The following is a 144,179-nucleotide window of genomic DNA, read 5'->3' as shown; positions in this document are numbered from 1 at the left end:
CAAGAAATATTAACTCTATTCTTTGCCAAAATAGATTTCGTAAAACATCAATTGTAAATTACAAGCATAATATATCAAAAGCACCTAAGACTAAGCATACGCTATCAAACAAGATAACAATTGATTAATAGAAATCATAAATCATTTATAATCGGTGCAAAAAGTAAATAAGGAATTAATTAAATTTACCACATGATGAAATTCAGCTTCGTCCGTCGTCCCAGCGATGGGGTCTAGCTCATCATGTTGAAAACCCTCTCAAAGAATTTATTTATGCTCAAAAATGGTTTACAAATGATGAAAAAGGGAGAAATGATGAAAAACCGGGTTTGTAACAATTATGCCTGTTACAAACTAACTGTTACAAAGAACGATACAACTAATGTGTCACTGTCACTGTAGCATGAACGATTGTCTACAGGCGTCTTATGTTCTTCGTGTTCATCAATGGCAGCAGTAGCAGCAGGTTTCTCAAACTTGATTTCTCTCCATTTTGTTCTTCCCCCTAACGCTCCATTTCTCCCCCTGCTTCTCTACGTACACCTTAAATAGCCTCTCATAACCGAAAATAATCCTCCATAACTCCAGCAAATATTCCATTACTCGGTATTGAAGAAAAATTTTCTCGGGAATATTTTCTTCCCCTGTTTCACGAGATTCTGTGTATCTTCCTCTTTGATCTAATTGAAAGAACTTACCAACCCTGTTGTAGTATAACAGGCTGGTATATATCCAAAACAAGAGAAAATCCGACCAAATATCCATGAGTTTAATGAAGAATATCTTCCCATGCACGTACGCATCTGTCTTCTTCAACACGAGAATCTAGCCAATTTTATCCTACAAAATAAGCCATACCATGTCTGTTAAGACCAGTCACATCATCCCAACAATTCTCAGCCATTGAGTCTCTCTAAAATGTCCTCAAATCTCGAAAAAAAATTTATGCAAGTGAGAAACAAGTTTCCCGCCAAAATTCAGTTTCAAATGAGGAAGATGATGGTTGCCCCCTATCCAGAGTATGGGCGTCTTTAACAGCTAGGGTGCCTTATCCAAAATGAGGGTGCCTTTAGTACTTTTCCGGGGGTGCCCCGAGCAACTTTTTGTGCCGAATTTTCCAAAAATGTTTATTTCCCAAAAATACCTACAAACACATAAAATACCATAATAAGTACGAAATCGAGTACCAACAATACAGAACATTGAGGACAAATTAGACACAAAAATGTGTCTATTATGGAGTACTTTAGATTCGAGAGATCAATCTGTACAAATCCGTCCTAAACCAAGAAATGGTAATTCCAGACTTGCTTCGGTCACAAAGTGAAGGAGAAAGGTTGGTTTTGGGGATGGAAGCGAAGAGAGTGTTGAGACCAGAATAGTTGATTCTGGAAGAGTAGTTGTTCAACGACTTGTATCAGAAGGTGGAAATCTAACATATGGGAAAGCTAACAAATGTTTTCTGAGTGTTGTATGTTCCTGACCAAAACTTGTTGTTCGGTGGAAATAGGTAAGACCTATTCATACAAGTCTAAGTGAAACGTACTCTGGTCTCGTAAGAAATGGAAACAGATGAGTAAATGGGAGGAGGTGGTAACACTGCAAAATTACTGAGTTTTTGCCACGACCCTATTGCCACGAATTTAAGGATCCGTGGCTATTGATCACATATTGCCACACCTAATTGATACTCGTGGAAAATAGATATCTCATTTGCCACGACCAAGTGATAATTTCCCACGAGTCCAGTTTTATAAGGGATGAATCTACCAAATGGCCCTAGCCACGGCCAAGTGGGTCCGTGGGTATTATAGACATTTTGTTATGGCATGAAAGGTATCGCCGTAGCTAATCCAAGTTCACACGAGCAACCCACGTTTTCCATAAATTACGAACAACCCATTCGTAAGTTGTAACTCCCCACTCTCCAGTACCCCTGAACTCTTTTCTTCCTCTTGTTCTTCGACCATGTCTCATATAAAAAGAAAACACCCATACTTCAAATCTCTCTACAGGTAAAAGGAAATCCTACAATTAAGTTAGGATTTGTGTATATTTTAGGTCTTTCTTTTGATTTTCTAAACTTAGGGTTTTGTAGCAGTATTTTAGTTTATCTTCTTCAATTTAAACTGTGCCTTTGATATTAGTACAGGTTCGAGGTAAAGAATCAAATAATGTCTTCACCGAAATATACTTTATTGAGAAGAGATCTGGGAAATGCAAGGTTAGAAGATTTACTGGTGTCGAAACTAGGGATTGTTTGCGAAAATCTTATTGATGAAGATAACCTCGTTTTTGGTTGATTCTAATGGGAGATTGAATGAAGAAGTTGATTTTGAAATCTTTCTAAAGGTGAGAAAATTGAAATTCTTCGTGGTTTAATTGAATTCAATCATCAATTTATTAGTTTTCAGAGGAATTCATTTATTGGGATTTCTATTTTATACTGATTTTTTGTTGAGATTTCAATTCAATCGATTTTCTTAGGTTGTAGCCATCTAAGTTTTACCTTTAATTTACAGGTAGAAATTAATTTGGGACAAGGAGAACATCAGGTAGAAATTGAGATTCAAGGATTCTGATATGATACTGGTATGTATATCGGCGGAGATGAATTATTCTTTTCTTTTTGTCAAAGTTTTCTCTTTTAATAAATGAAATTAAAATTGGTTAATCATCATTGCTTAGGTGTATTTGAAAATGTAAGCTAGCCCATACAAGTACTAGGGCAGGTGTTGGTGGTGCAAAGAACTTATCTACCTTTCTCTAGGCTGGCTATGAGGTTATTGTATACACTTGGTGAATTTGAAAAGTCATCTATGTTTCTCATATCAACAGATATATTTATAGAGAATTGCCTTCCTGTAGATCTTTGACTTATGATCTTTTCGAAGTTCCGAAAGATGGAGTTTTTTTATGATATTTTTTTCTATGTAGCCATTATCATATGCTAAACTTTAGAGATATATATATCTGTTTTCGTGCCAATGAAATTAGTAGTGTTCAATGGTCTACTACTTTTTAGTGTGGTTATATTATCAATGTGGAGATCCCTGGGACTATCGACGAATCGATGCTAAAAGGGTACCACACCATTGGGAAGGAATAAAAATCATATATGCTGTCTAAAATTTGCCAAAGCTATTGGATGTGAAGTGGTAAACAATGGCACCCAAGATTTTATTCAAGGAAAGGGTTTAATTATGTATCCATTTCAGTCTCTCGTAATTCGATTGTACATTTGGTTTTCTTAAATTTCCTGTCACTCTATTCATTACATTGGAGTTGTCATTTTTCCAGTGACATCACTTATCTCCCTCTGGATTTTCATTTTCAGCATGTGGTGCAGGCTGTGCTTTCACAAATTATTAAGGTATGCTGTGGTGGACTTCATGGATTCAAAGTGCATATTACTCTCGTATTTATTTTATGGATCCATATTTGTTACACACTTGGCTAATGTTTATTACATCTGAATCACATATATAACTATTGGCAGGCCTTAACTTATATAAAACACCTCCGTTGTTGGTTATTAATTAATGCATAATATGAACCGATCACATATATATATTTGGTGTAGGATTGAAGTTATGGAATCTGTATTACAACACAGGAAGAGGTCTTCCTAAGAGTTGCATGATGTGAATTCAATGAAACTGAATAAGTTTCACATAAGAAAGATTTTGTTTTAGCTGAACCCATATGGCTACCAAAAGGGTCAATACCCAAATTGGAGCTTCATTTTCGATGCCTCTTCTACTTGGTTTTTATTTAATAATATATTATTGTTTTAGAATGTCATTGCAATAGTTAAACATAACTCCATAGCTGTTATTTACCTCGTCAACCATTATTATATAGTTTTAGACTTGACAGTCTACGTGGTGAACTTCGTACATATACCAATCTGAGCATGGTTTCTTGGCAGTGTTTAAGAGATAAGGTTTATGTGTATCTTGTGTTTGTGTTGAGTTTACAGTGATGTGTAACTGTATTTTATGCTGTAGGTTTTGCTAAATGGCATTGGAAGTGAATACTGTGTCGGAAGATACTTGTTGATGGGCATAGGAAGCGAACGAATGCTACATCATTGGCATTGGAAGTGAATTCTGTGTCGGAAGATACTTGTTGATGGACATTAGAAGAGAAGGAATGCTGCGTCATTCATTGGTTCACTCATTTTAAGTTTATGTTTTAATGTTAAATTAGATTGTTGGATGGAAACTCAACAAGTCAACATTAGACTTGCATTTCTATTTTTATTTAGCTTTTCTTGTTGTTTGGATGTATGAATTATGACCTTATAAATATTTGTTTGAACGAATGATGTTTTGGAATTTCTTATATTTCTAAACTGTCTTTTAGCTCCATTTGAAACTAGTTAAAATAAAGAGAACAAATAGACTTCTGTTAACACAGTACAGTAGAAACTAGCTGAACCAATAGCCACGTATATTTCCGTGGTTAATAGATAAAAACGTGTGAATCTTGAATCTCCTAACTAGCCACAGCTAATGCGTGGCAAATAATCTGGAACCGATAGCCAAGCAACATAAACCGTGGCTAGAGTCGTGGCAAAAACTATTATCCACTGGACAATTAGTAACGTCAGAGTTGTCGTGGCAATTTATCTCTTGCCACGGTTTTTTGGGTTATAGCCACGGATATATATCGTGGCTAAAGCTGATTAATTTTGTAGTGTAACCGGTAACGCCTGGAATTGATGTTCCATAATGAAGGAAAGCGTTTCACCATTACTCCCTGTATTTACTAACCACCTCATCCTAATGACGCTGTCTTGTAACGGGCGTAGTGTACGCCGCACGCTGTAAACCACCAAACTAATACCCCAATGAGCATCTCCCAGTTTGTGACATGTGTTGATGTGTCGAGTGTTTTCGTGGAAAACATGTAGCATGCTGCTGTTGTTTGGCAAGTTGAGCTTGAGAGACTTGCCGGCTCGGTGGTGACCTTCGACGGTCGAGATTTTGCATCTTGAGAGGAAGGGTAGCCGTTGATTATTGCAACCCTTCGTTTGGTAGCCAGTGGCATGAAAGCATGGCCGGCATGGCTTTAACATGATTAGGCATGGACAAACTAGGATTTTGGCATAGTTTAGGCGTGGCCAAAAACTAGGGTTTTGGCATTGTTTGGGCGCGACCAAAATTAGGGCTTGGCGTCGGGCCAAAGGTTTCCATGCTTTAGCTGGTAGCCTTGGACGGCTAAGATCTGCATCTTAGATGGAAGGGAGACCGTCGATTGTTGCAACCCTTCGTTTTGGCAGCCAATGTCGTGAAGGAAAGTCTGGCATGGTTTTGGCACAGTGGTGGGGTTGGCATGCCTTGGCATGTAGATTTGGCTGACACGGCATGCCATTGGCACATGTGGCATGGTTGGCATGCCTTGGTGTGGAGATGTGGATGGCATGACATGCCATTGGAACATGTGGCATGGTTGGCATGCCTTGGTGCAGAGAGGTTGCACGGCATGCTATTGGCATATGTGGTGCGGCATGGTTAGCGTACCTTGGGTGGCGAACTTGGACGGTTGAGATCTGTATCTCAGATGGAAGGGTGGCCGTCGATTGTTGTAACCCTTCATTTTGGCAGCCAGCGGCATGTAGCGGGCCTGCATGGAGACGTGACCAAGCTAGGATTTTGGCATAGTTAGGCGCGGCCAAAATTAGGGCTTGGCGTTGGGCCAAAGGTTACCACGCGTTAGATGGCAGCCTTGGAAGGCTAAAATATGCATCTCAAATGGAAGGATGGCCGTTTATCGTTGCAACCCTTTGTTTTGGCAGCCAGCGGCATGAAGGCGTGGCCGGCATGGCTTTGGCACGTTTAGGCGCGACCAAGCTAGGATTTTGGTATAGTTTGGCGCAGCCAAAAACTAGGGTTTGGCATTAGTTTGGGAGCTGCCAAAATTAGGGCGTGGCGTTGGTCCAAAGGTTACTACGCGTACGCTGGCGACCTTGGACGTCTAAGATCTGCATCTCAGATGGAAGGGTGTCAATTGATCGTTGCAACCCTTTGTTTTTGCAGCCAGCGGCATGAAGGCGTGGCCGACATGGCTTTGGCACGGTTTAGGAGTGACAAAGCTAGGATTTTGGCATAATTAGGCGCGTCCAAAAACTAGGGTTTGGCATTAGTTTGGGCGCGGCCAAAAATGGGGCTTGGCGTTGGGCCAAAGGTTACCACGCGTAGGCTGGCGACCTTGGACGGCTAAGATCTGCATCTCAGATAGAAGGGTGGTCGTTGATCGTTGCAACCCTTCGTTTTGGCAGCCAGCGGCATGAAGGCGTGGCCGGCATAGCTTTGGCACGGTTTAGGCGTGACCAAGCTAGGATTTTGGCATAGTTAGGCGTGGCCAAAAACTAGGGTTTGGCATTAGTTTGGGCGAGGCCAAAATTGGGGCTTGGCGTTGGGCCAAAGGTTACCACGGATAGGCTGGCGACCTTGGACGGCTAAGATCTGCATCTCAGATGGAAGGGTGGTCGTTGATCATTGCAACCCATCGTTTTGGCAGCCAGCGGCATGAAGGCGTGGCCGGCATGGCTTTGGCACGGTTTAGGCGTGACCAAGCTAGGATTTTGGCATAGTTAGGCGCGGCCAAAAACTAGGGTTTGGCATTAGTTTGGGCGCGGCCAAAATTGGGGTTTGGCGTTGGGCCAAAGGTTACCACGCGTTAGCTGGCGACCTTGGACGGCTAAGATATGCATCTCAGATGGAAGGGTGGTCGTTGATTGTTGCAACCCTTCGTTTTTGTAGCAAGCGGCATGTAGCGGGGCCGACATGGCTTTGGCATGGAAACGTGGCTGACATGGTTTTCCATTGGCACGGTGGCGTGGCTGGCATGGTTGGGATGCCTTGGAGCGGAGATGTGGCTGGCACGACATGCCATTGGCACATGTGGTGCGGCTGGCATGGTTGGCATGCCTTGGCGCGGAGACGTGGCTGGCATGGTTTGCCATTGGAACGGTGGTGCGACTGGCATGGTTGACATGCTTTGTCACGGAGACGTGGCTGGCATGGTTTTCCATTGGCACGGTGGTGCGATTGGCATGGTTGGCATGCCTTGGCGCGGAGACGTGGCTGGCATGGTTTTCCATTGGCACTGTGGTGCGGATGGCATGGTTGGCATGCCTTGGCGCGAAGACGTGGCTGGCATGGTTTGCCATTGGAACGGTGGTGTGGCTGGCATGGTTGGCATTCCTCGGCATGGAGACGTGCTGGCATGGTTTTCCATTGGCACGGTGGTGCGGCTGGCATGGTTGGCATGTCTTGGCGCGGAGAAGTGACTGGCATGGTTTGCCATTGGCACGGTGGTGCGGCTGGCATAGTTGGCATGCCTTGGCGCGGAGACGTGGCTGGTATGGTTTGCCATTGGCACGGTGGTGCGGCTAGCATGGTTGGCATGCCTTGGCGCGAAGACGTGGATGGAATGGTTTGCCATTGGCACGGTGGTGAGGCTAGCATGGTTGGCATGCCTTGGCGCGGAGACGTGGCTGGCATGGTCTTCCATTGGCACGGTGGTGCTGCTGGCATGGTTGGCATGCCTTGGCGCGGAGACGTGGCTGGCATGGTTTGCCATTGGCACGGTGGTGTGGCTGGCATGGTTGGCATACCTTGGCGCGGAGACGTGGCTGGTATGGTTTTCCATTGGCACAGTGGTGCGGCTGGCATGGTTGGCATGCCTTGGCGCGAAGACGTGGCTGGCATGGTTTTCCATTGGCACGGTGGTGCGGCTGGTATGGTTGGCATACCTTGGCGCGGAGACATGGATGGCATGGTTTGTCATTGACACGGTGGTGAGGCTAGCATGGTTGGCATTCCTTGGCGCGGAGACGTGGCTGAAATGGTTTTCCATTGGCACGGTGGTGCTGCTGGCATGGTTGGCATGCCTTGGGGCGGAGACGTGGTTGGCATGGTTTTCCAATGGCACGGTGGCATGAGAATTAGGGTTTGGTATAGACGATGTCGTTCAATGCTAAGGGTTCTGCCGTGGAACATGACACATGTATATAAAAAAAAAGGTACCCTGGTAATTCTTACGTAGGCATGTTGATTGATTCAATAAATGCGCTGGTGGTCGTAGTGACGTCATATCATATGTACGGTTTTACGATTTTAACCCTAAGCTAAAAACTACCATCAACATTAGGTCCCCTACTTAGCTCGGAACGGGAGCTTTGTTGCGAGGTAAGCATAAGATGGTGATGGCAAGGACAAAACCAAAGTGATAAGGCGTGGGAAGATGGTCAGGAAGACCCGGCTAACCTTTTTTCGAGAGGTACGGAGAGTTTGTGATTCTCGTGTTGGCGGCCTTGCATTGATTCTACTTGTGGTATTGCTGGCTAGACCATGAAATGGTAGAAACGGTTACTAGTTGAGATGTAGACTGTCGGCTTGGCTTGGTCGCGCATCATCTCTGTCGGGCTGGAAAACGCGGAGGTTCTGGCTCAACGAATAGTTGGTGTTAGTCGGCTTGGAAGAAAGCTGTTAGCGCAAACTTGGCGCGGGTGTTGGAACGACATGACTTGGGCGTTAGCGTGGCGTGTTGATACCGTGAATCTTTCCATTGCGGGCCTGGTTTCCTCTTTCCATGCGTAGTTCAAATAAGAAATCCTTTCCTCATTCAAATGCCAAAGTATCACGCCCTCATGTTTCCTTTGTTTGTCTTTCATTTGGGTTTTGGTGAGGGGTTTCTTTTGAGGCTGATTTCTCAGCCGTGATGCAATCACGTTCTGTTTACTCAGCATCTGTTTCTCTTTCTTCCTTTAGAGTTTCCATAGTATTTATGCCGGTGAATCTGCATCGTCTTCCCCGTTTTACAACAAAGATTTCCTCTTATTGAGTTTGTATCTCTTCATCATGTCAATCAGAAGTGAATCATCCTCGAGCCAGCTAGATTCTCTAGTCAAACGCGTGAGGCCTGAATTTTGCAACGATTCCCCTATCCGAATCATCCGAGTCAAGAAGATTATACCGGTATGTTTTCATTGACCGACAGATGTTTCATTGTTTACTGATGAATGACAAAAGTTTTTTTTTCTGTGTAGAGATATCCTGTCGGAGCATGCGTCACCATCGTTGATGAGGATGATTTGGTTACCTCTTTTGCTTCGAGCCCGATCCCGTCAACTGCTGCAGATCTGGAGAACGCCGACTTAGGAATTTCTTGTCATGAGTATCCCAATGCAGGTTTGTCGTTCGGAACCCCCATGAAGTGTCTTTCCTCTAACTACCGGAACGTCGGTGGGTTTCTGGTGCGGAAAGAATTCGTGACTCTTTACACAAAGATATGGAGGATATATGGCCACATCGCCACCAGGAGCGTGGTGCAATATTTTCGTCTTCCTTGGTTTCTACAGTGAATTGTCTCTTTCCTATGGTCGCCGAAATGGAAAGTATATCTATCAGTGCTGTCGCGGAATCAACTATTCAAAAGTGGGAGAACATGGTGTCTACCTGTGAATCCTTGAAGTTCAACGTTAGTTGGTTGCGGTATCATCTTGATATTGTGAAGGTCGGCTGAGCCGGTATTCTTGCTGGCGTGGTTCCTGCTGCGAAAGCTATTATGGAAGAGGAGAAATCTCTGGCCATGGAGTCACAGAAGGTGGAAGAGTCAATCTGGAACTTGAAGAGTAGGACTGAAGGGTATCAAAGCCGGTTAAAGATGATGCTTTCGAGGGATTAAAATCTGTTGGATGGGCTTTTCTGAGTTATGTAGTTGTGAGATGTTTGGTTTCTTTCTGGGTATTAATCATTTTTTTTTTTCGTGTCGGTTTTTTTTTTTGAAAGAATAAGAGAATTTCATTGATTTGCTTCAATCAAACAAAGAAAAAGAAACTTGATAATTGAGATGTGGAAGAAAAGGGGAAAGATGCTTGGCTATCCGTGCTTGTGATATGGCGGGGCGCGAGGTGGCGGTCAGGCGTAGTATGCCTTAAGCCACTTTCCGTTGATGACCGCTTCCAGTTTTCCTCCGTCTTCTTTAATGACCTTGTAGTACCCACTGTTGTACGCTTTCGTGACTATATAAGGCCCTTCGCACTTTGCGGAGAATTTTGGTGCAGACGCGTCTTGCTGGATGTGTTTGGCAGTCTTCAGTACCAAATCTCCCACTTGAAAAATCCGAGGCTTCACGGTTTTGGTATATGCTCTGGAAACCGTATTTCTGTACGCTCGTGCGTGCTCTTCCGCCTTGGATCTTCTGGAACCTACAATGTCCAATTCTGCTACCCTGGCACTCAATGCTTCAGCTTCATTCCATCGAACTCCGCCTGCTTCGGAAATCCTAGCCGATGGGATTTTAACTTCTGCTGGGAAGATGGCGTATGCACCGTAAACAAGGGAGTAGGGAGAGGCGTGATAGACGCATTTTTGTGTCTAATTTGTCCTCAATGTTCCGTATTGTTAGTACTCGATTTCGTACTTATTATGGTGTTTTGGGTGTTTGTAGGTATTTTTTGGAAATAAATATTGTTGGAAAATTCGGCTCGAAAAGTTGCTCGGAGTACCCCTGGAGGACATTTGCTATACGGACCCCCAATTTTGCTAAGGAGCACCCACGACTATGTTTAGCCTATTTGTCTATAGCCCCACTGGTTATTTGGCATCCAAGACGTTGGATAAGGGCTACCCATCTTCATCGTTTCAAAACTCTGGTTTTGGCGGGAAACAATGGCAGACTCAATAGCTGGAATTGCATGGGAATACTTGACTGAGCCTAACAGGATTGGTATGGGTCATCCGTTCGATTAAATTTGGCTAGAACCCGTGTTGAAGTGAAGCAGCGAAGATACATGCGAACACGACCTGGATGGAGATATTCACGGGATTTTGAGATTTTGGTCAGATTACACCATGTTCTGAGTCAAGCAGAGACGTGTTGGAACGTGTTTGCAGAGATTTAACGCGTGCAGGAGCAGAAAAAGGGAAGAAAATATTCCCGAGAATATTTTCTTTTACTGCCGAGTATTGGAAGGATTTTCCGGAGTAATGGGCGAATATTCTTGTCCATGTTGAGTATAAATAGCCTATTAGGGTATCACTGAAGGGAGACGGAGAGTTTGGGAGAGGCGGAGAGCAATAACAGAAGAGAAAAAATCGCACCAGAGAACCACCATTTCTGCTGCTGAAGAAGAACACGAAGAACAAAATACCACCAGAGGCAGTCGTTCATGCTACAGTAAAAACGACAGTCACATGAGGGTCGCAGAGATACAACAACAACAGTTCAATTTTATCGTTCTTTGTAACAGTGTTTTGAAACAATTATAAAAGTTGCAAACACCCGATTTTCATTATTTTCTGTCCATTTCATCTTTGTAAACAAATTTTGAGCATGAATCAATATTTTGAGCAAGTTTACACAATGATGAGCTAAAACCATCCTCTGGGGTGACGGAGGAAGCTATTTCGCCAATGAAATGTGGTAATCTCTATTTTATTTAATTTATGCAATTATTATATGATTATTTGCCTTGATAAATAAATAGATAAAATGGTTTTTGTTAAACAGTTGTTATTTCAATTGATGGAGCATGCTATCCTAGGGTTTTGATGTCCCATACTTTCGATTTACCATTGTTATTTCTAAAAAATCAACTTTTGCAATATTAAGAATCAATTTGAATGAAGGATTTGGATAATTATAATTAGAGAATATAATTCACTTTGATATTGGTAATTAGTGGAATCCATAGCCCCGGTCTTCTCCATATTTTTCATATCACTTTTATTTAAGTTTCCTATATTTTTTATTTAAAACTAAGTCTAAAATCTGCTTTCACAAGTCTTGAACGATACTACAACATCATTAAAAATTACATCAATTTTTGGCGCCGCCGATGCGTACTTGTCTTTAGGCTAGAGTTTTTAGATTATTTTTTTTTAGGTTTTTATTTTATTTGTTCTTCTTTACGTTTTTGGGTTTTTGTCTTTTTCTTACAGAATTCGGAATTTGGAGCGAAAGAAAATTTTGCCAAAGCTTTTGGTGAATACTTAAAGACTTCGAGTGAAAGGCAAAGCGAAAGGAGCGAAAGAAGAAGATTTTCTTTATTTTATAAAAAAAAAGAGAAAAAAAAGACATTTTTATTTTTGTAGATTTTCTTTTAGACTTTCTTTTTCTTTTGCACTTTATATTTTTGGACTTTAAATTTTGGGACATTATTTTTAAACCCTACGGAAGGGTAGTTTAAGTATAAACTGTTTACAGAGAAGGACGGTGATTACGATATCACCTCGGCCCCTCGGGTTCGTACATAACATAGGAGTCGTGGCCCGAGTCAACTACAAAGGTTAATCCCCCATCTGGTACGGGAGGTAAGTTTGTCGAAACACTCGCGAATCCTCTGTCAGCGAGTTACTGTCTTCCTTCGTATGCATATATGTTGAGGACTTGAAAACGGCTGCTTTAATTTCCTAGTAAAGGGCAAGGACTGGCCATACAAGATAAGGGTTTGGATTTCATCACCGTTCTCTTCTTGCCCGCCTTAGGAAAACGACACCAAACGCGAACCTAAGCCTAAAATTTTGACTAGAACGAGACCGATAGGGTAACGAGATTAATAGGAAAGTCATTCGAAAAATATTGGTTACTCTTTTAAGCATACTTCGAAATTCTTGACGGTTTTTGTAATTTGAATGCGTGACTGCGCCGCCTTGTAATATCGGTGAGGCCTTGGGTATCAAAGCTCCATCGAGCTTCCCTCGCCTCTATTCAACTTACGTTAACTTGGATTGATTCCAGAGGGGTTTTCTTAAATTGTAATGAATTCCCGTTCGAAAGATTAGAAGATGGTCTAGAAACAATCTAAGTGGAGGCATCATGCTTTTTGTTTGCTAGAAATCAGTAGGTTTGCTGTGGTGGAGTCAGCCTTGTTTGTGTTTGCATAGAACATCCCTTTCTTTTTAGGACTTTTCTTTTTATTTTTGTTTTTCTAGTGTATGCCCGAAGTTTTTAAACGGGCTTGGAAAAGAAACACTCTAGGTCGTTTGATTAGTGACAAACCTAGTAGTTCTTCTTGTGAAGGCGGGGAGTTCGAAGACTCTTCTTTTGAGAGCCCCGTTTTTGGAAACTTCAGTTTTGAGAATCTGTGTCTTCGTGAGGAAAGTACCCCTAGTACTCCTAGTCCTTTGGTAGTGCCAGAAATGGCAACTTTGAAAGCTTTGCTAAACCCAACTAGGACCTCTCGTCCGTCTTGTATCAAGTTAGCTAAAACCGAGGCAAATTATGAACTGAAAACTGGGACTTTACAGATGCTCCCAATGTTTTTATGGAAGGAGAATGAGAACCCCTATTTTCATGTTAGGGAATTTGAGGAAGTTTGTAGTACTCTGAAAATTAAAAACCTAAGTGAGGATGCGTTGAAACTTAGGTTATTCCCCTTTTCCTTAAAAGATAAAGCCAAATCTTGGTTGTATAGTTTGGACTCTGAGTCAATTGAAATGTATGACCAACTTACTTCTGCCTTTATACATAAGTTTTTTCCCAAAGCATAAAACATCGTCTATTAGGACGCAAATATGTACTTTTGCCCAACAAGAGGGAGAATCTTTATATAGGTACTTAGAAAGGTTCAATGACTTGATATCTCAATGTCCTCATCATGGTTTGGAGAAGGTTAGGTTAGTTCAGATCCTTTACGAGGGTTTAGATTATTCAACAGCAACCATGGTTGAGTCCTTATGCACAGGTGGGTTCGAGAATAAAATTGTTGATGAAGTGATGACATTTTTGAATGAAATCGCCGATAAGACCCAACAATGGGAAAATAGTAGGGAAACCCAGAAAACAATTCTTCTAAGTAGAGGAAATGTTAATAGGGTAGAAGGATCTTATGAGTCAGATGCCAAAATAGTATCTATAGCCAAAAGGTTAGAAGCCTTAGAATTAGGTCATTCTAGTGGTAGTAGTGGAAGAAATGAGCCTTTTTGGGAAGGCAATGCTGTTGAAGAGAAAGCCAATGCTCTTTATAACAACACTAGGTTTGATAACCGACATAAGTTTGACCCATATTCAGAAACCTATAACCCTGGATGGACAAACCATCCAAACCTTTCTTGGTCCAAGGGCCAGAATCAAGGTCAGTCTAGTAATGCTCAGGTTCCCCCAGGTTTTGGTTATACTAAGAATCCTTCAGCTCCGGCACAGTTTCAGAACCCTTCAGATAAGAAGATTATGAGTTTAGAAGAGTCTCTTGCTGTGTTAACTCGTAACACTGTGTAGTTTCAGTAATCTTTTGCTCAAGGTTTAGAAGAAAATAAGAGAATAGGTCAGGCTAACTCTCAGGATATTTCCGAGTTGAAAACCCAGGTTAGTCAGATAAATGAGTCTTTAAGAGAAAGAGGTAAGTTTCCTAGTCAGACTCAACCCAACCCTAGAGGAATTAATGAAATAGGTGAAAGACCATCTGATCATGTGAATGCTATTAAAACCCTTAGGAGTGGTAGAGTGATAGACAACAAGGTTTCCACGCCTGATAGTGAACATGCTGTAGTTTACCCTTCTGAACCAGAAACTGAGAAGAATGATAGAGTCTCTGAAGAGACACCAATGAGGGTCATATTGAGCCTGGCTTTTTCCCTAGAGACCCATTCCCACAGATGCTAATTCCAACTAAGAGGGAGTCCAATTTTAATGATATATTGGAGGTTTTTAAGCAGGTAACTATCAACCTTCCACTACTAGATGCAATTAAGCAGATTCCCTCTTATGCCAAGTTTCTCAAGGATATGTGTACGCGAATGCGAAATCTTAATGTCCAGAAGAAAGCCTTTCTAGCTAGTTAGGTGAGTTCTATTATTCAGAATACTACTACTCCTAAGTATAAAGACCCAGGGTCCCCTACCATTTCTTGCACAATAGGTAAATACCGTGTTGAGAAAGCGTTACTTGACTTAGGAGCTAGTGTGAACTTACTACCATATCATGTGTACCTTAAGCTAGGACTTGGTGAGATTAAACTTACCCAGATGACACTTCAGTTAGCTGATAGGTACGTTAAAATTCCTCGTGGTGTGATCGAGGATGTTCTCATAGAGGTTGAAAAGTTTATTTGTCCAGTGGATTTTGTTATCCTAGATACCCAACCTTTCCCTGACCCAGAGAACCAGATACCGGTAATTTTAGGTCGCCCGTTTTTAGCTACATCCAATGCGATCATTAACTGTCGAAATGGTATTATGAAATTGTATTTTGGTAATATGACTATTGAGCTGAACATTTTTAATATTAGTAAGCTACCCTCTGAACTAGATGACTCGAACATAGAAGAGGTGAACATGATAGGAACATTAGTCGAGGAATCATTACCAAACAATTTTTTAGAAGATCCATTAGAGAAATGCCTAGATCATTTTGGGATTGATTTTGATGATGATAATGTGATTAATAAGGTGAATGCTTTGTTAGATTCAACCCCTTTGTTAGATAATAGTAATGGATGGAAACCTAAGTTCGAATCACTACCAGTTACTAAGTCTATCCTAGTTCCTTCATTAGAAGAGCCTCCTAAGTTGGACCTAAAACCATTGCCAGATTCCCTGAAATATATGTTTTTAGGCCCGTTTTAGACTTTGCCTGTGATTATTTCTTCCATCTTGGATAGTGACCAGGAAAGTAGGCTAGTAACCGTCCTTCAAAACAACAAGGAATCTTTAGGGTGGACCATAGCTGACATTAAGGGTATAAGTCCCACTGTTTGTATGCATCAGATCTATTTAGAGAGTGATACCAAACCTTCTAGGGAGATGCAACGTCAACTAAACCCTAATATGAAAGAGGTAGTTCGAAACGAGGTTCTTAAGTTGTTAGATGTAGACATTATCTACCCCATTTCAGACAGTAAGTGGGTCAGCCCCGTTCAGGTTGTTCCCAAGAAATCCAGTATTACTGTAGTCCAGAATGATAACGATGAGTTAATCCCGACCCGAGTGACCACGGGTTGGCGTGTTTGTATTGACTATAGTAAAATGAACAAGATCACTAGGAAGGACCACTTTCCCCTTCCCTTCATCGACTAGATGCTAGAGAGATTAGCTGGACATAGCCACTAATGCTTTTTAGATGGCTACTATGGATATAATCAGATCGTTATTGCCCTAGAAGACCAGGAGAAAACCACTTTTACCTGTCCCTTTGGTACCTTTGCGTATAGACGCATGCCTTTCGGGCTTTGTAATGCCCCTGCGACTTTTCAGCGTTGCATGATGAGCATATTTTCTGACATGGTAGAACGTTCTTAGAGGTCTTTATGGATGATTTTTCAGTGTTTGGTTCGTATTTCGATGAGTGCTTGCATCATTTGTCACTAGTATTGACTAGGTGTAAGGAAAAGAATTTAGTGCTTAATTGGGAGAAATGTCACTTCATGGTTCGTTCAGGAATTGTTTTAGGGCATATCGTATCTTTTAAGGGTATAAAGGTAGATAAAGCCAAAGTTGACCTTATTAAGACTTTATAGGTCCCAAAAAACGTAAGAGATATTAGGTCATTCTTAGGGCATGCAGGTTTTTATCGTCGATTCATTAAGGATTTTAGCCTAATTTCTAGAACTCTTTGCAATTTGCTTGCAAAAGATGTTAAGTTTGTCTTTGATGATGCTTGTTTAGAGGCTTTTGAGAAGCTTAAGAATTTACTCACTACCGCCCCCATAGTCCAGGCACCCAACTGGAATCTACCCTTTGAGATCATGTGTGATGCTTCAGATTATGCTATTGGTGTTGTGCTAGGTCAGCGAGAAAACAAATTACTTCATGTGATTTACTATGCTAGAAAAACTCTGAATGATGCCCAGTTGAACTATACCACTACCGAGAATGAACTGTTAGCCATTGTGTTTTCCTTAGACAAGTTTAGACCCTATCTCTTAGGTTCTAAGATCATCATATATACTGATCATGCTGCTTTGAAATATCTTTTGTCTAAGAAGGATACAAAACCTAGATTGATTAGGTAGATCCTTTTGTTTCAAGAGTTTTCTCCAGACATTAGAGACAAAAAGGGTGCCGAAAATGTTGTAGCAGACCACTTGTCTAGGCTAGTTGTTAGTTCCCCTGATGATTCCCTTCCTATAAGGTATAGCTTTCCTGATGAACAATTGTTCTTTGTTACCCAATTACCTTGGCATGCGACTATAGTGAACTATCTTGTTACTGGTCGAATGCCCAACATTGGGGTAAACAAGATCGTTCTAGGTTTTTAGCTGAGGTTAAGCACTTCTTTTGAGATGATACTTATTTGTTTAAGTATTGTCCAGACCAGATTATTAGGAGATGTATACCTGAGAGTGACCAGTCCAGTATTATTTCCTTTTGTCATGATCATGCTTGTGGGGGTCACTTTTGTGCTAAGAAAACTGATGCTAAGATATTGCAGTGTGGATTCTATTGGCCTTCGTCGTTTAAAGACTCCCACAGTTACTGTGTGACTTGTGAACGTTGCCAGAAATTAGGAACCATTTCTAGTAGGAACATGATGCCCTTGAACCCTGTTTTAGTTGTGGAGGTCTTTGACGTGTGGGGTATTGACTTTATGGGTCCGTTTTCTAATTCTTTTGGTAACTTATATATCCTTGTCACTGTAGACTATGTCTCTAAGTGGATTGAGGCGGTTGCGTGTAAAACCAATGACCATAGGGTTGTGATTGAGTTCTTGAAAGATAATATACTGATGTAGTTTTGAAAGTGGTAAGTAGAGTATCGTTCAAACTCGGACTTGTAAGGTTCGATTTCAGACTTAATAAAATATATACAATAAAGTTGTCACAGTATCGAGGGGTACTGAGACTCAGGATTCCACCAAATTCCATTCATGTGATTCAAATAATAATTCCAATCAATTATAGATCAAATATTAAAAATATGGACTCTTCTTTGCCAAAAAGTAGATTTTTGAAAAGCAATGATTGTAAATCAAAAGCATGATGTATCAAAAATACATAGACCAAGCATACACCATCAAACGAAATCACACCCATTCAATAAAAATCATAAATCGATTAAAAATCAATGCGAATAGTCATAAAAGAATTATTAGAATTACCACATGCGTGAAATAGGGCTTCCTCCTTCATCCCAGTGTTGGGGTTTAGCTTCTCATATCAAAAACAGGCTCAAAAGAATAAATCATGGCTCAAAAGTTGTTTTTATTGAAGAGATGATATGATTCAGTGAATATGCAACGACGTACTGGCATTACAGAGTTCACTGTTACAGGAGGTGTGGCTAACTGAAGATAAATGTGGTTGTTCAGCTGTTACAGAGAGAATACTGTAGCACTGTTGCGAATTTGAGACGATGTTCTTCGTTCTGCAGCGCTTGTTCTTCAGCAGCAGCAGCAGAGACAGGCTTCCTGTAATCTCTGATTCTCGCCTCCTGAGCTCTCCTCTCGACCCCAAATTCTCGACAGACCTCGATTCTGATTTATGGGACTCGACCCATCCTTTTATATCACTCAGAAACCTCCCGAATTGAATTAAATTCCTTTTTTTGTTTCTTGGCAGTCACGGAAATAATCTCTTCTAAAAATTGTTTCACGCGTTTCTGGGATTCCAAACTTATCTCAAACTCTTCCTTAGATAGATACCAATCTTTGGGAAGTTTTATAGCACTTTAATCTCCATAGAATTCCAGAAATATCTCCAAACAGGGACCCGTGTGTAACTTAACCTTGATTTCCTTTTTCCGGCTATTCTAGCCAAATTCAGCCCATAAAATCACCCATATTAGCATTGTATATCCATATCACGTCCATCCCATGAAAATAGGCCATTGAATCTCATTAAAACACGTCCAATAATCCAACCCTAAATCTGCCAGAACTGTTGTCACTTTTTCCCGCCATTTTTTGCATTTGAATTTTGAAGAAGATGACCTCCCCCTATCAAGTTCTGGTGTCCCTTTAGCACATCCACGAGCACAAAAACCGCTTTTCGATCCAATTTCGCCGCAAATGCTTATTTCTCCAAAATACCTATAAAGACATAAAATAACCAAAATAAGTACAAAGTCGAGCACTAAAAATATATACAATTGAGATCATATTAGACACAAAAATGTGTTTATCATATACTTACACGTTTTGGTACACCACGAGCTATAATTAGTGATGGAGGGTCGCACTTTTGTAATGGACCTTTTAGGCTTTTGATGAAGAAATATGGTATTACACATAAGGTAACTACCACGTATCATCCACATACTAGTGGTCAGGTAGAAGTTTCCAACAGGGAGATAAAACGTATATTAGAGAAAACAGTTAATCCTAATTGGAAAGACTGGTCGTCTAGGCTTAGTGATGCCTAATGGGCTTACCGTACTGCGTTTAAGACCCCCATTGGAATGTCGCCTTATCGGCTTGTTTATGGAAAGGCATGTCACTTACCTGTTGAGTTAGAACATAGAGCTATTGGGCTGTTAAGCAACTAAATTTTTCACTCGACAAGGCAGGAGCCCATAGGAAACTCCAGCTCAATAAGTTGGAAGAGATTCGTAGAGATGCATACGATAGTGCTAAGGAGTATAAGAACAAAATGAAACTTGTGCATGATAGAAATATCTTAAGAAAGTCATTTTCTCCAGGTAAAAAATTTCTTCTGTATGATACCCGCTTGTATCTTTTCCCTGGGAAGTTACGTTCTCGGTGGACGGGTCCTTTTATTGTTCGCACTGTCTTTCCTCATGGAGTTGTTGAGATCGAGACACCGGATGGTAGTAGTTCTTCGAAGGTTAATGGTCAGAGATTGAAACCCTTTTTAGAGCCCTTTCCTACAAGTGATATTGAGGAGGTCCCTCTGGAGGACCCTGTTTACCCTTGATTGACCATCGAGGCGATTGTATGTTGTATATTGGTTTTTGATTTCTCTCTTCACCCAGGTACTATCTTTCCGACTTCTTTATTTACTAATTCCTCATGTTACTTTACTTTTTGGTATTGCTCTTTCATTAGAAACATTGAGTACAATGTTTGATTTAAGTTTGGGGATGGGGAAGAAACTTTTTGTTAGCTTTTAGTTGCAATAAATAAACTCCAGAGCGTAGAAATTTATGCTTATTAAGGTTGGCACTAACCAATCTAAGTGGATGGGAACATCTTGGTTGTAGGAGTTGAGGAACCAATCTGATTAGATGGAAACATCTAAAGAGTCTATTCATAAAAGCACAGAGCTCAGGTGTTAGAATTAAAAAAAAAACATGGTAGTTTCGCCATATCTCGTTGAATCCTAATCCTTGTGTTTTATTTTTAAGTGATTTGGTGGGGCACACGATTCAAGTTGTTACCTTTGCCAGGGTGGAATAGAGTGATTGAGATACCAAAAAAAAAAGACTGAACCATTAGACCAACCGGAATAAATTCAATAAAGTCGACCACTGGTGCCCTTGTATATGCCAGTTGTGTTGACCTAGAGTTAGGTTTATCGACCACTCGTCCCCTTGTATATGCCAGTTGTGTTGATATTAGTCAGACCGGTATCTCAGTCTATTAGGATAGGTTCACCTTGGCAGAGGCCTTCAGACAGATATGGGAAACATCGTTCACTTTTAACCATATTTTTATCCATCTTCTTAATCTTTCCATGTGATTGGTTGACTCCGGTTATGATGTACAGAAACTATCTGAGTAGAGCTTTGTCACTTATATATGAATTTTAGTATGCTGAGTGCAAACTCGTGTACAACAATTGGAATTTCGCATCAGGGTACTTCCTCCTGTAATCAATGAGAGTATGCCAACCAAGGAGATTCTTTAGTGCTTTCCAAGGTTCTGCGTAGATAGCTAGGGTCTGGAGTAAAGGTTTTGTGGGTACACCTCTGGTAAACCCTCCGGAGAAAACACTCCGCCACTAGGGCCACCTAGTGTTTTAACGGCTTGCTGCACGTGCTAAGTGTAGTCATTTTTATTTTCTAAATTAGATTTGCTCGAGCACTAGCAAATAATAAGTTTGGGGGTATTTGATAGACGCATTTTTGTGTCTAATTTGTCCTCAATGTTCCGTATTGTTAGTACTCGATTTCGTACTTATTATGGTGTTTTGGGTGTTTGAAGGTATTTTTGGAAATAAATATTGTTGGAAAATTCGGCTCGAAAAGTTGCTCGGAGTACCCTTGGAGGACATTTGCTATACGTACCCCCACTTTTTCTAAGGAGAACCAACGGCTATGTGTAGCCCATTTGTCTATAGCACCCACTGGTTATTTGGCACCCAAGACGTTGGATAAGGACTACCCATCTTCATCGTTTCAAAACGCTGGTTTTTGCGGGAAACAATGGCAGCAAGAACACATTTCTGGTTCGAGTTTTTGGTGATGATTTAGCCAGACTCAATAGCTGGAATTGCATGGGAAGACTTGACTGAGCCTAACAGGATTGGTATAGGTCATCGGTTAGATTAAATTTGGCTAGAACCCGTGTTGAAGTGAAGCAGCAAAGATACATGCGAACACGACCTGGATGGAGATATTCACGGGATTTGGAGAGTTTCGTAAGACTACACCATGTTCTGAGTCAAGCAGAGACGTGTTGGAACGTGTTTGCAGAGATTTAACGCGTGCATGAGAAGAAAAAGGGAAGAAAATATTCCCGAGAATATTTTCTTTTGCTGCCGAGTATTGGAAGGATTTTCCGGAGTAATGAGCGAATATTCTTGTCCCTGTTGAGTATAAATATCCTATTAGGGTATCACTGAAGGGAGACGGAGAGTTTGGGAGAGGCGGAGAGCAACAACAGAAGAGAAAAAATCGCACCAGAGAACCACCATTTTTGCTGCTGCTGAAGAACACGAAGAACAAAATACCACCATAGGCAGTCGTTCATGCTACAGTAACAACGATAGTCACACGAGGGTCGCAGAGATACAGCAACAACAACAGTTCAATTTTATCGTTCTTTGTAACAGTGTTTTGCAACAATTATAAACGTTGCAAACACCCGATTTTAATTATTTTCTCTCCATTTCATCTTTGTAAACAAATTTTGAGCATGAACCAATATTTTGAGCAAGTTTACACAATGATGAGATAAACCCATCCTCTGGGGTGACGGAGGAAGCTATTTCGCCAATGAAATGTGGTAATCTCTATTTTATTTAATTTATGCAATTATTATATGATTATTTGCCTTGATAAATAAATTGATAAAATGGTTTTTGTCAAACAATTGTTATTTCAATTGATGGAGCATGCTAGCCTAGGGTTTTGATGTCCCATACTTTCGATTTACAATTGTTATTTCTAAAAAATCAACTTTTGCAATATTAAAAATCAATTTGAATGAAGGATTTGCATAATTATAATTAGAGAATATAAATCACTTTGATATTGGTAATTAGTGGAATCCATAGCCCAGTCTTCTCCATATTTTTCATATCACTTTTATTTAAGTTTCCTATATTTTTTATTTAAAATTAAGTCTAAAATCTACTTTCACAAGTCTTGAACGAATCATCTTACTACAACATCATTAAAAATTACATCAACGCGCCAGTGGAACTTTTTGTGGATGTCCGATACGCCCAGAGTGCCATTCGTAATTGCTCATGCCATGTCCAAGGATTATCGTGCACCGTCCGACTGAGGATTCGGATCAAAGTTTTGTTGGTACTTTCAGCCTGTCCGTTCCCTTGGGGGTAGTACACGGTGGAGAAGACTTTCCTAATTCCATATTCTTCAAGTAATTCCCATACTTGCTTGTTTGCGAAAGGAGTGCCGTTGTCGGTGATGATGTGTTTAGGCACGCCAAATTGGCAGATAATGTACTCCTTAATGAGTGCCGCGATTGTGGTTCCATTAGTTCCTCGTAAAGGTATGGCTTCGACCCATTTGGTGAAATATTCAGTTGTTGTTATTATGTACTCGTGATGCTTTGAGAACGACGGGTTGATCTTTCCAATGATGTCGAGTCCCCAGCTGTAAAAGGGCCACGGACTGCTTATTGAATGCAGGGGAGTCGACGGTAGATGGATAAGGTTTCCGTGAATTTGGCATTTTTGGAATCTCTGGACGAAAACAGTTGCATCATCCTCCATGGTTGTCCAGTAGTATTTCTCGTGTATCTGAAGAAATAATTTCCGTTTTCCTTGGTGTTCGCCTTCGTGCATCTCTTTCAGCATGATTGGGATTTCTGCTTCGCTCAAACATCGTAGCAAACTTCCTCCAAAGCTTTTACGATATAAGATTCTTTCGTGGAATACGAATCTCTCGGACCTTTGTTTTATCTTGGCTACATCCTTCTTATTGGTGGGGAGTACACCATCACGAAGGTAACTGATGTATGGCTCATGCCAGTCCCCAGCATGGCCAATATTGAAAACTTCCAATTGATATGGCGGCGCTTGACAGTTGGAACAGCTTCTTTGAAGTAACCTAGATTGAGCCTCCATTTCTGGACAGTAGTAGCCAAGGCGTTGCAAACGGTGATAGAGTGTTACCACTAATGTTTGCCCGCAGACTTCATCATGGAAGCGGTTGAGTTGTTGTTGTGCTTCTTCTTCTCCGAGGCATCTTGACAAGGAACCTTCTGGGTTTCGATGGTATAGCACCCCTCGGAGCATGAAGAAATTTTGTAAGGTTTTGAGACTGACCTTTCCCTGGAAAAGCGAGCTGTTAAGCTCTTGGATAATTGGTGTTCTCCAGTCGTCGGCTTCATCCTTTTCGGGTTGCGAAAGCCATGTTGAAGCCACGGTTCGTCTCTTCACTGTCAGGGTTTCCTCAAAACCTTCAAATTGCAGTTTCGATGCTAGTGTGGCTAGGCAATCAGCGTGTTGGTTTCCGCTGCGCCCAATATGCGTTATGGTCGCGTCAGCGAAGTAGTTTAGTAGTTTTTGTGCCTCGGCTCTGTACGGGGCCAAGGTTACTTCCTTCAGTGCGTATACTGCATTCACCTGGTTGACGAGTAATTTAGAATCCCCTCTTATTTCCAGACGTGTGGCTCCAGCTCGTTTAGCCAAGGACATTCCGATGAGAAAGGCTTCATATTCTGCTGAATTGTTGGTGCAGGGGAAGTCTAGCTTGAAGGAGTGCGAGGAGACTTCGACGGCTGGGGATACTAGAACCACACCTGCTCCTCCAGTACCGTTGTTAGGGGTAGCGGAGCCGTCGAAGAATAGTAGCCATGTTTCTTCTTGGATGAAAGAGATTTCTGGAAAATCTCCAGGGAGTTCCTCGTGTAGCGTCATGGTATTCTCTCCCGGGAACGCTACTAGCAAATCCGCAACTGCTTTCCCTTTGATGGCTCTCGGAGAAGCGCATGTTATGTCAAACTCTGACATTTGGAGGAGCCATTTGGCCGGTCTTCCTATCAGGGACGGTTTTGAGAGGAGGAACTTCATAGGATCATACTTAGATATCAGCACCACTTTATTGGAAAGTAGGTAATGCCTGAATTTCTGGACGGAGTGAATCAAATCTAAGCACGCCTTTTCTGCTTTGGGATATCTGAGTTCGACATCTCTTAAAGTTCAAATGAAGTAGTAGATGGGATTCTCAATCCCTTCGTCATCTTCTTGGGCGAGGAGAGCTCCGACAACATTGTCACTAAAATCAACGTAGAGATGTAGCGGTCTTCCTTTTATGGGAGATTTCATGATGGCTGGGGAAGATAATGTTTGCTGAATCTTCCGGGACGCCTCTTGTTGTAGTGTGGTCCAGACGAAGCTTGCTCCTTTCTTCAGAAAGGGGGTAAACGAAGCTACAAGTTGAGCCAATCCTGGTATGAAGAGTCGAATGCAGTTTATTTTACCCATGAAACTCTGGAGTTCTTTCACGGTTCACGGTGGTGGCATCGTGAGGATGGCCTGGGTTTTGACTGGTTCAACTTTAATTCCCTCGGAAGTCACCTGAAAACCTAGGAACTTGCCCTAAGATACACCAAAAGAACACTTCAACGGATTCAACTTCAGTTTGTACTCGCGACATCTTTCGAACACCTGCCGTAGAATCTCCGCATGGGCTGCCCGAGTTTTTGATTTGACCACTATGTCATCTACATAATCTTCGACTTGCTTGTGCATCATGTCGTGAAAAACGGTGGTCATGGCGCGTTGGTATGTGGCGCCAGCGTTTTTCAAACCGAAGGGCATCACAGTGTAGTAAAAGCTTCCAAGAGGAGTTCGAAAAGCCGTCTTACTTGCACCGTGTTCGTACATCTTTATTTGGTTGTAGCCGCTGTATCCATCCATGAAAGAGAATACACCATGTCCACTGGTGGCGTCTACCAGCATGTCAATGCTGGGGAGCGGAAAGTCATCTTTAGGGCAACATTTGTTCAAATATCTAAAATCGACGCAGCACCTGATCTGGCCATTCTTCTTTTTTACCGGAACTACGTTGTCCAGCCAAGTAGGGTGGTGAATCGGTTTGATGAAACCAGCCACTAGTAGCTTTTGAATCTCTGCCTTAATTGGTTCTTCCACATCGTGCCAGAATTGTCTCGGAGTTTGCTTGACTGGTTTGGATCCGGGTATCACGTGTAAATGATGAGTGACCAGCTTCTCGTCCAACCCAGGCATTTCCTCGTATGTCCATGCGAATACGTCTTGATATTCCTTGAGAAGGTCTACCAGCTTTACGCGTTTGTCTGCGCACAGAGTCGAGCTGATCGAGATGGGTCGCGGAGATTCCTCACTCCCGACATTAACAACCTCAAGTTTGTCCATGGTAGAGTTGGTTCCGTCTTGTAGCTGTCGTGGTGTATCAGGTACTTTCTCTTGCGGATCGTTACTGTGTTTGCATTCCATTGGGCGGAGAGACTGTATGGTAGTCTCTCCTGTTAATTGCTAACAGCGGCGCTGATATACGGTTTTCCCTTTTTCATCATGGCCTATGAAAAAAGCCCGTTCTCGCTTGGTATGGGTGCGAGCCAAACTCCGGTTTGGCGGGTGGAGGCTGGTGTGTCTCTCTTCCGAAGGGGTGATGTGAGACCGGGTTTCTCCATGAAGCGGTGCAAGACCATCTCTTTCTTCAATTGACGTCCACTTTGGCAGTGGAGTGTGGTGAGTGTTGTTGGCTGTGGCCTGCGGGTCCTTTCTTGGCTCAAACATATCCATGTCACAGATCGACGCATAAGGAGATAATGATGCAGCGATGCGGACGACTTCTCCGTTTAGCATGGCTTTCAGGCACTGGTGATATGTCGAAGGAATGATTCTGTTGTCGTGGAGCCATGGTCTTCCCAGTATCATGTGGTAATCTGGCCCCTTTTCGGTTACCTCGAACCTCACTTTCGACTGGACAAGTCCTACTGATAGTTTCAGGTTGATGTATCCATACGTGCTGGTTTGGTTGCCTTCGAAATCGGTCATTGTAGTGGACTATCGCTTGACTTCGTTCTGTCGTAACCTGGTCGTTCTGAGCGTACTGAGGATAACAACGTTGGAGGATTCTCCCGTGTCGATGAGAGCCCTTTTGAATTCCATGTCCTTGATACGGGCAGTGACGTGTAAGGCCCGGTTATGTCCTTCCTCTGCCATCATGTCATCATCGGTAAACGTGACATTGTTGATGGACATCTCTGGCGTTCTTGATGTTTCCAAACATGAAGGAACCAGGGACGCGTTTAACTCTATTCGATTGATGGAGGTGAACGTCTCCATCCGTTGATCTTTTGAAAGATGTAAGAGTTCACATAAACTTTCCACCAGTGAGGACGCTTCCTGTCCTACTGGTTTCTGATTAGTAGTGAAGTTGTTGACTTGGGAGTGATTGTCTGGGACGTTAGTCCCCAGTCATGGAGTTTCCGGGGCAAGTGGATCGTTCAACTTTGACGTTAAGTTGATAAGGAAGTCAAGTATGATATTAATCGCTTATTTCATCAGATCCATGTTCTTGGTGTGGATCTCCTGAATCCGCGCTAAGTCAGTCAGTCCTGGAATTCCTTCGTCGATTGCGTTGTTGGATGCTGCGATGGGAGAGGAAACATTGCCGTTCGCCCGAGTGGAACTTGAGGAAACGGATTCAGCTCTAAAACCGACCATCTTCCTGAGTTAGAGAAATGTATTCTGAAATTGGTATTGGAACCGAGAGATTGATCTCCCACTGTGGTCGCCAATTGTTTGAGGGTGAAAACATTTTCTGCTGGTTTCGGTAATTTTTTGTGTTGTGGGTGAGAAACGAGTCTAAACCCTAAACAATGTACTTCAAGGGAGTACTTTAGATTCGAGAAATCAATCTGTACAAATCCGTCCCAAACCAAGAAATGGTCGTTCCAGACTTGCTTCGGTCACAAAGTGAAGGAGAAAGGTTGGTTTTGGGGAGGGAAGAGAAGAGAGTGTTGAGACCAGAATAGTTGATTCTGGAAAAGTAGTTTTTCAATGACTTGTATCATAAGGTGGAAATATAACAGATGAGAAAGCTAACAAATGTTTTCTGAGTGTTGTATGTTCCTGACCAAAACTTGTTGTTCGGTGGAAATAGGTAAGACCTATTTATACAAGTTGAAGTGAAACGTACTCTGGTCTCGTAAGAAATGGAAACGGATGAGTAAATGGGAGGAGGTGGTAACCGGTAACGCCTGGAATTGATGTTCCATAATGTAGGAAAGTGTTTCACCATTACTCCGTGTATTTACTAACCGCCTCATCCTTATGACACTGTCTTGTAACGGGCATAGTGTACGCCGCACGTTGTAAACCACCAAACCAATACCCCAATGAGCATCCCCAAGTTTGTGACATGTGTTGATGTCTCGAGTGTTTTCGTGGAAAACATGTAGCATGTTGTTGTTGTTTGGCAAGTTAAGCTTGGGAGACTTGCCGGCTCGGTGGTGACCTTCGACGGTCGAGATTTTGCATCTTGAGAGGAGGGATAGCCGTTGATTATTGCAACCCTTTGTTTGGTAGCCATTGGCATGAAAGCATGGCCGGCATTGCTTTAACATTGTTAGGCATGGCCAAGCTAGGATTTTGGCATAGTTTAGGCGCGGCCAAAAACTAGGGTTTTGGCATTGTTTGGGCGCGACCAAAATTAGGGCTTGGCGTCGGGCCAAAGGTTGCCATGCGTTAGCTAGTAGCCTTGGATGGATAAGATCTGCATCTTAGATGGAAGGGCGGTCGTCGATTGTTGCAACCCTTCGTTTTGGCAGCCAATGTCGTGAAGGAAAGTCTGGCATGGTTTTGGCACAGTGGTGCGGTTGGCATGGTTGGCATGCCTTGGTGTGTAGGTGTGGCTGGCACGGCATGCCATTGTCACATGTGGCATGGTTGGCATGCCTTAGCGTGGAGATGTGGCTGGCATGACATGCCATTCGCACATGTGGCATGGTTGGAATGCCCTGGCGCGGAGAGGTTGCACGGCATGCCGTTGGCACATGTGGTGCGGCATGGTTAGCGTACCTTGGGTGGCGAACTTGGACGGTTGAGATCTGTATCTCAGATGGAAGGGTGGTCGTCGATCGTTGCAACCCTTCGTTTTGGCAGCCAGCGGCATGTAGCGGGCCTGTATGGCTTTGACATGGAGACGTGGCCAAGCTAGGATTTTGGCATAGTTAGGCGCGGCCAAAAACTAGGGTTTGGCATTAGTTTGGGCGCGGCCAAAATTAGGGCTTGGCGTTGGGACAAAAGTTACCATGCATTAGATGGCGACCTTGGAACGCTAAGATCTGCACCTCAAATGGAAGGGTGGTCGTTGATCGTTGCAACGCTTCGTTTTGGAAGCCAGAGGCATGAAGGCGTGGCCGGGATGGCTTTGGCACGGTTTAAGCGTGACCAAGCTAGGATTTTGGCATAGTTAGGCGCGACCAAAAGCTAGGGTTTGGCCTAAGTTTGGGCGCGACCGAAATTCGGGCTTGGCGTTTGGCGAAAGGTTACCACGTGTAGGCTGGCGACCTTGGACGGCTAATATCTGCATCTCATATGGAAGGGTGGCCGTTGATCGTTGCAACCTTTCGTTTTGGCAGCCAGCGGCATGAAGGCGTGGCCGGTATGGCTTTGGCACGGTTTAGACGCTTGACCAAGCTAGGATTTTGGCATAGTTAGGCGCGGCCAAAAACTAGGGTTTGGCATTAGTTTGGGCACGTCCAAAATTGGGGCTTGGCGTTGGGCCAAAGGTTACTACGCGTAGGCTAGCGACCTTGGACGGATAAGATCTGCATCTCAGATGGAAGGGTGGTCGTTGATCGTTGCAACCCTTCGTTTTGGCAGCCAGCGGCATGAAGGCGTGGCCGACATGGCTTTGGCACGATTTAGGCGTGACCAAGATAGGATTTTGGCATAGTTAGGCGCGGCCAAAAACTAGGGTTTGGCATTAGTTTGGGCGCGGCCAAAATTGGGGCTTGGCGTTGGGCTAAAGGTTACCACGCGTAGGCTGGTGACCTTGGACGGCTAAGATCTGCATCTCAGATGGAAGGGTGGTCGTTGATCGTTGCCCTTCGTTTTGGCATCCAGCGGCATGAAGGCGTGGCCGGCATGGCTTTGGCGCAGTTTAGGCGTGACCAAGCTAGGATTTTGTTATAGTTAGGCGCGGCAAAAAACTAGGGTTTGGCATTAGTTTGGGCGCGACCAAAATTGGGGCTTGGCGTTGGGACAAAGGTTACCACGCGTTAGCTGGCGACCTTGGACGGATAAGAGCTGCATCTCAGATGGAAGGGTGGTCGTTGATTGTTGCAACCCTTCGTTTTTGCAGCCAGCGGCATGTTGCGGGGCTTGCATGGCTTTGGCATGGAAACGTGGCTGGCATGGTTGGCATGCATTGGCGTGGAGATGCCATTGGCACGGCATGCCATTGGCACATGTGGTGCGGCTGGCATGGTTGGCATGCCTTGGCGCGAAGACGTGGCTGGCATGCCTTGGCGCGGAGATGTGGCTGGCACGGCATGACATTGGCACATGTGGTGCTTCTGGCATGGTTGGCATGCCTTGGCGCGGAGACGTGGATGACATGGTTTTCCATTGGCACGGTGGTGAGGTTGGCATGGTTGGCATGCCTTGGCGCGGAGACGTGGCTGGCATGGTTGGCATGCCTTGGCGCGGAGACGTGGCAGGCATGCCTTGGCGCGGAGACGTGGCAGACATGGTTTTCTCATTGGCACGGTGGTGCGGCTGGCATGGTTGGCATGCCTTGGCGCGGAGACGTGGCCGGCATGGTTTTCCATTGGGACGGTGGTGCGGCTGACATAGTTGGCATACCTTGGCACGGAGACGTGGCTGGCATGGTTTGACATTGGAACGGTGGTGTGGCTGGCATGGTTAGCATGCCTTAGCGCGGAGACGTGGCTGGCATGGTTTTCCATTGGCACGGTGGTGCTGTTGGAATGGTTGGCATGCCTTGGCGCGGAAACGTGGCTGGCATGGTTGGCATGCCTTGGCGCAGAGACGTGGCTGGCATGGTTTTCCATTGGCACAGTGGTGCGGCTGGCATGGTTGGCATGCTTTTGCGCAGAGACGTGGATGACATGGTTTTTCATTGGAACGGTGGTGCAGCTGGCATGGTTGGCATGCCTTGGCGTGGAGACGTGGCTGGCATGGTTTGCCATTGGCACGGTATCATGAGCATTAGGGTTTGGTATAAATGATGTCGGTCAATGCTAAGGGTTCTGCCGTGGAACATGACACGTGTATATAAAAAAAGGTACCCTGATAATTCTTACGTAGGCATGCTGATTGATTCAATAAATGCGCTAGTGGTCATAGTGATGTCATATCAGATGTACGGTTTTACGATTTTAACCCTAAGCTAAAAACCACCATCAACAGCAGGACACATGGAAGTATCGAGATTAAATTTCCCAACTAATCGAGATTTTCTTTATATATACTTTCAAGATCGAAGGTTGTTTCCTATTTAATCTAACATAACTTTGTAATCAAGTAGACACTTTTCACCGTTAGATGAAATTTGTCTTGAGATTCAAGCTAAGATGACTTGGTAATCAAGTAATTATTCTCCATCTCCACCTTTAGATGGTTTATCTTAAGATAAACACAAATAGAATATAAACTTAGATAAGTATGAACCGTAACCAAACGTGTACAATGAGTTCGTTCAAGAACAGTTAACCAAAGTTATCCATACGAACATAATAAGCTTAGCCATTTTCATCAAACACTTTAGACTAACTTGATATACAACCATAACTTAATAGGTGATCAATTATGTCTTATGTGTGTTTTAGAGAATTGTTCAAATGTCAAATATCTTTTAGAAATACTTTGAAATGTATGTGAAACTGTTCGACTGGGTAAATACGTGTACCGGGTACGTTTGCTGCTTCCATTTCGTGAGACACTCTTCCTAGGTATGTGTACTGGGTATATATACCCTTAAGGAAGTTAAATTACATGGTGCTTCAGTACGGATACTAAGTACATGTACCACCCTTGTGTTCACGAGCAACATAACTTTTTGGTATGCATACCGGGTATGTGTACCAAGAATTCGTTACCGAACTTAGACCTACGCCAGTACATGTACTGAGTACGTGCATGGACCGCTGATCCAGAACCAAACAGTTAAGCCAGTACGTGTACTGTCCCTATATCCAGATTTCAGTAGTTCTAAAAACTCTCAATATCAATTTTCCCGAATAACCTAAATGATAATCTTACACATACCATTGTTCCAGGTTTTTTTTCTTCTAATGATTAACTCGAATCATGATCTAGTTTATAAACAATAAATTGTTCTTAAATAAATTCATTAAGTACATGATTGGTATATAGCTTAATTCATATTTCGAGAAAAATATTCAACAAAATAAACTTGGCTAGAAATTTCTATTGTGCTATAATTTAAAGTCTACTTAGTCATACGACGTAGTCTCATAGATAGAATTTTGAATTCTTGAGTAAATAGTAATGGTTCAGTCTTCACATACCTTTTGTCAATGACATCCTTCAAAGTTTTCAGTTGATCTGTGTCTTCAATGGTGAACGCAGTGAAGTCTGTACTCAACAACACACTCCTATCTTAATCCGCGACGTGACTAAAATGTAGACTATAAATCAAAATATAGTTTTGATCAACTAAATTTGGAAACAATCTTGATATAGCAACACTTGTGAGTTCGACCGAGCTATGCTCTAAAAATCTCCGCCTTTGTCAATTTTAGTGACAAAACTATCAATACATATGGATTACAAAAATAAAAGTAATGTAGAGATCCAAATCCATTATGCTTGATTTTCTTGGTTCTTCAACTTCTTAATTCTTCGTAACTTCAAGTTCGCCATTGATTTTGAACGTGTTCAATTAAACATCGTTTTTATTGAAGACCGATAGCGATAACAACATGAAATCAATGTTCTCAATTGTTGGCATACATAACATAATTTTATTATCTTTATAAAATTACATTTACATCATAACTTCGAAATAATACTACAGTAATATGTTTCTACCCCTTAGTCAATACTTCCATCTTTTGCGTAATAGGTGTTAGAGCGCTGCTCGGTCGAACTCTCAAGTGTTGCTATCTCAAGCTTGTTTGTCAAGTTTAGTTGATCAAAAATATAAGTCTTGATTTCTAGTCTACTTATAGCTATGTCTCGGACTAGGATAGAATGTGCAGTTGAGCTTTAGACTTCACGACATTCATCGATTGAAGACGAAGATCTACTGAGGAGATCTTGGAGGAACTTCATCAACAAAAGGTATGTGAAGACTAAAACTTATCTATAACTCAAAAGTCTATTCTATTCTATCTCCTATTGAGACTAAGTCGTATAGATATATAGACTTTATATTATACACATTTGATATTTCGAGCTGAGTTTAACTCGCTTATATCTTTCTCGAAATATGTGTTGGAAGCTTTTTGCTTTATCTACGTTCATCATTATTCTTGACGAGTTTAGTTGTAAACCATTTATTTGTTGGAAACTAAATAATGAGTCAAAAGATGATCATGTGAAAATTTCCTTGAAACATCTTACATGATTTGTATGAGACAGTCATTTGATGTCGACTCGGAATATTTCGTATTGATCATTCGATCACTTGAAAATTACTTATAAGCTAATACTTTGTGTGAGACAGCTATTATCGTCTTCTAAGGATGTTTCAATGATTGAAATGAGAGTTTAGAATAATTAACCATTGTCTAGATATAGCACAGTATGCATACCAGTACACAAATTGTTGTAGGATGATTCAGGCCCGGGAACCAAGTTTGCATACCAATATGCAAAACGGTTTTCACTGTCAATGTCCGGGAACCAAGTATGCATACCAGTATACGAACGGTTTCACCTGAGTTAGGTCCGGTACGACATTATGCAAACCCATTTGCGAACTATCGGACAAGACCAATGTCCGGAACTTATGTTTGCGTACCTCTTTGCAAACTAAGTTGGTTTATGTTCTAAAATCGGTTAAATATGATTTCATACTCATGAAAAAAATACACATATATATATATATATATATATATATATATATATATATATTTAGGAACGCAATCTTTGCAAACCGTGGCTTAATGTCATGAATTGATTCTCTTTAATCAAACGATTTTGTTTCAATTGTGTCTTATATACTTTTATGAGAATATAAACAATTGAACAACTCTATGAGTAACACAATTAGATTCATTTGATTATCATTTGATCTAGAAGTGTTGGATGAATGTGGTTAATAGAAAATTTTTCATATGACTAACTTCGGTTAACTATTGTTGATCCAACTCAATATACACGTTTAGGTACGGTTACCCATATCTAAATGAAGGTATATTTCATTTGTGTGTAACAAGCTAAGACCATCTAACAGTGGAGAGATATTGCGTTGGTTTTAAGCAAATTTAGCTTGAATCTTAAATCAGGTTTTCATCTAACGGTGAATATTTATTGTTTTGTTTCAAAGTTATCAAACCCTGAATTGAAGACTATATAAGGGAGAACTCTAGCAACTGGGAAACCTAATCCCCATACCTCCTAGTTGCGTACTAGAGTCGATTCTCCTTTAACCTAGGTTTTTACTAAAACCATTATAGGTTAACGACTTAAAGACTTCATTGGGATTCTGAAGCCAAATCCAACTATTTTCTCTGTAGTTGTGTGTTTAGATCTTGCTTGTTCTATCGTATTGAGTAGTATCTTCTCTAAGATTGGCTCGAGATTTGTCTCTGATAGGTAAGATATAAAAAGTGATCACAAAGATCTTCGTCTCATTATTTTTGATTCCATAATAACTTGTTCTACTACCATATAGTTAAGTTATTGTGAGGTGATTGATATTTCTAGGCTGTTCTTCGGGAATATAAGACCGGATTATCAATTGGTTCTTGTTCACCTTGATATATCAAAAGACAGGACAAAAACTTTGTAGGTATTTCTATGGGAGACAGATTTATCTATTAGAATAGAATTTTCGGGGAGACAGATTTGTTTATCAAGTATTCGACTTTAGGTCGTAGCAACTCTTAGTTGTGGGTGAGATCAGCTAAGGTAATCAAGTGCGTAGAGTCCTACTGGGATTTAAAGGCGTAAGGAACGTGACTGTACCTTAATAGGTGTGAGACTTGGTTAGGGTCAACTACATTCCAGTCTGAAGTTAACTTGTAGTAGGCTAGTGTCTGTAGTAGCTTAATATAGTGTGGTGTTCAAATCTAGACTAGGTCCTGGGTTTTTCTGCATTTTCGGTTTCCTCGTTAACAAAACTTTTGGTGCCTGTGTTATTTCTTTTCCGCATTATATAATTGAAATATAATTGAAATATCACAAGTTGTGCGTAGTTCAATTGGTAAATCCGACCTTTGGTTGTTGATTGAAATTGATTGACACTTGAACAGTGGTTTTTGATACCGTTCAAGTTACTTCTCATATCAATCGGGCTCACATATTTCTATCTGTTCGATTGCAGATTGTATTGAGAAATTGAGATATAACTCTTGGATGTTTTTCCTTGATTGAGTCTGACTGTCTAATTTATTCTCTTGGAATTATATTGGAGTTAGTCCATACAGATCGACGAACGAAATATTGGGTGTGGTTGTTAGACCCCCGCCTTTTCAATTAGTATCAGAGCAGACAAACACGTTAAAGACCTCATAAGTCTGTGTTTGTAGCAATCTGACTCTATGGAAAATAAGTCTTTATTAAACGCACCACCAGATCCAGGGGACTCAGAATTTTCTTCCATGACTGATTTTATCAAATATGTAGAAGATATTCTCTCTCGACATTCTCCAAGTCTAAAATCCCTCGAAACGTTTTCAGGAATTGAAGAACAACTTGAAGGTTTATCTCTTGATGTTGATTTTTATCTCTTGAAAGAACAAAATTCTCTTGATAAACTAAACCAAGTTATGATGAGTAACCTTCATGTTGAGGTTGATATTGATTTGCTTATTATTGGGGGAAATACTTCTCTTCACTGCTATCCAAAAGTTTGTGACGAACTGGTTAAAGTACAAGAAGAGTCTAAACCTCATCTGTCAAATGGATTCATCTCAGAACATTGCTCATTTCTTCGGTCAAATCCTGTCACACCTTATCAAGATATTGATATTGTGTTCTCTTGTGAGAAAGATAGGATGTTTCTTTTCGTCAAAAGAGTTTCCCTATGCAGTTCTAAACACTTTATGTAGAGATTGGTTTTTATAAGTTGTAAAACAATAAATGAGGAACACAAACTCTTTTGTGTTCTTTTTAAGTTTTTTGAAATACTTTTAAAAACATACCTTTAGGTGTCTCTCTATACTGATGAATGCAAAAGTAGTTGGAAAGAAACTCTATCTTGGTGTCATGGTGTGCAAGGATACTTTGTACTGTATTTTCTTGACTTTACAGAGAATTGCTCAAGAGAACCTTTTGTGGAGTTGGCTGCTCCAAAATTCTCATCTATATTTTGATTCTCGAAAAACATGTGTTCGTTTTTGCTTATCAAAACATAGTATAGCATAAAAAAACAAGCCCTTGTTTCCACTTGTGCGGTTCATGCACGTTGAACTTATAACCATCATGTGTTAGAACTGTGTTCCCGAACGTACAATAGCTGGTTCAGGTTCTAGTCCATCTACATATAAAAAGAGAAAGAACTTTTATTGTTCTTTTCACCCTCTTCTCAACAGTTCGAGAACGAAAGAGAAAACACAAGGTAAACTTTATTCACCTCTCTCTCGTTTCTTAACCTTTTGTGTTTAAATTAAACCATTAAAATTAGGAGAAGCTTTCTTTCGTTGGGTCAAGAGACATTTTCATTATACTCGTCGTTTTGGAACTCCACCATTAACGTCAGTTCGTGTACCAAATAAGTACTTCATCTTCTTTTGAGTTTTCCTTATCAACAATTAATTGCATCTAGGAAGAGGTTAAGTCGTGGTGAAAGTTCAGGTGCTCAAGTTAGTAGTGATATTTACTATGATCCCAGTTTGCAAGCTAGGTTTGTTAGCAAAGAGGCTCGCGACCACTATTTGGAGTATAGGAAGAAACTGCCTATTATGGAAAGATACTATGATTCTTCAAAAATTAGTGTAGAACATCTGTATAGGTTTTTTAGAGGTTTTGTATGGGGAATAATTCATTAACCTATGGGAGCTGCTCATTTTGAAATGACTGCTCAGTTTTATGCTAATTTACATGACCTAAACTCTATCAACTGCACGCTTAAGACCATTGTAGGGAATGAAATCTTTTTGGTGAGTCATCAAGTTATTGCTGAGCTCTTGAACTTGACACGGGTTGGTAACTTCCAATTCCCACCCCCTGAGCATGAAAGGTTATCTCAAACGTGCTGTCAGCCGTCTTTTTAATAAATATGTGTCCTGGAAAGATGGAAAGATTGATGTTCATGGTGCTGAGTTTTTTCTTAAAGTTGCTGGAAAACTGGTTGTGGATAACATGATGCCGAGTACAATTGACAAAATGTTATGGACCGGGTCTTTTGCTGAATTGTTCTGTTACATTGTTGAAGGGAGAGACATTTATTTCTGTAGTCTTATCATTCGTCAGATGATAAGTGTAAAACAGACTTCGAAGAAGACTCCAGGATTTCCTTGTATCATTTCAAGGATTCGCAGTCATTTCGGCATCATTGCTTTTGGAACCGATCTTGGTGGGCCAAAAGTATTAACCATGTCAAGCATCGATAAGATGGAGAAAACTTCAACTAGAACATCAACAATCTCAAATACTAAGATTATCCATCTTCGACAAGAGGTTGAGTGCTTGAAAGAGAAGTTGAAGTATGCTTCTGAAACTCATCCTGATCTGGTTGAGAAGTTTGATGAAATTGCTAGGGACTTTTATAAGAGTTTGAATTAAATACTTTTCTTATGTGTATAACTCTGTTTATGGTATTTTCTGTTGAACTTCTTATGTCGAACTTATTAAAACTGTTATTTTTAATGGTTGTAATAACTTTAATGGTATTTTAGCCTTGAATGATATTTTCTTTCTATTAAATTGCTAAATGTGTTAAATCTGTAAGAAGTTTAGCTGAATATATGTCAAAAGTTAAGTCTATTGTATCATTGTGCAAATATTGATAAAAGATAGAATGAACTTTTGAATATTCCATGAAAATGCGGGGGTCTAACAACCACACCCAAAAATTCGTTTGGCAATCTGAGAGGACTTACTCCAATATACTTTCTAGACAGTCAAACGCAATGTATAGAAAAGTATATCAAAGAGTTTTATATCTCTAACTCTTAATTCAATCTGCAATCAGCAAATAGAAATCTGCGAGCCCGATTGAATATAAGAGGAGTAACTTGAACGGTACCAAAGACCAATGTTCAAGGATCAATCAATTTCAATCAACAACCAGAGGTTGTATTTCCCAATTGATCGATTAGACGCACAACCTGTGATATTTCAGTTATATAACAAAATATAATGTGGAAAAGAAATAACACAGACACCAGAATTTTGTTAACGAGGAAAACCGCAAATGCAGAAAAACCCCGGAACCTAGTCCAGTTTGAACATCGCACTGTATTAAGCCGCTACAGACACTAGCCTACTACCAATGAACTTCGGAATGGACTGTAGTTGAACCCTAATCAATCTCACACTGATTCAAGGTACAGTTGTGTTCCTTACGTCTCTGATCCCAGCAGGATACTACGCACTTGATTCCCTTAGCTGATCTCATCCGCAACTAAGAGTTGCTACGACCCGAAGTCGAAGACTTGATAAACAAATATGTCTCACACAGAAAAGTCTATAGATTGCATAAATCTGTCTCCCACGTAAATACCCAAGAATAAATTGATAAACCAAGGTGAACGAGAAAAAATTGATAAATCGGACTTATATTCCCGAAGAACAGCCTAGTATTATCAATCACCTCACAATAATCTAAATCGTATGATGGCGAAACTAGATATTGTGGAATCACAAATGATGAGACGAAGATGTTTGTGATCACGTTTTATCTTGCCTATCGTAGAAATTAATCTCGAGCAAATCTTAGAGAAGATAGTACTCAAGCGGTAGAATCGGGAAAGATCAGAACACGCAACTACAAGAGAAATAGTTGGGCCTGGCTTCACAATCCCAATGAAGTCTTTCAGATCGTTAACCTACTGGGTCTCCATAGAAACCCAAGGTTAAAGGAGAATCGACTCTAGCTTATGCAACTAGTAACACACAAGAGGTGTGGGGATTAGGTTTCCCAGTTGCTAGAGTTCTCCTTTATATAGTTTTCAAATCACGGTTTGCAATCCAAGTTACCTTGGTAACAAAGCATTCAATATTCACCGTTACATGAAAAACCTGATTCAACCAAGCTAATATCTTTCAACCATTTGATCGAACTTAGCTTGTTACACCCAAATGAAATGTACCCTCATTTAGGTTTATGTAACCGTACCCAAACGTGTACACCATGTTGGCTCAACAATAATTAACCGAAGTTATCCATATGATTAACTCTTATATCAACTTTATTCATCTTAACCATAACTAGTTCAAATGATTCAAATGAAACTAGTTGAAGAGTCATTCAATTGTTATATTCTCATAGAAGTATACAAGAACACAATTGAATCAAAATCGTTTTGATTCACTCGAATCAATTCATGAACATTATACCCACGGTTTGCAAAGATTGCATTCCTTATTATATAAATATTTAAGTTCATGTACACAACCGATTTTAGAAAGTAACTCACTCAAGTATGCAAACAGGTACGCATACTTAAGTAGCCTGACCGAGTTTGGTTATGCCAGTACGCGTACGGGTGCGCATACTACTACATTCTTCTAAACTCCAGCAGAATTTCACGGAGGTAAACTTTCCGCCAGTATGCGTACGGGTACGCATACTTTCCCAGAGATTAGTAGTCGCCAGTACGTGTACGGGTACGCATACTTCAGGCTCCCGGTTTTGGACTTACACACATATGTGATTAACACACTATGTTTATATCCAAACATGGTTACTTGATTCTAAACTCTTTATTTCAATCATTGAAACTTTCTTAGAGGATGACAATAGTCGTTTTCACATAATATTAGCATCAAAGCGATTTTCAATTTATTGAAATTATCATAATGAAACATTCCAAGAGTACACCAAATGATTATATCACACAAACCATGTAAGATGTTACTCGGCAATTTTCACATGATCATATTCTGACTTTCGTCAAGAATATAAGATGAACTTGGTCGAAGCGAAAGCTTGCCAACACATATTTCGAGAAATATGTAAGTGAGTTAAACTCAGCACGAAATCTCAACTGTGTATAATAGAGAACTATATCGTAATACGACTTATGTATCAATATAGGAGATAGAGTAGAAATAGAGTTTCCAAGTGATAGATGAGTTTCATTCTCCACATACGTTTTGTTGATGAGGTTCCACAAGCTCCCCTTAATAGTTCTTCGTCTTCAGATGATGAACGTCGTGAAGTCTAATGCTGAACTACACAATCTATGTCCTAGTCCGAGAAATATATATATAGGCTAGGAATCAAGACTTATAGTTCTAATCACTAACATTGACAAACATGCTTGAGATATAAACACATGCGAGTTCGACCGAGCAATGCTCTAACATTCTTCAGTATTGATCTATCCCTGATCAACTTCTGTGTGAAAGTACTGTATGGTTCCGTAAGTTTTATTATGTTAAAAATTTCCAATTAAATTAATCATTAAGGTCCTCTTGTGGTTAATTTATTTGAGTTTTATGGATACAAATTCATGTTTCATGTGATTTGTTAATGTCCAAAGAAATCCTTCTTTTCTCGTCAAAGTAAGGTCGCTCTTGTTGTTCTTTTGGGAATTACATTTTATGTGGGAGAGTTCTTAATTGAACTTGTGCTTAATTTCCAAATATTTATAGGGAGTGCGGCCGTGGAATATTTTAGGAGTTTTCTTGTATCTTTATATAAACTCCTTGATGAACACACTAAGTTTCAACTATGTGAAATCATCGAAACCAAGTTGATATGTTCTCTTTTAGTCATGAAGTGTCTCTATGAGAATTTCATTATGATCCCACTAGTTTTCGAACATTTGCCAATTTACATTGACAAAAAGGGGGAGAATTATTTTGTAGTTCTCACTATATACATATGGTTTACGGATCATTATGTAAGGGAAAGTGGTTTTCATACTGAGATGAAGTATTGACTAAGGGGGAGTGATACATATCACCATAGTATTATTGTCAAAGTTGTGATACAATTGAACGTTGATGTTGCGTAATAATACTATGACAATGTATAAAAATAATTGAGAATATTTTTTTCTTATTGTTATGGTTACGGATTTTCAACAACAATGATGCTGAGTTGAACACGTTCAGAATCACTAGAGTACTTGGAGTGATGAAGAATTTAAGGAATGTTGAAGAATCAAGGAAATCAAGCATGTTGGATGAGAAGCTATAAAATTTATTTATTTTGTCTACTTATAGATATGTCTTGATTTCTTGTCTACTTATAGCTATGTCTGGGACTGGGATAGGATGTGTATTTGAGCTTTAGACTTCACGGCGTTCATCGATTGAAGACGAAGATCTACTGAGGAGAGCTTGGAGAAACTTCATCAACAAAAGGTATGTGGAGACTAAAACTTATCAATCACTCAGAAGTCTATTATATATCCTATTGAGACTAAGTTGTATAGCTATATAGACTTTATATTATACACATTTAATATTTCGAGCTGAGTTTAACTCGCTTATATCTTTCTCGAAATATGTGTTGGAAGATTTTTGCTTTAGCTACATTCATCATTATTCTAGACGAGTTTAGTTGGAAACAATTTTATTTGTTGGAAACTAAATAATGAGTCAAAAGATGATCATGTGAAAATTGCCTTGAAACATCTTACATGATTTGTGTGAGACAGTCATTTGATGTCGACTCAGAATGTTTCGTATTGATCATTCGATCACTTGAAAATTACTTATAAGCTAATAATTTGTGTGATACAGCTACTGTCGTCTTCTAAGGATGTTTCAATGATTGAAATGGGAGTTTAGAATAATTAACCATTGTATGGATATAGCACAGTATGCATACCAGTATGCAAACTGTTGTCGTATAATTCAAGTCCGGGAACCAAGTTTGCATACCATTATGCAAACGGTTTTAACTGTCAATGGCCGAAAACCAAGTATGCATACCAGTATGCGAACGGTTTCACCTGAGTTAAGTCTGGTACGACAATATGCATACCCATTTCCGAACTGTCGGACAAGACCCATGTCCGGAAGATAAGTTTGCGTATTCGTTTACAAACTAAGTTGATTTATGTTCTAAAATCGGTTAAGTATGATTTCATACTATATATATATATATATATATATATATATTAAAGAATGCAATCTTTGCAAACTGTGGCTTAATGTTCATGAATTGATTCTCGTGAATTAATCCGATTTTGTTTCAATTGTGTCTTGTATACTTCAATGAGAATATAAACAATTGAAAAACTCTATGAGTAACACAATTAGATTCATTTGATTATCATTTGATCAAGAAGTATTAGATGAATGTGGTTAATAGAAAACTATTCATATGGATAACTTCGTCTAACTGTTGTTGAGACAACTCAATATACACGTTTAAGTACATTTACCCATATCTAAATGAAGGTATATTTCATTTGTGTGTAACAAGCTAAGACCACCTAACAGTGGAGAGATATTGCTTTGGTTTTAAGCAAACTTAGCTTGAATCTGAAGTCAGGTTTTCATCTAACAGTGAATATTGATTCATTTGTTTCAAAGTTATCAAACCCTAATTTACGAGCTCAATCAATAAATATACCAAAGAGTTATATCTCAAGTTCTCAATACAATCTGCAATCGAACAGATAGAAATATGCGAGCCTGATTGATATGAGAAATAACTTGGACGGTACCAAAGACCAACGCCCAAGTGCCAATCAATTATTATCCAACAATCAAGGTCGTATATTCCAATTAATTGATCTACGTACAACGGTGATATTTCAATTATATAAACAAATATAATGCGGAAAAGAAATAACACACACACCAGAAGTTTTTTTAACGAGGAACCGCAAATGCAGAAAAACCCCAGGACCTAGTCCAGATTTGAACACCATATGTATTAAGCCGCTACAGATACTAGCCTACTACAAGTTAACTTTGGACTATAATGTAGTTGAGCCCTAACCAAGTCTCACACCGATTAAGGTATAGTCGCGTTCTTTACGCCTCTTGAACCACACCAGATTCTGCTCACTTGATTCCCTTATTTGATCTCACCCACAACTAAGAGTTGCTACGACCCAAAGTCGAAGATTTATAAACAATTTTGTCTCACACAGATAAGTCTATTCTGATAGATAAATCTTTCTCCCACGGAAGTACCTATGAAGTTTTTTGTTCCGTCTTTTGATAAATCAAGGTGAACAGGAACCAGTTGATAATCCGGTCTTATACTCCCGAAGAGCAGTCTAGAAATATCAATCACCTCACAATAAGTTAATTATATGGTAGTTGAAGAAGTTATTATGGAATCACAAAGAATAATACGAAGAGATTTGTGATTACTTTTTTATATATTACCTATCAGAGATAAATCTCAAGCAAATCTTAGAGAAGATAAAACTCAATACGATAGAACAAGTAAGATCGGATCATGCAACTACATAGAAAATAGTTGGGTCTGGCTTCACGAATCCCAAATGAAGTCTTCAAGTGGTTAACCTATAATGGTTTTGGAAAGACCTGGGTTAAAGGAGAATCGACTCTAGTCGCAACTAGGACACAGGAAAGTGCCAAGATTAGGTTTACCAGCAGTTTCTATAGTTCTCTTTTATATAGTCTTTCAAATTAGGGTTTTCTTTCAATCAAAGCTAAGATAACTTAGTAACAAATCATTCAATATTCACCGTTAGATAAAAACTTGATTTAAGATTCAAGTTAAGTCTGCTTAAAACCAAAGCAATATCTCTCCACCGTTAAATGATTTAGATTTTTACACACAAATGAAATATACTTTCATTTAGATATAGGTAACCGCACCTAAACGTGTATATTGAGTTGGCTTAATAATAGCTAACCGAAGTTAGCCATATGAACACTTTTGTCTTGACCACATTCATCTAACACTTCTAGATGAACTATGATGATCAATCAACCATGAAAGATAATAACATGAGTCTAATTGTGTTTCAAATAGATTTGTTCAATTATTCATTATTTCACATAAATATATATGAACCAATTGAATCAAAATCGGATTGATTCATGAGAATCAATTCATGAACATTAAGCCATGGTTTGCAAAGATTGCATTCCTTAATAAATTTATTTGTTCATGAGTATGAAAACATACTTAACCGATTTTAGAACTTGAACCACTAAGTTTGCAAACAAGTATGCAAACTATAGATTCCGGACTTTGGTCTCGTCCAGCAGTTTGCAAACGGTTATGCATACTGCTGTCCCGGACCTTAACTCAGGTAGACCTGTTCGCATACTGGTATGCAAACTTGGTTCCCGGACTTTAACAACTAAAACCGTTCACATACTAGGTACGCAAACAAGGTTCCCGGACCTGAATCATACCACAACAGTTTGCATACTGATATGCATACTGTGTTGTATCCAGACAAAGGTTAATGGTTCTAAACTCCCATTTCAATCATTGAAACATCCTTAAAAGACAACAATAGTTGTCTCACACAAACTATTAGCTTATAAGTAATTTTCAAGTGATCAAATGATCAATACTAAACTTTATGAATCGACATCAAATGATTGTCTCACACAAATCATGTAAGATGTTTAAAGGAAATTTTCACATGATCATCTTTTGACTTATTATTTAGTTTCCAAAAAATAAATTGTTTCCAACTAAACTCGTCAAGAATATGATGAATGTAGCTAAAGCAAAAATCTTCCAACATATATTTCGATAAATAGATAACCGAGTTAAACTCGGATCGATATATCAAATGTGTATAATATAAAAGTCTATATAGATATACGACTTAGTCTCATTAGGAGATAGAATAGAATAAACTTCTGAGTTACAAATAAGTTTTAGTCTCCACATACCTTTTGTTTATGAAGTTCCTCAGAAGATCTTCGTCTTCAATCGATGAACGCCGTGAAGTCTAAATCTCAACTACACATTCTATCCTAATCCGAGTCATAGCTATAAGTAAACTAGAAATCAAGACTTATAGTTTTGATCAACTAAACTTGAAAAACAATCTTGAGATGGCAACGGTTGCGAGTTCGACCGATCAATGCTCTAAAAATATACCCATTTGTCAATGTTAGTGACAAAACTACATATATATTACAAAATAAATAAACTTTGTAGCTTCTCATCCACAATTATTGATTTCCTTGGTTCTTCAACATTCCTTGAATTCTTCGCTACTCCAAGTACTCCAGTGATTCTGAACGTGTTCAACTCAACATCATTGTTGTTGAAGATTCGTAGCCATAACAATAAGAAAACATATGAAAAAAATCTGTTCTCAATCATTGTTATACAGTGTCATAGTATTATTACACAACATCAAAGTCCAATTATATCACAACTTTAACAATAATGCTACGGTGATATGTATTACTCCCCCTCAGTCAATACTTCCATATCACAATGTAAACCACTCCCTCTTACATAATGATCCGTAAACCATATGTATGTAGTGTGAACTACCAAATAATTCTCCCCCTTTTTATCAATATAAATTGGCAAAGGTACGAAAATTGCGGGGACCATATAATGAAATTATCAAAGAGATAATTCATGACTGAAAGAGAACATATCAAATTTGTTTCGATGATTTCACATAGTCGAAACTTAGTGTATTCATCAAGGAGTTTATGAACATACAAGAAAACTCATACAATATTACACATTTGCACTCCCACAAAGATTTGGTAATTAAGTGCAAGTTCAATTAAGAACTCTCCCCCATAAAATGTCATTCCTGAAAGAACAACAAGAGAGACCTTACTTTAATTTACAAAAAAATAAGGATTTCTTAGGACATTAACAAATCACATGAAACATGAATATGTATCCAAAAAGCTCGAATAAATCAATCAGAAGAAGACCTTATAGATTACTTTAGTCATAAATGCTCAACAAAAGAAAACTTACAGATCCACACAGTACTTTCATATAAAAGTGGATCATGGAAAGATCAATACTACGGAATATTCAAAAATTCATTCTATCTTTTATCAATATTTGCATAAATACATAATAGACTTAACTTTTGACATATGTGAGATAATCATACTTCACGGACGTAAACACACATATCTCATAAAATATTTTTGTAATATATAAAACCAATAAAGATTAATACTTCAAAATCATCTTTCAAAAACTTAGAAAATAAATGAATCTAAAACATTGCAATATAACAAAACGTTGGCAATAGCTATGTGTAATCACAATATTAGCTATTCCAAACCCTAGTCATCCTTCTCAAACATAAGAATAAATTCTCATAAGAAGTTTCCTAGACAAAATAAGAAAGATAAGAGTTTGAGAAATCAATCATCATCTTCATCATCAGAATCCATCCAACAGACTTGAACTTTTTCCATTTCTTCCTTGATTTCGGGGAACTTTGTAGCAATCACAAATAATTGTTCTTGCACACATTTTACCTTGGAATTGATCTTACGAACACCCTTGCGAATTTGATGAAGAATACTCAAGGTGGTAGGATTACAAGAACCGTCAGGAGAGTCACATCGTTGTCGTTTGTATACATTCATCTTCATACGTTTGAAGATACAAGGACGAACAAGTTTGGGAGTTCCAATAGAGTTGCCAACGGGAGCAATGGAATGTTCACTACATATTTTCCCAATAAAGCATGGAAATCCTAACTTCTTATTGGATAACGTCATTGAGACCATTTTAAGAATGATAAATCCACAAATATCAAGACTTTGAGCACCAAATTGAAGGAAATATACCAACTCCGCAAATTCGCGACTCCAACGATAGTTCTCAATTGTGGAGGGACAAAGATTAGAAATTCCAAGTTTTACGAAAACCATCAAAGCAAGACTAAGAACATGGGCAGGAAATTTCCCTTATATCCAATCAACATTCTTGCCACAAAGACCATTGGAAATGGTTTCACACGATGGTATTTCTCCTCTTGGTCCAGGAAGGCAAAGATTACCCAATGGAATTTTGGTAATCTTTGAAATCAACTCTCTATAAACAAGAATCCTTTTCCTATTTATCATAGTCTTGAATTCTAAGGAATCAAGGTTAACATCATGAATATTAGCATAAAAGATTCGTGTGAGAGTGTCAAAACCTTCACCATGATCATTAAAGATGTTACCAAGATTACACTTCTCAAAACACACCAAATCTTCTTTATGACCACTTTCCTCTACCAATTTCTTCTCTAGTATGAATACACTAAAAGAAATCTTTTCAAAAGTCATACTACTAGAATTATTGATGAATCTAATTCTAATAAAGTCTTGGTCACTTGGTATGTTCATATTCATAAGAGAAGATGAAACAAGATTTTTTGACATCTTATTTGAATTCTTATCATCATTATTGTTTGTCTCCATGAAACCTAAAAATTGAGGGGAAAAAAAAAGGAAAATCTTACTTGATATGTTCCTTGAAGATGACGACAAGCCTTTGCCACTTTTAGACCTCCAATAATAGTTTTGATGGATTTGATACGTGAAGCCTAAAATGAAACCTTGTTCACGTAAGCGGACAAAGAGATGAAGAAGAAGAAGGGTACGCGTATTATAACCCTTATACACCCTGTAGTGGGCTTGGACCCGTTCATGAACCGTGACCCATCAAAGGAAACATGATTCCAACTCTAAATCCTGAACCACGAGGTTCGCACAGTGAGGAAATTTTAGATAGTAGAAAACTACATGACATTATTTAACCTCAGGTGGAAAGAATATTTTTTTCAAAAGGAGCTTTTCTTGTAAAGAAGTATTTTGCATTTCAAAAGAAAAAAGTAACCCATAAAAATCACAAAATTAATCAAACTGTTATTTGCCTCATGTCAAGTTATATACAGATGGGGTGGAGCCAATCTTGTTACCAAGAGGCTATATGGACAGAAGATCCCTTATGCACCATCTCTGGTTGATATTTGTGAAATGTACCAGAAGTATAATCATAGTAATGATGATACTCAGGGTTAACTGAATCTTTTGACTCTTTTTTCTTATGATTAAAGAAAGGAGTTTTCCGACATCTGGAACTTGCAACAAAATTAGCAGAAACCTTTTTATCGATTTTACCAGAATTGTTAACAAGACCCGACTGCACGTCATGTATACATGAATTGATAGAATCAGAATTTTCACCAGTTCAAAACTTTTCCTTAATCGAAATCAGTCGTTCCAACGATTTAAAAACGTTTTCAAAAGCCTTAAATAGATCTTTGTCGATTGATCCATCATAATATTATTCCTCAAATAGATTGAGAAGCAGTCTAGTGAGGTTCCATATACTTGAGCTTCTGTTCACACGTTTCCTGCAATGGACCTTTTTAAAGGAACCTTTAATTTTTTTCTTTATATTGTTTTCCATCATCTAAGATTTCTAATATCTTAGATGACTCGAGATTATCTTGAAAGACCAGAGGTCTTGAGGAAAATAAACTCTGAACAATCTTTGAGAATTTTGGGTGTGCGTTACAGATGCACAGAACAAGTTTCCTAAAGTGATTTCCCATCGGGACAGTCTTAAGGATCAAACAAACACAAACTTATTAGGTTTATAGTGTTCGCCTGCTCAGATACCAATTGAAAAAGCGGGGGTATAACAACCACACCCAATAATTCGTTCGAAAATCTGTATGGACTAATTCCAATATAATTCCGAGAGCACCAACTTAAAAAACAAGATCAATCAAGAAATATACCAAATAGTTATATCTCAATTTCTCAATACAATCTGCAATCGAACAGATAGAGATCTTTGAGCCCGATTGATATGAAAAATAACTTGGGCGGTACCAAAGACCAACACCCAAGTGCCAATCAATTACTATCCAATAATCAAGGTCGTATTTACCAATTGATTGAACTACACACAATCTGTGATATTTCAATTATATAAACAAATATAATGCATAAAAGAAATAACACAGACACCAGAAGTTTTGTTAATGAGGAAACCGCAAAAGCAGAAAAACCTCGGGACCTAGTCCATATTTGAACATCACAATGTATTAAGCCGCTATAGACGCTAGCCTACTACAAGTTAACTTCGGACTGGAATGTAGTTGAGCTCTAACCAAGTCTCACACCGATTAAGGTACAGTCATGTTCCTTAGCCATCTTTAACCACGCCGGATTCTGCGCACTTGATTCCCTTAGATGATCTCACCCACAACTAAGAGTTGGTACGACCCAAAGTCGAAGACTTATAAACAAATATGTCTCCCACAGGTAAGTCTATTCTGATAGATAAATATGTCTCCCACAGAAATACCTACGAATTTTTTGTTCCGTATTTTGAAAAATCAAGGTGAACAGGAACCGATTGATTATCCGGCCTTATACTCCTGAAGAGCAGCCTAGAAATATCAATCACCTCACAATAACTTAACTATATGGTTGTGGAAGAAGTTATTGTGGAATCACAAAGAATAAGACGAAGAGCTTTGTGATTACTTTTTATATCTTGCCTATCGGAGATAAATCTTGAGCAAATCTTAGAGAAGATAAAACTCAATATGATAGAACAAGTAAGATCGCATCGTGCAACTACAGAGAAATTAGTTAGGGCTGGCTTCACGAATCCCAAATGAAGTCTTCAAGTCGTTAACCTATAATTATTTTGGAAAAACCTAGGTTAAAGGAGAATCGACTCTAGTTGCAATTAGGACACATAAAAGTACTGGGATTAGGTTTTCCAGTTGCTAGAGTTCTCCCTTATATAGTCTTTCAAATCAGGGTTTGCTTTCAATCTAAGCTAAGATTGCTTAGTAACAAAGCATTCAATATTCATCATTAGATGAAAACCTGATTTAAGATTCAAGCTAAGTATGCTCAAAACTAAAACATTATCTCTCCACCGTTAGATGGTATTAGCTTGTTATACACAAATGAAATATACTTTCATTTAGATATGGGTAACCGTACCTAAACGTGTATATTGAGTTGGCTCAATAATAGTTAACCGAAGTTAGCCATATGAACACTTTTATCTTAACCACATTCATATAACACATCTAGATCAACTATGATGATCAATCAACCATGAAAAATAATTAAATGAATCTAATTGTGTTTCAAATAGAGTTGTTCAATTGTTCACTATTTCACATAAATATATATAATCCAATTGAATCAAAATCAGATAGATTCATGAGAATCAATTCATGAACATTAAGCCACGATTTGCAAAGATTGCATTCCTTAATTCATAAATGTATTTGTTCATGAGTATGAAAACATACTTAACCGATTTTAGAACTTTAATCACTAAGTTTGCAAACAGGTACGCAAACTATAGCTTCCGGACTTCGGTCTTGTCCAGCAATTTGCAAATGCGTATGCACACTGCTGTCTCGGACCTTAACTCAAGTAGAACCGTTCGCATACTGGTATGCGAACTTGGTTCCCGGACTTTAACAGTTAAAATTGTTCGCATACTAGGTATGATATGCAAACAAGATTCCCGGACCTGAATCATACTACAACAGTTTGCATACTGGTATGTATACTGTGTTGTATCCAGAAAAAGGTGAATTGTTCTAAACTCCCATTTCAATCATTGAAACATCCTTACAAAATGACAATAGCTGTCTCACATAAACTATTAGTTTATAAGTAATTCTCAAGTGATTGAATGATCAATACGTAACTTTCCAAGTCAGCATCAAATGATTGTCTCACACAAATCATGTAATATGTCTCAAGACAATTTTCACATGATCATCTTTTGACTTATTATTTAGTTTCCAAAAAATAAATTGTTTCCAACTAAACTCGTCAAGAATATGATGAACGTAGCTAAAGAAAAAAGCTTCCAACACATATTTCGAGGAATATATAACCGAGTTAAACTCATCTCGAAATATCAAATGTGTATAATATAAAAGTCTATATATCTATAAGACTTAGTCTCATTAGGAGATAAAATATAATAGACTTCTGAGTGATAGATAAGTTTTAGTCTTCACATACCTTTTGTTGATGAAGTTCCTCCAAGCTCACCTCAGTAGATCTTCGTCTTCAATCGATGAACTTCGTGAAGTCTAAAGCTGAACTACACATTCTATTCTAATCCGAGACATAGCTATAAGTAGACCAGAAATCAAGACTTATAGTTTTGATCAAATAAACTTGACAAACAAGTTTGAGATAGCAACACTTGCGAGTTCGACCGAGCAATGCTCTAACACATATCAACTTTTACTTTAGATGATATCACAAAGTTAAAAACTTAGTGTCTTCATCAAGGAGTTTATTAAGATACAAGTAACCCCTACATATTCCACAACTGCTCTCCCCACAAAGATATAAAATTTAAGCACAAGTTCAAAAAGAATTCTCTCCATTTTTATGTCATTCCCAAGAGAACAACAAGAGCGACCTTACTTTTACGTGAAAAGAAGGATTTCTTTGGACATTAACAAATTACATAGATTTGTATCCTAAAACATCGAAAAGATCAACCACGAGATTAATTTAACCGATATGACTCGACATAAGAGAAATCTAACGGAGTAACATGTAGTAACTTCAAAATAAGTGCAATCATGGAGAGATCAATCATGCGGAATTCTCAAGAAAGTTTACTCCACTTTAGGTTGATAAAATAAAAAGAGTTAAGATCTTAACTTTTGAGCATATATAAGATGTCAGTTCAGTTCACCAAAAGGTAAAGTTCACATACATCTCATAAGTTTTGCAAACTACTGCAAATTCATATATGCTCAATAGTTTGTGTACTCACATATATGAAAAATACTACATATTCATTGTTTTACAAATTATTTGCAAATTCATGTATACTCACAAATTAAAATACTGCAAGTTTTGCAATATATGCTTAACTTTTGAGCATATATGAATTTGCAAATAATGCAAATTTATCTTCCAGAAACTTAGAATTTATATAAATCAATCTAATACCTGCTTGAAGGCTTACGCTGTTTATATGAAAAGTTGTGATAATACCTGTTACCGTCTCATGTAATTTTTGAGTATCTTTACGAAACCATATCTGTGAAGGAGTTTTTGACTTCTTCTTTAAACAATTCGAGTCACTACTACCATTACACGTTCGAACATTAATAGAGCAACCTGAACTGAGTATGATTTACCATGGTGTGTATTGGAACCAAATGGCTTAGACATGCGAATATCAATTACACCTTTAAGAATCATATCCAAGGTGTATTGAAGACGACCAAACTAGTTATTTTCCAATCTTAACTTTCCCTTTCTTCGAACATGTCCTTTTGTGTTGCAATTGAAGCATAGTTTCTGATTTTCTGAGAAATCATATTGAGTAGTTTTGACACACATGTTTTTTGAAGCTTTCTTCCTTCCTAGAGAAACAATATTTTCTTGGTCATAGAAATTCAGTTGTTTATCTCTAGACAAAGTATGTAAACCTTGTTTATGTGCTTCTGAAGAAAATTTTGTTAGATTATCATGAGACTTAGTAACTATCACTTTTTATAACATGTTAATCCTATCAGAAGCGATTAATATGGTAGACTCTTTTGAATCATAAACGTTACATGGAGTTGTATATACACTCAACGGAAGTTTGAATTCTAAGGCATTATCTCTTAGTTTGGCCTCGAGTGAAATTATTTTCAAATCTACTTCTGCTTGTTCTTCAAAGAGGATCTTTATTTGAGAGTCACGTTCATTAACCATGCCAATCAAATTATTGACTTTTTGTTTCAGCCTATTTACCTCAGAGGACTAAGTTTTAACATGTTTTAGAATCTCAGCACTTTGTTTGGCTGCTTCCTTTTCTACTTCAAAGTCAGACTCATCGGCAAGATAATAAGGATAACACTTGTCCATATTGGGATGTTTTATGGGAACATATTATTCATATATGTTCGAGGAAGAGGAATCAGTCTCATTAATAGAATCCATAACAATAGCGCTTTCAAACCTGGTAATACGTTTATCAGAGAAAGAATTGTCCATAGAATCAGATTGCGTCAAACACAGACTTATTAGGTCTTAGCGTGTTTGCCTGCTCTAATATCAAATGAAAAGACCGTGGATACAAGTGCACCACCAATTTTTTCGTTCGGCAACCTGTATATCCTAAACTCAAATACAATTTCGAGAGTTACAACTTAACGAATCTCAATTAAGGAATAATATAAATAGTTTATATCTCTTTCTCTCACAATCAATAGTAAAACAAAAACAAGTCTGTGAACCTGACTATACCGTGAGAGTACTTGGACGATTCTAAAGATCAATATCCAAGATCAAGCAAGTCATATCCAACAAAAAAGGATGGATATATCTACTTTGACTGATTAACATAAAAACTAGGATATTTCAATTATATAGATAATGAAAATAATGCACGAAGAAATAACACACACACCATAAATTTTGTTAACGAGGAAACCGTAATTGCAGAAAAACCTCAGGATCTCGTCCAGATTTGAACACCAAACTGTATTAAGCCGCTACAGACTCTAGCCTACAATCAATAACTTCATAATGGAATGTATTTGAAACTGAACCCACCGTCACAGTGATTCATTTACAGTCGTGATCCTTACGCCTCTTGAATCTCGCAAAACTCCGTGCAATTGATTCCCTTAGCTGACGTCCTTTACATCCTAAGAGTTGCTTCAACCTAAGTGAAGATTTTTAAACCAATCCGTCTCCCACGGATAAGCCTATTTTGATTCCCATTCGATCGTTAGATAGGGTGAGATAGGAAATCGTTTGCAGTAGGCTAGGTCCAACAAATCTAAAAATTCGGTACTTACGACTCCCAAAGAGCATTTTAGATTATTATTCACCTCACAAGAAAAATCTACTTGATATCAATTAAGAATATCGTGATAGAGGTAATGTCTTGTGGAATAAAAAAGTCTGAGAAGAAGAACTTTGTGATATCTATCAATCTTACAATGTTGGAGCTAAAGGCTCAATCAACAGTAGCAAGATCAGGATACACAAACTATCAAAGATAAGATAGTCATACCTGGCTTCACGAATCCCTTAGCGAAGTATTTAAGTCATTAAACCTAATTATGTTTTTCAGTAAAACTGGAAACCTAAGTTAGGAGAGAATCGACTCTAGTTAGCAACTGCAACAAATAGAAGTTGTCGGGATTAAGTTTCCCAGCTGCTCGAGCTTTTTTTATATAGACTTTCAAGATCAAAGGCTTCTTATGATTTAAGATAAGATAACTTTGTAATTAAGCAAACACTTTTCACGGTTAGATGAAATTCGACTTGAGATTCAAGCTAAGATGACTTGGTAATCAAGTGATCATTCTCCACTGTTAGATGGTTTAGTTTAAGATAAACACAAATATAATATACACTTGGATAAGGATGAACCGTAACCAAACCGTGTACAATGAGTTTGTTCAAGAATGGTTAACCAAAGTTAGCCATACGAACATAATAAGATTAGTCATTTTCATCAAACACTTTAGACTAACTTTATATACAACCATAACTTAATAGGTGATCAATTATGTTTTATGTGTGTTTTAGAGAGTTGTTCAAATGCTAAATATCTCATAGAAATACTTTGAAATACATCTGAAATTTTTTTCTGGGTAAGTACGTGTACCAGGTACGTGTACTGCTTCCAGTTCGTGAGACACTCTGCCAAGGTACATGTATCCGTTATGTGTACCCTTAAGGCAGTTAAAATCCAGGGTGTTTCAGTACGCATACTGAGTACGTATACCGCCCTTGTGTTCATGAGCAACAAAGCTTTTTGGTACACATACCGAGTATGTGTACCAAGAAGTCGTTACCAAACTTAGACCTACGTTGGTACGTCTACTGAGTACGTGTACCGCTGATCCGGACCCAAACAGTTAAGTGATGGTTTTTCAAAATGTGATTGTAGTTGTAGTGGTAAAAAGGTTCTTTTCAGACTTGTGAAGAAAAAAAAATTTAGATTTAAATTAAACTAGACAATTAAATAAAGTTGTTCAAAGTTATAGAGAAAAACACCAAGACTCTGGATTCCACCATTGTCCCATTAAAAGATAAATTCTATTCAATATTCATGCAATTTTTTCCTTTTCAAGTGATTCTAATATTTGCCTATAATAAATTTTTAAAGTAATAATTGTAATCACAGAGTATGAAACATCAAAAGTTTTAAAAAACCCAACATGCTTCATCAAAATAATTCACAACTACTCAATAAAAATCAATTTATCTATTTCAATTCCATGCAAATAATCATACAAAAAATATTGCAAATAAATAATAAAAATAGAATTATACCAATTAATCTGGGACAATGGCTTCCTCCGTTGCCTCGGCTAATAGGTTTAGCTCCTCATCCCAAAAACACACTCACAAGATAAATTCATGGCTAAAATAGGTGTTTTTATTGATGTATATAAGATGAAACAGGAATTAGCAACGCTGTAGAAGTGTTACAGCGTCACTGTTACAAAGGGGTAAGTGCTATTGAAGACTGCTGTAAACGATAAGCCTTTACTGTTGTAAAAGAACGACACTGGTGTTGTTATTTAAGACTGCTGAAGAACGACTGACTATGTGACTCTGTTCTTCGTGTTCTTGAAGCTCTTCAATGGCAGCAGCAGCAGCAGCACTGTCTTCTCTGTAATCGCTTCTCCTCGGATATCCTGGACTCTAAACTCTCTCCTAAGGTTTTCTAACCCTTCTATGATGAAAACACATCTATTTATAGCTATCCAACTCCCTAGAAACTCGATCAAATCCGAGAATAATCTAATTATTCTTCTCGGGCAGTTTGGAGAAAAATAAATTTCCTGTTGATTCACGTGGTTCTGTTGGCTATTCTCTCGTATCCAAACTATTCTCTGACTTGGAATGAACTGAATTGGTATATATCCACGCAAGAATATCCCATAAATCTCTCTGACCAATCCTAAACCCTAAACAGAGAAGCTGTATCCTGTTGGGACTTTGATCAATTATTCCGACTTATCCAGCCCAATTGGATGGGTCTAGACGATTGCATTAGGCCTGTTATGTCTTCTAGAGTCCGTAGGTACCAAATACACCCGTTTAATCTCCTCAGAACTCGCTAAGAATTCAACTCCAAAACTGTTGTCGTTGCAGCCAATCCTTCCCGCCAATTTCTGTTTTGAATTTTGAAGATGACCTCCCCCTATCCAGTTCTGGTGTCCCTTTAGTGCATGCCCTGAAATGGGGTGCCCCTTATCCAAATTAGGGGTGCCTTTAGAAATTCTTCTGGGATGTTTTCTGCACTTTTTCGGGGTTCCTCCGGGGTATTTTCGGTACACTATCAACGGCAATCCAAGGGCCACATTTTTATCCAATTTTGCCGCAAAGCCTTATTTATCCAAAAACACCTACAAAAGCATAAAAGACCATAATAAGTACAAAATCGAGCACTAATAATATATAAAAATGAGATATATTAGACACATAAATGTGTCTATCAAATACCCCCAAACTTATTATTTGCTAGTCCCGAGCAAATCAAAACTACAAAATAAAATCCTAACTCACTGTCGCAGGCATCGTCGATTGCATTTAGCGTATGCAATAAGCCTTTAAACCCCTAGGTGTCCCTAGTGGCCGAGTTATAGTCTCGGGAGGTCTTACTAGAGATAAACCCACAAAACCTTTATACTCCAAACCCTAGCTATCTACGCAGAACCTTGGAAAGCACTAAAGAATCTCCTTGGTTGGCATACTTATTGACTACAGGAGGAAGTACCCTGATGCGAAATTCCAATTGATGTACACGAGTTTGCACTCAAGCATACTAAAATTCATATAAAGTGACAGAGCTCTACTCAGATAGTCGCACTATGGACATCAATATCCGGAGTCAAAACTAATCACATGGATAGATTAAGAGATGGATATAGAAAAACGTAGATGGTTTTGATGTTTACTAAGTGAACGGCGTTTCCCATATCTGTCTGAAGGCCTCCGCCAAAATGAACCTATCCTAATGGATTGAGATATTAGTCTGACTAATATCAACATACTGGCATATACAAGGGAACCAGTGGTCGATAACCTAACTCTAGGTCAACACAACTGGCATATACAAGGGTACCAGTGATCGAATTTATTGAATTTATTCCTTTTGGTCAAATGGTCTGGTCTCAAATTTATTTTTATTTTTTTCATAATAATTTTTTCTTTTTCTCTCTTTTTTTTTTCTTTTTTTTTTTTTTTTTTTTTTTTTTTGGTATCTCAATCACTCTAATTCACCCTAGCATTGGTAACAACTTGAATCGTGAGCCCCACCCAATCACTTAGAGAAACAGTTTAAAAACAAAATAAAATAAAAATAGAAGTGAAAAGGACTCAACGAGATATGGTGAAACTATCATGTTATTTCTAAAACCTGAGCTCTGTGCTTTTATGAATAGACTCTTTAGATGTTTCCATCTAATCAGATTGGTTCCTCAACTCCTACAACCAAAATGCTTCCATCCACTTAGATTAGTTAGTGCAATCCTTAATAGGCATAAATTTCTAGGTTCTGGAGTTTATTTATTGCAAAAAGGTGACAAAAAGTGTTTCTTCCCCACCCCAAACTTAAATCTAACATTGTCCTCAATGTTCTAAAGATGAAATTAAAAGCATGAACAAGGAGAAACTATTACCACTAGAGGGAAAAGAAATAAGGAAGGATATTACCGTATCACATGAACGCGGGAGCCTCCCAGTAAATGCTAAATTTATAGTCATTAGATAGACATCAAATACCTCTAAAAGAATTGTCACCTTCCAAAGTCGTATACCAATAGTCGAAACAATTGTGGGTCCATAAGACCAAATAGAACTGCCACGAATAAGAGACAAATGCTCAAGATCAGAAAAATGAGCAGATAGAGCACAACCTGATCTACTCGCAAGACAACTGGATTTATCTGAGGTCCCCACTTGGGCTTCATATGAGTGTCTCGGCAAACAGATTCATCCGAAAAACGGGTCTCTAACATATGGATTTTCTCCTGGACAGTATCAGGAGGATCGGGTTGTGGAGTCTGAATAGACTCAGGGAATACCTCACTAGGCTTGAGTCCCAAGTTAGGGACTTCCAATGGGGATACTTGACGATCACAAGAATCATTACTACCCCCAAACTTAGGGTTTTCACTACTCTCAGACGAACCTTTAATTATTGCTTGGATTTCCGGATCTTCCCAGTCCTTAAAATGCTCAAGAGATTCTTCTAGTTATCTACCCCCCAAACTTAGAATTTTGGGTGCCTCTACATGGACTAGTCACAATGTTCCTAATTTCTAGACCATCGGGTTCTTGAAAAAGGTCAATTGCTTTCTCTAAGTTATAATCAGGTTGTTCATCCTCTACTTGCTTCATAGCTACTATGGTCCACTCTAAAACTTCCTTATTTTCTTGAAGCACGGTCTCTGGCCTATTCTCCTGATCACTATCCAAATCGGATGCTACAATCACAGGAAAAGACTTGGGTGGGCCTAAAAATGTATAATTAGGCTCCAACTCAGGAGGCTCTTTTAAACAAGGTATTAAGGTAGACTCGGAATCTAGTAATGGTTCAAACCTATATTTCCATATATCAATATCTAACACAGGAATGGAATCTAACAGAGCATTTACTTGTTCAATGTTACTACCATCGTCGAAATCCAGGCTAAAATGGGATAGACAACTCTCTAACGGATCTTTCGATACGATTTTTGGTAATGACTCCTGAACTAAGGATCCTATCATGTTTACGTCTTCTACGCTCGATTCATCTAGCTCGGAGGGTAGCTTACTAATATTAAAAATGTTCAGCTCAATAGTCATATTACCAAAAGACAAATTCATTATACCATTTCGACAATTAATGATCGCATTGGATGTAGCTAAAAATGGGCGACCTAAAATCACTGGTATTTGGTTCTCTGGGTCAGGGACAGGTTGGGTATCTAGGATAACAAATTCCACTAGATAAATAAACTTGTCAACCTCTATGAGAACATCCTCGATCACACCAAGAGGAATTTTAACGGACCTATCAGCAAACTGAAGTGTCATCTGGGTAGGTTTCATCTCACCAAGTCCTAGCTTAAGGTACACATGATATGGAAGTAAATTCACACTGGCTCCTAAGTCAAGCAAAGCTTTCTCAACACGGTACTTACCTATTGTACAAGCAATGGTAGGGGACCCTGGGTCTTTATACTTAGGAGTAGTGGTATTCTGAATAATAGAACTCACATGACTAGCTATGAAGGCTTTCTTCTGAACACTGAGCTTACGCTTTAGCGTACACAAGTCCTTAAGGAACTTGGCATAAGAGGGAATCTTCCTAATTGCATCTAATAATGGAAGGTTGATATTAACCTGCTTAAAAACCTCCAATATATCATTAAAGTTGGACTCCCTCTTAGTCGGAACTAGCATTTGTGGGAATGGGGCTCTGGGAACAAAGTCGGGCTCAACAGGACCCTCATTGGTCTCTTTAGAGACTCTATCAATCTCTTCATTCTCTGGCTCAACAGGGTGAACTACAACATGTTCACTATCAGGCATGGCAACCTTGTTGTCAACTTTCTTTCCACTCCTAAGGGTTGTAACAGAATTCACATGATTGTACGATTTCTCTCTTTTGGGGTTAGGATCGGTATGACTAGGGAACCTTCCATCTTCTCTCTCACTTATAAACTTAGCTATTTGTCCTACTTGAAGTTCTAACTTGGCAAGACTCTGGGAAGTATTCTTCAATTCCTGCCTAGTTTCTTGTTTAAAGCTCATGTGGTTCTTTGATAGAATGTCATGGTTACTTACTAACATAGTGATAGCTTCCTCTAAGGTAGAGATCTTTTTCTCGGAAGTGTTCTGAAACTGGGTTTGACCTGAAGAGTTCTTAAAACCAAATCCTGGGGGAGGCTGAGAATTGCTAGACTGGCCTTGACTTTGGCCCTTATACTAAGATAAATTGGGATGGTTTCTCCAACCAGAGTTGTAGGTTTCTGAGTACGGGTCAAACTTTTGACGATTTTCATACCTAGAGTTGTTATAGATAGCATGGGCTTGCTCCTCACTAACCTGACCTTCCCAAAAAGAATCATTGGGTTCTATTCCACAACTAGAGACTTGAGAGGCTCTATTTCTATCATCAGGTTCAACAAGAGACCTATGTTTAGACTGATTCAATTCCAAAGCTTATAACCTTCTAGACAAGGCAGCAAACTTAACATCTGTCCCCAAAGCTTGTATCTACCACATTGGTGCTACTTCTATTGACCAAGAGTCTTTTAGGGGGTTCAACACAAGATTCCCACTGTTGGGATTTTTCAGCGATAACTTCTAAGAAGGTAAAAGCAGCATCAGCATTTTTACTAGTGAACTCACCAGCGCACATAGACTCAACCATGGTTTTGGTCGAATAATCTAAACCATCATAAATAATATGTACGAGTTTCATCTTATCAAATCCATGGTGAGGACACTGAGATAGGAGATCATTGAATCTCTCTAAAAACCTATAAAGAGACTCTCCCTCTTGTTGCACACTAACACTAATTTTCTGCCTAACAGTTACAGTTTTATGCTTAGGGTAGAATTTCATATAGAAAGCAGCAATAAGTTCCTGCCATGTTTCAATGGATTCAGATGGTAGGTTGTTCAGCCAGGTCTTAGCTTTATCTCTCAAGGAAAATGGAAACATCTTAAGTTTCAAGACTTCCTCAGTAAGGTCTTTTATTCTAATTGTCCCACAAATTTCCTCAAAGTCCCTAATATGAAAATAAGGGTTCTCATCATCCTTTCCTAAGAATATAGGGATCATCTGAAGAATACTAGGTTTTATCTCAAAATTAGCCGTAGTGGCTGGCAATTTAATGCATGAAGCTCGGTTGGTCCTAGTTGGGAACATGTAATCTTTCAAAGTTGTCATCGTTGGCACAACTGGAGTACTAGGGGTACTTTTGTCACTCAGAGATAAATTTTCAAAACTGAAGTTTCCAAAAACAGGGCTCTCAAAAGAAGAATCTTCGAGCTCCCTGCTTATATCAGAAGAACTACTAGGTTTTTCGCTAATCAATCGACCTAGAGTATCTCTTTTCCAAGCCCTATTAACAAAATCGGGCATACACTAAAAAAATTTCAAAAGAATAAAAACCTAACAAGGAAGGTTGTTCTAAAAAACACACAGCAGGCTGACTCGACTTCACCAAAGCAAACCTAAAGATTTCTAGCAAACAAAAAGCATGATGGCTCCACTTAGATTGTTTCTAGACCAGCTTCTAATCCTTCGAAAGGGAATTCGTTACAGTTTGAGCAACCCCTCTGGATCAATCCGAGTTAATGTGAGATGAAACTGAGGCGAGGGAAGCTCAATGGAGCTTTGATACCCAAGGCCTCACCGGCGTTACAAGGTGGCTTGTTTCAACTCCCAGAAGTCATCATGAACTTTGAAGTTGCTTAAAAGGCGACCAATATCCTTCGAAAATTTTTCCTAACAAGCTCGATACCCTATAGGTCTCTTTCTAATCAGATTTTAAAGCTTGGGTTCGCGTTAGGTTTTGTTTTCCTAAGGCGGGAAAGAAGGGAACGGTGATGAAATCCGAACCCTTATCTTGTTTTGGCCAGGCCTTTCCCTTTATTAGGAATATAAAAACAGTCTGGTTCGTCCTCAATCACTTATCACCTTAAGGAATATAGTAACCCGCTTGCAGGAGATTCGCGGGTGTTTCGATTGGACTTACCTCCCGTACCAGACGGGGGATGAACCGCTGAAGTCGACTCGGGCCACGACTCTTATGTCATGTGCGAACCCGAGGGGCCGAGACGATATTGTAATCGTCGTCCTTCCCTGCACATTGTTTGTATTTAAGGGTACCCTTCCGTAGGTTTTAAAAATTAAAGTCCAAATGTCCAGTCCAAAGTTCAAAGTGCAAAAGAAAAAGAAAATTACAAATATTTCCTACTACAATTCAAAAAAAATAATAAAAATATCTAAAAATAAAAAATTAAATTAAATCCTAAAAATTAATTTGTCTTCTTTTCTTCTCTTTTCGCTTTAAGCTTCTTTTTTTTTTCCAAGTCCTTAGTGTTCCACTTCGAACCTGTAAATCAAAGACAAAAAGCCACGTAAAGAGGAACAAATGAAAATAAAAAAAAAATCTAAAAATGCTACCTAAACACAAATCCGCATCGGCGGCGCCAAAAATTTGATGGTTTTTCAAAATGTGATTGTAGTTGTAGTGGTAAAAAGGTTCTTTTCAGACTTGTGAAGAAAACAATTTTTAGATTTAAATTAAACTAGACAATTAAATAAAGTTGTTCAAAGTTACAGAGAAAAACACCAAGACTCTGGATTCCACCATTGTCCCATTAAATGATAAATTCTATTCAATATTCATGCAATTTTTTCCTTTTCAAGTGATTCTAATATTTGCCTATAATAAATTTTTAAAGTAATAATTGTAATCACAGAGTATGAAACATCAAAATTTTAAAAAAACCCAGCATGCTTCATCAAAATAATTGACAACTACTCAATAAAAATCAATTTATCTATTTCAATTCCATGCAAATAATCATACAAAAAATATTGCAAATAAATAATAAAAATAGAATTATAGCAATTAATCTGGGACAATGGCTTCCTCCGTTGCCTCGGCTAATAGGTTTAGCTCCTCATCCCAAAAACACACTCAAGAGATAAATTCATGGATAAAATATGTGTTTTTATTGATGTATATAAGATGAAACAGGAATTAGCAACGCTGTAGAAGTGTTACAGCGTCACTGTTACAAAGGGGTAAGTGCTATTGAAGACTGTTGTAAACGATAAGCCTTTACTGCTGTAAAAGAACGACACTGGTGTTGTTATTTAAGACTGCTGAAGAACGACTGACTATGTGAGTCTGTTCTTCGTGTTCTTGAAGCTCTTCAATGGCAGCAGCAGCACTGTCTTCTCTGTAATCGCTTCTCCTCGGCTCTCCTGAACTCTAAACTCTCTCCTAAGGTTTCTAACCCTTCTATGAGGAAAACACAGATATTTATAACTATCCAACTCCCTAGAAACTCGATCAAACTCGATCAAATCCGAGAATAATCTCATTATTCTTATCGGGAAGTTTGGAGAAAAATCACTTTCCCGTTGATTCACGTGGTTCTGTTGGCTATTCTCTCGTATCCAAACTATTCTCTGACTTGGAATGAACTGAATTGGTATATATCCACGCAAGAATATCCCATAAATCTCTCTGACCAATCCCAAACCCTAAACAGAGAAGTCGTATCCTGTTGGGACTTTGATCAATTATTCTGACTTATCCAGCCCAATTGGATGGGTCTAGACGATTGCATTAGGCCTGTTATGTCTTCTAGAGTCTGTAGGTACCAAATACACCCGTTTAATCTCCTCAGAACTCGCTAAGAATTCAACTCCAAAACTGTTGTCGCTACAGCCAATTCTTCCCTCCAATTTCTGTTTTGAATTTTGAAGATGACCTCCCCCTATCCAGTTCCGGTGTCCCTTTAGTACATGCTCTGAAATGAGGTGCCCCTTATCCAAATTAGGGGTGCCTTTAGCAATTCTTCTGGGATGTTTTCAGCACTTTTTCAGGGTTCCTCCGGGGTATTTCCGGTACACTATCAACGGCAATCCAAGGGCCACATTTTTAGCCAATTTTGACGCAAAGCCTTATTTATCCAAAAACACCTACAAAAGCATAAAAGACCATAATAAGTACAAAATCGAGCACTAATAATATATACAAATGAGATATATTAGACACATAAATGTGTTTATCATTAAGCCAGTGCGTGTACTGTCTTTGTACCCATATTTCAGTTGTTCTAAAACCTCTCAATAATCAATTTGAAACATCCCCGAATAACATCAATGATGATATTACACATATCACTGTTCCAAGTTATTTTCAAATGATTAAATTGAATCATGATCTAGTTTATAAACAATAAATTGTTCTTAAATATATTCATCAAGTAGATGATTAGCTTATATTTTAATTCATATTTCGAGAAAAATATTCAACAAGATGAACTTGGCTCGAAATTCTTATTGTGTTATAATTTAAAGTCCACTTAGTCATACGACTTAGTCTCATATATAGAATTTTGAATACTTGAGTAAATAGGAGTGATTCAGTCTTCACATACCTTTTATCGATGAGATCCTCCAAAGTATTTAGTTAATTTCGTCTTCAATTGGTGAACGCATTAAGTCTTGTACTCAAGTACACACTTCTACCCTAATCCGAGATACAAGATATGGTTTTGATCAACTAAATTTGACAACAAGCTTGATATAACAACACTTGTGAGTTTGACCGAGCTATGCTCTAACAACTACTACTTAATTAAGATTTGATTAAACTAAAATCTGTTTTTAAATGATCACTAATTTTTCATATTTGATTGAACAAGAAAAGTATAAGTAGAGATGAAAAAATTAAGATTTGAATGAACGAGAAAAGTAAAAGTAATGATGAAAAACAGTGGGAATTTATTTCGTACTGTGATCTTTTACGGTTTTAAAACATGATTGATTATTTATTTTTGATATTTCTCATCAAATCGTAATAATTGAACGATTTGTAAAAACCGTTCCAATAGCCTAATATATCAAGAGAGATCGCAAGTTTGTAATGATGATCAAATCAACATTTTTTGGAGAATGATTGATGATAGATTTGTGACAAAAAAATCATTTGTTTTACAGTGAAGATTATTTTCTTTCTTTACGTGACGCGACGTGTGAAGGTAAGGCGACTTCTCTCCACCATGTCAGTTACCACATGAATGACCACATCGGCATAACTGCTAGATAGTTGGTCATATAACATTTTTGTTTCTGCCGGAGACTAAGGATAATACTCCAGACAATTTAGAAAAATCTTGAGAAATAGGAAAAAGAAAGTTTCTAAAGATACATCATCTTTTTATCATAAGTCTCATACTTGTATTAATGATGATGTTGAATGCTTCAATTGTCGTGGATTCGGGTATTCGTCATCTGTCTGCCCTATCTGAGATGACAGACAACGTGCGCACACCAGAATTCTTGATGATATGTTTGATTATTATTATCAAGAGTGTAAGATGGGCGAGGTTACTTATGCTACTGTGAGTCTTTTTCTGGAATCAGATTCTAACTCTGGTGAATAAGTCTACCATGAAGATCCAGTTGCTAATGAACTTCTTAAGGAATGTCATCAGAAATTTTTTGAAACTAAATCCTCCTTGCTTAGTAAGAAAATTCAATGTGACAGACTTTGAAATGAGAATAAAGACTTGCAAGACCAACTTGATTCCACTGGTGAAAGCGATTATCTCGTAAAAATACGAGGTCTCAAAGAAGAAATATCCAAAGGATGTGATCGAAAGATAGTACGGCAACAAAAATTAGATATTTGGAAGAACATTGAGATGAACTTGTTACTTGATTCAGAACAAGAAGATCTCAAAGTTGAATTTGAATCATTTAAGAATGATCTAGTTAATGTGTTTGAAAGTATTAAATGGTTGGAAGAAGAAAATATGAGCTTAAAAGAAAGTTTTTTCTCAATACTATATCTGATAAGTTAACCTCGATACTAGGAGCATGTAGAAGTCATCGTGATATGCAAGGTTTGGGCTATGAAGGAATAAACCCTCCTAGTATTTTCAAAGAGGTGAAATTTGTCAAAGCTAAAGATTTTTATCAATCAAAAGATCTCATTGACGACAAGAGTAAAGTATCTCCACCACCTGCTAGTCCGATAAGAGAAATTTATATCAATCTCCAAAGCAAGAACACACACATCTTGGTAACAACAAGCGTCATTTTTCTCATTTTACTAAAAATTGCTTTTGTTGTGGAAAACCAGGTCATTTGCAAAGGGGATACATATTTCATAAAAGGGATAAAACTAGATCTTATTTTATTCATAAGACGACAAGATCTGATGCTCTCAACTGTAGAAAAATGAAATTGCACAATATCACTTTTTCTAGTATTCCCCCAAGGAAGTTTCATAACAACATTGGGGAGAAAAAGAAACACGTTACTCCTGAAGCCACTCAGAAATAGGTATCAAAGAAAATCAATAAAGAAACAAATGTCAATAAGAAGGATCTCCCAGAAATGAGCACGACAAGGGACAACATCTTGATCAGATGCGTAAAAGTCGTTGAAAGTTTCAAGGAAGTTGTAAAATTCATAGAGATCATAAAATACTTTCTTTCAACTATCTGTGTTGAACTAAATGATGTTTGCCCCAACACAACTTGATTATGTTGAAACTTGAAAAGATGAGGGTACCCAAATATACCTCAATCTAAAACTTTTCCACATATAAGTCCTTTCTCTGAAAGTGATTGTCTATGGACTGAGTCGAGACAATACAACTAATGGGTTCACACTTCGTGTGATTGTGTATGGATACGAGATCGAGACAATACGACAACAAGATAACTTGTGTGATTGACTATGGATTCAAGATCGAGACAATACAACAACGAAGTATGTTTACTTGATAAAAGGTTCGGACTTAACCAAACACAATAGGATTGCTATCAAGTAAAATAGGAATTAATGTTTGTGTATTTTACTTCTAATTATAATAAAACAATTATAATTGCGGAAATAGAAAAGTAAAAGACATAGCAAGATATTGTTAACGAGGAAACCGCAAATGCATAAAAACCTCGGGACCTTGTCCAGAAAATAAACCAACTTCGTATAGTTGAGACCAAGCAACTAAACCTATATTTCGCCTAGTTCCGTATGTATTCCAACGTCTCCAACTTGTAATAAGTCATGTACTTGGAACAATTCCTTTGGATCGTATTCCAAACAGTAAAGGAACAACAAATCTGTTCGGTAACAACTCTTTTCAATCAAGTGATATGAGTTCGATAAAATGCTCTTCCATTTATCTCAATAAACTCCTTTGTCAGGTTCTTAGATATATCAATTAACAATCACCGAAGTAATCGTTAGAGATCTTGCAATCAATTTTCTTAATCCCAAGAATGATATTAATGACGATCTACTCAACTAATCCATCCAATCTATCACAAGGATAAACCGATTATAGTTAGATCGTATTTCAGCCCTCACAAGTATTGTGCACACCAAAGATGATGAACCCAAATCAGAAATCTTCAAAGTCTTCTTTGTCTTCAAATCTTCTTAGATCTTCAATAAACACCTTCACACAATCAACTTGAATCTCTTGTGGTCAATCACACACAGAACGGAGTCTGTTAACGTTGGATTATCACAAGATGTCTTTAGAACTACAAACATTCTAAAGATCCCCTTCGAAACTTCGATCTAGTTTGAGTGAATCTTATATCAGAAGAGAAGATTTTCAAGCATAAACAAACTAGGTGCAATCAAAGTTCAACAACCGTTGGTCAATCAAATCAATCGAAAACTAATAATAAACTGTAGTTATCTAGTTTCCCACCAATGATACTAATAGAGCTTCTCAATCCAAGGAAGTCTTTAAACCGAGCGGCCGTAAGAGATTTCGCCTAATTAGGTTACTTTCCTCTCCGGATAGGCGGCTCCACCAGTAACAACACAACTAGGTAGTTTTGCTGGCTCTGAGGATTAGTTTTCTCGAAATGCAAATTTTGATATTTATAGATCAAGGAAGTTTGGACACCAAGGAATTTCCAAAACCGAAAATATTCTCAAGATATGCAATAACGCCCAAATTCGGTTTTCATAATTCCTGGAAATGCTTTGTCCAAATATTGACCGAAATCTCAGTAGAAAATATTAATTAGTAAATGCACATTACCAATTTTAACTTTCTAAAGATATGCATTTATTTGCTGGAAAATAAAAGCATATAAAACTAAAAACCTTAATTAAAAAATTCTCAATTTATTTCGATCCGGGATTCTTTCCTTTAGCTATTAAGGAATATCTTTGAACAATAAAAGATAAGAGTTACTGCACATGTTCAAAGTATGTCGACATCTTTACTTTGTAAATCCTTTTTCATATTTACAATCTTGGAACCGGTTTACCACACTTCCAAACAAATTTAGAACTGGTTCATCTGACTTCCAAGAACTATGTGATAGATTAAGAACACTCAATCACTAATCATAGGTTTCACGGTTCTACCAAAACAAGTTTCGGTTCTACCTCCATGTGAGTACTGGAAGCAGTCACACTAGCTTTCCAAAATTCGGTTGACTGGGTACTAGGATCGTTTCCCACATATATATGGTATCTAACTTGTATTTAGTGCACATGTCCATAGGATATGTTCCCAATATCTAAATACGTGTTGCACATGTTCATAGGATCGGTTCCCAATAACTACAAACTTGTTGCACCTCTTACAAGGATCGATTCCCATTTTGTGATCGATTGCACCTCTTCATAGGATCGGTTCCCCCATGTCTAGAGTTGGTCATACCAATAACAACAAATCGATCATACTATCTCAGGTGATTACTTAAGATTGGTTTCACTAATAAAAGTCATACCAATAACAAAAGTCAGGCTTTGTGAATAGTTTTACCAAGAACATAAACAAGTCATAAGCGGTTATACTAATCACACATATTGGTAATCCAAATATTTACAATGAATAACAAATACCAATAAGCCTAATATTGATGGTGGTTTTTAGTTCAAGGGCTAAAATCGTAAACCCTGTATTTAATGCGTTGTCATCCTGCAAAGGAACAAAAGCCATTTAAAAGGAAATGAGTGCTTAAGTCTCTTAGATCATATATGTATTGAGTAATTCGATAAATCTGTATATATGAAATTTACTCAGAATGGTGCGTGCAATAGCAATCCCAAAATATTCTGTGAATTTTATCTTCCACCAGCATTGTTCACTAATGCATGACTTGCCTAGTATATTCCTATGTTATGTTCCCAGCCGAACTCTCAATATTTACATGACATGACGATTAAATTTTCACTCTCAGCAGAGTAGCATGAATCTCCCGAAGTGTCGGTATTGAGATCTTCATGGAAGTACTCACACAGGGTGCATCCCTCTCTGACAAAGAGAATTTTATATCGACGCACTTTTAAGCTAGCTCGATCGAACACGCTTAAATTCCTTATGGAAAATTTAGACTGTTAATATCGGTCTCAAAAATAATCACGGCCACACGATTTGGCCGCGTGATTTAACAATCTTAGACTACTCCTAGCAGAACTAGGCAATCGCCATAGTCACCACCGACTGGACCACTTGTTCCCTAGTCGATTGAGTCCTATTTTTCTCATTCACAAGTGCTTAAAATGCCGACCCAAACATGGGTGTTCACGCGGTATAAAACAAGCTCAAACGAGCTAAGACCGACAAAAACGGTCTCAAAAACCCATCACATCCGTCCAACTTATCCATCCTAGTTGGAGGGCTTAGATCGCATCTCAAGCGATCAAAGAGGTGTCACTGTGTTCTCCGTTGGCCCAAATTCTCCCTTGGTCGTTCGACCTATCCACGTCAAGACCAGAGAGCATCAAATCGTTTGCCCAAACTCGAGCAAACACGTTATTTCAAAACCCTAAATTTTGGGTTGCTGCAATATATTATTGTTGCAAATCATCACATCCGTCCAACTTAGCCAGCCTAGTTGGATGGCTTAGATCGCGTTTCAGACGATCAAGGAGGTGCACATGATTTCACCACAGGCCAAATTTTATTCCCACTCGATCGACTTGCCCAGGAGAAGTCAATGACGCGTCAAGCCGCTTGATCGAACTAGGGTGAATGTGGACGTCTCTAAACCCTAATTGGTGTTTACGACGACATGTTACTGTCGCAAATCGATCACGAATGCCCATCTTCGCCAGCCGAATCGAATGGCTTCGATCTAATTTAAGATGGCTAAGGAGATTTCAGCATACTCACTGGCGGATCATCTTCACACATGGCCGATCGGCCTGTTCAAATTAGCGCTCAGAGCTTTGGTTAGTTTAACCAAATTAGGGTTGGATGCACAGTTTCCAAACCCTAAATCAATGGCAGCAAACATCTGCCGCAAAAACTATCTCGTCCGTCAAACTTCGCTAGCTTGGTCGGACGACTTGGATCAAATATTAAGTGATCAATGAGGTACCTCAATGATCAACGGCCACCCCCCACCCCCTCCTGCAAGGAGTGATCGATTGAGTTACGGCTCGCCCATGCGATCCCGGACGAGTTCCCAAAGATGGCCCTTTGTGCTGCTTCAACAATAGTCACTAACTGCCGCAAATCGTCTCGACCACTCAACTTAGCCAGCCGATTTGAACGATCTGGATCTAATTTAGATCAACCGGTAGGATTTTAGAATGGATACCATCCGCCACTCGCCTACAGGGATTGATCGACCAAGCAGTAGCTCATCCCTAAAGCTACCAAACGATTGTTAAAAGGTGTCCGATCGTGCTCTTCTTGTAAGACGATTGACTCGCGACTAATTTAGACAAGCTCAAAAACAGCGATGCTTCTAACACATCGATTATTTTCAGATGCTTATTCGAAAGCAGTGCTTTACATACATCGATTATAAAAAATTCTTTATAAATATCGGTTTTACAAATAATTTATTATTTGACCTAAAAACACTGTGTACTGCTTTCAGTGACGATTCCCACGACTCGACCCACTTACTCGAGACATCAAGCATGTCACAAACTGGGGGATGCTCACTGGGGTATTGGTATGGCGGTTTACAGCGTGCGGCGTGCAACGCGCCCATTACGAGAACGTGTTAGGAAAGAACGAACGGTTAACAACAATGAGATAATGGGTAAAAGCGTGACCAGTTTCCCCTCATAGTGGAAACGTGGTGATCACCACTCTTTACACAATTTCACTCCTCTATTGGCCTAATCACCTCTACTTCCTACGAGATCAGGGTGTGCTTGAACATGACTTGTACAAATGGGTTTTTCAACCTATTCAAACGGACAACACAAGTATTATCAACACAAGTAGCCAGAAACCATTTTTCTGATACAAGTCATAAAACAACCACACCTTCATAATTCAACATTCTGATCTCCACCTTCTTCACTTCCCTCCTTAAGATCAACCCTTCTCCTTCACTTTGTGACCAAATTGAATCTGGAACGGCCAGTTCTTGGTTTAGGCCAGATTCCTACAGATTAATCTCTCGAACTCAAAAGTACTCATGTGCAGTACATTTTTTTAGGGTTTGAATTCGTCTCTCATTAACACACCCAAATTTACCAAAACCAGCAGAATCATTTTTTTCCGTCAAAACAATTGGCGACCACAGTAGGAGATTAATCTCTCGGTTGCAAGATCAATTTTCGATTTCATTTCAATTTTCTCAAAATTCAAGATGGTGGATCTTAGGTCTGGATCAACGACAAATCCTGATGTTACTGGCGCTGACAATACCCTTGGTGTCCACATTCTTGCCCGTGACACAAATGTACCGTCTACCAGCACGATCAACGCATCTCACGGTACTACATCATCAACCACGAACACCAGCGGCGCAGAAGACACTCCCTTAAGCGTGATACCTCCAATCACCTGAGCCAGAGCCGCTTCCGCCACCAATATTTTTTTGAGTGTAACCCCCCCGGTCGTTACTAGAGCTACTGCCACTTCCCCATCAGGATGAGAGATCGGATGAGCCAGAGGAGGCTAACCCCCTATCACCATTGTTGATTTGATGGAAAGACGAGAAGTTCTCGCTAAGGCTCAGACAGACATGGCTACAACTCAGAAAGAGGTACTCACTTTCCTCAAGACGCTAATTGAGCGACTATCAAAGAGCCGCGTCATCCCATAGAACCAATGAGGAGTACTTTCAACACTTTTGGAGAAAGCACTTCAACAGGGCGTGCATTTATAGATGAAAAAGTTCGCGTTGCTCCTGATCGCTCAAGGGAAAGGAATCATCCGTTCAATTTCATCACGCGTGAGGATCTAGAACTACTTCTCTAGCATCAAGGAAAGGAAAACCCGGTAGACCTGCACCAGCATCAGCCTCCTTATCCTCCTGATGTGCAAATAGTTCCTCTTCCGAGAGGATACTTCTCTCCTCAATTTTCCCTTTATGACGGAACTGATAATGCTCGTGAACACATCTCTCGTTTTCTGGAGTCATTAGGAGAGCACGAATACAATCATATCCTCCGCTTGAAAGAGTTCTCAAAGTCACTTACCGGGAGAGCATACACCTGGTACAACAACATTGCACCAAACAGCGTATCCAACTGGCGTGAGATGGTAACGCTTTCTACAAGAAGTATTTCTTCGTATCCGAGCAAATCACCTTTTCAGATTTGGGGAGGATGTTCCAATGAAACAATGAGCATCCAAATGATTATGTCAATAGGTTCAAAATCCTGGATTGTCACGATCCAAATATGATTGAACAACGATTGGTGGAATTATGCATTAATATGATGGTACCCATATATCGTGCTATGCTGGAGAATCTACAATTTCGGACATCCTCTGAACTTCGTGAAGCTGTTAAACGCTCGTCTATAACAGCACCTGCCCTGCTAGAAAGAACCAGGACTGCCAGGAATGAAGAGCCTCATGATATTCGTGGAAGCATACATCTCACCAACAGGCAATACAACCTTCAGCCTTCTGTAAGCATCTTCACTGAAGCAGCAAGAGGAAAACCACCGAGATACAACATCCTGCGCGTCCAAAACCGCCAACTCCAACCTCAGTACCACATGCATGACTATCACAATGATAAAACAACGTCCGAGATATACCATATCTGGTTTGACGGAAACAAAATCGGTGAGAGACGCTTTCAGAAGTAGTTGCATTACCGAAGGAGGTCGCACCCGGGACTTAAGAGGTACATATGAACTCTCCATGTCAAGAGCTTCTTCATATTTGCACAACCTGTTAGTTAAGTCATCCGCATGAGGGAACTTCCCTACTCCTCAAAGACACGATCCAAAGATGATAAATGCAAAGGAATGTTGCTGGGGACTGCTCAACACTACCCATCTCAAAGATTCAAGCAACATATCATTATGATTCCAAGATGTCCAAAAAAAATGACATACTCAAGAGAGCAGACGTATTTTCAAAGACCAGCGATATGCCTGGACGTCTATGAAACACAACGAAGACGCAAAGATGGTATCATGATCAGCAACTCGTACGATCTTCATCAACATTGGGTTCAACTCCAACTTTCTTCCAAATTATTTCTTCAGAAACCCAGCGCATCTATCAACTTGAAAGCTCAATAGATACTCTTGGGCAAGGGATTGTCTCCCTCTTCTCCATTCCATGAGAAAATATCAAGGAAGCTATCGATTCCATCATCAGATTCTCCCTCTAATAACGAGACGATCTCTACCATTATATGAAGACTTCCAAGTTCGTGCAAGTAGCTACCACGCCTCTCCCTGCCGGTCTCTTCTGATCACAGCTGTTTCCAAGAATCGTTGTTGCTCACCAGAGCTTAACCATAGCAACAACCACTACGGACAGAGAATCCCTTCACTGTCAAGGACTTCTTCAACACAAGAGAGACGATCAATCAAAAAGCATGTAATTTTCAAAGGAAAATCAAACTGAAGGTTGTTTGAATCCTTAACCATTATTGTTATCTCCCCTATTTTGAATTACCGGAAGAGAGCGTTGCATGCGTTGAGATGTTATAATAGAAACGGTATTCTTTCCCACGAGGAGAAAACACGACTTGCTGTCCAGCACTATTTGTGTGTGTCTTCCCATCTGCCATATCGTATCGCCTCTGAAGAATGGGAAGAATTCATTTTTCGAAATCAGGGGTTAAGGGTGCCCTCACTAGAGTTCTCTTCAGAAGCCGCTTCAACACACACTCAAGAAGCCACTTCAATGCACGCTCTCTCCTGAAGCCGCTTCAACGCTCTCTCCTGAAGCCACTTCAACGCTCTCTCTAGAAGAAGCTGCTTCAACGCACGCTCTCTCCTGAAGCTGCTTCAACGCTCTCTCCATAAGAAGCCGCTTCAACGCTCTCTCCAGAAGAAGTCGCTTCAATGCAGGCTCTAGAAGCCGCTTCAACGCTCTCTCTCCCGAAGCCGCATCAGCACTCTTTCCCGAATTCACTTCTGCGCTCTCTTTAGAGGCCGAAGCCGCTTCAACACCTTACCAGCAAATGCAATGGAAGTACGTATTTCAAGAGAAAATAAGCTTGGGATAATTAAACCTGGGGACTGACAGCACAGGATGCCTTCACGTCCCTCAACCGGTTTATTTCTAATATCAGCAATCATCACTGTTAAATCTTTACGAGGCGCAGAAAATTCTCAACATGAAGACGTACATGTGCATCAAAGACTCCAAAGTACAAATCAGAGATGTTTTCACATGACCAGCCACGCCATCGATTCTGAAGTGTAACTGGGGACTGCTCATCGCATCCCATTCCATACAACCATCCAAGATTCAGAAGATGGTTCAAAAGATATCGCTTGGAACGAAGTCCTTAAAGATTGGCGGCACATCGTCCAACCGTCTACCTACCAAGCTGGCACGCCACAAATCTTCAAGAAGCGTGTAGTCTGCAAGGGGAATGTAAAACAAAAGAATTGGAGAGCTCAAATTGCAAAATCATGTACACGGGCTCTACTCTAACCTTACCGAGTAGCGCTACGTCTAAAGTTTCAAGCATGAATGAGGGATTATTATTCGATCAAGCCCTGGTTCCAGCCACATGAAACAAAGACTACTAAACATCGAAGAAGTGTCATCAACACCAGGGAAAATGGTACCTTCACTGGAGTCCTCTCCGGAGCTGCTTCAACATCCTCTCCTGAAGCCGTTTCAACATCCTCTCGAGCCGCTTCAACATCCTCTTCAGCTGCTTCAACATATTTTCATAAATTGCTTCAGCAGCCTTTTAAGGATATTCCTCATGATAGGGCTCGTCGACATCAGAGTCGAGGATTATGACGTTGTCATGAAAAGGGTATTCATGTTTATCCAGGAATTCATGTTATGCTCCACCATCCTTCACTTTAGACAGGTAGCAAACCTTTCCGCCCTAACACTTGTTAGATGAGATGCTTCATCGCGCCTCCACTTTTCCTCCATGCTAACCAAATCCAGGAAAGATTGGACACGCTCTCGAACGATACTCAGATGAACAAGGGATTTGGAATGCAGTTTGAGATCCCAACCAACCGTATGCCTAATCTACCTGAGGCCAACCGACATCATGCTAGGGGAAGGCTTACCTGGATACCTCTTGAACATGACATGTTTTAAGGACAGGCCGACCCATCTCTCCTGGTAACATCTAACTTTGTCTCATAAGTTATACCTTTATTTGTCACCATCTAGTGCCTACCCCGCAACAATGTCACTGTTACGTAATAAGCAGGGGACTTAATGTTGATGGTGGTTTTTAGTTCAAGGGCTAAAATCGTAAACCCTGTATTTAATGCGTTGTTATCCTGCAAAGGAACAGATGTCATTTAAAAAGCAATGAGTGCTTAAGCCTCTTTGCTCACATATGTATTGAGCAATTCAATATATTTGTATATATGAAATTTACTCAGAATGGTGCATGCAATAGAAATCCCAAAATATTCTATGAATTTTATCTTCCACCAGCATTATTCACTAATGCATGACTTTCCTAGTATTTCCCTATGCTATGTTCCCAGCCGAACTCTCAATATTGACATGACATGACGATTAAATGTCCACTCTCAGCAGAGTAGCATGAACCTCCCGAAGTTCCAGTATTGAGATCCGCATGGAAGTACTCACACAGGCTGCATCACTCTCTGACAAAGAGAATTTTATATCGATGCACTTTTAAGTTAGCTCGATCGAACACGCTTAAATTCTTTAGGGAAAATCTAGACTGTTAATATCAGTCTCAAAAATGATCACGGCCACACGATTTGACCGCGCGATTTAACAAGCTTAGACTAATCCTAGCAGAATTAGGCAATCGCCATAGTGACCACCGGCGGGCCCACTAGTACCCTAGTCAATCGAGTCCTATTTTGTTCATTCACAAGTTCTTCAAACGCCGACTCAAACATGGGTGTTCGCGCTGTATAAAAACAAGCTCAAACGAGCTAAGACCGACAAAAACGGTCTCAAAAACCCATCACATCCGTCCAACTTAGCCAGCCTAGTTGGACGGCTTAGATCACATCTCAAGCGATCAAATAGGTGTCACCGTGTTCATCGTTGGCCCAACTTTTCCCTTGGTCGATCGACCTGTCCACGTTAAGACCAGAGAGCATCAAATCGTTAGCCCAAACTCGAGCAAACACGTTATTTCAAAACCCTAAATTTTGGGTTGCGGCAATATACTATTGTCGCAAATCATCACATCCGTACAACTTATCCAGCCTAGTTGGACGGCTTAGATCGTGTTTCAGACGATCAAGGAGGTGCACATGAGTTCACCACCGGCCCAATTTTATTCCTACTCGATCGACTTTCCCAGGAATAGTCAATGACGCGTCAAACCGCTTGATCGAACTAGGGTTAATGTGGACGTCTCTAAACCCTAATTGGTGTTTGCGGCGACATGTTACTGTCACAAATCGATCACGACCGCCCAACTTCGCCAGCCGAATTGAATGTCTTAGATCTAATTTAAGATGGCTAAGGAGATGTCAGCATACTCACTAGAGGCTCATCTTCACACATGACCGATCGACCTGTTCAAATTAGCGCTCAGCTCTTTGGTTCGTTTAACCAAACTAGGGTTGGCTGCACGGTTTCCAAACCTTAAATCAACGGCAGCAAACATCTGCCTCAAAAACTATCTCGTCTGTCCAACTTCGCTAACTTGGTCGGACGGCTTAGATCAAATATTAGGCGATCAATGAGGTACCTCAATGATCACCGGACACCCCCCTCTTGCAAGGAGCGATCGATTGAGCTACGGCTCGCCCGTGCGATCCAGGACGATTGCTCAAAGATGGCCCTTTGCGCTGCTTCAACAGCAGTCACTAACTGCCGTAAATCGTCTCGACCACTCAACTTGGCCAGCCGATTTGAATGATTCGGATATAATTTAGATCAACCGGTAGGATTTTAGAATGGATACCATCCGCCACTCGCCTACAGGGAGTGATCGACCAAGCAGCAGCTCATCCCTAGAGCTACCAAACGATTGCCAAAAGGTGTCCGGTCATGCTCTTCTTTTAAGACGATCGACTCGCGACTACTTTAGACAAGCTCAAAAATAGCGATGCTTCTAACACATCGATTATTTTCAGCTTCTTATTCGAAAGTGATGCTTTACATAAATCTATTATAAGCAATGCTTTATAAATATCGGTTTTACAAATAATTTATTATTTGACTTAAGAGCACTGTGTGCTGCTTTCAGTGACAAGTCCCACGAGTCGACCCACTTACTCGAGACATCAAACATGTCACAAACTGGGGGATGCTCACTAGGGTACTGGTCTGGCGGTTTACAACGTGCAGCGTGCAACGCGCTCATTATGAGAACGTGTTAGGAAAGAACGGACGGTTAACAACAATGAGATAGTGGGTAAAAGCGTGACCAGTTTCCCTTCGTAGTGGAAACGTGGTGATTACCACTCTTTACACAATTCCACTCCTCCATTTTCCTAATCACCTCCACTTCCTACGAGATCACGGTGTGCTCGAACAGACTTGTATAAATGGGTTTTTCAACCTATTCAAACGGACAACACAAGTGTTATCAACACAAGTATCCAGAAACCATTTTTATGATACAAGTCATAAAACATCCACACCTTCATAATTCAACATTTTGATCTCAAACATCTTCTTCGCTTCCCTCCCTAAGATTAACCCTTCTCCTTCACTTTGTGACCTAATTGAATCTGGAACGGCCATTTCTTGGTTTAGGCAAGAGTCTTACAGATTGATCTCTCAAACTCAAAAGTACTCCTGTGCAGTACATTTGTTTAGGGTTGGAATTTGTTTCTCATCAACACACCCAAATTTACCAAAACCAGCAGAATCAGTTTTTTCCCTCAAAACACCTAGCGATTTCCATTTCGATTCACAAACCAAGTTTATGAACTACTTCCTTTAAATAAATGTAAAACATTGTTTCCTAGGATGAAATCTTCACCTTTACCCATACACATAACCACAATAGCATTCATACGATTATGTCAATGTCTTATATACGAAGTTCAAAAGATAAGCGTTATACTTCGTATTGTATTCCTTAATACTATGTCTAGCTAGAGTATAATCATTCATGCTTCGCAGTTATGTTTTCAATATGCACGACTTGAAAGATACGTTAGGTAATGAAACAGTTCAAGTCAAATATTACTAACCTCGGGAGGAAGGATGATGTCGTCGTTGTAGCTCCTTGCTTCTTCAAGTCTTCATGTAATACTTGTAATGTCTCATATCCTAATACTTTCAAGCTAACCTATACGAAGTTGACTCTAGTACATGATCAAGCGACTCTTTAAATGAGTTTTTTTCACTAAAATATGACAACCTAACTTGACATACCAACGCTTGGTGAGTTCAACCGAGCTATGCTCTAACAATACTGCATCCTCACCAATAAAGACCCTAGTATGAAACATGGTTACGAAGGCACAAGAACTATGGCGTACATATTATGTTAGGTATAAGATATTGAGTATCTGGTTTAGCCGTAAGATTCATTACTGGATTCTTCTAAAAAGGTATGTGTATAAACTTGATCAAGCTTTATGTTATAATGCTTGATACTGTAATCTATTAATACCAAGAACACTATTGTTTTAAAGGTCTTATGTTTTGCTAAGTGATTTGGTGGAAATCCAAGTATCATCGTGATTAATTGTCTTAAACTTATTTTTTGAAGTTAAATATCATATGTTTCTGAAGATAATAATTTACATCTCTTATATATGTTGAGTCATTACCCATAAAGATGAACCCATGCCAAAAGGTTAAGTGACCTACTTGTAAGAATGGTTATGACGGTAGCTCTCTGATGTAGTTGTCATAAGTGTCTTCTATGCACCTATAAATTCAAAAGAGTCAATATATTATATTTGAATCAAGGTGTTACCACATATCTAATAGTGAGTCCATGTAAATAACTATATAACAATCTAAGAAGGATATGCTCTTAGATAATCTATCTAATAATAATGTTGATATTTAAACTTAGGTTATGATTTCTGGGTAGAACTGTCAAATGATAATCATACAGATTAAGGGCACATTCACCAAATTAGTTAAGAGATAATGGATCCAAGGTGAAGTACTTATTATAGACAAACTAATGCGGCTAGTGAACCATATACCTAGGTTATGTTCAAGATATTGAGATAAGGTGAAGTACTTAGGTTATGTTTAAGTTCTTAAATATACAAGTCAGAAGATGAAAACGAAGTCGATGACTTTTAGCTTTTGATTTTTATTGCAAAGAAGAAATTTCGAGTTCAAGACTGTCTTAGAAAATCTCTCAAAATATGTTTCAAGCAATGGATATTCATAGATACTTAACAATCTTGGTTAGAAACAATTTATTTTTCACGAACTATTTTTGTTTTAAATTGATCGTTTGGAAAGCGCCCAAGAAATGATATTTATTATTTATGGAAATTGCGGATGTTTGAAAATGTTTAAAGAGAGTTTTTCAAAATATTCATCTGGAAACAAGGTAGGTATACATACCCAGATGCTCATAAAGTATTTTTATAAATATGTAGAATTGTTACAACTCTTATAGAAACTTCTAAGATAATTTGTTCACTAAGTCACCATGTTTGTGGATTTTTGGGTTTAGTCTATCGTGTTATTGAACACGATTATTGCTTTTAGTAGAGAAGATTAGAAATTGGTAGTATATTGTTATGCAGCTCAGATTTCTTTTTTCTCTTTAAATGAGAAAGAGAGAGAAAAAATTCAAAAAAATCACTTTTTAAGACAAATTACAAGCTAGCGTTTAATGACTGAGACAATAAGAAAGAAGGTAACAAGCACTTGTTTAGTTGATGGTCACATGAAAATCAAATGTCAAAGGTAAACGAGTATTTTGAGAAATCTTCATTTTTTGCCGGTTCCCAAATCAATCAGTTCCATAGACTCCATAATTTATAATGAGCAATAGATACAAAACTTTGCAATCATGAGGCAAACAAAAAATTGACATTCAAAAGTATCTTTAACCATGTTATAACTATATAAATATCGGTTTTTTATATAATTCCACCCAAACGACATCAATATTGCAAAAAAACTTAACATATTTCCATTATAATCGAAAATTCACTGAGCCTGTAGACTCCACTTGCACCCCTCCCTCCATCACTAATACAAATACTAATTTTATAAACAATAATTCTAGAGGGGCGTCAAGAAAAAATAAAGCCAAAATCCAGGGAACAAATTTTGGGTGGGCCCTACTCCTCGTCCCACTAAGCTAATAAGGGGTCTCATTTTTAGGGTGAATTTTATGCGTGGTCGGTTTTGGCTTGCTTTTTTCACGAACTTTGGAGTGAAACAATAAATTGGTTATATTGTACTACCGTGCAGGTCTTAGCAGATCAATCTTCATACGTAACCTTTTATCTTATACTCTTTCATCTCTATAATCTTAACTAGTTTTTGGTTCGTTTTTCGGGTTTTTACCCCTCTTTGTTTCTTCTGCTATTTTTTTTTTCTTGTGTGTTCTAAGTTCAAAAGCGTCTTAATTAAGAATCAAATCTTCTATTGGGGGTTATGTTTTTCAGCAACCTCTCATGATCTTCCTTTATTCTTGATTGAATTTAGTTTTTTAGTTTAAATCATTTTCTTGTTATTGTTTTATAATTTCAGCTCTTGTATTTTGTGGTTTTCTGATTGGGTTTTTTCTTTTTACTATTGTAACTTAATCTTGCAAAAGGTTTGTTGTTTAAAGTGGTTTCTTGTAAATGGTTGAGCTTTAGATCTTACTGATTTTCAATCAAGCAGAACTAAAGATTCACATCAAAGGTCCTCATCAAGCTTCGGATAGCCAGCAGCAGCAGTAAAGATTAGCTCATCACAGCATCTGTAGATATTTGACATTGTTATATGTTTACACTCCAACAACAACATGTTTCCAAAGGCGCGGACACAAGCTTATACAAAGACACTTAAAACACCAAGACCGATTTCGATACCGATCCATGCCTTTTCATATCGATGCAGCCAGATTGTAACCGTTTTACGTTATACTTGTTTCCTTTGTTACTGTTATTTTTAAAAAACAATCGACAAATGATTGGATCTATGGATCCTTACATGATGTCATCTGTTTTACTATGATTCTAAAGAGAAAAAACCTAAGAAATGGTTGGATTTTTCGATCATGACATCTCTATTAATTTTAGATTTGTTACATAGTTTGGATGTGTTACTTTTGATCAACCAAGACCGTTTAAACTTGTCTTGTTATAGCTGAATAAATTATTAATGGTAGGAATTCGTTGTTAGATTAGGTCCTGGGACTATGGCTTTAAGTGGTTTGGATGTCATTGTAGTCTGTTTGAAATTATCGTAATTGTTGGATTCCTTCGAGTCAGTCCTGTAAATGCTTCTGATCTTGAATCTGAGTTTTATGATGAATACAATTGAGGCTTGCCTTTTTTTCTTTCTCGTGGCCATATAAAATACACAGAATTGGTTAAAAAGACCAAAATCAACAATTCTTGGGTGAAAAGGACATCTAGATTTTGATACTGTTTAAATGGACAAAAATATAAAAATAGCCAGGATGTAAACAGTTTCATCCTACCCATTTTCAAATACTTTTTCTTATTTTTAATTTACATCAGGATGCATCCAGTTTCATCCTCGCTATTTTTAAAGTTTAAGACAGGATGATTTCAATTTCATCCTTGCTATCTTTTTAGTGTCAATTTCACCCATACTAATTTTTACTCGTCCATTAGAACCATGTTTTAAAAATATTTGGACAAATGATCCATTTTCCGAATAAAATACATGTACCAATACTGCCATATAGGCGCCACAGACATTACAAGGTACTCGCCTAATCCTGATTAGCAAATATATGTGCTAATATCTAACCTAATTACAACTTTGTTGAACCAAATACAAAAAACTGATCAGTTATGATCCATCATATAATTTATTTAATTTTGTCAATGGAATCGATCATACACATACCTAAATGTTGAATTTCGAGCCTCTATGTCGATATTGTTTGCAACATTGTTGGCGACGGTGCCGTAAACTTCTTCCGTAACCAATGTTGTTGCCAAATAGTATGCATAGATTCTAGCGGAACTCCTTTAGTTTCGGGCAAGAGGCAAACAACAAAAGTAGTCATGATGACGATCCAACCAGCATAAAACAAGAAAACGGTGTATTTGAAACGACAAAGCTGTGACAAGAATGTTTGAGAAAAAATGAATGTAACTGAGAAGTGAACTGCGATTGATACACTTTGTCCAATTGGTCGTATTTTCACCGGACATACTTCAGTTGGTACTAAGAAACATAACGGACCCCAAGACCAACCGAAACCGGCCGCGTAAAGACACATCAGTACCAGGATTACACTCCCCGCTGCTTTTGAAATTTCTCCTTTCCCTGATAGCCCCAATGTCGCTCCTAATATACTTGCCAACCCAACCTTCATCAACAAAAAATAAAATGTTACATTCCTGAATAATTGTTCAGGCGGCGTGCAAAACTCAATCAAGGTTCCGGTTTACTCGGCTAACCGAACGATTTTACATAACATTTACTGTATGGTTAATCGGCATAATAATTTGTACGAACCTGGCAGATGAACATCTGGATCCCACCCTCAATGAACAAAGCACGCCGACCAAACCTATCTACCATAAACATGGATGCTGCTATGGAACCAACATTAACAAGGCCTAACAAAATTGTCCCTTTCAAAGCTGAGTCATTCCCGAACCCTACCGAGTTAAACAAAACTGGTGCATAAAATGCTATTGTGTTAATTCCTATTAGTTGTTGAAAGAATGGAACCCCCCCTGATATAACCAGATGAGGCCGATATTGTTTCTTAAATATCGTCTTAAATGATATCTGATCGACTTCCCTTGCAGTTTCACATGCTTCAACCAGTTCACTCAACTCAGTTTCAATATCTGAGTTAGCCCCGCGAACTTTCAGCAGTGCGTCTCTAGCTTCAGGGAGTTTACCACGCTCCACTAGGCTGCTGGGGGTGTCTGTAACTAGAAGTGCCCCAAGTAAGACGATAGCAGCTGGGGCTGCAGCCAAGCCAAGGGACAATCGCCAACCCCATTTGCCGAGTCCAGAGGTTACAAAGTTTATGATATTTGCACAAAGCACACCAATGGCAATGAACAATTGGAAGCCAGTGTTAAAGGCTCCCCGATACTTTGGTGGCGCCATTTCCGCGATATAAACTGGTGCAGCCTTCAGTTCATGCAATTTTCACCATCATCAAAAGCAAATCGGCCGCTTATAAGTAAGCAAAGAAAAGAAACTTGAAATTATTTAGTCTACCTGATTCGTGAAACCGACTCCAAAACCTAGCAAAATCCGACCAAGAATAAGCAAAACGACGTTTGGAGCCGTGCAATTGACGATGGAACCAACCAAAAATGTACAACCACCGAACAGTATTGCAAATTTACGACCAAATACCTTAGTTACCCGACTAGCTAAGAGTGATGAAACTAACCCTGATAAATACAATGACGAAGTGAACAAAGTTAAAATTTGACTATCATATACACAATAGGTACTTTGAGTTGCATCTTCCTTCTTCTTCAACACCGACGGGAAAAACTTCTCGAGGAACGGTGGCATTGTTGTCACTCCACCTGGAACCAACAAAATGCAAGCAACGATTTGGAAGGAAAAAAAGAAAAAAAAAGGAACCAATATCTTAGGTAGCAAACCACGAAACAGAACTCGGTTCAATGGGACCATTACAAAACTCACCTGAAATTCCAAGATCAAGCCACAAGAAGCTGCAACAATGGAGCTCATGATTACAGACCATGTTATTTTCTCATTCCTTATACTTGGGTCTATTGCTCCATAACCTGCCGTTCTAGTACCATGCCCTACTCTTCCTTCCATCCTGTCCTTTCTATCCGTCTATCTATGCATTTGAAATTAAGATTGAAAATGCTACCTTGAATAACTTAATTTATGTATTTGTCGTTCCATAACTTGTCAATGATTCTTCTCTGTTTTCTATTTTTTTTCTCTAAAAATTCTCTCTTTTCTGAAACACCTGAGTTCGTTGGAGGTTGAAAAGAAGGAAATAATTTGGACTGAAAAATCTGTTATTAGATGGTTGAGGTTGAAAATGACCAGTTTGACCGAAATGTCCGATGGATATCAACCATAATAACCGTTTATACAGCTGAACTATATCCATGTTTTTAGCCCTTATAAATGAACCATATAGACTTCTATTTAAGCATGATCTACTACTATACTTTTGTTTTGAAAAACAAGTTTTTCTAAATCAATTGAAAACACTTGATGAACCATATACTCCACTTCATCTGAACAAAAGATAACTCTTTGCCCAAACAACTTCTTGCTCCTACAATTGAATGCAAAAAAAAGTATTTGGTACATTCCCATTTTCATCGAACCATTTTGAATTAGAGCAGACTTTGGATCAAGAGGCACATTCCGAATCACACTAAATAGTTTAGATTTTAGGTTGGTGTTGATTTTGAGTATTAGAGCAGATTTTAGGCCATCTTATTGTGTTGTAGTATGCAATTAACTGCCGCCTTGGATAACCCGTAACATTCACGGCAAATGACTTTATTGTCAATCATACACTTTATTGGCAATTTCAACATTATTATATGACCCCGAAAAAAATAATGTATCAAAGAACAACACTGAAGGCAGAACTATATGAACAAAATGGAGAAAAGGCCATAGAGAAGAAAAGCAGACATAGTAAGGTTAATCAGTACACTCTTATCACAAGAACACCGAATTATCCAACAGCATGTACGCATCACAGAAGAACAGAAGTAGCTTAAAGTTAAAAAGTAAGTTCCACCAAGAGTCAACTTAAAACAGCGTATTATTCAACAACAGTGTAAGTATTCCATTTACCTTCCTAACAGCAACCTAAAAACAGAAGGGAATACGAAAAACAACTTCGGATAGACAGCAAAAACAAGCCAGAAAACCAAAATTATTCTGGCTCATCATTAGTTTAAGGCATACATGCCAGCTACAATGAGGCTGCTAAGTCTTGGTTCCTGAAACTCTTTCACTGAGATGCCTAAAAAACTAAGGCACCTCGTTGGTTTCTTGGGACTGGAACTGGCCAACAAAAAAACATAGGTCCATATTCCACCCCGTCAGCGGCTTAGTTTTTTGAAAAGAAAAAAAAATCAAAAGGAGAAGCCACAACTAAACCAGAGTCAGAACCTTACTTAAAGCTACTACACCTCAAATACCACCAGAGAATATTCATCACCTTCTCTGACCAGACGACAAACTATTCACAAACACATGAAACATTATCTTCTTTGGAGCATATGGTTCTCATTGTGATACCTCAGCCTCCACATGTGGACTATACATCCCTACTTTAATATCTACAGCAGTGCAGTAGGCACTACCCGTTCAACTAGAATTCCTCTTTCTTCATCTCCTTCCATTTTATTTCTTCCTGAATAATATGACCAACAAATCCTGGCTTTCACCCATAATACGAGCTCAGGTACAGCCTTGCCCCTACATCAGGTGGCCCATCATCACCCCCAACAGCATGGAGTGCAACATTGATGGTGGAAAAGAGACGAAGAGTCAAAGGAAAACATGCTGGCTCAACATCATTTATTTCTAAAACTTCATGGTCACTTTGTTTGATGGTATTGTATTCTTCTCCTACGAGCGGAACTCCGCCAACTTCAGTCCTGGTACTATTATCACAAACAAACCTATCTTGGTCAGTATCGCATGGGCTAATGATCCATACAACATCTTCAAGAGGTCGATATCTACCAGGGCTATATCTCCTATTGGGTTGATATTTTGTACATATATCGATGATCAATGTTGACGTTGTTTCAAGCCACTCTGTCGTTAAGCCATCCACTTCATCATAGTTAATCCTTCGCTCCATCTAATGAAAGCAATTTTACAGCCATAAGAAACAGATTTATACAAAAATCTAACATAGTAAAACTACACATGGAAACGAAATCCTTACCGCAAGCTTAGGAATGTAAACTGACATGAACTTTGGTCCCAGACCCAAAACTCTTGCTTCTGTAACCAAGGCCTGTTGAGAAAAACAGGAAAATATATCAAACAATAGAACACTAAATCCAATAAACCAACAAACTTATGCAACGTTAGGAACTAATTTTAACTTTTAAGCTACCGCAACATCATGTCATCCAATCTTGCCCACTCACTCACTACACCTGATGAACAACCAAGAGCAACAAGAGCCCTCGACTAGTACTTGTGAGGCTGGTGTTACAACTTAGAACACATTGTTATACTAACACAGGAAGTGGATTTGAGGGACATTAAACAAGACATGACTCTCAGTTCAACCAATATTCATCAGATGAAATAAATGGAAACTCAAATTTGCAAATCAACAGACAAATATGCAAACTCATCAAAATAAAATGAGATGAATAAACCCAAAACATATCAAAAAGAACTTAAGAGATATATACATACCTGTCTTTTCTTGAGCATGGCCCACAAGAAAATTTTGTCACAAGCATCCTCAGCATACTTGCTAGCCATCATTCTCCTATTGCAATACGCAGCAACTTCAGCAAGTGCCTCCGGACAAAGAATTTGATGCTTCAATGCCGCAGCATGTAATGCTTCCCTACATTCTTGGGTACCCAAGATATCCTCATCAAAATCAATACCAGTAAAACACTTTATTGCAAGTGAATTACACGTATTAGCTGAGGCCCACATTCTTTGGTGCTGAAGACACATATCTTCAGCTTCGATAACTGCATTCAGTGTGCGATGCACAACAATATCAGGGTACCTACGCAGTGGGGATGTGAAATGAGTATATTGAGGAATTGCCAATGCATAATGGTTCCAATCACTTTGCTTGTTCTTAAATTCTCCGGTAGAAAAATAGGAAGCTAACTGCATCGGCTTTGAAGCAGATGACTTGAGAACACCAAATAACCCAGGGTCATCATTTTTCATTTTTTCCTTGATCCGCTCCAATGAAAGCTGAAGCCCACCAGAAGAAGAAGTGTCTAATTCTAAACCATACTTCTGACAAAAGGTTTCAAACTCTTTCAGTTTCCGAACATTTGGTGCAGGATGTCTACGTAACAGTGCAGCATCAGGGAAAGCTCTCGATATAACTTCAGCAACGGTCCTATTTGCCAGAATCATTAACTCTTCAACAAGAGAGTTCGAAGCTTTCTGCACGAGAAGCGTACTGTCCTGTGGAAATCCACTCTCATCAAATGAAAAACCAAGCTTGGAACTTTCTAAGTCAAGTGCCCCGTCTTTAAATCTATTCTCTTTCAACCGCTTGGAAATTTCATACAGGCTTTTAACAGATTTGACTATGTGCTTCCATTCAAACTGACCATACAATTTAGGATACCCATTTCCCGAGGGAGTAGAACTATCAGAATCTGCCAATCCATCAATTATGTCCTGAGCATGCTGGTATGACAGCTTGCAACATGAATGTATCACAGTACGGCCTAGCCAACGATGCACAACATCACCAGAAAGGTTGATGTCACAAATAATTGAAAAGGTAAATTTATCTACCCCGGGATTAAGTGAACCCATGTTCTCAGAAAGCAACGGTGGCAACATAGACAGCTTTTGTTGTCGAAGGTAAGTACTCGTAGATCGTGTCTGGGCTTCCATGTCCAGAGCGGTACCCGGGGGAACAAAATAGGACACATCAGAAATGTGCATCCCAACCCTGAAAATGTCATCTGAAATTCTTTGAACTGACAAAGCATCATCAAGATCAATAGACGTAGACGGGTCGATAGTAAATGTACATAGATCTCTAAGATCCTTTCTTTCGGCGACTTCCTCCTTCGGTAACTCCCAAGGAATTTCAGGAAGGCAGGACAGGGCCTCGGAGGAAAACTCAGAATTAGAAATTGTATTCTCAAATAAAATAGCAGCAATTTGCGATCCAATTTCTCCACCCCTTCCAAGAACATGCAAGACCTCCGCCTGAGGTAGGAGGCAATCTTCCTTCCAATCACTAATCCGAGCAGCAACCAAATCCATCTCAAGATCCACGTCACCTTTCTCTAATCTCTGCTTGATACAATCGGGTAAGCTTTTCACACAAACCAACATTCTGGGTAGTTTGGCATAATTGGGTGTCAGTTGGATGTGTTCTTGATCAGCAAAGAAAGTGAAACCATTTTTTTTCTTGGTTTCCTTCTTATTTCGGTTGCTGGAAGAAACCCACTGCTTAACTCCAAGAAAGCCGACAACAGAGTCACGGCGAGGAGATCTGTTAACGATAGCTACAACCCTTCCAGTGGGTCGCTTAAAAGGATACGCCTTCACCATGCCACAAATCTTCTCAATAGCATCTGAAACTTCTTTACGCTCATGGGGAGATGATGGTTGTTGTCCTTCGGACCCATGCTTATTATTTCCATTCATAATGCCCGGCTCAGGATGAACAGCACCGGCTTGACTTCTATCTTCGTGGTAAAGACCCAACTCTGCAGGAACCGAGTCATTATTCTTAGGTAAACCCTCACAGTAAGAATCTAGCTTTTCTTTCCCTTTGCAGTTCTCACCAACCACATCCGCAACGCCACAAGACATGTTACCATCACCTGTCTGGGCAGACGTGTTCCCTTGGACAACAGACCCTCTCAGCCTAGTCCAATATGCCAAAGGATCCAATTTGATTGCTACTGTATCTCCTTCTAGCTACAAACACAAAATGATTCCATTAAGAACAATACCAAGAATAATGCTGATTGGGGGTTACACCGCTCAAGGAATGAACTGGTACTGTAACTATGTAGTGATCCAAAATGTACTCCTAGTACACCCTTCGGGATATTTACAATTTTTTCTTTCTACGGGATAATGTGGCAAGATAACTGCAGTGAGCACTCCCTACCCAGCTTATACGCCAAATTAGGAAAGGCTCAAAATAATGTGCAAAAACTCAGATGTGATGTGCATGAGATGTAATCAAGGGAAAGAAATTATCAACAGGTTCACTGATCTAAACTGTGCACAGAAAACGATTTCAATTCACCGGACAGTCGGATAGGGTGACAATGTGGAGCCAACAGGTACTACGGAAATAATAAATTTCAGAGAAACAAACCAAATGAGAAAAACATGCACACTTACTGCTCTATTTTGGAAAGGAAAACCGTTGATGAGAATATCAATAGGTACTCCGCTTACTGTACAGTAGGCCTGCTCATAAAAATAGGATTTAAGAGTAAGACATGATACATGCTCCAAATTCCAACTTCAATGCAGGAAGTGTGAAAACGAGTTACAATACCTCGGTTGGGTTGTGAGCATTCACTCGGAACGGTGTTATAAAAACTTCACCTTTCTGCAGAACAATACACAAAAGGCTATTACTAATTTACCCAGCATGTTCATAAGGTTCAGCGAGAGTACCAAATAAATTAAGAAACTATATTTAGAAACCTGTATACCTCTACAGCTTCAGAAACAGCCTGCTCTGACAAGTGCGGAACAAAAAAACTTCTCTGATTCCCAGGAGGAGTCCCATTCTTACAGGGAGAGACAAAATCTTTAATTCGGAGTGGTTCGTTAGTCTCTTGACGGAGAATTTGTGGTGGAGAAGACTGCCCATTCTCGAGTGGAAGTTGAGGAGGCATACTTCTGAACTCCACTACTTGATCATTGCTACGGTTTGTTGGTAGTGAGCTGAAAGCAACATCCGATGCTCTAGCCAATCCTTGATCATTTAACAGACCAACGTTCAATCCCAAACTTGAGGACGCCTCATTCAACGTATTACTATTACTAAAGCATACTGATGCCTCTTCATTTACCCCATTCAGTGAACTATGACAAACCCCTGCAAAAAAGAAGTAAATAAAATGAGAATCTAATGCATCAGTCAATGTGACAACCATAAGAAGTTTCGTTGTCTAACCCTAAATACATCAAAAATCTGTAAAGGAAATCCCCAGCATAACTCAATACAATTCAAGATTAATGAACAGATTCTCAGCTGAAACTCTCAAGAAAGTATAAAAAAAGTCCTGTCCGAGATCAACATGAACACAACAAGTTGTTATATGGATTTTGAATTAAATAAGCTCACTTGCACAGTAGATCCTCAGGTTTCCTTGGATAAATTTTATATTTTACAACAAACCCTACCAGAAATCAACCCTAATCGAAAGATTTTCTTACCTGAACAATTAAGTAGTTGTTTAGAGCGTCGATTAGAACGGCGTTTTTTCTTCTTTTCTTTATTATTACTACTATTATTAGAATCACCCTCTTCAGTATTAGTCGCACCAAATTGCTCACTCATTCTATTCATCATAGCTCAGAACACACAGATCTCTTTTTCCTCACCAACTAAAAAACCCTAATTTTTTTGTAAAATAGAAAGAAAGAAGAACAGATAATTAAAATTCTACGGTTTAGAGTATAAAAAAGAAAAAAGAAACTAATTAGAGAAGCTCTGATTCCGTTAACTAAAAAAAACGGAAGAGCAGAGGAGGAAATTCGAAAGGGAAGAAGAGAAAGTAGTAATTGTAGTGGGTGAGATGGTGGTGGTGGGGATATACGGATGAAGGAGACGTGATTATGAGGTGAGGGTCGGCGAGAGACAACAACGCCGACTCTTTGATTCCTTTGTCTTCCTTCCTTTCTTTCTTTCCCTACTACCTAATTCTTCTTCCCTCTTCTCTCTCCAGCTTTACTTTTGTGTAGCAAGTCCCAACTCCCAATTACCAAACAAAGCTATACGTTTCTTTACAGACCCCCAAGGTTATCGTGACACGTTTGGATCTATCCATGATAACCTCTACTCCCGTCGGTCTAGGGTACTTGCCGGATAAGGTGTGCTGCGTGTGCATATGTGCGTGCAAAAGGTGCTAGACTTTGGCCAGAGGTGTGTGTTTTCATTCGGTTGAGGTCTCAAGGCTTAAGGCTTACTCATAGGGTGCTCCAATTTCAAGAAAAACCCCAATGGTTAGGCGAAAACAGATAAAGTTGGTTATAAAAGTTAATTTGATGGTTGGGATTGGATGCACCCAAATAGGTAAAGTTGTTTGAATTTTAAAAATACATCAAATTTGATTCAAGTTCTCATACAAGGAATTCCATGAACACTATTTTGAATCGAGAGATTTGATTAGCTTTTGTCAACTTGAATCAACGGAACATAATTGTTGGCCTAAGAGCATCAAACGAGTATGATAAAATGGCAATATATATGGTGTTAGAGCATTGCTCGATCGAACTCACAAGTGTTGCTATATCAAGCTTGTTGTCAAATTTAGTTGTCAAAATTGTTTCTTGATTTCTAGTCTACAATTAGTTAAGTCTCGGTCTAGGATAGAGGTACTTGAGAAACGAGTCAGTCATCACCTGCGTTCTACCGTTTGAAGGCGAAGATCAACCGAAGCCTTTGGAAAACTTTATCAACAAAAGGTAAGTGAAGACTGAACCACCTATTTCTCGAGCTATATTCACCTTTCTATCTTTGAGACGATTGTCGCATAACTAATTAGACTAGCTTGCATAGACAAAAATTTCGAGTGGAGAACTAATTATTTAGTTTACGAATTTCTCGAAATATAATGACTAAGCTTAATGAACATTTGTTCATACTTGATCAATTTCGGTGGAGAGAAATTTATTGTTCGGAACCAAATCTTGATTCAAGTTTATCATTCGTAAATAGCCTGGAACAGTGATTTGTGTCATTGATGCTATTCGGGAATGTTTCGAGTTGATTCAGAAAAATATTGAACTACTATATTCGGATAATTGTTATTTGTCTGAAGCTGTATTACATGTATTCGTACACGTAGCGTAGTAGCTATATATCGACTTGTAGATTTGTGTGTTACGCATATTCGTATGCACATCATGGGAGAATCTGTTTGTTTCGTGATCCGGATAGATATTCATATACAAACCATTTTGGAACTGTGGTAAGCGAACCGGGTTTAAGTATCCAAACGGTATGCGAACCAGTTAAAGAGTCGGCCTTCAACTCTAAAACTTAGAGTTACACCTAAGTTTGCAAACCCGGTACGTGAACTAAAAAATTATGTCAACTCCGGAACTCGGCTTTGCTTGAAAATTTGCAAACCGGTTCGTGCACCTTGACTCAGCCGATTCACAAACTTAAGTATTTGTAGTTTGTGCACTTAACAACTATGTCGATTATGATTCAATTGTGATTAAATTATCTCTACGAGATAATTTGCATTTGATCAATTCTCTAATTAACACTAAACTTATTTGACACATGATTGTGACTCAGGATTAATGTCTTTGTGTTCATGGAAATGAGTGTTAAGCTTTTAAGTTCAAACCGGCTAGTTTCGGCTAACCATGTTGAACGTAGTCTTTATACACGGTTCTGTTACGATTTACGTAACCAGAGTGTATATCTTGTTTATGTGAATAAGATTCAAAGCTTTCATCTAACGGTGAATATTGTTTGCTTGGTTCCAAAGCTATCTTAGCTTAAACCTGAAGCAACCTAGGCTTTGAAGTCTTTATAAGAGTAACTCTTGGAAACTAGGATATTTGAATCCCGACATTACTTTTTGGTGTGTCCTAGTTGTATCTAGAGTCCTCCTCTCCAGAAACCCTTTTAGGGTTTAGCGACTATCAAAGACTTCATTGGGATTCGTGAAGCTAGGATTAGTTATCTTTTATCTTGATAACTTAAGTATCCTGATCTTGTTCGCTTGTTGATTTATCACTTGAACAAGATAGATAGTAATCACAAAGTTCTCTTCGTATCAAACTTTGTTATTCCGCAAGTCTTATACATGTGAGTTGAATAATAATCTAGGTTGCACTTCGGGATGCATAAGCACAGATTTTGAGGATAGCCAGACTTTGGTCAAGTTGTTATCGATTTTCATCACCTGGATCTTTCGTTTGATCTGATCATCTGTTTAGATCGTAAGTCAGGAAATCAATTATATGCTTAATCTATGGGAGGAATATTTGGTTTAAAGTCTTCAATTGAGTTGAAGCAACTCTTAGTTGGTGTGACGTCATCTAAAGGAATCAATTGTGCGGAGTCCTGCTGGGATTCAAGAAGCGTAAGGAGCGCGACTGTACCTGAATCAGTGGAAACTGAGTTCGGGATCAACTGCACTCCAGACTGAAGTTAATTGGTAGTAGGCTAGTGTACGTAGCGGATTAATACAGTTTGGTATTCAATTTAGACCAGGTCCTGGGGTTTTTCTGCATTTGCGGTTTTCTCGTTAATAAAATTTCTAGTGTCTATGTTATTTCTTTTTCTGCATTATATTGTTTATCTTTATAATTGAAATATCACAGGTTGTGCGTTGTTCAATCAAAGTAAATACGCCCGACCTAGTTTGTTGAATACAACTTGATTGATCCTTGGACATTGGTCTTTGGTACCGTCTAGGAACTCTCTTTGTGGTTAGGTTCGCGAATTCAATTATGTAAACGTTCAATCTCAAGAGAGATAGAGATACAGCTCTAGACACTTTCCTTGATTGAGTTGTAACTCTCGGAGTTATGTTGATTTTGTCCATAAAAATTTCCTACGAAAAAGTTGGTTGTGACGGAACGGAAAATTTACGCCTAGCGCACCAGGGCGCGCAGGCTATAACTTCCCTGATGCGCCATGATGATGCTACTTACCAAGCCTTAAAGCTAGGAAAATGCACATTCATTTGCCCTTGCAAGCATGCTCGTGGAGCATGATGTAGATAAATTAGCATCCAGACCGTTCCAACTTACCCTTGTTCCGCAAAGGGTTTATTAAGAAACAAAAACTTTCTTAAAACGGAAAAAACGGCATTTTGAGTCCCTAAACGATGGACTTTGGTTAAAATTCCAAGACCGTGATACGTAGATCACGTCTTGATCATTGGTCTGTTTCCAATCAATTTACACCTATCTTGAGCTAAATTATGGCTCTCGGGTTTTTAGCCTCCAAATAGGCTGTAGCTTGCTCATCTGCATCAACTTTTCTTTCTCGTGCCAAGGCTGCATCTATCGGGATCATGTTGTACTTTCCTTAGGCTTATGCAAGCTCCGCTAACTTGCGCATTGATGTAGGTTACTTTCTAGACCATGCCCAATTCACAATTGGTGCATATGCCAAAACCGTGTAGCTTGATAGGCCATATAAGCATCCAGTGAATGGCATGAAAACTAGCCTCATCAAGTGTGGCCATAATCATCTCTTGCATCGCAATACCGATCCAGATGATATGAGAGGCCAAAATGCTGCAATTATCAAGCATATACCGTAGTTCATCCTCTAAGGTACAAGAAACTTAAACAACTCGTTTGCAAGGTTGTTTCCTAGAAATAATGGTAATGTCCTAGTCTGTATAGGTCGTTCCATCAAAATGCACAAAGATTACGCATTTCGGAAATGGCATAGTGATGCCTTCACATAATATGCCCCATTTGCAAGGCTACGCAACTATAAATGAGGCTTACGCATCATTTATACTCTTTCGGCTAAGCTATGAAACTTAGTTGGTGCATAGTCCGCATATGCATCTTCAACCAACTACCCCTCCCTATATATGTTAACTTACCATTTCTACAACTTAGAAAAAGGGAGAGGATTGACATGCTTGCTTCACTATTCATGGCCTTTGCCATGTATCCCTGAATAACCGGCAATGATTGCTGAGTTCCGTTCTGTAATTCACAATGATTGCACATCACTCGTTCTGGCTGTTGCACAATGATTGCGCAATACTCGTTCCGCGTGTTTCACAATGATTATGCATCACTTGTTCTTCCTGTTGCACAATAATTGCAAAACACTCGTTATGGTTGTTGCAAAATAATTGCACAATACTCGTTATGGCTATTGCACAATGATTGTGCATCACTCGTTCTGGCTGTTGCACAATATTTATGCATCACTCGTTCTGGATGTTGCACAATGATTGCATATCACTCGTTCTGGTTGTTGCATAATGATTGCTCAACACTCGTTCTGGCTATTGCATAATCATTGTGCAACACTCGCTCTGGCATACTGCACAGTTGTTGTGCAGTATTGGTCCTAGGCCAATGTTCCCTTTACTAAACAACAAAAGTTTTGAATGAAGCTTTGTTCTAGGCCATGGCGCATCTTTGCGCATGCGCTATGCTAAAAACACGGGGTGTCACGTTGGTGGTGTATTTTGGTACCCCCAATGTTTTCATATAGTATAAAGTTATGTTTACCGTATAACATAAACTCGTATGGCGTATATACTTGTATATGTCGAAAAATATATGAGGGTTAGTCGGGTAATATGACTTTTTCGACTGTGCGAAAGAAAGAATTATGATGAACAATCTTTGCCTAAACTAAGATGATGGTCATTCAAATACTTCTCCACTTGTAGATGAGAGGTAAAGTTGGTCTACGGAGGGAATCCGAAAGAGACGGAATTAGTGTTTCTTGGTAGCAGAGAGTTGCATACGAAAATACTCTAAGAGAGAGAGAGACTAGCATAAAACTTGTTGTTTTTCTAGATATTGTTTTGTGTTTAAAATGGTCAATAATAGGTCTATTTATAGGTATGCAAAATCCTAATCTCTAGTCGGTGGGATAAAGGTAAGGAGAGAGGATCAACACCTTCTCTTAGATCTCAGGAACAACTAAGGGTAGATAACATGTTGATTCTATTCTAAGCTGACTCCTCAGAACCAACTATTCTCATTCTGTGTGGCTAGGCTAATATTCACACGTTTTTGTAGGATGCAAGACCAAAACCCTAAGTTTATCCCCCATTTATGACATGACCAGACTTTGTATGTGATGTGTTAGCATTCTTATGAGTTGTCACAACTTTACATGTGTTTGCGCATGGAGGCCATCCAGAGTCATGTGAAGAGCTCCATAAGGCATGCTATAGCCGTGTGTGTCATGTATCACCATCTACATTAACTCCCCTACTCAACGCAAAACTGTAACCGTAGCATATTGAGTATATAGATGGTGCACACCTTTTTTGCGAAGTCATATTATGACGAGAGTTTTACTGAGACATGGCATTAAATCTGAGCTTGACGTCCGTGATCTAGGGGATAGTTTGTTATAACTACAAGCGAGTCCCCAGTGTTGACACATCTTCAATTGTAAGCTTTCTTTGACTTAGGATCGACCCTGAACACTCCAACTTATGCATTTTACGTTATTTTCGAATGAAAACATAGTTGAGGAATGTTTTCTTGTATTTGTGAATATTCTAGAATGGTAACTCACTTCTTGTTTAGGTGGAACGCTCGACACGCCTTCGTATTACGAACAACCTTCGGTATGGCGAGTAGAGAGTCGAACAAGTTGATAAAAGCTCTTTACTTGATACCAGATGGGATTGACAATGCCTTTGATGTAGAAAACCCTTTGGTAAGCCTTGTTTTCTATATAGATTTACCTCTTATTCTTTTGACCCCTTAGCAAATGCAAATAGTTAGGGATATGAGTGACTAAATCCTATCATGTTTTGAAAACTTCAGACATGAGACCTTCCAAGAGAATTGTTACAGTTGTTTTATACAGACTCGTTGTTTTGAGTGGTTAACCATAATTCTGAGAGTTAAAAGGACAAGCTACCTCGTGTTAGAACTTCATCCAATTCGGACTCTCTTAGGTCATTCTAAGACGCATGCACATTTGTTATCAGGAATCCCTTGTAAATTTCGGGAAATTTTCAGACCATGCAGATTTTTGCATGAGAGCCATGTCTCTAAGATCATTTGTCCAATTGATGCGTCCTTTTAGTATGTTGTGTGTAAGATCTAGATGTTTTCTCCTAATATAAAGGGACCCGACATCAATGAACAACTTCCTGCTGAAACGTGAAATCACGGTTCTTCTCAAACTCTAGATCATTCCCTACTTCCCAAACACGCATGAGATCGATTTAGGGACTCACTGTAGGTCTTTATTTATCTTTGGTCATGATCTTTCCTCTTTGGTTAGTGTAAACCCTTCTGCTTTTAGCCATCATCCTCGATACCTTATTTCACCGCTTTTATATTTCTCAAACCCTAATCACATGCTGATCTCTGAAGATATCCATCACTCTGTTACAACTCGGAAACAAGATATATCTGGGAAAAAGTGGGATTCCAAGTTTGTAACAAAGTACGTCCCTAAACTTCTTTGACCACATCGGTTAAGACCCTCAATTGGTATGACCAAAAGGAAATCATATGCATGTTTAATCTTGTTACATTGCCAAAGGATTGAGACTCGCTTTGTCATTTGGTATTTGGTAGACATCTCCTTCTTCACTGCTTTGAAGTATGGGACTGCCAAGGAACACATAAGTTGTAGCGTCGAAACTAAAATCAAAAGGGGGAATAGCACATAGTTGGAGATAATTATGTTGTACCCGACGAAGGACGTGACTTGTGTTGAGGATGAATGAGATGTGCAATATGGTGTACTGTAATGAGCGTGTTTGTAAATGAGAGGCAAGATAACCATACTGAGTTGTATCATATATGGTGTAGATGCCAAGCCCACCGATTTTAATAATTTTTAGAAGGGAAAATCTTTCAGATTGCTACCCAAACTTCTCTCTCCTTTGTACGACTCCTTCTCTCTCGTTTTTTTTCTTCTTCTTTCGGCTAGATTTCTAACCGTTACAGCCTTTCCGGATGCTAACATCTCTTTTTCTCCAAGTTTCTCGCCAGTACTCAGTCAATCTCATGAATTATCATCGGAATTAACCTTAATCATGTATTTAACTGATAACCAATCACAAGTTACTCACTACAAATCACTAGACACTTCTAATGAATCACAACAATTACTTAGCTACCTGAAATCACTAAAATCAATTACGAGAAATGTAACATCAATCCTAAAAATCACAAGAATCTCTCAGAAACATAAGGCGTTTCATATAATTGTTCTAACAACAACCATGATAAACTCAGTGTCAAGACTTTCAGGCCTATCACATCAGGTTACGTTACTCAAACTCCTCATCTATGTCTCCTCTCTGACAATTCTAACACCTTTCCACAATTAATTTATTTACTAAATTAATATATTTCTCTTTTATAAGTTTCTACATCCACACAACCAGACAGAAATTTATAAGACAATTCAACAACCCCCATAAACCCTCTAGCCCTGAATCTCACTCAATGTATTAATACCTATCGAAGGTACTTATCTGAACCCGGATCTAAGCCATTCATGTTCAGATCTAGCAATCACATAGGTCAATTACCCAAATTAAAACATACAAATCATCCCATGATATCCAAAATACCTAAATCATCAAAATACAACCAGTCAAATTCAAAACAAAAGACATCATTGTATTTCAAACTAAAACACACAAGTAACACTACCACATTGTCTTAACCTCTACTGTTATGAGTCCAAAAAACACCACCAAGATATTTGCACCAATAGCTTACCTATACAGGTTCTGTGGTTGATGTTGAGTATGGCTTGACTCACACTCTGAGTCTGACTCCTAGTCATACGAGTTGGTGTCCTCTATGCATTGTCCCCGAATAGCATTAATTAGCACGCCTCTGCAATGGATTCGGCTGCACATGGTTCTCCAGCTTAGCATCTTTAGCAGTCTTAGATGGTACAATAACTAGATCGACAGGATCGCTGAGCTGGCTCATTCACTGGATCGGTTGGAGGAATCCTACCGTCAAAAATCTCACGGCCAAAATAAGAAATTGTGGGACACAACATCAAGAACATGAAAATGCATTGGTGCATTATAATCCCAAGGTTGCATGACCAAAAATCGAAAGGCCTTTCTAAATTTTGCAGGAAAAGTTATAGAGATGAACCTAATTCGTCCAACATGCACCAGCAACAATGCAACGATCAGCAATAACAACAACTCCTTCATGCACCTCAAACGTCCCAAACCGAGGATGATATGCATACAACTTCCAAGTATCATCATCAGAACCCGGCATAGATATGGTGGAGGACTTATGGGGTTTCTCCTTGTCGTCATCTACCATCGGTGTCTTTCCCTTACCTTTGACAATATTGTTAATCTCCATTATTTATAGACTATTACTTTGACCAGACCCCCTTGCACCTACATCACCACCATCACCTTCATCTCTACCAACACCCTCACTACCACTTTTGACCTATTGAATTTCAAAGGGATTGTTGGTATCATGCTTCACTGGTACATGACGATTGATTAGCCGAGAAAGTACTTCAACAGGAATATATATTTCAACGGGATGAAGAATACATGGTGGACTTTCTTGCGACTAATAGCCTCAACCTTTACCTCATAATTATCTGCAAATTATCATAATACCAATCAAAGCTATATCGATATATGGAGACTCACACCCTTGAGAAAATGCAATCATATATGGAAATCATTGAATTAAATGCTCGTATGGATACTAATGAATTCTACATCAAATTCTGGATCTATTTTCTTCTCAGTTTTCATCCCTTTGTTCTCATCAACCATGTTTCCACTGTTCTGATGTTAGTTTGGAATTGGGATTTGAATTTGCTTCTGATTCTTTATTTGTTTCTCCCTGAACATGAAAATCCTAACTTTTTTCGGAGAAGAAGCAGAAAATGGTTCTGGAGGAAGACGAAATGGTTTTTTTATAATGAAATTAGTCTTGTTTAGATGGATTTCTACACCTATTAATGGTAGCGGTTCCAAAAAATCCACCCTTTCAACTACAATCACTACCCCTAACCGCTACAAACCAGACTTTTCAGTTTCCCCCTTTCAATCTACTATCGATATGGACATTATGAGAAAAAATATTCTCAAAATCTTCGGATATCTGTTGCCTGCGATGTGCCACTTAGCCAACTATTTTTAGCAACAAATTCACGTGTGCTTGCTATCACCCCTGGTGGCAGTGCTGAATGAAAATGATTCACCGACTCTCTAATGATGTCATCTACAACACTCTTCCTCTAGTCAAAATTGAACAAAAAGTTAAATTTTATACTTTCATTCATTGGGCATGTGTCAAAGACAAACTCAAAAATTTAGTTTAACTAACCAAAAGACAATAAGCTCCCCAGCAATTCATGGGACAAGTAAAGTCTTTCAGGTAAGATATATCCTTACATATATCATTTGGAAATATCTTTACAGGTCAGTTGACCAATCTAGTGAAAATCCTAAGATGAAAAACTAGTACAAACTCTTTGGTATACAAGTTTTAAACTGTGACTAGAAAACTACATTATGCCAGTCTTTGTACTAACCATAACAGGTGCACTGATAGGAAACTATCAGCTAAATCAGGTTAACACTATTTCCACAGAACCACCTTTTGGCACATTCTCTCTGATGACAGGCTGACACTCCTACAAAAAACCTTAACCTGGAAATGGAAAACATATGGGATACCGAATACACCCAACTTTTTCATTCGACAACTTGTATAGAAAAAACTTAATACAATAGCAAGTAGACCAACTGAATGATCCTTGAAAATATGTATATAAAGTTTATATCTCAACATTTACTCAATCAGTATGTATATAAACACAGGGTTCGTGAACCTGATTATCAAGCAGAGTACTTGGACGATCTCAAAAATCAATATCCAAGATCAATTAGTCGTATCCAAATAATCTAATCGGAATTCTGCCAAGTGATTAAACTTGTTGTCTACCTTTCAAGATACGAATTCTACAAGAAACAAGTCTCGAAATCAATTTAAATTAAGCAGACGTATCTACTTAGATTAAATACGTACAAACCTGTGTAAATCCAATTATAAAGATAAACAATATAATGCGAAAAAGGAAAAACATAAGACACCATAATGCGAAAAAGGAAAAACATAAGACACCAAAAATTTTGTTAACGAGGAAACCACAATAGCATAAAAATCCCGGGACCTCGTCCAGATTGAACATCACACTGTATTAAGCCGCTATAGACATTATCCTACTATCAGACTTCTTACTGGAATGTAATTGAGAACCCACCCTCCAAGCGATTCAGTTACAGTCGCGCTCCTTACATCTCTTGAACCTCGCAAGGTTCTACGCACTTGATTCTCTTCGTTGACGTCCTTTACAGCTTAAGAATTGGTTTAGCCGAATTGAAGAATTTGATACCAATCTGCTTCTAACAGATAATGTTATTTGATTTTTGTTTAGATCAAAGATCAAGGTGTGGAAATCTGTTTGCGGTAGACAAATCTAGCAAATCTCAAAAATCTGGAACTTACGCCTCCCAAAGAGCAGCCTAGATTCTTAAACACCTCTCAAGAACAATCTTCGAAAGATTAACTAAGATCATTTTTTAGATATCTATCTTGATAAATCACAAAGTCTGAGATGAAGAGAACTTTGCGATTACTATCTATCTTCCCTGAAAGAGATTATGAAAACCTCGATAACAAAAGAAGCAAGATCAGGATTCACGAACTATCAAGGTAAAGATAATCGGACATGGCTTCACGAATCCCTAAAGAAAAATCTTTTAGTCGTATACCTAATAATGTTTCACAGAGGAAACCTAGGTCAATAAAGGACGACTCTATACTCAACTAGGACACAAAGTGTTAGGAATTTTCCTAGTTGAAAGAGCATCTCTATTTATAGATTTCAAAGACCAGAGTTAGCTTAGAATTCAAGCTAAGATAACTTGAGAATCAAGCAAAACACTTAAGATCTTCAAAATACAAAATAAGAGTATACACATAGGTTCGGTTACAGAACCGTGTATAATGACTGTTCTGTTTGGAAAGTTAGCCAAAGAACTAAAATTTATTTGGTGTTCATTTAAACACCTAAGAATTTTAATCATGATGCACACACATATATGTTTAAGTGATCAATGAAGTCTTGCAAGTGTTTAAGGGGGTTCTAGTAATGCTAAACATATTATGAAAATAAGTCTTTAAGCATGTACTAAAATATAAACTAGGACAGTTGGTATAACGATTCGTGAACCGCAAGGCCTTTTCACGAGTCAGGGTGCTAAGGTTCGTGAACCGGGTTGGCTAACCCTACTAGACTACCGAACTCAATTGACCACAGTTCGTGAACTAGTTTCATCAACTGCTTGCCAATTTATCCAACTTTAAAAAGTTAGTTCACCACGGTTCGCCAACCAGGTTCATGAACCGTTCCCAACTAAACTTGTGGTTTGTGAACTGGTTCGCCAACCTTTCTATATTTGTGTAACTCAAATATCCAGGGTTTGCGAACTGGTTCGCCAACCTACCCTGAGTATAAATTTCTGTAAGTTCATATTTCTCTCTTATGATGTTTGAAACTTTCCCAAGTGATAGAATCATTTGCATGGGAAATTTTCAATTGATCCACAAATTAATTCACACGACGAGGTCTAAGAAGGCAAAAAATGTCAGAATGGATTCATCGGTATTAAGATTAACATGGAAAAAGCCTTTGGCAGAGTTGATTGAGACTTTCTCCTGGCGATCATGAAGAAGATTAGTGACCAATGGTGCAAAAATATATCTCAATGCATATCACTACTACCTCTGTTGTTCTCATCAATGACTCTCTTGATAATTACTCAAACCCGCTATAGGTCTTAGACAAGGTGACCCCTAATCCCCTCACCATTTTTCTCGTTTACATGGAAGTTATGTCTATAACTCTAATCCCATATGAAAACTTGGCCTTATTACTGAGATTAGGGCTGTCAATGGGTACCCATTACCCGGAACCGGAACCGGATCCGGGTCCTAAAGTTGGACCCATTAGCAACTTAGGACCCGACGGGTAATTACCCGATTGGACCCGAATCTAAACGGGTCCAAACGGGTAATACCCGTTGGGTACCCGCGGGTATCAGGTACCCGTTTATTCATACTTTTATTCATGTTTTTGCTAGTTTTAGCTTTGATATTTTACTCGTTTTAAATTTTTCTCTTACATTTAATTTTTATTTAGTACATTAATAAGAAATAATAATAAATTTTATAAAAGTTATTTAAATCCAAGCTAAAAAGAGACAAATATTAAGTTTTTGAGATTTTTTTAATAGTTTTCTTAAGACCCAATGGGTACCCGGGACCGGCAGGTACCCGGGTATTTAAACGGGTCCGGTTCTGGGTCCACAAGTGTAGGAACCGGACCCGGAACCATTAGGACCCGGATCCGACCTTTATAAGTAGGGTCCGGGTCCGGATCTAGTGATGCCCGGGAGGACCCGGACCCGTTGACACCCCTAACTGAGATAAGAATTTGCAAAGGAGCCTCTTTTATAAACCATCTCCTCTTTGCTGATGATTGTATGGTATGTTGTAAGGCTAACAAGATTGAATTACATAACCTAATGGATATTTTCTCTATGTTTAGTGAAACTTCAGGTTAGTTAATAAACTTCAACAAGTCTGGTGTCTTCTTCAGCAACAATATTGATCCCAACCTCATCACCCAAATAAGTAACCTTGTGGGAGTTCAAGTTCTTGACCTCCATGTTAAGTAACTAGACCCCCCTTTATTCACCCAAAAGAGTAAAATAACTTCTTTGAAACCCTGTGTGGACAAGATAAAACTCAGGCTGGTCAGCTGGAAAAATTTCCCCCTTAACCCAGCTGGAAAACATACTCTCATCAAATTTGTTACTTCAACTACTAGCATATATCAGATGAACTGCTTCAAACTTCCTAAACAAACATGTCAATACCTTAACAAGATCTTAAAGGGATATAATCCAAAAACATGAACTTCTTTTTTTAAACATATAGAGCATGGAGGATTGGGTTTTATAAATATGAAATACTTCAACAGTGTTATGATCACTAAATTTGGTTGGAGATTGGAAACAGAAAATGACTCCTTATGGTATTAACTAATGGACGCTAAATATCTTCTTGTCAATAATGTTCTTAACATGGAAACTAAATCCAAAGATGGTGACTCTTGGATATGGAGGGGTATTTTAGAAGGTATAAGTAATATACAATAACATAGATACTGGAAGATTGGTAATGGCATAAGAATCAACATATGAGATGATTTATGGGTTTTCAATCTCAACACCCTCCTCCCAAAGCCAACAAATTATCCAGATGACCTTCAGCTTGTCTCCCACTTGCTCAAAGACAACGGGGAATGGGACCCACCTCTGATAAATGCTTGGTTTAACCCTATTCATGCACAAGCCATCCTTCAAACTGCTGTCAATCATGGGTATGAAGACCAAATTCACTGGAAGCTCACTGACTTAGGGAAGTTCTCAGTCAAATCCTTTACCGAGCAAAAATGGACAGTCTAAATGATACTACTGTTCATACAAGGTATTGGGAAGCCCTTTGGAAGATGGAAGTTGCCTCTGATGTTAATATCTTCTTATGAAAATGTGCTCATGGAATCCTACCTACTAATGCTAAAACTGCTAGCATTCTCCACTATATCCCATCTGCAAGCTGTATAATAGTGGTGAAGAAAGCATGACCCATCTTTTTTTGTCATGCCTTGCTACCACTGTTGTCTGACATTATTTGTTTGGTCCAAATCATAAGGCATTTGATTTCACCATAAATTTCTTAGGTTAGCTAAATTCCTGGTTTGATCCAGCCAACAACAGATCCAACAACAACATACACATGCTACTGCATGTTGGTACATCTGGAAGGCTAGATGTGATTTCCTAATTAATCACACCCAAACCCTAAGAATACATCTGACAGAATAAAAAAACATTTGTGTTCATCAAAGAATACATTATATGGAGGACCATATTCTCAATACCTCTCTATTTAGAGGAGAGAATGCAACTGAAGTATTGACATTGAACTCAGTTACCCTCCCACCTCTAACCAGAGAGATGTATATCGGATAATCATTCGTATATGTACCTTGCAGGATCCAGAGTCCTTCCTCTACTGTACAACACTAATTGTTCTGGATTTTGCAGGAAACACCACTGAGACTAGAGCATATCCAGAATACTTTGGAGAGGGGGAGCAACATGAGAAGCAGACATAGCATTTACCAGGGCTAAGGAGATGTAGCAAACAAATGTTGAACTTCATGCTCAATCTATGAAAACTCTAGTCAGATTTAGATGATACACCACAATTAATTCAAAGAAGATTTAACCTAAGCTACCATGAGAGAAATAGAAGAGATATTAAAGAGCAGGAATGAACAAACATCAATGTTATTTCTTTTGTTTTAACAAGTCTCAAAGTTATCCACAGACAACACAATTTGGATATCTTCATTTTACTTTGGCTTGTAAAAACTCCAATATCATGAGCAGAGGAAATTCTTTAGCTGCTACCTCTGGTTTGTAACTTTGTATTCCTCTTAAGCTTGCCCAAGGTTTTCTATAAAAAGAAGGAAAAAAATGTATCTTAGAAATTATTATTATTAGAAATAAAGAATTACCAAGCAAACTTTTTTTTTTTTTTTTTTTTTTTTTTTTTGCTTCTGAAATTCTTAAAGACTGCCGTGGTACAAAAACAGTCCTCCAAATTCCCCACACGCCCACCACACAGAGAAACAATCGCATTAGTAAAAATGGCGTTTACACTCTCAGCAGCGTCAACTCTAACCTCCAAAACCCTAATTTGCCCTCCCAAGATCTCAATTTCCAGTCGCCATATCAATTCCTTTAAGATCTCTCTCAATAACTCAACCATTAATAACATCTCAACGAGATTTATCCCAATTTCTGCTTCATCTCGCTTCCCCCATTTTTCTTGCTCTGCTAGTGGAGATAATGCATCTAATGGCGGAGAAACAAAAGGAATTCCATCTTTATCTTCTGATTCTCTGACTCTTGATGTCAAAGTAAACCCAACCGTTGTTTTGAATTTCTTCATTTTAGAGTTTCTTTTCTTCTTTTTTTTTTTGTTTTGTGATTTTTAGGGATGATTTTATGTAGGGAATGATGTGTGATGGGTGCGCTGGAAGTGTAAAAAAAATCCTAGAAAGTCAAGTAAGTTTTTTCGAAATCTGACTTGCATTTGTTTTTCTTTTTCCAAGGGCTATTAAAGGTTGAATTATATGAATGAACAGCCTCAGGTGTCTACGGCTACCGTCAATCTTGCCATGGAGACAGCAACCGTGTTGCCTGTGGATGAAGCCAAGGCTGCACAGGATTGGCAACAACAATTAGGAGAGACACTTGCCAAGCATTTAACTAATTGCGGGTTTGATTCAACTCTCAAAGGTAATCCTTAACATCATTTTTCTTTTTCACGGATAATCGGGCTCTAGAATCCATCTAAAATTATGTAATGTGTGCTCATAATTGTGGCTATCTATTCGGAAACACTATTGTTAGTTTAAATGTTGGCTAGTTCTTTTGATTTGGAGTGTTGAACTTATATTAGTTTGGTCTTTTAGGTGTATATGAGGTTTCTTTCGAGTTCTGTAGAATTACTAGACTACAGGTTTCTTCTTAACCTCTTCTTTTATCGGTCTTTATGCTTGTTGACTTTTCTTCCTAGGAATTGCCACTATCGCAAAACTACCAACTCTTACTTCATGACAATATGTTATATACTGGACTGGTGCCTACTTTCGTATTTTTTGTATGTTGAGTGCATTCCTAAAACTATGAGCACGGTAACTACAGTTTGTTGGCATAATAGATGTTTAACTATTTCGCAATTGAGAGTGGGAGAGATTTATGCCTACCATCTGTGAGAAATTTGTTAGAGAGATGATATCGATATTTCCACATGTTCACTCAGTGCCATATTCATTTATCCAGTTGTAAAACCACATGTTTGAGTCTCCTTTGACATTAAAAACTCGGTGATCAGTTACAGGTCAATGAGAGGACGAAGGTAAGATCTCTACATAGCAATTGCTTGCCTACAAATGCATGTCTAGGTTTTACAATGATTTTTACCGTTCTCAATTGATACTTGATGGTGATTCCGTTGAGGATAAATCGCTTCGCCACTTCCGACTTTGAAGCGTTTCAGAGAGAGGAAAAAAGCAGTATCTGTTGTCTGTTGAATGTAATTTTCTTGTAGAATCACACAATTACTATACTTCCGCTGTGTTAACTATAATAATTGTACAACTGCATTTGACGATCAATGGATTAAAGAGTTTTAGATTACTGCTTTCTCAAGTTGGTTTTGATGCTGTTCAGAAATTCCCACCAATACTGCAGAACCCAATACTGAACAACAATGTGATTCGTGTTCATTAAACTAGCAATCTTTTTCTGAAGGAGCACACACCATGTACTTAATAGTTCCATGTTAACAAGGAGTAGTTCAGTAATTCGAACTCCTTGTTAACTTGTGTTCGGTAATTCATGAAATCATGAAAAAAATCTATTATTTTGCTCAAGTGAGGGACTTAAACAAATTTTGAGGGATTTAAATGGCAAGAAGTTAAATAATCAAATAGGGATTCAGTCGTTTTACCTTCAATATTGTAATTACAGTTCTTTCCATGTGTATTCTTTCAGTATTGCAATCAGTATTCCAGAATTACACGAACAGTAATGCAACAACACTACAAAGCTTCTGATTAACTAGTGCTGGGAATCTACAAATAGCCTGGTCAGGCCAACCTGGGCAATAAGAGCAAAATTTCGTTTTATAGCAAAAATAATACAAACAGCTCTTCCCCCATTCATTTTTTCCCCTGGTGCAAACCTTGCATTCCCGTGGTAACTCAAATCCCTCAAATCTATGTCATATCTTCAATCAAAGACATCCCAAATAGCATGGCCTTTGCAGACCATTTTCCTCGTAAACTTTGATGTCTAACTATAAGAAAAAACCGCCTTATTTTGGCGGCACAATTGAGAATCTTAGACCATGTATGTCATGCCAACTTGCATCAGGTTTGAGTGAGGAACACTGAGATTCGCAATTCCCCTCCTGCAGTTCTTTCTTAAAAATGCATAGAAGTAATTTATGATAAGTTTTTTGATAAACCAAGAGTCCTTCCTCGCCCTGATATCTCCATGACCTAGTAGATAAACAACCCCAGATTCTTTGGCTTTTCGAATGAAAGAAAGTTCCCTTTCAAGGCTCTGTTCTTGGTCGAGTGTTTCTCCAGGAAGAAATGGGACTACCTCCGCCGAGGTACTTGCTTCGAAGATGGGTTTTTCTGGGCAGGTGAAATCTGCTAGAAGTGGTACCCCGAGTGAATATACACTTCCATTGGGTGCTATAAGAAGCCTTGAAGAATTAATTTCATCATCAGATTCAGTATCTTCATCCCCATCACTCTCTAATTGTCGCTCTTGGGCTTCTCGACGAATAAACTTCTCAAGGCTCTCAATGAGTAGTTGTTCGAATGTCTGATGATTCTCTTTTCGTACATCCTTGTAGCCATACCTGTTGAACAGTTTGAAGTTATAAGGTGTAGTTGAAACAAGCTTAGTTTCCATAAAAAAAGAGAAGAAATTGTTTGAAAAAAATTAACATGCAGTAGATTTATATAAGGGAGGGGGTTGCACGCGTGTAAACAGTACAAGCTTATCAGGGATCCAACCTGGTTAGCCATTTTCAAAATACGATTAACCTGATCCGGGCCTCACTATTATTTCTTAGGATGGGCTCGGGTGTCCTCTGATTTTATACCCACATAATATTGATGCAACCAATTCAACCAGTTATTATATATAAAGGTAATAAAAGGTCAGAGACTTGAGATATCTGAGAAAAATACCTAGCAATGCACCGGAAAATGTGATAGCTCTTTCCACCGACACGGCGGAAAAGAAATCTTTCACCTTGGGGAACTACTGGAACTGGGACATACTTAATACACACAAATATGATCATAGAGTGGATTGCCGGGAGAGTGGTCAAGAAATGGCCAAAAATGGCTGGTACTCCCTTCACCAACTCATTATAAAGTAACCCGATACCAGGAGCTCTAACAGTGCCAAGGTTGCAACCTAGTTGACGCATAAGCTCTGTTGAAAGTTTCTTCTTGACTTCAGTTTCATATTTAAGCTTGCTTCCATAGTTCCAGACGTACATGATGAAGAACAGAACTACCGCAAAAACCAATATAATCCAACTTCCATCTCCAACACTCCATAAAACCGAAGAAAAAATGGTTAATTCCAATCCTAAGAAGAAAACCAAAAAGCTGAGCACAATGATGATGTTTATCTGCCATATTAGCAACATAACAATGGTGACTAAGATTGTTGTCATCATCATAACCCCGAGCTCTGCAATGCCTGCAAACAGATGAGACGTCAGCAAGTGCAAATAGCTAGCACAATTATTTTATTGAAGAGGAAAACTAAATCAGCTTACACACAAATCAAACACCAACTAAATGAATGGTCATTTCCGGTTTAAGTTGTGCCCACGAAAAGATGACATAAGGTGAGACGCTCAGGTCAATAATCGTGTAAGTATAAAAATTAGGTTGTCTGACTCTTCCAGATTATATTTAAACAAGAGATACCAGACCATCAGCACTAATGAAATATAAGAAAATGGAATATGATATGGATTTAAACATAGAAAAGATGCATAGAAAAGAAGATTTACCATATGCATTTCCAATTTCATTATTGCTTGCAAAGGTGCAGACAAACACCAGACAGAATACCAAGAGAAACCAGTTTATGACTGGAATATATATCTGACCCATGAACTTCCTAGATGTGTGAACGATTTTAAGGCGAGGAAAACATCCAAGTGCTGTCGACTGTTTTATGCATGAGAAGGTAGCTGTTGTCATTGTCCGACTGGCGATAAGTGCTGCAATGTTAGCAATGAAGAAGACTGGCCAGAAAACACCACCTATAGACAGCACATACGCAATATGATTATCTTTCGATTTTTACAACCAAAAAACAAGCACTACTGGTTTTAACCATAGTAGCCTATAAAAGCGTCACTTGGTCAAGGCTCCTCCTATCCCACGGCCATTATTTGAAAGCCAGTTGGGTTAATTCCATTAACATAAAGGTTAAATTAAGGATATTAATAATATGAAATAAACAACACGTATAAAAAGCTTACTGGGAACAGAAGAAAAGAAAACTTGATCATAGTTGCTTGGGTTTTCCATAAGATAGGCAGCTTGACCAAGGTATCCCAACATGAGGCAAGGCAGAACCAGAAACACAAATGTGAGCTGCAATGACCATTACCAGAAGGATCAGTTTCTGCCCAAAAGTGCAAAGTTCAACAAATAATGTATGGAGATTGTTGCACTCCAATTTATTACATATAAAGAAAGATTCTTGCCAATATGTTAGATATTCTTATACGGTGCTTTACCTGAATTGATCTCACTGAGAAGTAGCAAAGGTCTGCAAACATTGCTTCTGAACCTGAAATACACCAGGCCATTAGTCATCCAGAAAAGTGGATATGGGAACAACAAAATTGTACTCATTGATGTGATAGCCATAACCTTAGTTTAAAGAACCATTTGTATGATTAAGACAAAATTTTCAGTCAATTAAGGTCCACAATATGAAGAATATCTGATGAGACACATTTGTTGCAGTAGATTCGAATTAAAAATACACAAGTAGGATTCCAATATAAAGTCATATGATTCTCCAGATTTTTTGTGAAAATTCCTAAGGAAAAGCTAAAATAATAAAATAGCAGCAGGGCAGAAGGTAGTTAAGCATGTTACCTGTTGCACATAAAATACAACCTCCAAGGGACAGCCAAGCCTGAGTTGAATTCCTTTCGAAGTAGAAGTAAATATGTACAGGATTAAATGCGTTGAGAACAGTATAACCATATTTTACAAGGTTGTAGATCCCAATTCCCCCAAGCGAACAGAACCATATGAATAAAGCTGGACCTATTACCAGTCCAACTTTGCTTGTGCCGAACTTCTGTACACTGAACAAAATTATAAGACAGGCAACTGAAATCATCATCACTTGATCTGCAAAAGAAAGATGGGAATACCTGCTTAGTACTCGTACTTAAATACTAGAGAGTTCAGTCACTCCGACAGTTGAGAATAAGAAATAAAACAGAGTTTTACTATAGCTGCTCGCTAGTGTGGTGAAAGCAAATTTTTGCTGTCCACAAAAACAGAGTTTTTACAAGTGGCAGCTGAGGTGGAAAGGCCGACCACAAACTTTCTATTTTTGTTGTAATGCGAAGTGTTAGGACTTGAAGACCACATGACCCGAAATGAATTAGTGTTGATTAAAAGAATTTTTTCGAGGATTACGTTCTTCACACTGCTAGGAACGAGAAACTAAATCTAGGAAAATATATACAAAATAAAAAGAAAAAAAAATTTATACACCAGCCGAATTGATAATAACAGGGTGTCACCTTGTTCCACTGCATCTATTCCAACCTTCAAGCCGCCCACAGCCGACATAACTGCATTCACGACACATCCAGTAAAAATAAGAAATCCAATTTGTCAAAGATGAACAAATTTATTTATTTTTTTACCGGGCATAGGGCTAAAGAAACAAACGGAAAGGACAAAATAGCGAATCAGAACCTGACATTGCCGGGGTAACAACTCCATCAGCTATGATCATAGAAGTACCAGCAAGAACCAGCATTAGTAGAAGCTTTTTCAATGTAATTGAACTCTCAAGGTGCTCCTTAATTTTCAAGGACCTTTCAAGTTCTGCAGATGGCACTTTTAACCTGAAGCTTGATATGCGGGTATCAGATGGAAGCTGGTTTGGAAGAAGACTGACCTTAGCATGCCTACAGATCAATGAGTACAAAGCAAATGTGCCACCTACAGTAGTTACACAGCCAAAAAGGATTTTCTTTTAGACCATCTACTTCAAATATAAGAGAGAGAGAGAGGGAGAGACCGAGATACAAATCACAGATAAAAAATCATTCGAAATGTTTTGGCATACCTTCACCATCGTCATTGGCCCAAAGGACAACCAGTACGTACTTGATTAGAGGTATCAAGATTAAGACATATAGAACCAGTGATAAAGCTCCAAGAATGTCTTCCTTGTCTTTAATTGGAGACTTGTTGAACATCACGCTAAAAGTATATAAAGGACTTGTTCCAACATCGCCATAAACAACCCCAAGAGTCTGAAAAGCAAGTATGATTTTCCTCCCCATCGTAAAGTCCTGCATCTAAATCTACACAATTAAGACATCAACTTCTAATATCTTTGTGTTCGACAGGTTTATTTTCATAAGATCTACAAATAGTTCATAGAAGGAATAGTGATTGAAGAAGTTGGTAAGAAAGGCAAAACAAATTCGATGGTAACTAACTACCATATACGTCACCCTCCTAAGCATCAATTTGTTCTGTTTGATACAATTTGATCTGTTTATGTCAAGCCAACTTTGACGGGGTTAAAAATTTCTCAAAAACAGAATGATTTCTATAAGATGATGAAGAACAGAAGCACCACATAGCAAGGATACAGCCCTCATACATGGTCAGAACTCGTATATGGCCTACACCTAATTTGCAAAAATATTATGAATAAGCTCGATTCTCAATCCAAATTCATGATTGATAGATGAAAGATGAAAGGTGAAAAAGGCAAGCCAGGCAGTACTCAATAGTGCATACTCTAGCGCTATTTGATTCTGCTATGCAATGCAACATGCTTCTACAAGAACTAAAAAAAGTAGTCTCAATACAAAGGGGTTTATTACATGTCCAAACAATTGTGTCTAAAAACTGAACAAATCACAGGTATCCCTGGATCATCCACAATGGTGTATGGTAAAAGCTATAGTTATATGGTATAAATAGTTTTCAGTTTAGGTTTAACACATAGTGGTTGAAAATGCAAACTGGTGGTGTCTGAGATAGAGTTTAGTGTCAGACTCTATCTACGAGCGAGCTTGGTATGAGCATGTACGGACTCATTCTCAGATTGAGTTTCATGTGAGGCTCATTCTCATCTTGGGTCTGAATGACATACCACACTGAGATGGAGTTTAAAGGAGTTTGTGTATACTATATTCAAATACCGAACTCGGCATTTAAAATGGTATATATGCCACATTATGGCTATAGCGGCTTCCATTGGGCGCGAAATTATCGCAAATATGCTATAATCTCATGCCATTGTGGATAGTCTGAAAAAGTAAAACCTACTGGCACACAGTCTGCAATTTACAATTTCATGTATCCTTATCATTGTTAACAAAATTAGCATCACTACCAAAACCAAACGCGCTCTAGCATTATGTGGACCAACGGGTATAGAATCAAATCAGACCTACTTAGCTTGAAAATTTCCAAATTCACATTAAGAAAGTGAATTCTATTAAATTAGATTCCAATGAGTACGAATTCAATAAATTCCATTAGTTATCCTATCCAACTAGAAAACTAAATTTTCACCACATTTGTTACTCGAGTAAGAGATCTGAAATTCACGAGTCAAATGCATATCCTAATTTAAAGAAAATATACACTAGATCAAATTATGAAATGTAAATACCTCATATTCATTTCGATGAGCACCGGGAATCTCAAGAGCTTCAACATCAAAAGAATCAATTCGCGGACCAGTTCTAATTAATTTAGTTTCAGCGTTTTCATCTTCTTCTGAATCTACCAAACTCATACGAGCTGGTAAATCATCATTATCATCGTCATCAACATCGGAATCATCATCATCGTTTTGAAATACCCATCTTGATTCAGATGAATCCATAGCTACTAATCCACCATTTTCTCTTTCTATCAAACTTTCTTCCGCCATTATGAGAAATACTTCACGAATTTCTCCTCATAAATCTAAATCTCCAAACAAACCTAGAATGTTCTATCGACAACTGAGAAAGCGAACCAATCTGAACCAGGGAATGATTTTCTCTTTTCTTTTTTTTTTCTTTATAAGTGAAGGTTTTTGTGTATGTAAAAAGTCTAATCGATTTTTTTTTAATCGGAGAATTTTTACACGAAAGCCATGAAAAATCAGAAAATAGGAAGGCTAAAAAGGAAAGAGAAACGAGAAACCAACGAAAGAATATTACTATGTCCAGTAGGACCAGTACAGTTAATTGAGTGCGTCACATCCACGCGTCTATGTTAGCAAAAATGGGATCATTTTATGTTATTTTATGGTCATTTTACGGGTTTACCCAGTGAGTTTCGTTGTGAATTTATAAGGCCAAACACAATTGTTGGGCGTTTAATTTGGCTATAGCTTAAATGTAGGTAAGCGAAATGAGTGTTCAATTGTACCTCATTATTGGTTAGCCTAATTACACGAAAACTCAGTTTTTATCTAAACACTTTAATATAAATATTGAGTTTCTGTTTTTCACTTACAAACTCTCGGAAACAATTCGGGTTTTCATTTCTCTTTCTTCGCTTTTTTTTTTCTCTCAATCCTGATATACTTTTCGTCCTTCTTTTGATTTTGATGGTAGTTTAGCTAATTCGTTATTTGAAATTAAAAGGGTTTGATCTATGATTATAGGTGGATCTATTGCATGCTTCAATTTTGAATTTCATCAACAAAATTACCAAGGGTAAATCATTCTTCTTTCAGGGTTTGGAGTGAAATTTTATTTTAATAATCATGAAATTTTTGATATTAAGTTGATATGTATATTATACATAAGTCAAATACAACATTATGACATAAATGTAGTTAAAGTTTCATGATTACTACTTCTTTTGTGATGTATTGGTGATTAATTTTGGATGAAATAGTTATTGTATCGGTGCATTGATTTTTGATTAAACCAAATTCATGTGTTGATGATTTTTGTAATGCGGGTGTGTTTGAATGTGATGTTATATATGTGTGTTGTAGGATAAAATGTCTTCGCATAATTTTTATTGTGCTATGGGTTTTGGAAATCCGGTTTCTTCGCAGGATAATGTTGAGCATAAATTTAAATGTTCAGAGGAACTAGACAGGCATAATATTATATCGAGGTAGTACAAGCAATGTTAGTCAGTTTTATGTCATTATTTGCAAGAATCCTCATGATTAATCAATTGTTCACAATTGTGGTTTTGGATCGACAGTTGAAATAAGATACACAAAACTTAACGACACGGCTCTACCGAGAGGTTATGGCTTACCACCAATACATTTCACTTCCCTAGTTTTGAAATAGACTTTACACCAAGGGATTTCAAAAAATATCATGAATTTTTATTGGCCAAGGAAGTCGTATACATTGCAACAAAAAGAGCAAAATATTTGGATGAACTTGCTCCCGCAACCATAGATTGTTTGCTCCCTTACATTGATGCGGATTTGAAAGAGAAAGGGAAACAAGAAGAGGGAAATGGTGAAGAAGTTGAACAATGAGAAGAACAAATAGAAGAGGAACAAGAAGGGAAACGACAACGTAAAGACTGCGATCACAAGTAGTTTCATCCTCTAACATAGATCTTTTGAGAAAGAAACTTCTCCAACGAATCCAAGGGATTGGGATTAGTATGATAAAATTGTTTCTTAAGAATAGAAAATGAAAACATAATCATATTGCGTGTCAGGAACAAATGGCAAGGTGGTTTTTGATGCGGGTTGTGGGGAATGTACTTTTCCCAACCAAGAACGATGTTGTTTTATAAACTTGGCTACCGATATTTAAGGATTTGAATATAATCCGTACTTACGATTGGAGTTCAACTATTTATGGTCATATGTTATGGAGCTTGAATATGGGAGTTCAGATCAAACCCGGTGATCTCCTTTTCTTTGTTGCCTATAAATGGTATTATATTTACACCCACTCGTATATTCACTTTGTTATCATTGTTGAACGTTTGAACGTTAGCCGTAAATAATATTTTAATCTTCCATGATTTTTGCAGTCCTGGTTTTGGGCGTATTTCCGATGCATATTCCCAATATATTAGAGATTTATCTGGATGATTTGGATCCTTTGTCGGCGGGTAAGTTATATGTTGATAACCAAAGAGACAAAGAAATAGGTAATAAACATGACACCGGTGCCCATTCCATAACAACGGTTCATAATCAAATTGACAACTACTCTATCTATCAAGTAACATGGATGTTATAGTTGGATAGTCGATGGGAAAATAAGGAAGATGTGGTACTTGCAAGAAAAATCTCTAAAACACGTAGAGTCTTTTTTGATCTGTCTGCATGCCAACAACCCCTTGTACTTTGGAGAACGGTGTCTCAGACAAATTGGTGAAATTACAGTAATACCGGTCAATCCACCTGATGTATTAGTAAACATCACTACCTAGTACTTGTACAACGATCCTAATCGTAATTTCTTGCATTTTAGTGAGGTGACTGCATTTGAATATATGGAGTGCTGGAGTCGAAGATTTGTTAGAAAGTACTCGAAAATAGTTGAACATGAAGGAAATAGATATATGTATAGTTCTCAAGATCCTAATGCCTATATTCATCTCCCACCACCCATTAGGGAATCCACATATACAAATAAGTTGTTACTGATAGATCATTGTTTCTTCTCTAGTGTACTAGATCCTACTATCAGATTTACCAACGAGAGTGGTAGGCCAGTCAAGAGACATATTGGAAATGAGTATTTGAGTGCAGTTCATAGACCCAGTTGTATTGGCAATTGAGGTACTCGTATAAGTATCACTTTTCTTATTAGTTCTTTTATCTTTGTAATGTAGCTTGGTGTTGTTAAAATGAGAAATTAATCTTTTTCTGGTCTTTGTAGGAAATGTGGTGTCAATTGGCTGAGGTACAACGATGGTACGCTGACGCTGCAAATCAAATCACATTGGACTATATAAAAGGGTTGTAACATCAACTCCGACCCGAAGAAGAACTTCCACGACATATATCTTTTTTCAAGAAATATGTGTTAGTATATACACGTGAGTCATCGTCTACCCGGGGCTACTCTCGTGACTCATGTGCATCATCAGGTTCTTGTTTAATTACCAAACATGATGATGACCCATTCTACCATCCTCAAAATGAGTCTCAATATCCCCATCTTCGTTTATATTGATGTAGCTTATAATGGTGAGATCCGAATTTTTTAAAGATATACAAGAAACCCTTTAGTCGCGATGAAGAATTTGGGACTGGTCCTAGTATAGATCCTCGTAGGGAATCAGTCATATAACAGATACTTTGATTCCTTTCAACTACGAAACAAGTTTCGCAAGTCTACTTCCTTAACTCATGTAGTTATATATAGTTTTCTAGGCATGAAATCAATCAAAGTTCAACACACCAACTAATAACGAATTATAAAGATAGTGTTATGCCACATTTACGAAGTTCAAAAGATAAACTTTATACTTCGTAATCCAATATACCAAAGTTGTATGAAACAAATTGACACTTTAGTCATAATGGAATGATCAAGTCACCATTACTAGAGATAGATAAATATGTTTCGTATGTAATGTTTTCAATCTAAACGAGTTGACAGAAATATGGATAGCAATGGAAACAAGTCAAGTATGTATTACTAACCTCGAACAAGAGGATAATATGTGTGTTTATGCCGATATATCTTCAGGTTTTTCAGAGTACACGAGATTGTCTCAACATTTCTAATGTTTCTAGTCTAACCTAACAGAGTTGACTCTAGTAATCCAATCAAGCAACTTCGAGTATTGAAGCTAAAATATGCCAACCAAACTTGACATACCAACGCTTGATAAGCTCAACCGATCAGTGCGCTAACAAGTTTACTTAAAGGGTAAATTTACATAGAGGCCAAGTTTATAGCTACTATATAAGGAGGTTTATATGGTGATGGAAAAATATGATTTTCTAAAGAGAGTTAGAGAATACACAATGTAGTTCTATAAGGTTTCGATGGTTCCGTACCACTTTATAGTTGGAATTTTAATGAGAAAAAATGAACCCTTCTATGGTATTGAAATACACACCTTTGGTACATCATTATGGTTTGACGGATAATAGTTCGTTAAAGAAGTATTCGTTACGAATATGTGCAAAATATCGTTTAGTGAAATGAAAATCACCTTATTCGTTGATGGTAGGAGATACATCGTTGATGGTGAAAGAGGCATCGTTTAGGAAGAGGCTTGTTGGTATATACCCTGAAGTTGAGAGAGTCTACATCAATGGTGTTGGTAGAGACATCTTTTAGAAGAATGTCACCTCGTTAAGTGAAGAGACAAGTATTATCTTGTTTTGTTAAAGACATTATTCAGAGTTATGGAACGTTTTGTTCACGAGAGTTATTTTAGGATTTATGATCAACACATTGTTAGATCATATTTTTTTTATTGATTCGACAATCATTGAGTGGGTAATTCGCTATTTAATATTCTATAGTAATAAAGAAGAAGTCGTAACCGTTTGTGGACAAAGGTATATTTCCGAACCACGTTAAATCTTGTATGTTTTACTTATTGCTTCATTTGTGTTTGCTTCTTGATTATCTTTCATTCTACGTCGATCCTAAGATTTAGTGTTTTGTGGGCTCAAGTTCGATTTCCCTTACAACATTATGTGAATCATTAAGATTATGTCCACCAGTTCGTCATGATAAAAATACCGTGTTGAAGGATGATATACTTCCAGATGGGAGCATAGTAAAAGCAAGTACTTAAGTGGTAGTTGCATTATATTCAACTGTAGGAATGCCATGGCATTGGGGAGAAGATTGTTTGGAGTTCAAGCCAGAGAGATGTATATATATATATATATATATATAGATGGAAAACTAGTTAAAGAACATGTCCAAAATCATTATATTCGGGACGAAGGACTTGTTTAGGTAAGAATATGTCCTTTACACTAATGAAGTCTTTTGTAGCAGTTGTTCTATACAACTTCCATGTTGAAGTGGTGTAAAGACATGATGCTTGTCCTAAACCAGCTATGATCAATTGCATTTGAATGGAATTGAGAGCATATCCCAAATGAATTTTACTTTACCTTTTTAGTTCCCAAAGTAACTCTCATCAACTAACACTATTACGATGTGACTACCACACCCTACATATGGAGAAAGGGCTGGAGGTTAAACGAAAAAGACATGTTTCATCACATGCTAACTAATTTTGGAAGGGTCGAAGTGAAAAAGCGTGGGCCTAACAACTTCACCCAATATTTCGCTTAGCAATCTGTATGGACTAACTCTAGTATACTTTCAAGAGAATCAACTAGACAGTCAGACTCAATCTTAAGAAAATCATATCAAAGAGTTATATCTCAATCTCTCAATTCAATCCGCAATCAAACAAATAATAATTTGCGAGCCCGATTGAATATAAGAGAGACCACTTGAACGGTACCAAAGACCAATGTTCAAGGATCAATCAATTTCAGTTAACAACTAAAGGTTGGATTTACCAATTGATCGATTCAACGCACAACCTGTGATATTTCAGTTATATAACAAAATATAATGCACAAAAGAAATAACACAGATACTAGAAGTTTTGTTAACGAGGAAACTGCAAATGCAGAAAACCCCCGGGACCTAGTCCATATTGAATACCACACTGTATTAAGCCGCTACATACACTAGCCAACTACAAACTAACTTCGACCTGGACTGTAGTTGAACCCCAATCAATCTCACACTGATTCAAGGTATAGTTGTGTTCTTTACGTCTCTGATACCAGCAGGATACTACACACTTGATTCCCTTAGCTGACCTCACCCATAACTAAGAGTTGATACGACCCAAAGTCGAAGACTTGATAAACAAATTCATCTCACACAAAAAAGTCTATAGGAATTGATAAATATGTCTCCCACATAAATACCTAAGAGTTTTTGTTTCTTCATTTAATAAATCAGGGTGAACAGGAACCAATTGATATACCAGACTTATATTCCCGAATAACAGCCTAGAAATATCAATCACCTCAAAATAATCTTAATCGACTAGCAAAACAAGATATTGTGGAATCACAAACGATGAGACGAAGGTGTTTGTGACTACTTTTACATCTTGCCTATCGGAGATATAAATCTCAAGCCAACCTTACGACTGCACTCAATCACGATAGAAACAGCAAGATCAGATCAGGCAACTACAGAGAAAATAGTTGGGTCTGGCTTCACAATCCCAATGAAGTCTTCAAGTCGTTAACCTACAGGGTTTCATGAAAAACCTAAGGTTAAAGGAGAATCGACTCTAGTTTGTGCAACTAGTATCACACAGGAGGTGTGGGGATTAGGTTTCCCAGTTGCTAGAGTTCTCCTTTATATAGTCTTCAAATCAGGGTTTGCAATCTAAGTTACCTTGGTAACAAAGCATTCAATATTCAAGCTAATATCTTTCAACCGTTAGATCGAACTTAGCTTGTTATACACAAATAAAGTGTAACTTCATTTAGGTTTGGGTAACCGTACCTAAACGTGTACACTTAGTTGGGTCAACAATAGTTAACCAATGGTTAGCCATATGAGCACTTTCTGAAAAAATGGGGGTCTAACAACCACACCCAATATTTCGCTCAGCAATCTGTATGGACTAACTCCAATATACTTTTAAGAGAATAAACTACACAGTCATAATCAATCTTAATAAAAGTATATCAAAGAGTTATATCTCACTTTCTCAATTCAATACTTATTCAAGCAAATAGAAAACTGCGAGTCTAATTGAATACAAGAGAAATCACTTGAACGATACCAAAGAACAATGTTCAAGGATAATCAATTTCAATAAACAACCAAAGGTTGGATTCCCAATTGATCAATTCAACGCACAACCTGTGATATTTCTAGTAGCAGTATCTGTGCAAACCTGTAACCTTGTGACAACCTGTCTATTCTTTGTCCAGTTATCATTGCTTTGCTGTCATTTTATAGCTGTCAAATTCTTATTGGTACAAAATATAGTCACAACATTTATGGTGTCTGAAAGGTCCCTTAAATACCGAGTCTTGTTTTCAAGAGTCTATAAGAAAGACAATTGATTGATCAATTGCAAACCCATGTTCATTGAATCTTCAGTAATGAAATAATTTGTTCTAATATGGTATCAGTTATCCAATCGATCCATACTTCCGCTGTTTTCAATTCATTAATGGAGTTTTAGTAATTCACATTCGTCAACAAATTAATTTCTTCAGTATTTCTTTTTTCAATTTCTTCTTTTCTTGCTTCAAATCAATGGCGGTTGCACCGTATGAATCAAGAATTTCTACAATTCCTCTCAATCAGATATCAAATATCATTCAATACAAGCTTAAAGATGATAATTTCTTAACCTGGAAGAGTTTAATTTTTCCTCTTTTAAAGAGATATAAAGTTTCAGGGTTCTTGGATAGATCTCTGCCTTGTCCGGCTAAATTTCTCACACAAGAAGATCTTGAACAAGGTAATATTAATCCTGCTTATACTGCTTGGTGTGATGATGATAATACGGTTTTTCTTTGGATACAATCCACTATTTCTGAGTTGGTAGTAACTTATGTTGTTGGTGCTGATTCTGCTAGAGAATTATGGACAAATATTGAATCAAGATTTGGCAGAACATCAATTACTCATGCTATACAATTGCGTACTAAATTACAATCTCTTATACTAGGTTCTGGTGCAATGTCTACATATTTGGGAGATGTTAAGATACTTTTTGATCAATTAGATGCATCTGGATCTGAGATTTCCAATGATGAACTTGTTGTTCTTATACTTACTGGAATTGGTCAAGATTACAACTCATTTAGTACTTCTATTAGGATATGTAATCCTCCTGTTACATTTGATGAGTTACACAATTTGTTGTTAAGTGAAGAAATTGTAGTCAAAGAAAGATCAAAGTCCTTACTGTCAGAAGCAAATAGCAAATCTTTTTCTGCTTATCAATATCAACAAGATTTTCTGGCTCAACAAGACCTCACTATGGATATTCTCATCCAAATTCTTTATACATACCAAGAAGCAGAGGTAACATTTCATTTGCACCTGCTTACAGAGGTTTTTCACCACAATACAGGAGTAATTTTCAGCTACCACCAAGAATGCACTCTACACAGTCTTATTTATATCCTCCTGTCTCTGCACCAAATACTAGTACTGCATTCACATCTGTACTTCCAACAGAACCACCTTGTTGTGTAATAAGAATGGTTATACAACACCTGCTTGTAGACACAGACTTAATTTTTCATATCAGAATGCTCATACACTCAATAATATGAGTGCCATGCTTGCAACTGCAAACATATTGGGAGAAAATCCCTAGTATGCTGATTCAGGTGCCAACAATCATTTAACTTCTGATGAAAATGAGTTACAAATCATGTATGCTTATGATGGCTCTGAGGAAATACATACAACCAATGGAGAAGGTATGAAAATTACTCATACTGGTTCTACTATTAAAACTACTTCAGCTCATAATTTTGCTCTGAATGATGTTCTAGTAGTACCATAAGCCTCAAATAATCTACTATGTGTTCACAAATTTACTAAAGATAACAAGTGCTCAGTCACCTTTGATTGTTCTGGATTCTTTGTGAAGGATCTCTTATCTGGGAAAGAATTTTGAGAGGCCCTCAATGTAATGGATTATACCCTTTCAACTTTCAACACTCAGTCCCCAAGGATTCTTCTTCAACATCATCTCCAACAGCATTGTCAGCATCTACATCAACACCTTCAGTAACTGCAAACATTTGGCATAGCAGACTTGCACATCCATCTTTCCAAACTTTACAACAAGTGTGTATACAATTTTCACTGAAAAATGTTCTCGACACACCTATATTCTGTCATGATTGTCAGCTTGGTAGGAGTCATAAGCTTCCATTTTTTGTTTCAACTTTTACTAGGACTAAACCAGTAGAACTTTTACATCTTGATTTGTGGGGACCAAGTCTTGTAGATTCTAATTCTGGTTTCAGATACTATGTGAATATCATTGACTAAGTACTGCTGGGTCTTTCCTTTGTATGAGAAATCATATTTTTAGAAGGTATTTTTTCAGTTTAAGCTCAAGTTGAAAATTTATTACAAAGCAGCATTCATGTTATAAGAACAGATGGTGGTGGAGAATTTTTGAACAATGAACTATCAACATTTCTATCTATGACTGGTATTTTTCATGAAATTTCTTGTCCACACACTCCAAAGCAGAATGGAGTTGCAGAATCCAAGCATAGACATTTAGTGGATGTTGGTAGAACTTTTCTTATACAATCTGGACTTAAAGATTCTTTTTGGGTTAAAGTCTTTCAGACAACTAATTATACTTTTAATAGATTACCAACTAAATATTTGTCTTTCAAGTCTCCATTTGAGGTGTTGTTCAGTAGAAAACCAGATTATACATTTTTGAGATCTTTTGGATGTCTTTGATTTCCCTGGCTCAGACCATATACTAAACACAAACTTGAAGCAAGAAGTATCTCTTGCATTTTTATAGGATACAACCCTCAACACAAGGGATATAAATGTCTTAATCCTAAGACCGGTAGAGTTTTTATTTCAAGGCATATGGTGTTTGATGAATCTACTTTTGCCTTGAGAGCTTCCACTTCACTAGCATCTAATATTGCAACTACTTCAATTGTTTCTCCTCCACATGCTCCTAGTGACTCATTTATGTCACCAACTACTGCAGAGGTATTGTCAACTGATGGTATTTCAGATACTGTCTCTTCTTGTATTATTCATTCTACTACTCCAGTTGTCCCAGATAATGTAGCTACATCAGTGCCTTATACTACTTCAGAGTATCCTCATCTATCTCAGTCAGTGTCTCCATCACCTGTAGCAGTTACTAATACTCATCAAATGATTACAAGAGGTAAAAACAAAATCTCAAAGAAGAAAGTGTTCTCTACTAAACATGCTCTCAGCTACTCAGATAGCTCTTGCTCCATCTACAACACCCACATGCTTTACTCAAGCCAACAAAATTCCACAATGGAGAATCTCAATGGTTGATGAAGTTAATGCTCACCAGAATGCTGGTACTTGGACCCTTGAAGCACCACATCCTTCTCAGAACTTAGTAGGCTGCAAGTGGGTCTTTAAGATTAAACAAAATCCAGATGGCACCATAAAAAGGTTCAAATCAAGACTAGTGGCCAAAAGGTATCATCAACAAGAAGGTTTGGATTACACTGAGACATTCAATCCAGTTGCAAAACCAACAAAAATAAGAATTTTACTCTCTTTAGCAGTACATTTTGACTGGCATATCTCCCAACTTGACATCAACAACGAATTTCTTCATGAGGATCTTCAAGAATAAGTTTTTATGGTTCAACCACTTGGTTTTGTTGATCCAGAAAGACCTCATCATGTTTGCAGGCTGCACAAGTACATCTATGGCCTTAAACAGGCACCCAGAGCATGGTATGAAAAACTTCACAATGTAATACTGTCTTATGATTTCAAATCTTCTGCAGATGATACTTCATTGTTTGTTCGGAAAGTAGGTACTAGAATTACTCTTATTATAGTTTATGTGGATGACATTCTCATCACTGGAAATGATCAAACCTACTGTAGTGAATTTATTAAAACTCTAGGCACTCATTTTCCTGCCAAAGAGTTAGGAGCTTTACATTATTTCTTGGGCCTTGAGGTTAAGAGAAATTCTGCTGGTATTTTCCTCTCCCAAACCAAGTATGCACTTGATCTCCTTGATAGAACAAATATGTCAGGTTCCAAGCCTTGTTCTTCACCAGTTCCAGTTGGATATAAACTCAGTGCTTCTGATGGAAAACTATTATCCAATCCCACTGAGTTCAGATCTTTAGTTGGTGCACTGCAATATCTCACATGGACAAGACCTGAGGTCAGCTATGCTGTTAATCAAGTCTGTCAGTATATGCAGGCTCCAACTGATGTGCATTTTATATCTGCCAAGAGAATTTTAAGGTACATTAAAGGTACAACAGACTATGGGATACTCTTCTCCAAAGGACTATTAGCTGTGCATGGATTTAGTGTTGCTGACTGGGCAGGTGACCCTGATACTAGAAGAAGCACTGGAGCATACTGCATTTTCTTTGGTTCTAATCCAATTTCTTGGTCAAGCAAGAGACAATCTACAGTTTCTAAAAGATCCACAGAAGCTGAGTATAGAAGTCTTTCCCAGTCTGATGCATAGGTTGTTTGGTTGTGTAAACTGTTGAAGGATTTGCACATTTTACTGCCATTTCCACCTAACATTTACTGTGAAAATATGAGTGCAATCTCCTTGTCCTCCAATCATGTTTTTCACAACAGGATGAAACATCTAGCAGTGGACTTCCATTTCATCAGAGAACTTATCCAAGCTAAAGCCTGTGATGTCAAGTATATTTCCACACTTCAGCAGGTTGCAGACATATTCACTAAGGGACTTGCAAGGCCAAGATTTTCTTTACTCAGAGACAAGTTGAAAGTTCTTCCTCCAGCACACCTTCAACTTGAGGGGGGATAGTAGCAGTATCTGTGCCAACCTGTAACCTTGTGACAACCTGTCTATTCTTTGTCCAGTCATCATTGCTTTGTTGTCATTTTATAGCTGTCAAATTCTTATTGGTTCAAAATGCAGTCACAACATTAAGGTGTCTGAAAGGTCTCTTAAATATCGAGTCTTATTTTCAAGAGTCTGTAAGAAAGACAATTGATTGATCAATTGCAAACGTATGTTCATTTAATCTTCAGTATGAAATAATATGTTCTACTAATTTCAATTATATAAAAAAATATAATGTGGAAAAGAAATAACACATACACCAGAAGTTTTGTTAACGAGGAAACTGCAAATGCATAAAAACCCCGGGACCTAGTCCATATTGAACACACACTGTACTAAGACGCTACACACACTAGCCTACTACAAACTAACTTCGGTCTGGACTGTAGTTGAACCCCAATCAATCTCACACTGATCCAAGGTACAGTTGCACTCCTTACTTCTATGATCCCAGCAGGATACTACGCACTTGATTCCCTTAGTTGATCTCACCCACATCTAAGAGTTGCTAAGACCCAAAGTCGAAGACTTTAATAAACAAATCTGTATCACACAGAAAAATCTACGGTAATAGATAAATCTGTCTCCCACAGAAATACCTACGATTTTTTGTTCCGTCTTTTGATAAATCAAGGTGAACATGAACCAATTGATAACCCATACTTATATTCCCGAAGAACAACCTAGAATTATCAATCACCTCAAAATAATCTTAATCGACTAGCGAAAGAAGATATTGCGGAATCACAAACGATGAGACGAAGATGTTTGTGACTTCTTTTATATCTTTCCTATCAGAGAAATCAATCTCAAGCCAGTATTACGATTGTACTTAGCACGATAGAAATAGCAAGATCAGATCACACAACTACAAAAAAAGTAGTATCGTTCTGGCTTCACAATCCCAATAAAGTCATCAAGTCGTTAACCAACAGGGTCTCGATAGAAAGTTAAAGGAGAATCGACTCTAGCTAATACAACTAGTATCACACATGAGGTGTAGGGATTAGGTTTACCAATTGCTAGAGTTCTCCTTTATATAGTATTTCAAATCAGGGTTTGCAATCAATGTTATCTTAGTAACAAAGCATTCAATATTCACCGTTAGATGAAAACCTGATTAGATTCAAGCTAATATCTTTCAACCGTTAGATCGAAACTTAGATTGTTACACACAAATGAAATGCACGTTTATTTAGGTTTGTGTAACCGTACCCAAACATGTACATTTAGTTGGTTCAACAGTAGTTAACCAAATGGTTATCCATATGACCACTTTCATATCAACCATATTCTTATTTACCTCAACTAGTTCAAATGACTCAAATGAACTAGTTAGAGAGTTGTTCAATTGCTTAGATCTTACAAAAGTATACAAGACACAATCGAAGCAAAAACGATTTGATTCACTTGAATCGATTCATGAACTTTATAGCTACAGTTTGAAAATATGCATTCCTTAGTTTATATAAGTTTAAGTTCATGAATAATCGTTTTTAGAAAATAACCAACTTAAGTACGCCTACTGGTACGCGGACTTAAGTACCCGGAATAAGTTTGTTTTCAGTTCACAAACTCCAGCAGAAATTCACGGGATGTGAACCTCCGACAGTACGCGTACTGGTACGCGGACTTTAGTTATGGTTTTCCTGAGCAGCAAAGTACGCATACTTTGGTTCAAGGAATAAGGACTTACACACGTATGAGTTACCACACAATGTTTATATCCAACCATGGTTATATATTCTAAACTCTCATTTCAATCATTGAAACATTCTTAGAGGACGTTATATAGTTGTTGTTCACAAACCATTTTTCGTCAAAGAAATTTTCAAGTAATTGAAACTTAGTATGAATTTCGTCACTAGTAAAGATGAACTTGTCCAAAGAGAAAGCTTACCAACATATATTTCGAGAAATAGATAACCGAGATAAACTCGGCTCGAAATAGAAAATGTGTATAATCAGTCTATATAGCAATACGACTTTTGTCTTAAGATAGGAGATAGAGTAGATACACTTTTGAGTGATAGATAAGTTCAAGTCTCCATATACCTTTTAGTCGATGAAGTTCCACTAGTTCCTTGAGTAGTTCTTCGTCTTTGTATGATGATCGCCATGGAGTCTAGAGCTCAACTATACTTTCTATCCTAGTCCGAGACTTAGCTATAAGTAGACTAGAAATCAAGACTTATAGTTTTGGAAACTAAACTTGACAACAAGCTTGAGATAGCAACGCTTGCGAGTTCGACCAAGCAGTGCTCTAATAATCTCCCCCTTTGTCAATTTTAGTTGAAAAAACTAACAATACATATGTAATACAAAATAAATATAAACTTTTGTAGCTTCTCTTCCACATGCCTGATCTTCTTGGTTCTTCAACATTACTCGAAATCTTCGTCACTTCCAAGTACTCCAATGATTCCAAAGGTTGTAAGTTTAGCATCATCGCTGTTGAAAATCCTTAGCTATAAGAATGAGAAAACAAGAATTCTCAATCATTGTTACACAGTCTCATAGTATTATTACACAACATCAAAGTTCAATTATATCACAACTTCGACAATAATACTATGGTGATATGTATCACTCCCCCTTAGTCAATATTCCATATCACATGGAAACCACTCCCCCTTACATAATGATCCGAAAACCATATGTATTTGTAGTGCGAACTACACATTAATTCTCCCCCTTTTTGTCAATAAAATTGGCAAAGGTACGAAACCTAGTGGGATCCTAATGAAATTTCCATAGAGACATTTCATGACCAAAAGAAAGCACATATCAACTTTTTAGATGCAATTTTATATCCGAAGCTAAATGCTTTCATCAAGGAGTTTATAAAGATACAAGATAACCCCTATAATATTCCACAGCCGCACTCCCCACAAAGATTTGGCAATTAAGCACAAGTTCAATACTCTCCCCCATAAAATGTCATTCCCGAATGAACAACAAGAGCGACCTTACTTTCACAAGAAAAAAAGGATTTCTTTGGACATAAAAAATCACATACGAATATGAATTTGAATCAAAAAATATTCAATTGAATTATCCACAAGAGAATTCATGATTAATCCAATCGAAATGCACAATTAAATTAACCACAAGAAAACTCATGATTAATTCAATCGGAATTACACAACCAAATGAACCACAACATGATCAATTCAATTGGCCATGCTCGACATAAGATAACCTTACGGTGAAACACAGTACATACACAAAGATGTGGATCGGAGATCGATCACTACTGCAGAATAGACAAGGATTCATTATATTTTCCATCACTATTTGCACAATGACATACAATAGACATAATCCTTGTAAACAAAAGTTCATCCTATTTTCTATCAATATTTGCATAATAACATATAATAGGCTTAAAACTTTTGTAATGTCAAAAGTTCATTCATTCCTTCATCAATACATGCATATCGACATATGAAAGACTTAACTTTTGACAAGGTATGGGACAATCATAGTTTAGGGACGTAAACACACATATCCCATAACAAATTGCAATATATAAAACCATAAAGATTAATACTGCAAAAATCATCTTCCAAACAAATTTTTATAATTTAAACAAATAAACCTAAAAAACAATGAAGATGAAAACGTTGGACATAGATACGTGTAATCACAATAATGGCTATTCCAAACTCTAGTTATTCTTCCTAAAACACAAGAATAAAATTCTCATAAGAAGATTTCCTAGAAAGAATCAAAACAACTCTTAGAGAACATGATTCGGAAAACACATTAAACATAGCCAGCAACCAAAGATTGAACATGGACAAGTTCATCAGTTACTTTTTCTGAAAATCAAGATTCCTTATTGCAATTCCAAGTTGTTCATGTACGAACTCAAAATATCGAAGAAGATTTCCGACCAGTTGTGATGACATCTGACTGGTAGTTTGTTTTCATGATCAACAACATGATAGCAGGTTATGAAAACAGGGTTCTCGTGAAACTCGATAGGCTTGCTCTTCTCAACATTATCTTCCTTGTTGCATCCATCCATTGTGCACACAGAAATCAGGTGAAACTTTTTACGTTACGGAACGTGTATGTTTATATATATGAGTGTTTCTTAGGAAACCCTAGGGATACTCGTATACGTTCCGTGTGGGTCAGGTGTACGTGCACTTATGATTACAACCTTGGTACGAGACCAAAAGAATAATGGAGCTAAATTTAGAAGAGGTCTTGAAAAACTCAAGAATCATTCTAAACAAAGGATGACTTTCTTAGTTCAAGAGAACATAAGAGAATTGTTGAAAATGAAGGAAATCAACAAGAAATTATTCTCAAGAGTGAATGATCAAAAGAAACATTACATCACATAAAGTACTGGAGCAAGGCTCGACAGTTTAATGATCATTTTTTCGTAAACAAAGAATAACAACAACTATTTTCTCAAGACATACAGGTTTCTTGAGAATTATAAGCATCCTTCCATATTACAAGAAGGATGCTACATTGAGTATTCATGTTGTATTTTGATGAGATTTTTTCTCATCAAGAATATTGACTTCTTCTCTCTTTCCTTCTTAAAGATTTTCAGAAAAAATCATTAGGATTAGTAGAAAGAGATTTAACCAGAGGGGAACAAGGAATACCTGAACCTGCTGCTTTCCTTGCCTTTTTGATGCTCCGTTTGAGTCTGTTTATGCTGATCTTGAGCTCCGAGATTCGATTATTGATATGAATGAAATCTGGAGCAGACACTTCGGGTTCACTGTCTTCTTTAGAAGGAGATAAGGAATTTGGCTTTTATTTCTTACTCATTTGTCTTTTTCTCTTCTCAGAGTAATTTAAAGAGTCAGTTGTCCACCTAACATTCTTCCTTCTACAATTGTAGGCATTTTTTGTCTCAAAATCATAATCTAGAAATGACTCATCACAACATTTCTCTTGATTGCAGACACTGCCTTTTACTCCAGCAATATGAGAGACAGGTTTAATTACTTCTTTAGACATCCATGCAAGAATGTTATGAAGTTTCTCATTCCTCAGTCGAAAACGACATCTTCGTTCAAGATGTCCTTTAGTTCCGCAATAATAGTAGTTACATGATTTTTTCTTGACTGTTCTCGTGCGAGTTAATTTTGAAGGAGTACAATCCTTGTTCCTAAGATTGTCGGCTGCTTGAAAAGTTTTTTCACATGAAAAGTTTTCATTAGCATGAACAAAATTAATCTTACCAGTACTTGGAGTGTCTATTCCCTTATATCCCAGACCACGTGTATCATGATGTTCTTTACATGCTTCAAGCATAGAAGATAATTTTGTAGAGCTAGAATTAAATCTTTTCAGATTTTCTTCCAGTGATTTTACCTTATTAAGAGCAGCAACGAGATCAGTCTCCAATAATTTTTCTATGGCGAGGAGACTGAGTTCTCTGCCATTAAAACATTTTTGTTGAGAGTCATATCTTGCTTCAGATTCCGCAAGTCTTTCTTTCAACACAAAGAGATTTTGAAGGAGTTTGTTACACTTGGACCTTTTTGAGCGCAAGTCTTATTCTCGATCTTTAACGGTAGATTGTAAAAGTTTATATCCACAATCATAACCTTTAAAGAGTTTTCTCATCTTTCTGTTTTCTTGACAGAGAGGTGCCAAATATTTTCTCAAGCAAGCAGTTGACTTATTTTCTTTCAAATCATGGTCAAACAGCTTGATATATTGAGATACTTCCTAATCAATAGTTTGTCCTTCATATGAATCACTCTCATCTGAAAGATCATCCAATTTTTCATCAAGACACTTTTCCCAGTTGAAGTCAGATTCAGACACAGAGGCATAAACAGAAGATTTCTTAGATGTCTAAGGATTTTGAAACATCTAAGGGGAACTCTGATCTGGGGTTGCGTTATCAGAGAGATTACTGTCCATATAGTCAGATCGCTAGGAACACATAATTATAAGGTCTTTAAACGTGTTTGCCTGCTCTGATACAAATTGAAAAAGCGGGGGTCTAACAACCACACCCCATATTTCGCTCAACAATCTGTATGGACTAACTCCAATATACTTTTAAGAGAATCAACTAGACAGTCAGACTCAATCTTAATAAAAGTATATCAAAGAGTTCTATCTCACTTTCTTGATTCAATACTTACTCAAGCAAATAGAAATCCGCGAGTCTAATTGAATACAAGAGAAATCACTTGAACGGTACAAAAGACAACGTTCAAGGATCGATCAATTTCAATCAACAACCAAAAGTTGGATTTCCCAATTGATTGATTCAACGCACAACCTGTGATATTTCAATTATATAACAAAATATAATACGAAAAAGAAATAACACGGACACCAGAAGTTTTGTTAACGAGGAAACCGCAAATGCATAAAAACCCGGGACCTAGTCCAGATTGAACACACACTGTATTAAGCCGCTATAGACACTAGCCTACTACAAGCTAACTTCGGTCTGGACTGTAGTTGAACCCCAATCAATCTCACACTGATCCAAGGTACAGTTGCGCTCCTTACGTCTCTGATCCCAGTAAGATACTACGCACTTGATTCCTTAGCTGATCTCACCCACAACTAAGAGTTGCTACAACCCAAAGTCAAAGACTTTAATAAACAAATCTGTATCACACAGAAAAGTCTATGATAATAGATAAATATGTCTCCCACAGAAATACCTACGAGTTTTTGTTCCGTCGTTTGATAAATCAAGGTGAATAGGAACCAATTGATAACCCAGAATTATATTCCCGAAGAACAACCTAGAATTATCAATCACCTCACAATAATATTAATCGACTAGCGAAAGAAGATATTACGGAATCACAAACGATGAGACGAAGATGTTTGTGACTTCTTTTGTATCCTGCCTATCGGAGAAATCAATCTGAAGCCAATTTTACGATTGTACTTGGTATGATAGAAACAACAAGATCAGATCACACAACTACAAGAAAACTAGTATCGGTCTGGCTTCACAATCCGAATGAATTCTTCAAGTCGTTAACCTACAGGGTCTCGATAGAAACCTAAGGTTAAAGGAGAATCGACTCTAGCTAATACAACTAGTATCACATAGGAGGTGTGGGGATTAGGTTTACCGGTTGCTAGAGTTCTCCTTTATATAGTTTTCAAATCAGGGTTTGCAATCAATGTTAGCTTAGTAACAAAGCATTCAATATTCACCGTTAGATGAAAACCTGATTAGATTCAAGCCAATATCTTTCAACCGTTAGATCGAAACTTAGCTTATTACACACAAATAAAATACACGTTTATTTATGTTTGTGTAACCGTACCCAAACATGTACATTTAGTTGGTTCAACAATATTTAACCAAATGGTTAGCCATATGAGCACTTTCATATCAACCATATTCTTCTTTACCTCAACTAGTTCAAATGACTCAAATGAACTAGTTGGAGAGTTGTTCAATTGCTTAGATATTATAGAAGTATACAAGATACAATCGAAGTAAAAACGATTTGATTCACTCGAATCGATTCATGAACTTTATAGCCACGGTTTTCAAATATGCATTCCTTAGTTTATATAAGATTAAGTTCACGCATAATCGTTTTTAGAAAATAACCAACTTAAGTACGCATACTGGTGCGCGGACTTAAGTACCCGGAATAAGTTTGTTTTCAATTCACAAACTCCAGCAGAAATTCATGGGTTGTGAACTTCCGACAGTACGGGTACTGGTACACGGACTTTAGTTCCGGTTTTCCTGAGCACCAAAGTACGCATTATTTGGTTCAAGGAATAAGGACTTACACACGTATGAGTTACCACACAATGTTTATATATAACCATGGTTATATATTCTAAACTCTCATTTCAATCATTGTAACATTCTTAGAGGACGTTATATAGTTGTTGTTCACAAACCATTTTTCGTCAAAGCAATTTTCAAGTAATTGAACCTTAATATGACTTTCGTCACTAGTAAAGATGAACTTGGCCAAAGCGAAAGCTTACCAACACATATTTCGAGAAATAGATAAGCGAGATAAACTCGGCTCGAAATAGCAAATGTGTATAATCAAAGTCTATATAGCAATACGACTTTTGTATCAAGATATGAGATAGAGTAGATAGACATTGAGTGATAGATAAGTTTAAGTCTCCATATACCTTTTAGTCAATGAAGTTCCACCAGTTCCTTGAGTAGTTCTTCGTCCCTGTATGATGATCGCCATGAAGTCTAGAGCTCAACCGCACTTTTTATCCTAGTCTGAGACTTAGCTATAAGTACACTAGAAATAGAGAATTATCGTTTTGGCAACTAAACTTGACAACAAGCTTGAGATAGCAACGCTTGCGAGTTCGACCGAGCAGTGCTCTAATACTTTCATATCAACCTTATCCATCTTCACCATAACTAGTTAAAATGACTCAAATGAACTAGTTAGAGAGTTGTTCAATTGCTTAGATCTTATAGAAGTATACAAGACACAATTGAATCAAAATCGGTTTGATTCTCTCGAATCGATTCATGAACATTATAGCCACGGTTTGCAAAGATTGCATTCCTTATTATATAAATGTTGTAGTTCATGAACAAACCGACTTTAGAAAGTAACCTACTTACGTGTGCAAACGGGTATGCGTACTTAAGTAACCAGATTGAGTTGGTTTTCACTTTCAAACTCCAGCAGAAATTCACGGACGTGAACTTTCCGCCAGTATGCGTACGGGTACGCATACTTACCCAGATTTCTAATAACCGCCAGTACGCGTACGGGTACGCATACTTTGGATTCCCGGTTTTGGACTTTTACACAAATGTGAGAACACACCATGTTTATATCCAAAGATGGTTACATGTTCTAAAATCTCATTTCAATCATTTCTTAAAGGATGTTATATAGTTTTTATTCACAAACTATTTTTCATCAAAGCGATTTTCAAGTTATTGAAATAATCAACATGAATTTCGTCACAAGTAAAGATGAACTTGGCCAAAGTGAAAGCTTACCAACACATATTTCGAGAAATAGGTAAACGAGATAAACTCGGATCGAAATAACAAATGTGTATAATCGAAGCGACTTTTTTCTCAAGATATGAGATAGAATAGATAGACTTTTGAGTGATAGATAAGTTTAAGTCTCCACATACCTTTTTGTCGATGAAGTTCCACAAGTTCCTTGAGTAGTTATTCGTCTTTGCATGATGAACGTCGTGGAGTCTAGAGCTCAACTACACTTATTATCCTAGTCCGAGAGTTAGATATAAGTAGACTAGAATCAAGACTTATAGTTTTGGCAACTAAACTTGACAAACAAGCATGAGATAACAACGCTTGCGAGTTCGACCGAGCAGTGCTCTAACACGAAGTATTGTACATAATACATAAGTCACGGTTATTTCTAATTTCCTTGTTATGTCTTGTATTATATATAGGAAATATATTTTTTATATATTGTATATCTTGTAATCCTTATATTCCAAGGAAAATCTATTGTAATATTTAATATTATAAATATGCAAGATTTCTTTGTGTTTCTTATCCATTGAGAACACGATAATTCTAGTCTCAACTTGGTATCACCTTGGTTTCCAAATGACTGTTTTTTTTATCAATTCTTTTTTATTCTATCTCATTATCATTTTTTTCATCAGAATGACTATTTTGGTTAAGTCTTCTGATCGTGGAAAATCCAATCTCGAGTCTTATTCTTCACGGACGGACGTCCCTTGCGCTAGACTTCATGGAGCTATTTCAGAAAAGCTCACAAATCAAAATTTTCTTCTTTGGAAGGCTTAATTTTTACAAGGTTACGCTCTTGAGGTTTTTGTTAATGGTTCGAGTCCACTGGTGAAGAACAAGGATAGTTCTACGAACCCTGATTTTGTCTCTTGGAATCGTACCGACAAACTATTACTTGGTATATTTTATCATCACTCACACCACCAATTTTGGAAAAGGTAAAATCCTGTAAAACATCTTCAGAGATATGCACCAAACTTACTGAATTTTATGCATCTAAAACTGATGTTACTCTTATCCATTTGAAGTCTTCTCTACAAACCGTCACAAGGGAAGTTTATTTATGGATGATTATATTCAATCTCTTGGAAATAAAGTGGTCATGATATTTCTGAAAAAGCGGGGGTCTAACAACATCACCAAATATTTCGCTTAGAAATCTGTATGTACTAACTCCAATGTACTTTTAAGAGAATCAACAAGACAGTCAGAATCAATCTTAATAAGATGTATATCAACGAGTTATATCTCAATTTCTCGATTCAATCCGCAATCAAGCAAATATGAATTTGCGAGCCTGATTGAATACAAGAAAATTAACTTGAACGGTACCAAAGACCAATGTTCAAGGATCAATCAATTTCAATCAACAACCGAAGGTTGGATTTACCAATTGATCGATTCGACGCACAACCTGTGATATTTCAATTAAATAACAAAATATAATGCAAAAAAGGAATAACACAGACACCAGAAGTTTTGTTAACGAAGAAACCGCAAATGCAGAAAAATCCCGGGACCTAGTCCAGATTGAACACCACACTGTATTAAGCCGCTACAAAAACTAGCCTACTACAAACTAACTTCGGCCTGAACTATAGTTGAAGCCTAATCAATCTCACACTGATTCAAGGTACAGTTGCGTTCCTTACGTCTCTGATCCCAGCAGGATACTACACACTTGATTCCCTTAGATGATCTCACCCACAACTAAGAGTTGCTACGACCCAAAGTCGAAGACTTGATAAACAAATCTGTCTCACACTGAAAAGTCTATAGGAATAGATAAATATGTCTCCCACAAAAATACCTACGAGTTTTGTTCCGTCTTTTGATAAATCAAGGTGAACAAGAACCAATTGATTACCCGGACTTATATTCCCGAAGTACGGCTTAGAATTATCAATTACGTCACAATAATCTTAATCGATTAACGAAACAAGATATTGTGGAATCACAAACGATGAGACAAAGGTGTTTGTGACTACTTTTCTATCTTGCCTATCAGAGACATAAATCTCAAGCCAATCTTACGATTGTACTCAATCGCGATAGAAATAGGAAGATCAAATTACGCAACTACAGAGAAAATTGGGTCTGGCTTCACAATCCCAATGAAGTCTTCAAGTTGTTAACCTACAGGGTTTCATGAAAAACCTAAGGTTAAAGGGGAATCTACTATAGTTTGTGCAACTAGTATCACACAGGAGGTGTGGGGATTAGGTTTCCCAGTTGCTAGAGTTCTCCTTTATATAGTCTCCAAATCAGGGATTGCAATCTAAGTTACCTTGGTAACAAGTCATTCAATATTCACCATCATAAGAAAACCTGATTAGATTCAAGCTAATATCTTTCAAACGTTAGATCGAACTTAGCTTGCCATACATAAATGAAATGTAACTTCATTTAGGTTTGAGTAACCGTACCTAAACGTGTACACTTAGTTGGTTCAACAATAGTTAACCAATGGTTATCCATATGAGCACTTTCATATCAACCTTATTCATCTTCACCATAACTAGTTCAAATGACTCAAATGAACTAGTTAGAGAGTTGTTCAATTGCTTAGATCTTATAGAAGTATGCAAGACACAATCGAAGAAAAATCGGTTTTGATTCACTCGAATCGATTCATGAAATTATAGCCACGGTTTATAAAGATTGCATTCCTTATTATATAAATGTTTTAGTTCATGAACAAACTGATTTTAGAAAGTAACCTACCTAAGTATGCAAACGGGTACGCATACTTAAGTAACCAGATTGAGTTTGTTTTTCACTTTCAAACTCCAGCAGAAATTCACGGACGTGAACTTTCCGCCAGTATGCGTACGAATATGCACACTCACCCGGATTTCCAATAACCGCCGGTACGCGTACGGGTACACATACTTTGGGTTCCCGGTTTTGGTATTTTACACAAATGTGAGAACACACTATGTTTATATCCAAAGATGGTTACATGTTCTAAACTCTCATTTCAATCATTGAAACTTTCTTAGAGGATGTTATATAGTTGTTATTCACAAACTATTTTTTATCAAAGCGATTTTCAAGTTATTGAAATAATCAACATGACTTTCGTCACGAGTAAAGATGAACTTGGCCAAAGCGAAAGCTTACCAACACATATTTTGAGAAATAGACACGCGAGATAAACTCGGCTCGAAATAACAAATGTGTATAATCGAAGTCTATATATCTATACGACTTTTGTCTCAAAATAAGAGATAAAATAGATAGACTTTTGAGTGATAGATAAGTTCAAGTCTCCACATACCTTTTGTCGATGAAGTTCCACAAGTTCCTTGAGTAGTTCTTCGTCTTCAATTGATGAACGTCGTGGAGTCTAGAGTTTAACTACACTTACTATTCTAATCCGAGACTTAGCTGTAAGTAGATTAGAAATCAAGATTTATAGTTTTGGAAACTAAACTTGAGAAACAAGATTGAGATAGCAATGCTTGCGAGTTCGACCGAGCAATGCTCTAAAAATCTCCCCTTTATCAATTTTAGTGATAAAACTATAAATACATATGGAATACAAAGTAAATTAACTTTGTAGCTTCTCTTCCAAATGCTTGATCTCCTTGGTTCTTCCACATTACTCGAAATGTCTATCGCTTCCAAGTACTCCAATGATTCCAAAGGTATTCAATTCAGCATCATCGTTGTTGAAGATTCGTAGCTATAACAATGAGAATACAATAGCTCTCAATCATTGTTATACAATGTCATAGTATTATTACACAACATCAAAGTTGAATTGTATCACAACTCTGACAACAATACTATGGTGATATGTATGAATCCCACTTAGTCAATACTTTATCTCACATGAAAAGCACTCTCCTTACATAATTATCCGAAAACCATATGTATTTGTAGTGTGAACTACACATTAATTCTCCCCCTTTTTGTCAATAAAATTGGCCAAGGTACGAAAACTAGTGGGATCCTAATGAAATTTCCATAGAGACACTTCATGACCAAAATAAAAGCACATATCTACTTTTTAGATACAATCATATAGTCGAAACTAAATGCATTCATCAAGGAGTTTATAAAGATACAAGATAACCCCTATAATATTCCACAACCGCACTCCCCACAAAGATTTGGCAATTAATCACAAGTTCAATTAAGAACTCTCCCCCATAAAATGTCATTCCCGAAAGAACAACAAGAGCGACCTTACATTCACAAGAAAAGAAGGATTTCATTGGACATTAACAAATCACACAACAATATGAATTTGTATCCAAATTTCTCAATTAAATTAACCACAAGAGAACCCATGATTAATTTAATCAGAAATGCTCACATAAGAAAACTTACGGAGCCGCACAATATTCACATAAAAAGTGTGGATCAGGGAAGATCAACACTGCAGAATAAACAAAGATTCATTCTACTCTTCATCACTATTTGCACAATGACATATAATAGACTTTAATCTTTGTAAACAAAATCTCATCCTATCTTTCATCAATATTTGCATAATGACATAATAGGCTTAACTTTTGTTTGTCAAAAGTTCATTCAATCTTTTATCAATGCTTGTATATCGACATATAAAAGATTTAACTTTTGACCACGTATGGGACAATAACAGTTCACGAACACAAACACACATATCCCATAACAAGTTGTAATATATAAAACCATAAAGATTAATACTTCAAAATCATCTTCCAGATAAACTTTAGAATTTAAGTAAATAAATCTAAAACCATTGCAAGATGAAAATCGTTGGAAATAGCTATGTGTACTCACAATAATGGCTATTCCAAACCCTATTTATCCTTCTTAAAACATAAGAATAAATTCTCATGAGAAGTTTTCTAGACATAAGCAAATCGAAAAGCTAAGACACAAAGAAAGACTCTTAAACCACCAAAACCGAACACAGACTGAAATCAAATAGCCTTTTCGAAATCCTAACGATCCTTGAGATATTTGAGATTTTGATTGACATCATCCACTGCTTTTTCAGAGAAGATATCCTCATTGAGAAGTTCTTTAACATGTGTCTTCGTGAGAACAAGGTCAGAATTAATCTTTTTCAACTCAGTTCTTACCACATCAAGACTCTTCATAGTATCAACGAGTTGCAGTTTTTCTTCCTCAAAGTATTTAAGAAAATCATGAACCACTTCAGCAGAAAACGTATCCTCATTCTCAATATCCTGATGTGTATAGGCATAGTAGCATGAGGCATTAGGACAAATCATCTTCTAATAGGGTTCTTTTCTTCCTCTCTTTAGAATCAAACCAATACCTTTATCAAGAAAACCTCTTGCAAAATCACCAGAGCTAGAAGATGAAGACATTCTTGACAAAACACAGAATAACCCAGAGTATGCGTACGTGACTTAAAGGGTTTGGTTTTTAAATGGTTTCTCAGGGAAGGTAACTTTTAGGGTTTCCAAAATTGATTTGTGACATCAACACGGGAACCTGTACGAACACAACTTGACCAAAAACAAAAAACACACAAAAAAGTTGTACATTTACGTCACGACAGAAATTTTGCTACATGAATATTTTCATAAAATTTTGGCTCAATAAATTTATATCTCCATAAATAAACAATTTAGAGCACAAGAGTATCAAGCAACTTAGTTGCATCAAAAGCTTCTTCGAAATAAAGGCAAAAAGAAAACAAAACGAAGAACATCTTTAGACACAGCCATTACTTAAGCAAAGTTGTCTGTGGACAATAGTTTAGCTATGGACGATAAGAAAATAACTCAACTAAACAGGAAGCAATTTTGCCAAAAGTATACCTGATTATTAACACATCTTACTCAACATGATTTTTATGAGTAAGTTCTCAACCCTTGTGAATAATTAGCACAATAATGAGCCCTAAGCTCATTAAATGAATGGTGTTCACGGTTGAGTCTCTTTTTCCTTTCAAATCCAGGAAAGAATCCCTTTTGGTGTGAAAAAATATCATAAAACTTACTGTCATCAAAATACTAGACATAGTTTGAGTTCTTACCAGAAGAATTTTGACTAGAGGGAATTAACAACCTATTGACGATCTCTTTATATCCTTCAGTAATCATGTTTAGGTTGTCTTTCATATCACCATTTTTGCTTCCTTCTCCTGAAACTTTATTCACATAAAAAACACCATTATCTCCCTTTTTGGCAGAAGAGAATTCTTGAGCTCTTCTTGGACGATTTCTGCTAAGAAGTCTGTTATGCTTTTGAGCATTTGAGGAACTCATCGAACTGACTTTCCTGGTAGAATACACAGGGTAAGTACTGAAACCAATTGGTTTAGACATATGAATGTCAATTACACCTTTGAGGATTAAATCTAAGATGTGTTGAAGTCGAAAAAATAATTGTTATTCAACTTACAGTTTCTCTTTTGCTTAACATGCCCTTTTGAATCACAAAAGAGATAACTTTCTGATCACAAGAGTGATTAGAGAGAACATACTTAACATCATCGTTCGGAGATTTCTTCCTTCCATGTGATGTGGAACATACTTTATTAGAGGAGGCTATGAGCACATCTTTTCCAATAGGAAGGGATTCTTATTTTACTTCTGGAACTGGAACACTTTCACTTATGACAGAAGCAGGTGGTATAGTATACTTTTTGGAAATCCTTGAATCGAGAGTTTACTCAAGAGATGTTCAATTTCCAAAGCATCCTTTTTGAGGCTCGCCTCGAGTAAGATACGTGAAGATTGAACTTCAACATTTTCTTGCAAGAAGCTTTTTCTTTAGAGTAACAGTCTCTTACTATACCGAGAAGAACATTGACATTGTTTTTCAACCGATTAATTCTATCATCTTGGATTCTAACAAGATTTAGAATAAGTTTACTCTCTTCAGTTGCTTCCCTTACATCAACGGAGTCAGACTCTTTTGAAGGGTAATTGGGTTAACACATGTCAGTGTCTGTCTGTTTCTTTAGAACACTAGGTTCGTCTATATTTGAGATTGAAAAATCTTTCTCTTTAATAGACATTATAGAAACATAGATTTTGTTTCTGGTGACGCGTTTATCAGAGATAGTACAACCGTCCATGAGTCAGATTACTAAAAACATAGACTTATGAGGTCTTAAACATGTTTGCCTGCTCTGATACCAATTGAAAAAACGGGGGTCTAACAACCTCACCAATTTTTTCGCTTATCAATCTGTATGGACTAAATCCAATATACTTTTAAGAGAATCAACTAGACAGTCAGACACAATCTTAATAAAAAGTATATCAAAGAGTTATATCTCAATTTATCGATTCAATCTGCAATCAAGCAAATAGGAATTTGCGAGCCTGATTGAATACAAGAGAAATAACTTGAAAGGTACCAAAGACCAATGTTCAAGGATCAATCAATTTCAATCAACAACCAAAGGTTGGATTTACCAATTGATCGATTCAACGCACAACCTTTCATATTTCAATTATATAACAAAATATAACACAGAAAAGAAATAACACAGACACCAGAAGTTTTGTTAACGAGGAAACCGCAAATGCATAAAAACCCCGGGAGCTAGTCCAGATTGAACACCACATTTTATTAAGCCGATACATACACTAGTCTACTACAAATTAACTTCGGTCTGGACTGTAGTTGAACCCTAATCAATCTCACACTGATTCAAGGTACAGTTGCGTTCCTTACGTCTCTGATCCCAGCAGGATACTACGCACTTGATTCCCTTAGATGATCTCACCCACAACTAAGAGTTGCTACGACCCAATAATTCGAAGACTTGATAAACAAATCCGTCTCAAACTGAAAAGTCAATAGGAATAGATAAATATGTCTCCCACAGAAATACCTACGAGTTTTGTTCCGTCTTTTGATAAATCAAGATGAACAAGAACCAATTGATAACCCAGACTTATATTCCTGAAGAACAACCTAGAATTATTAATCACCTCATAATAATCTTAATCGATTAACGAAACAAGATATTGTGGAATCACAAACGATGAAATAAAGGTGTTTGTGACTACTTTTCTATCTTTCCTGTCGGAGATTTAAATCTCAACCCAATCTTACGATTGTACTCAATCACGATAGAAACAGCAAGATCAGATCATGCAACTACAGAGAAAATAGTTGGGTCTGGCTTCACAATCCCAATGAAGTCTTCAAGTCGTTAACCTACAGGGTTTCGTGAAAAACCTAAGGTTAAAAGAGAATCGACTCTAGTTTATGCAAGTTGTATCACGGAGGAGGTGTGGGGATTAGGTTTCCCAGTTGCTAGAGTTCTCCTTTATATAGTCTCCAAATCAGGGTTTGCAATCTAAGTTACCTTGGTAACAAAGCATTCAATATTCACCGTTAGATGAAAACCTGATTAGTTTAAATCTAATATCTTTCAAACGTTAGATCGAACTTAGCTTGTTATACACAAATGAAATGTAACTTCATTTAGGTTTGAGTAACCGTACCTAAACGAGTACACTTAGTTGGTTCAACAATAGTTAACCAATGGTTAGCCATATGAGCACTTTCATATCAACCTTATTCATCTTCACCATAACTAGTTCAAATGACTAAAATGAACTAGTTAGAGAGTTGTTCAATTACTTAGATCTTATAGAAGTATACAAGACACAATTGAAGCAAAATAAATTGATTTTAATTCACTTGAATTGATTCATGAACATTATAGCCACGATTTGCAGAGATTGCATTCCTTATTATATAAATGTTTTAGTTCATGAACAAACCAATTTTAGAAAGTAACCTACCTAAGTATGCAAACAGGTACTCATACTTAAGTAACCGGATTGAGTTTGTTTTTCACTTTCAAACTCCAGCAGAAATTCACGGAAGTGAACTTTCCTCCAGTATATGGGTATGCATACTCACCCGGATTTTCAACAACCGCTAGTACGCGTACGGGTACGCATACTTTGGGTTCCCGGTTTTGGACTTTTACACAAATGTGAGAACACACTATGTTTATATCCAAATATGGTTACATTTTCTAACTCTCATTTCAATCATTGAGACTTTCTTAAAGGATGTTATATAATTGTTCTTCACAAACTATTTTTCATCAAAACGATTTTCAAGTTATTGAAATATTCAACATGACTTTCGTCACGAGTAAAGATGAACTTAGACAAAGCGAAAGCTTACCAACACATATTTCGAGAAACAGATAAGCAAGATAAACTCGGCTCGAAATAACAATGTGTATAATCGAAGTCTATATAGCTATACGTCGTTTTGTCTCAAAATACGAGATAGAATAGATAGACTTTTGAGTGATAGATAAGTTCAAGTATCCACATACCTTTTGTCGATGAAGTTCCACAAGTTCCTTGAGTAGTTCTTCGTCTTCAATTGATGAACGTCGTGGAGTCTAAAGTTCAACTATACTCACTATCCTAATCCGAGCTTAGCTATAAGTAGACTAGAATCAAGACTTATAGTTTTGGCAATTAAACTTGACAAACAAGCTTGAGATAGAAACGCTTGCGAGTTCGACCGAGTAATGCTCTAAAAATTTCGGATATAGAATGCTGTCATTATGTACTCAAAGGTCTTGATTCGGCATATGAGAGTATTGTCAGTTCTTTCATTATAACTATGAGTTTGATAACCAGTGATCAGTTTGAATCTATACTTTTGGCTTATGATCTTCGTGTTGATGCAAAAAATAAATTACTCCATGCGCCTCATCAATCCAACCTATCCAAGATTGCTCGTGCCTCTGATATTCCTCTTACCAAGAATGGGACTCCTGCGATGATCTGTTAAATCTGTGAGCAACCTTATCATGATGCTCGTAATTGCTGGAAGCGATTTAATCAGAACCACTTCCCCCACGACATCCCCCACCAAGGAATGAAAATAAACGAAGAGGCATACATTCATCTACCCCCGTTAGAACTCGTGTTACTTATATGGATACTCACAATCCTGTAAGTATACCTATGATTGGCTTCCTGACAGTGGTGCAACAAATCACATAAAAAATAATCTAGGTAATCTTAAGACTCATTGTGAATATATCGGTCTTGATCAGGTTAAAATTGTTAGTGGTGTAATTCTCTCTATATCCCATACTGGTAATGTTGTTTTACAAATTCCTACCCGTAAGTTTGTACTTTCCAATGTTCTTCATGTTCCACACTTATCTTACAATCTTCTATCAATTTCTCAATTTTGTCATGACAATGATGTGGTTTCTGAAATCTGCGGTGATTTTTGTCTTGTGAAGGATCGAGTTACGGGGGAGGTAGCACTTCAGGGGAAGCT

At 37.9% G+C, this 144,179-nt stretch overlaps 4 protein-coding genes and 2 long non-coding RNA genes across 17 annotated transcripts; 3 read left to right on the top strand and 3 right to left on the bottom strand.

Annotated features, from left to right (window-relative positions):
- Positions 1–1,898: 1,898 nt before the first annotated feature.
- LOC113353180 lies at positions 1,899–4,323 on the top strand. Of its 4 annotated transcripts, none has more exons than XR_003361125.1 (5): positions 1,899–2,015; positions 2,153–2,352; positions 2,523–2,592; positions 3,338–3,373; positions 4,011–4,323. It is a non-coding gene; the product is annotated as an uncharacterized LOC113353180 (long non-coding RNA). The 4 variants fall into 4 exon arrangements; XR_003361123.1 differs by having other exon boundaries at positions 2,689–3,373; XR_003361126.1 differs by having other exon boundaries at positions 2,523–3,373.
- A 77,072-nt stretch (positions 4,324–81,395) lies between these two features.
- Positions 81,396–83,746, bottom strand: LOC113353179 (sugar transport protein 5-like). Of its 2 annotated transcripts, none has more exons than XM_026596865.1 (4): positions 83,419–83,746; positions 82,978–83,297; positions 82,255–82,887; positions 81,396–82,105 (listed from the first exon to the last, which is right to left on the bottom strand). In XM_026596865.1, the coding sequence occupies exons 1-4, from the start codon at positions 83,477–83,479 to the stop codon at positions 81,659–81,661; spliced, it is 1,461 nt and encodes a 486-aa protein (XP_026452650.1). In that variant the 5' UTR covers positions 83,480–83,746; the 3' UTR covers positions 81,396–81,658. The 2 variants fall into 2 exon arrangements, with proteins under 2 accessions (XP_026452650.1, XP_026452651.1); XM_026596866.1 differs by having other exon boundaries at positions 82,978–83,304; positions 83,413–83,481.
- A 771-nt stretch (positions 83,747–84,517) lies between these two features.
- LOC113347532 (DIS3-like exonuclease 2) lies at positions 84,518–90,379 on the bottom strand. Of its 2 annotated transcripts, XM_026591215.1 has the most exons (8): positions 89,872–90,379; positions 89,142–89,530; positions 88,982–89,035; positions 88,822–88,890; positions 86,161–88,386; positions 85,676–85,747; positions 85,468–85,588; positions 84,518–85,385 (listed from the first exon to the last, which is right to left on the bottom strand). In XM_026591215.1, the coding sequence occupies exons 1-8, from the start codon at positions 90,005–90,007 to the stop codon at positions 85,351–85,353; spliced, it is 3,102 nt and encodes a 1,033-aa protein (XP_026447000.1). In that variant the 5' UTR covers positions 90,008–90,379; the 3' UTR covers positions 84,518–85,350. The 2 variants fall into 2 exon arrangements, with proteins under 2 accessions (XP_026447000.1, XP_026446999.1); XM_026591214.1 differs by having other exon boundaries at positions 84,518–85,588; positions 89,872–90,377.
- A 14,719-nt stretch (positions 90,380–105,098) lies between these two features.
- LOC113347530 (copper-transporting ATPase PAA1, chloroplastic-like) lies at positions 105,099–106,727 on the top strand. 3 transcript variants are annotated; one of them, XM_026591211.1, is made up of 5 exons: positions 105,099–105,430; positions 105,525–105,578; positions 105,659–105,812; positions 105,989–106,035; positions 106,411–106,727. In XM_026591211.1, the coding sequence occupies exons 1-5, from the start codon at positions 105,158–105,160 to the stop codon at positions 106,510–106,512; spliced, it is 630 nt and encodes a 209-aa protein (XP_026446996.1). In that variant the 5' UTR covers positions 105,099–105,157; the 3' UTR covers positions 106,513–106,727. The 3 variants fall into 3 exon arrangements, with proteins under 3 accessions (XP_026446996.1, XP_026446998.1, XP_026446997.1); XM_026591213.1 differs by lacking the exon at positions 105,989–106,035 and having other exon boundaries at positions 105,100–105,430; positions 106,417–106,727; XM_026591212.1 differs by lacking the exon at positions 105,989–106,035 and having other exon boundaries at positions 105,100–105,430.
- Positions 106,728–106,995: 268 nt separating this feature from the next.
- On the bottom strand, positions 106,996–113,585 carry LOC113347529 (potassium transporter 7-like). Of its 3 annotated transcripts, none has more exons than XM_026591208.1 (10): positions 113,019–113,585; positions 111,450–111,684; positions 111,074–111,322; positions 110,896–110,946; positions 110,234–110,494; positions 109,867–109,919; positions 109,606–109,720; positions 109,129–109,383; positions 108,287–108,809; positions 106,996–107,952 (listed from the first exon to the last, which is right to left on the bottom strand). In XM_026591208.1, the coding sequence occupies exons 1-10, from the start codon at positions 113,280–113,282 to the stop codon at positions 107,421–107,423; spliced, it is 2,538 nt and encodes an 845-aa protein (XP_026446993.1). In that variant the 5' UTR covers positions 113,283–113,585; the 3' UTR covers positions 106,996–107,420. The 3 variants fall into 3 exon arrangements, with proteins under 3 accessions (XP_026446993.1, XP_026446994.1, XP_026446995.1); XM_026591209.1 differs by having other exon boundaries at positions 111,450–111,678; positions 113,019–113,584; XM_026591210.1 differs by having other exon boundaries at positions 111,450–111,690; positions 113,019–113,157.
- Positions 113,586–113,873: 288 nt separating this feature from the next.
- Positions 113,874–117,193, top strand: LOC113347528. Of its 3 annotated transcripts, XR_003359014.1 has the most exons (5): positions 113,874–114,057; positions 114,345–114,469; positions 114,563–115,260; positions 115,361–116,117; positions 116,218–117,193. It is a non-coding gene; the product is annotated as an uncharacterized LOC113347528 (long non-coding RNA). The 3 variants fall into 3 exon arrangements; XR_003359015.1 differs by having other exon boundaries at positions 114,345–115,260; positions 115,361–115,441; XR_003359013.1 differs by having other exon boundaries at positions 114,345–115,260.
- The last annotated feature ends 26,986 nt before the right edge of the window (positions 117,194–144,179 follow it).

The sequence above is a fragment of the Papaver somniferum genome, chromosome 2, assembly GCF_003573695.1.
Source record: "Papaver somniferum cultivar HN1 chromosome 2, ASM357369v1, whole genome shotgun sequence".
Lineage (NCBI taxonomy): Eukaryota > Viridiplantae > Streptophyta > Magnoliopsida > Ranunculales > Papaveraceae > Papaver > Papaver somniferum.
This window is presented reverse-complemented; position numbering and strand designations above follow the sequence as displayed.

What these genes read in the sequence shown, in the direction of transcription:
- LOC113347529 (XM_026591208.1), bottom strand. Translation starts at nt 113,282, where the DNA reads ATGGCGGAAGAAAGTTTGATAGAAAGAGAAAATGGTGGATTAGTAGCT. An exon ending in CTCATCGAAATGAATATGAG is followed by an intron (nt 111,685 to 113,018) that starts GTATTTACATTT and finishes GTGTAGATTTAG; the next exon opens with ATGCAGGACTTTACGATGGG. An exon ending in TTTCTTTTCTTCTGTTCCCA is followed by an intron (nt 109,384 to 109,605) that starts GTAAGCTTTTTA and finishes TGCTGTCTATAG; the next exon opens with GTGGTGTTTTCTGGCCAGTC.
- LOC113347532 (XM_026591214.1), bottom strand. Translation starts at nt 90,007, where the DNA reads ATGATGAATAGAATGAGTGAGCAATTTGGTGCGACTAATACTGAAGAG. An exon ending in ACAACTACTTAATTGTTCAG is followed by an intron (nt 89,531 to 89,871) that starts GTAAGAAAATCT and finishes TCTTTTTTGCAG; the next exon opens with GGGTTTGTCATAGTTCACTG. An exon ending in CTGTTTCTGAAGCTGTAGAG is followed by an intron (nt 89,036 to 89,141) that starts GTATACAGGTTT and finishes ATTGTTCTGCAG; the next exon opens with AAAGGTGAAGTTTTTATAAC.
- LOC113347530 (XM_026591211.1), top strand. Translation starts at nt 105,158, where the DNA reads ATGGCGTTTACACTCTCAGCAGCGTCAACTCTAACCTCCAAAACCCTA. An exon ending in GTTTGATTCAACTCTCAAAG is followed by an intron (nt 105,813 to 105,988) that starts GTAATCCTTAAC and finishes TTGGTCTTTTAG; the next exon opens with GTGTATATGAGGTTTCTTTC. An exon ending in GTAGAATTACTAGACTACAG is followed by an intron (nt 106,036 to 106,410) that starts GTTTCTTCTTAA and finishes CTCGGTGATCAG; the next exon opens with TTACAGGTCAATGAGAGGAC.
- LOC113353179 (XM_026596865.1), bottom strand. Translation starts at nt 83,479, where the DNA reads ATGGTCTGTAATCATGAGCTCCATTGTTGCAGCTTCTTGTGGCTTGAT. An exon ending in GAGTCGGTTTCACGAATCAG is followed by an intron (nt 82,888 to 82,977) that starts GTAGACTAAATA and finishes CATGAACTGAAG; the next exon opens with GCTGCACCAGTTTATATCGC. An exon ending in TCCAGATGTTCATCTGCCAG is followed by an intron (nt 82,106 to 82,254) that starts GTTCGTACAAAT and finishes TTGTTGATGAAG; the next exon opens with GTTGGGTTGGCAAGTATATT.